This window comes from Osmerus mordax, chromosome 9, assembly GCF_038355195.1.
Source record: "Osmerus mordax isolate fOsmMor3 chromosome 9, fOsmMor3.pri, whole genome shotgun sequence".
NCBI classification, from domain to species: Eukaryota; Metazoa; Chordata; class Actinopteri; order Osmeriformes; family Osmeridae; genus Osmerus; species Osmerus mordax.
Genome location: NC_090058.1, coordinates 9,638,353 through 9,779,832, shown reverse-complemented (window position 1 = coordinate 9,779,832; position 141,480 = coordinate 9,638,353). Strand labels below are relative to the sequence as shown.

The window sequence follows — 141,480 nt, the reverse complement described above, 5'->3', positions numbered from 1 at the left end:
TTTGGAAATGTTTTATTTTCTTTTTTGAGTTCAATCCAGGCAGCGGCCTACACCACACTGAGTCTACGAGGCTCTCACAGGGCGCCTACACCAACGCAAACAGCAAGAGAGGCAAGAAACATGAAGCAGAAAACATAGAGAGTGAAAGACAGCTATAGACTCCACAGAGAGTGAGAAAGGGAGGAGAGTAAACTGAAATTCGGGCTGCCACGGGGGGAGAAAGAAAGGGGGGGGGGGGGGAGGAGAACAGACCGTTTTGGAGCGTTCACAGAGAGAGATTGTTTGCACGTACTGTACTTACAGGACTTTTAAGTGTTCATCTGACTGAGAGTGCATCTGCGTTTGTCACAACCGGTGGTTTTACGTCTGCAAAGCCGATCCACCCTCACTTACCACTTGATAGTATCGTAATGTTAGGCCCATAAGAAACAGCGGTGACAACTCCTCAACTTGCCCTCCTCTTCTGCTCCCTCCTCTGTTCTGCCTGCGCTCTCGTTCTCCTTTCCCACACCCTTTCAATCTCTCTGACTGTCTTCAATCTCCCTCCCTGCTCTATCGCTCCTTTATTTCACTCAAACTTCCTATATCTCTGTCTTTCTCTTTATCCCAGCTTCATTCCAACCAAATCCTTGTCCATTTTCAGCCTATCCTTTTCTCTAAACTCTTTTTCTGTGCCCCGTTGACAGGACCCGAAAAACAATATGTAGAAAACGGTGCAGTGATAGCAGATTGAGAATAGAGAGTAATGTAAAAGCGTCTGCTGGTATGTGTGAGGTTTTGTCTTTTGAACATGTAAACCGGATTTAACCTGATTGTGGTGTGACTTTCAAAAACTGTGGTCAACGTGCTAAAAACAGATAAATCTTCTCAGAGTTGCCACAGTTTGAACTAAGGCACAATCTGATCAGATGGATTGTGCAGATCATTCTCTCACTCTATCTACTTCTGTCATGTTCTGTATCCGTCTTAATTTCATGACTCGTTCAGTCTGTATTACCAAACAATAACAGGATATAAAGCAGACAGACAGACAGACAGACAGACACTCACAGAGGAGATTGAGAGATCCAGACATGCACACTGTCCCTGTAGTTTGTTCTGCAGTGTGTGAGAGCGAGCCATTAATGGGTGTGTTTCAGGCAACCTAGACTGGCCCAACTTCCCCTCTGTACAGTCTGTCCTTGTCACGCTAACCATGTCTGGCTTCGGACAACTGACCCAAGCCACCACAGTCTGGCCACTCACGTGACCAAGTGACCACCATGAGAAAGGTGTGTGTGTGTGTTTGTTTAAGAAAGAGACAGAAACCGAAACACAGAAACAGAGGGGGGGGGGGGGGAAATGTGTGTGGGTGTTGTGTGTTGAGTTTGCATGAACCTTCTCTCGGTGTGACTGTGTATGTATCGTGCGTTTACTGCACATGTTCACCCATCTGCCTCGATGTGTGTGACCCTGATTCATGGTCAGGGCTGCCCTAGGCGTGCGTGTGCGCGCGTGTAGCCAATGTTTGTCTGTGTGTGTGTGCGCGCCTTCGGGATGCCACACAGCCCTGTAAATGAGCAGTTGCCGTTGGTTAGGCGGCAGCGTGGCCTAAATGACACGGCGATGGGGAGTGTGGCCGAAGGCTGAGGCCGCAGGACGGCCCCAGGGCTTTTATCAGTCCATCCACACGGCCGCTACAGGCCTCCAACATAACCTCACACACAGACTGGAACTTCCCCTTCTCACACCTCAGCCGTCTGCCCTGGCCTGGCCTGGTCTGGTCTGGTCTGGCCTGGGATGGCATGGCCCTGCCTCTTTAGAGCCAGGTTGCAGCTGTGGGCTCAAGTGGAGGAGCTGGATATGAGTTTGTGTTTTTTTCAGGGCTGGTTACTCTGTAGTTGTTTATGAAGTAGAAACAAGTAACAGAAAAACATGATAGGACTGACATGAATGCATGTGTGTAAAACTTTTGTGGGGATATTTAGTTCGTAAATATTATACGCACAACAGTTTAGCCTATACATAAACTATTTATAGTTGAGTCTTGTTCTGCCTTTGTCATTTTTGCTCATATTCAAACTCATGGAGTTTACATAACATTGATATTTGTGATCCATCTTTATAAGAAGAAAAGCAGTTTCAGATGGTCTACAATTTCCCTATTTCGGGCTGTTTGTGGGGAGAAACAAGTGGCGTCTGTATTTTCAAAAGGGAACAGAGAAGCCTTCAACATATAAAGAGCCATCTGCTGCTTCTCAATAACTTCTCTAGAACTCCTGACAATTGAAAGAAAAAAATCAAGGCCTTCTCTTTGTCTTCCATCTCAGCATATCTTTGTCTAGGTAAACATCTGGTTGATGTTTTTCACCAAAAAAACTGCTTGCACTGCCCAGCTTCAAGATTATTGTGGGTATTTTCTCTATCCCTATTTTCCCTGTCCATGCCCTTGTTTATCAAGCCCCTGTATTTAAGCTTAATATAACTCCTGTTTTGCTGAGAAAACTGTGTGGTGGTTTAATCACTGTCAGTGGTCCTACGCCTCTGGGGTGTGGCTCGACCAGGCAAAAAGGGCCGAGTGCGGTTGTGCGACCAGCTGCGAAGGGTCTTATTTTGTGGTCTAAAAATTGCAGGCTTCCCCATATGTTCCCCATGAACGTGGAATGCAGATTGGGACTCGAGAAGACTTGTATAACGAAGTGGCCAGCATTGCATCAAACACATGGGACTGGGCCACCTTTCTGTAGTCCTGGAGAAGGGAATGGACTGTGCAGCACACAGACTGGACACAGTGTCCCTAACTCTCACCAACACATTAGTGTCATAGACCCACCCTACTTGTGTTACTGCTGATCAGATTCCTATTATTATATCATGCTGGCCTTATATCTTTGTGATAAACCTATAATGCACCCCATAAAATAACAAAATAAGACTTGTCTCATCTCTAAAATGGTACTTAATTACGCACTTACGACTGACCATTTTTGGGACTTTCATGGCATGGGATCTCATGATAGTTAGACACCTCTCTGTTTTCACACACACTCATAGAGAGATCACACACTGTTCTGAAGATTCTTAACTGTCACTTTCATAACACAAAAGCAGTAGTACCTTCAAACTCTCCGGCATAACAGGAGGTTGGTATTGTATCACAAGTGCCACTTGAGAACTAGAAGTGTGAATATTCCACCACTGGTACAGAAAAAGCCCATGTGTTAAACAGCAAGCCAAACAGTTGGACAAGTTTTGTTTCTTGAAGGCCCTTCGAAGCAGGGCTGGAGTTTTAGTGACAATTTGCCTTGTGTCCTCCCCATTCCTCTCACCTCCTCTCCTCTCCTCCCCGCTCCACTCCTCATTTACCTCCTCAGCGCCCCACCCCTCATCTTCTCCTCCTCACTCACCTCCTCCCCTCCTCACTCATCTCCTCCCCACTCCTCTTTTCTCCTCCCAACTCGTCTCCTCTCCTCCCCACTCCTCTCACCTCCTCTCCTCCCCACTCCTTTCCTCCTCACTCACCTCCTCCCCTCCTCACTCATCTCCTCCCCACTCCTCTTTTCTCCTCCCAACTCGTCTTCTCTCCTCCCCATTCCTCTCACCTCCTCCCCTCCCCACTCCTCTCCTCCTCATTCACCTCCTCTTCCCCTCCACTCGTCTCCTCTCCTCGTTCCTAGACACCAGCTCTAGTGAGTAACCCAGCGTCGGGGCCTCGCACAGACCGCTGTGCGACTGCAGCAAACTGTTATTGCTGTGTCGAACAAGGAAGCACTCCCAGATGCGGCGGTTTAGTCTGCAGGATCCCGCTTGGAAGCGATCGCTCGCCCCATTATTTATTTATTGGCTCCCTCGCAGACAGAGAGACTGTGGTGGCCACACAGGGAGGAGAGGAGGCGGACGCCTCGCCACACGCCCTGCAGACGATAGGCCGCTTCAGGGAGCTGCGGTGGGACCGACGGAGAGGCCAGGACGGAGACGTAACCCTAGGAGACCACTGTCAGGGTGAGGCCGAGACAAAACGGAGAGACGCTCACTTCCGAGACCTGTCAGGCGGCGTGGTAGCAAGAGACTGGGGTGGAGGGAAACTTTGAAGGCAAGAAAACATTCGAAAGAAACGTAGTCACTTGGCCTGTTTTGACGTTGAGGGTTGTTGCTAACCTAGTTGTATTTGGCACACAGCTAGACACATGTAGCATCTTTCTGTATTGCGGTGGAAGCCCTTCCCACCAACCTGTACCCTGACTCTTCCTGTTTGTCACACACTGTGCCAGCACTGCTTCCCACACTCTCACGTTCTCAGCCACTATGAGGGGCAAACACAAAACCATATGAGACGCCCAAGTGAATGGAATGATTCAGAGGCTGTATTAATGTTACATTCTTAACTGCATTAGAAATAGGAAGTGTTCTGAGAATTTGCACAGGGGTTTGCAATGTTCTTATTTCTCGTACAAAAGTATTCTTTTCAACAAGGTGTTTGGTCAGAAGAATCTCCTGTTTTGGAGGTTGCTTTCTGGGAAACCAATGTGATGTACACATACACTGAGTAACCAATGTTCTGCATTCTATCGTGGGAGAAAGTGTGTGTGTGTGTGTGTGTGTGCATGTATATAGTGCGTTTATATGTGTGTGCTTGTGTATTCGCATGTGTCAATTTCTCCTCACCATCGAACGACAGTGATTGATGGTCGTCAAGATGGTGGAACTCTTTTCATGTGGGGTGTTATATCTCAGTCAGTATGCAATGGATCTTCATGAAACCACCAGCAACCCAAAGACCTCAGTCACCCCAAATTTCCCAGCAACCCTGTATCAGACTCGACTTAACCCAGACCTAACCCAGACCAGACTCTGGTCTAGCCTCAACCCAGCTCCCACACCAACCTCCCCAAGAGGCTAGGAAACATACAGCAAACATCCGTGCAACGTTGCAGAACGTTACAATCAAACCTTTTGGTGGTTGTTTTGCTGTGTCTCGGGTCTGCGTTTGTCGTCCAACGACTCTTTTTCAGTCTCTCAATGTTTTATTACCTGTGTGTGTGCGTGTGTGTGTGCGTGTGTGTGTTAGCTTCCTGTGGTTCAGACAGGGTTTTGGATGTGACAGACAAGCCTGCACGCATGCTAGTTTGTCTGTGGGGCAGGATGTTGCTCCACGCCAGATGCGCAGTAGCTTACTTGCAACGTGTGTGTGTGTTGGTGTGTGTGTGTTGGTGTGTGCGTGTGCACGTTTGCGTTAAAAACAAACGTGTGTCTGGGACTGTTCTTCCTCACGCACCTGCAACACAAGGACACAAACGGGATTTCTAAAATTTTAAATTAAATTTAGTCATTTAGAAGACGCTCTTATCCAGAGCGACTTACAGTAAGTACAGGGACATTCCCCCGAAGCAAGTAGGGTGAAGTGCCTTGCTCAAGGACACAACGTCATTTGGCACGGCTGGGAATCGAACTGGAAACCTTCAGATTACTAGCCCGACTCCCTCACCGCTCAGCCATCTGACTCCCTTTCTTTCACTGATTTCAGTTTGTTTGTTTTAAATGGTTCTTTCACCAAGAAGAACGGAGAGATTCACCTCCGGCTTGGTGTGTGTGGCATCAGTTGGTTGTTGTGAGAGCTATTTCTCCCACTAAAATAGAAGAGAAGCAGTGATAAGACCACAGATGAGATGAGAGATTCTGAGGAGGAGGGGAACCGTGGAAACAGTTGCTGGGGCATTACATGTGTGTGCTGCATGCGTGTGTCTGAGAAGAGAACACCCATTTCTTCTCCAGTTCATGCAAGGCTACCTCTCTCTCTCTGCTGTGTTTCATGTCAGGGTGATCTTTTGTCTGCAGTACACCTACTTACTGCATCTGAATACAAATTCTTACTGTGCTGTAGCTAATACTAAATATGACTGTAAATAATGCAAACTGTTAACTAATACAAACTATAACAAAAAGTTACTTTAGCTATAACTTATCCTAACTAAGTAGAACAAATACAAACTGTAACCATTACCATGAACCTCACAGGGCATATTTCATAATTTGGGAAAGCACGTTTCTCTATCCAAACCATTGAAAAAACAAACATGCATGCACTTTAGAAACACAACTATGCACGTTTTGCACATTAACGGTGCATGAAAGTGTAGTTGTGCATATATGTTTGTAGACATAGACATATGAAAATGATAGTGGTTGTTCATTTGCACATATACAGTACAGAACGAGTATAGAAATAGACAGTCATAGAATGTTTTTCTCTTCTCAGAAAGCCATGGTGGTCACCACAGAGGCACACCAACCTCGATCTTTCTTTACTGTGTGTGTGTGTGTGTGTGTGTGTGGGCGCGACCTGCTTTCACATGTCAGACCCTCTATCTCTGAGCTATGGTGGGTTTTATTTTTTACTGACCTACATAGAAAAGAGACACGAGATTCCGTTAAGCATAGTGTGCGTGCGTGCGTACGTGCGCACCTAAGCCCCTTACACGTGCACTCAGTCATGGTAAAGGCAGTAACATAATAGCACACAGCGTTTTTCTAGTAAGGTCACTCTCACTCTCTCTCGCACCCCCTTCCTCACTCTTCCTCTTTCATTTGTCTCTCCCTTTGACAAATCGGAGCGGCGTCCATTAAAGTGTTTTATGAGGTGCTAGTGACACCGGGCGCTCTCTGGCCCCTAACGTTGTTTCAACTCCCCAGCCTCCCCTCTCTCTAATAAACCCATAGGCAGTCAACCCCCCCCCCCCTCTCTCTCTCGCGCTCTTTCCACTCTATCTCTTCTCCATCTTTCTCTCTGCTCTTTAATATTGGAGCTCATTGCTCTTTGTCATCCTTGGGGGGCCTGATACTGATGCATGCCTGCACTCTTCTATGTTTGTCTGTGTGTGTGTGTGTGTGTGTGTGTGTGTGTGTGTGTGTGTGTGTGTGTGTGTGTGTGTGTGTGCATGCACGAGCATGCATGCATGCATGCGTTTGATCGTGTTTGTGTGTATATGTGTGTGTGTGTGTGTGTGTGAACATGCAGCGCGTGTCTGCCTGTGTGTTCACACTCGGGCCAGTGTTGGACCAGGGCTGCGGCCGGCTGATGTACGGCCCTCGGCTGGCTTTTATTCTGCAGTGGAGACAGTGCTGCCTTTGTGGGCCTGAGGGAGGCACCCTCCAGCGAGCAGAGGGCAAGGACGCTGCTACCCTAATGAAGCCCATTCAGAGTAGCCTCTCCCCTGGCCTCTAATGCATCCCAGGCCCCCTGGACTGGCTGACAGGCTGGTGGTGCACAGAGTCGCACACAGAGGTGTGGTCCTATGCAAACCAACCTTGCTCCCTCTCTCTCTCTCTCTCTCTCTCTCTCTTACATAACCTCCCCCCCCCCTCTCTCTCCCTCTCTCTCTGTCTTTCTCTGTCTTAGGAACCTATACTTGCTGCTTGGTGTCAGGGAAGGCCTGCAGACGGCCCCTAATGTTCCTCCTGTGCTGAGACGAGGGTTTGATGTGGGGAGAGGCTCCGTGGGCGTCGTCTGAGGGCTTGGGTGAGGGGTGTCGCTGGACGCAGAGGAAGCTGTCACTCAGGGAGGGGGTTGAATGGGGGCTTTAGGGCTGGCAAGGGTCTTGGTGTAAAGTGTAGGAGGTATTGTGTGCGTGTGTGTGTGATGTCTTCCGTAGCCCTTTTGAAAGGCATCTGTGAGTCAGATGCCTTGTGAGAAACAGGAGAGCTGCCAGTGTCATTCAGGAGGTGTTGACTGCAAATGTGGTTTTGACACCCAGTGTCTTACAGTGTCCTGTACAGTACGAGACAACAAATGAAGTGTGTTGGTGAGAAAGAGGAAGAGAGAGAGAGTGAGATAGAAGACATGGAGAGAATAGGAGTGAGGTCAGAGGACTTGAGTGCCGAGGCTCCCTATACTAACGCTTCCTATGAATTCACCAGATCAGTTTTTCTTTGCGCAGTTTGGTGCAACTGGTCTTGAATGTGTTTGTGAGGACACAGTATATAAGTTCAGAACGGTCACACGATCTTATGTTCTTCTCTTGAACACTGCCACAACTTGACATAATCCGTGAAGCTTTGGCTGTGTCTCAGAGGATGCAGACGAGGGTGTTAAATTGCACCTCTCTTGTGTGTCACAAAACGTTTGCAGTCTTTTCCCACGCTCATTGCTTCAAATAGGCTTGTCGACTGGGGTAGCTCATACGAAACACACTCCTACACAAATACTCACAAACCGTGAAAACACCTAAAATCATCCCAACTGCATGCCACGATGCACCTCCTCTACCTTGGGACAGTAGCTCACTGGCACTAGGAGGAGTCTTGTGGCATGTTCTCCACTAGGACAAACATCCAGTGTTGAACTACTGTGTCTGTCGTATGCCTGCCTGTCTGTCTGCATATCTCTCTGTCTGCTTGCCTATCTGCTTGACTGCCTGCTTGCCTGTCTGTCTGTCTGTCTGTCTACATATCTCTCTGTCTGCCTGCCTATCTGCTTGACTGCCTGTCTGTGTGTCTGTGAGAGAGTGGATCCAGGTGCTTGCTAACATACTGGAGCTTGTGTGGTTGTGGTTGGCAGCTGCTCTCTGCACTGCAGACAACCAAGAGGGAACTGGTTCTTGTTTGTATCTTTGTGTGTGTGTGTGTGTGTGTGTTTAAGATAGATTAAAAAGTCTGCTCCACTCTGTGTCACCTGACTGTCAGACTAGGTGCTTTCGTGACAAGACTATGATGTTTGGTTTCCGGTACTAGTGTGATGTGCTCTATATACGTTTGTGAGCTTTCTTGCATGTGTTCACTAATAACAAAAAATATACAGTATGTGCCAGTGTGATATGGTCAAATGTGCATGCATTTGCAAAAATTATATCAAAGCTTTTCTAAAACCAGATTTCATTTATTTAGATTACTAAATAAGTAACTACAGAATTAGATTGCTAAATAAATAAAAAATTGGTCTACGTCTATATAGATATTCATGAATGCCGTCATAATAGATATTCTTGAATGCCGTATTTGCTCATATTTGACAGCACAGCCCCCGCTGTGCTGTCAAATACACAACATGGTGGAGTTGGAGCACACAGTCTCCTCAGAGGCCCAAGCCACGCTGCCGCTGAACCGCCTCAGCTGCTGAAGCGACGCTGTTGTGGAGTCACTACAAAGGGAGAATCTGGTTGGAGTGGGAGGTTTGAAAGCACCATCTTGGTCGTTCCTGCGGGCTCTGCCAGCGGAGCCACAGCCCATGGTGGCAGATGCAGGAGATGAATCAGAAATGGGAGCCACGGGCACACACAGGCATAGGGTGCTTCGGGCACAAGGCACGAGACCAAGTATCTTAAGGCCCTTAAGTTCCCTGTCAAAGCGCTAACCCATGACATGTCAGTCATGTTCATTTGAATTGTACTTGAGTTGCTCGCTATTGGTTCATGGGATGTGAAGGTCACTAATTCTTGTTCTACTCATAGACCAACCATGCAGTACCACTACAATGGTAAAGTGGACCTATGTCGTCTACACCTAAATAGGTGTATGGTGTACACTCATTGCCACACAAGAGAGAACCTTTTGCCACAACCACACAATGTTGGTTAAAAGCACCATTACCAAGAAATCCTGTTCCAGAGTTTGCTTAACATGAGTCATCTGCCTACAGCTAAAGGCTGAATTCACCCACACACAAACCACGGCGAGCAATCTGAGTCACTGAGAATCTGGTATACAGCCTGTGCATGCTCCTTTCTACACACTTTATAGTACACACACACACACACACACACACACACACACTCACACACACACACTCACACATACACACACACACACTCTCTCTCTCTCTCTCTCTCTCTCTCTCTCTCTCTCTCTCTCTCTCTGTCTCTCTCTCACACACACACACACACACACACACACTCTCACACACATATATACATCGGAACTTTCCACAGTACACATCCGTCGTGACTTACCAGTGAGCTATGATTAACACGGACATGAGCCAAATCCTGTTACATCACAAAATCTAAACCTGTCATTGCAGAATCTTTCAGTTTTCTATTGAAGGTGAAAACGAACATTCTTCTTTGCAACTGAGAACAACTGCAACGTGAGGAACATTGAATAATGCCATGAATACTGCATCAAAGAATTTTGACGCAGTCCTGCTACTGTAAACATGTATTGGGCAACTTGATCAATCGACTATGTGGAGAGTCCATTTGTAACTGATCTATCAATGCCACATAAATACTCAATAAACAATCATCAAATAACAAAGTACTATCAACTAACCCTAACTCTAACCTTAACCAGTTGTTGAATATCAGCAAAGCCGCAGTGAAATTGGCATTCTATTTATATATTCTTAATGGTATCCACATCCCCTGGTCTGTAGGGGACTCTCAAAATAACGTCCACACTGGTATATCAAGTACAGGCATCTTCAGGCCTTTGGAGGTAGTGAACTCCCAGGTTGGCACGTCTTGCCAGGGCTCGACCTGCAAATCCGTTTCTGTATGACTGTGTGGAGTGCCTCTCTCTGGCAACATAGAAACACACTCCCGGAAGCCCCGAACCGTGTGACAAACATGCTCTGAGTTTTGCAGTACTTGACTCTGAGTTTTAGACCACTCAGGTGGCATGTCTGTGTCACACCCGGTGTGCCTGAGAAACAGAAACGGCCTCATTAGGACTAGGTACATGTTTGCAGGGAACCTCAGAACAATTGTAAACAGTTTATGTTGTTTGTAGCCATCATAGGTGAAGGTTAAGAACCATACCTACATAGATATAATATAAATGGTCTTTCATCTTAACAGAAAGCTGATATATACAGTGTATATATATATAAGTGAAGTCACTATGTTATCTCCATTGGAGATATAGGGACTGCAGAGGTCTTGATTACTGCACATTATAATTGTGTGTACTGTAGTCAGGGCTTGTTAAAGACTCTGTCTGGGTTCATTCACTTTCTCACTGATGCTAGTTTAGCAGGATGACTCACAGTCTACATAAGCGTTTAAACACCAAACGGTCACTGCTCAGAGACGAGGGGGAGCACTGAATCACTGCATCCAACGCTTGTGGTCGTCAGAACGGCTCGTTCGTTAGCTGGATGTTTCCATGATGCTAATGAGAACAGCAGACCCCTTCCAGAATCTTCAACCTTTAACGACAAGCTCCTGTTCACAGTAATTCTCCAGCAAACCAGATTGAGAGTGGTGCTCCTTTCTCATGTCATCCCTATACACTACACACATACATGATGATATTTTAGACAGGATTCATCAAACCATCAGTGGCGGTTTGTGCAGCATTGCAGATGAGTGATCTGAGAAATTTCCTTTGTGTTTTTCTTTCGATTTGGCAACAGATGGCAGACATGAATCATCAAATTTACACTTCCCGCTGTATGGATCAGCAATAATATAATTTTTTGTTTCTCATCAGACAGACAGTGTGTGTGTGTGTGTGGGGGGGGGTGGGGGAGGGGGGTATGCCACCACAGACATCAAGTGTTGTGTTATGTTTGAGTTCCTTCGGCTCTTCCCCATTCACGAAGGCAGAAGTGAGAAACGGTTGATCAGTGTGACCGATTCCTTCCTGTGCAGCGCGGAACCCCAGACGACTGTCTGAAGCGCTCTCACGCGAAGGCCTGCGCCGTTGCCATGGCAACGGCAGGTCGCAAGCGATGAAGCGGAAGTGAGCAGGCGACTGAGGAAGTTGTTGGTTTGTTGATGGTCATCGTTGCGGTTTTGCTGCAGTGTCGGAGACGTCAGGTGCAGGTACACGTGTCTGCTGGCGTGGGAAAGGTCTGGAGGCGATAGACCCACGCTAATGACATGATGAAAGTCCTTGTATGGAACTATAATGATGACACGTACGACTACCCTAATCTGAACATAATGATGAAACACTGTAAAGGAGAACCAGTCTGCAGATGCTGATGAGTCAATAGATTAGATTGATCGTTTTTATAGAGGTTCATGACTTTGTGATGGACACTGGCTTCAGTTTGCTTTAGATGTAATGGGGGTTGTCTTGACCGAGAGGCCGCATTCTACCTGTCTCTCACATTTCCGTTCAGACAGTCAAACTCTGCTGAGAAACTGCATGAGAAACGTTCCGTTTTTCAGTTTGTTGCCTGGAACCCAAAATATCAGCTAACCACGACTGCTTTCTACTGTCTGCTACCTTGGAAACAGTAGCTTGAGTCTCACCTGTTTACAACTTACCACAGCAACTGATAAACTATCTAGGGCTTCTTTCTCAGCGGGTGTCCAGAAGTAAACCTGTGAGACGACGTTTCACGTTTGACTCTAGAAGGTCAACCCTGGAACCCTTCCGACTGTAGCTGTTCCCTGTCACTCTGTAATATTGGTTGACTCCAGCAAACCGAGGAGGTTTTACTGGTTCTGCAGGCTCTCCACAGAAGTTTTAGTGGAGTCAGACCACTATGGAGGTTTATTGGTTTTGACCTCCAGTTAGATGGACTCTCACTGAGGTTTCGATGGTCTGTGCTCGGTCGCCGAGCCGGAGAGGAAGCTAATGACAACTGATCGTTATCAAATATTTGGCGAATAAGCTTTAAAGTAACTGCAAGCTCATTGCGGTGGATCCGGGCCCCCACGCTCTCGTGGTCGTCTGGCCCATACCCGGTTTCATGGAGAGCCGAGTATCTTAAAACCTGGATGGAATTTCATCCCAATCCTGCAGATCTTCTTTTTTTTTTTTGGTCTTGTGTGTGGATACCAAAGATACTTGTTCTGCTTTCAATGTCTGTCCATCTCTGTGTTCTATATTCATCCTAGTCAGACAATGATTGAGACGGGTAATATATCCAACATGTGTCCTTCACTGGCTCCCAAGAACATATTCATTTATTTCATCACTTCCCATCAGGGAAAGTACAACTCTTCTTTTGAACCATAACCACTAACTCCACACATCTAGGCACAATAGACACAGCATGCCCATACATACAGTAGAAATACAAACTGTACAGACATACTTTCACAGTGAGTAACAGTTACTAGGATTGCTGACATATAAAAGAGACTTTAAGTACAGTGTGATAAGACTTTATTCAGATAGCATGGGAAGTTTATGAGTAATATCAGCTGTCTCAGACGTTCAAACCACAACTCCCATTATTTTGAAAATACAGTGTACACATTGTTCTTCGTAAACATGACATTCCATAACATGTCGGTTAACAAGCCCTTTGGATTTACCCAGGACTTTGGATCTTTGTACAGTGTACACTTGGTCCTCAGGTTTTGACATTCACATGGATGCTTTCTCATGTCACCTCCCTCGATATTGTTTCAAGACTGACTGAGTATCAGTTTCCTCCTCCACACGGTGCAGACAGTCTTGGGTTGTTGCAGCAGCATGCGGCTGCCAGAGTGACTGTCTCCACCAGAGCGGTGACTGTGGCAGCCACACCTGCCACAGCCTAGCTACCGCCCAGCCCTCAAGCCCTCCACAGGCTGTGACCAGGCTGACCAAGCCGGCCAGCTAGTTCTCCATCCATCCAGCCAGGCTCCTCTGACAGCCCCTTCCTGTCCTTGGGGCCTCAGAGGCAGGGGGAGCAGCCTGCCTGGTTGGCTGGGTGACTGGGGGAGAAACCACGGCGTCAGGCCTCACTGGGTTGTGTGGTGCCGCATCGCCCCGCTCAGCTACACTGCGAATCGGCCACAACCTGACACGTGCTGAAGTGAAGACAAGCCTGGGTATAAAATGTTGGGATGTGTTACACGTTTGTGTGTATGTGTGTGGGGTGGGTGTGCAATGCGGGAGATGGTATGACAGATTACTTACAGAAGTGTGGAGATGGAGAGAGATAAAGAGACTGTGAGTAAAGGGTTGTATGAGAGAGGGCTCCATCTCTGAGGAGATGAGCACCACAGCCGCCACAGGTGGGAGCTCCGCTGTCAAACCCTTAAACAGATCACATGGGGCTCTCTGGAATTTGTTAAACAGCCTGTGGCAGACAAACGTGTCCGAAACTTCAGCTAGTATATTCACTGACTGCTCACTTAACTCATTTGAGGAAGGAAAGGGAACCATTATAACTTGTTTTCTTTCCTATTAGAATACACTTGTCATACTTTTGAAATGACTACATGAAACTATTCCAAGGAAGAACCATAAATGTAGTTAGTAAGCAGGCAGTGTTCTGACATGAGTCTTTGTGTCCTGTGGTTTGGTGGTCAAAGGGATGGAGGGCCTTTTAAAGGGTTTCTGGAAAGTCCCGCATTGTCAAGAGACAACTCTAAAGGTTAAAGCTTCAGTTGCTTGAGAACCACAGGTGAGGATGACTCATTTTGATTTGTTAAAAAAGTGAACACTGCTGACCTAGAATCTGCAACATCATTATTATGTCAGCTCCATAGACAATTTTCCATAAAAGCCATTTGGAGGGGGAAGTTCTCGGGGTTAAGGGACATTGTGGAAGTGATTACGTATGTTGTAACCCCTGAAGTCAGTTCATGCTCAGCTTGTTCAACTTTTGTTGTTGGCTCTCTTTACTGCGACAAAATTAATCATGCACACAGTGTGATTTTAACACACAATTACAGAACAGGGACAAATCAGGGGCTTCTGCGTTCTGAAGTGATCTCTTAGCTACAGTAGTGGCATCTGCATTGCTGGGGGTGTCAGGGACAAGGGTCTGGTGATGAGGTTACCAGACCTCCATCGTGAGATGCATCACATGTCCTCTATGAGAATGGCTTGGTTCTAAGGACCTGGTTAAAAACATAAAACCAAGCCAAGGCTTTTAGGGGTTTCTGCAGAGGAAAACCACCACTCCTCAACAATGAATATTTTACCTTGCTACCGGCCATCCACCAGCGTTTAGTGACCACAGGCCATGTTAAGTGTTTCTGACCAGAGACAAAGGGGGCACTTAACAAACAACGATGCCCACTATCTATCACTGTTGTGGGGCTGGACCTGGAGGAGAAGGGACCAGTGGTGGCTGAACACACACCACTTTACTCCCACCACTGACCTGCTGGCTAACCACACCATACCAACACACACACACACACACACACACACACTCACGCACACCATGCCACCATCAACCATTTACACACACTTAAACCATCCCCCATATTCAGTAGACTAAACCACATAACCATCACTACCAAACACACACACACACACAGATTCTTCCCCTGCTAAGAGAGGTGTCCATCATACACTACATGACAGCTGCCACTCTGGCTGACATTTGACCCTAATAGGAAACATCCCTGACCTCTGAGTGCTTTGACTCCAGCAGCAGACACTTCATAATGACAGAGAGAAAATGAAGTAACATACAAATGACCAGAGTCGCTCATATGTTCACATACAAAGAACATTTGTCTAAAGCAATTTAAACTGTAGGATAACACTTTTCTATAAAAAAAAAAGGCAGAATGAATTTGTAATGAAAAAATTATACCACACACATCAAGATGTAATAACTTCTTAAAGGGCTTATGCATACTTACGAAGACCCCCTTCAAGGAATTCCACTAAATATTACATTTAGTTTCATGAATGCATTTGTATTGCCAATTGACCCAATTTGCATATTGCTCAAGTATGACATTGAACCCAGTGTAAAGGCCTCTCTCCTCCTCCCTCCCTCCTCTTTCTCCACATCACTGCAAGCAGTCGAGAGGCCAGAGTGCTGTTCTGTATCCACCATCACATCTATTTAAAAAGGGAGTATTCCAGCCCAACCAGATTACCCCCTGATCCAAATTGGATCTGTCGTCCAAGTGTTTTATAGGTGGAGTTCAGGAACGGTGCTGCAGAGGCCAGAGACAAGACAGCCACTGATAGCCCCCAGCTGATTAGATTTGCTGCTCTGAGGGGACCTGGCCATGTGAGGTAATTGCTGACTGGCAGTACGTTAGACACCCCGGGCCCACTTCTATGGTTTCACATGTCACGGTAACGCTCTCGGGTCCCCGGAGGAGGGCGAGGGGAATGGACGAGTCGAGATGATGCTTATCGCTCGCCGCGCAGGGCCGTCTGAGTGGACCAGACTGTAAACACTGAGCTCTTAGAGAAATGGAGATTGAAGCGGATTTGGAAGGTATGTGTGCATTGAGGGGTCTAGGTACACTAAAGGGTGTTCAGACGTCAGTGACCTGCTCCTGAAAACCGGGTCGAGGTCAGCAACATCTGTTCAAGACTGAGGGGGCGGGTGCCTGTTTGTCCCAGCTCTATCTGAAAGAAAAACAACAGAGAGTGGAGGAGTAAAGGGGAAAAGAACGACAGACAGAGTTGAGGTCAAAGTTGACACAATCTCACTGTCTCCCACCCTTGGAAAAAGGGCTTCCTAAACGGGGAGGGAGAGCAGATCAAAAGAACGGAGGGGTGAGAACCGAGGAAGAACTAGTAGCCAGCAGCAGCCCCCTCTGTGTGGTCCTGTGTGGAGAGAGAGAGAGAGAGCCTGTTCTATTTAACTCCCTCCAAAGTGTTTGGAAGTGTTACAAGTGCATTAGCGCTGTGGGTCATGTCTTTGCTTGGCTAACCCCTGACCCTGCGAGCCGGGGCTTAGCGTCAGCTGTGGAAGTGAGCTCATAGGGAGCACCAGCATGAGAGGGGGGTGAGGGGCCAGTGGCTGCCCCAGGGAAGTGGAGGGATTGTTGGGGAACAGAGGGCCGGGCGGGGGCCTGTAATGATCTCCTCATGGATCTTTAATGGCACCCCTCTGTTAGTGTTAACGCAAGTGTATGTGTGTGTGAGTGTGTCTGTGTGTGTGCATGGAGAGGGGGAGGGGGGCGTCTCAAACACACTGAATTATTCACCAGGCTAAAACTGTGATCACACAGATAGGAGTGTCACACACATATGTATGCTTTGAGACATGTCCTGTATTACCCCCCCCCCACCTCGCCACCCCCCCCGCCCCCATCTCTGTTGCAGGCTTTTCCCTGCTTTTGTCTCGATATACAATCTTCATACTGCAGACACTAGCACTGCGAAGGTCTGACATGACTCAAAGTTATCAGGCATGGTCGTCCACTTGACATTTTCTGCAATGACGAGACAAAAATGCTTTTTTTTCTGAGTTTTAGTTATCTTGTGGCGAAGCAATGGCGTGTCTTCTTGTTTGTCATGATGTCGTCTGAGGAGAAGCTTATCATGTTTGTGCTAGCCTTTAGATTAGTGTGGCACAGGAACATGCACGATAAGTCCATTTGCATGATAGAATCTTGAGGCTGATGTTTTGTTGTTTGCTGTGGTTGTCTCATAACGGGTCTCTTAAAGGGAGGTTTGTTGAGTGTGTGTGTGTGTGTGTATGTGTGTGTGTTTGTCCATCTCTGTGTGTCCGTGCAGACTTAAAGCCCTCACCACGCCACCTTGTGGTAGACAGGAAGACAGTTTCATTCTCAGTTTCCTTTACACTCACTGCTGAGTCTGAGAGGAGGGGAAATCTACAGAAGATAAAACTGATATACACACACACAAACACACACCAACACTCACACACCAACACTCACACACACACATCAACACTCTCACACACACACACACCAACACACACATACAGTAACCCACCGGCCTCTTATCCTCTGTTCTGTGTAGTGTGCGCTAAAGCCCCATGTCAACCCCGCTGATTTCTCCCTCGCTCTGATCACCAAAGCGAAAACCTTCAGCTTATGAAAATCCTGTCAGTAGTCACAGACCATGACCACCCTCGTAAAACACACATACACACACACACACACACACTTCCATCTACCATCATTATAACAGGCGGCGATGGCTCCGTCCATGAGCATAAGCAGCTGGAAAGCTGTGGCTGGATCTCCTCTTAACCAGCGCGGGCTAATTGCGGGTGTGGATGCAGGTTAAGCCCGGCCGGGCCTCTGAACCTTCAGGAGGACCGTGACCAGACCAGGAGCGTGACCATCATTAGTGTGACCGCAGCGGTGGGCTCTAACGCCGGTCCCCGCGCTCTGGAGGGCAGGAGTGCGGCTTTTAACGACGTCGGCGGCGTGTTTGTGTGGCTACATCACCGGGCTACCCCGACTCTCTCACCCTCCCACCTCACGCTCCCTGTAATGTGCAGACATTCATAATTATATACACACACACACACACACACGACACTTGTGTGTTTTGTAGCTTGGCAACGCTTCACCGTCATCACCAGTGTGCTGCAGATACACCAAAGTTCCACAAATGAAAGTTTCCGATGCGAAACTCGTGTTTGAGTTTGCAGGAGCAGTAAGACAAATGTTTTGCATGGTGGCTTGTGTCATTGAACTGTGTATAAAAACAGCATTTACAGTTTTTTTCTCTCAGTGGAGCTGTGTGAGTTTTCCTGCGTGTAATATTAGAAGCCCTGATTGAACATGTCACTGATGGCTGATGGGGGGGCCCCTGTGCGGTTAAATGACCCGTCACATCTCCATGACGAGCATCATCTGTCACTCTCCCTCTTTTCCTTGATCTCTCACTCTCCCTCTCCGCCTACCTTTCTCTTTGCCTCTCTCCTTCTCTCTCTCCGTCCCTCTCTCTTTGTCCATCTCACTGCCTCTATATCTTAGTCATTTTCTATCACCCCCCTTTTCGCTCTCTCTCTCACCCCTCTCTCTCCCTCTCTCTCGCTATCCTAAGAGACATGTGCTGCAGTTTTTTACTGTAGACCCAGGGGTCAGATCGAAAACATACACTCATAAACAGCATCTATTATTCATGCCTTACAGCCTGGAGATCTGCTCTCAGGCATCGGCTACTATGGCTGGCCCACACGTTGGTTCACCCCAGAGTCTCAGTGAGATTAGTTCTGCAGCAATACTTAATGTTACAACTCTCACAGGGTGTAACGGGATAGAACATTTGATGAATGTATCTGTTTTAGATGAGTTCATTCCAGCAAACGAACCATGTTGGAGAGAGGGTGCAGTTTGTAAGGCATATGACATTCAAACGCTTTCTAAAAGAAATTACTTGAACTGCTGGCTGTCCTAATAGTGGAAACTGAACTCTCAAACCAAACGAATCACTTGCGGAGGCATAAATCATCAGTGGCTTTTTCCAACTTGAGGCAATTAGAACTTTCTAGACTAACTGCCGCGTTTGTCCTTTTCACAATGGGGTGTTCTGAGTGAGAGTTGGCCCAGCTTGGCCCAGAGTTCATTTGCTGTGTGTTGGTGTATCGAAGTCATTACAGTCCCCAAAGGCCCAGTGATTACACGCCCTGCTAATACACACATTGTGGCTTTTCTTTGGAGACTCTCACTGATGGTATCAACTGGAGCCTGGGTGGTGTGTGATGTGTGGCGTGTGTGTGTGTGTGTGTATGTAAAAGTGTGTGTTCAGCTCCATAATGCTCTCATTTAGACTGCAACACGTATACGAGAGAGCTGCGCTTGCTTCCACTTTGACCCCCCCTCCAGACCGACCCAGCAACTCAGTGAGCTCCTCCCCCCTGGCGACCTCTAATGATTTTAATCATCCGCAATCACACGAGGAGTCTCCAGTCTCCGGGCGAGGGGGGATGGAGTGAGACGCAGCAAGGGAGAGAGAGATGGACAATAGATGGGATTGAAGGAGAGAGGCAGTCGGAAAGAGAGACAGAGAGAGGGGGAAAGAAGACAGACGGAGAGAAAGAGAGACGTAGACAGAGTGACAGCGGTGAGGGTTGTTTTTGTTCGGTGTGGTTGAGGTGGGAGGGTGGTCTGCGAGGCCTGGGCATGCAGAGAGCACTGGAGCCTGGCACAATTACCTTCCCCCGGCCAGGGGAACATGACCCCAGATCCCTACAGGAGAGACGGTAGGGAGAGATGAGGTACTCTGCTCAGGGCTGCTGACAGGCTGCTGCTAGGGGCCTGGTCGACAGGCTGGGTGGACTGGGATATATCTGTAACAGGAGAAGCAGAAAACCTCCTGCTGTGTCTGGACGACCCATCTCCAGCATCTCATCACTGGGAGGACCAGTCCCACCACCTCTCCCTGGGATCTCACAGATTAGGTCTCGATGGGTTGAAGTTCTGGATGCAGGTCACTGGGATGGAGAGGAGTGAGGGTGATGGAGGGGTACAAGCAGTGAGAGAATGTGGGTGGGAGGGCGGGCGGGAGAGCAAGCGAGAACATGGAAAGAAGGAGGGGGAGAGAGTAAAAGAGCTTCCTATGGTGTCGGCCTGTGTGACATGCAACAAGGACATCCCTCGTGGGGTGGCTGAGCGGTTAGGGTATCGGGCTATTAATCAGAAGGTTGCCGGTTCGATTCCCGGCCGCCAAATGACGCTGTGTCCTTCGGCAAGGCACTTCACCCTACTTGCCTCGGGGAATGTCCCTGTACTTACCGTAAGTCGCTCTGGATAAGAGCGTCTGCTAAATGACTAAATGTATTGTAATGTTTCCTGTAGTCTGTCTGTCTAGAAGCCATCAGCAGCACCTTGGCCTCTGAACACAGACAAACATATTCATATTCATACTGTATATAAATACTCACTCCTCCTTCGGCCTCCCGCCAGCCTCTCCGCAGCTTTTCACTTCCCTGAAACGCCAAAGATACATCCACATCCTCCACAGATGATAAAAATACATCTTTGATTCCTACTGTAGGCGTCCTGATCTCGGAAACACAGCAAAGGTTGTTTGTGGCCTCGGAGAGGGAGGAGCTTGCTCGCGCGTGTGTGTTTGGGTGGGGGGGGGGGGGTGTCCGTGTCTTTAGAGTTTGTGTGCAAACAGTGTGTGTGTGTGTGTGATTTTTTGGGGTGGGAGGGGGCTGAGCCTGAGGCATGAAGCTCATGAAGTGGTGGGACCACCCAGGGTGGCGTCAGGCTGTTGGCAGCGGCTCAGGGGGGGGCGGTCGACGGCCAGCGGCCCGTGCCCAGCGGGCTGACGGCTGAGGCAGCTCTGTGAGTCTGTGCCAAGGTGGACACAACGCTCAGCTGTGCCCACAAAGGCCACTTCAGCTTCCAACTACACAGCACAACACAGCACAACACAGCCAGCCACCGTCATCCACGCCTCTCTGCCCCCCCAGCACACAGGGGGAGGCAGGGGGAGAGAAAGGGGAGGGGGGGGGGGGGGTTGTGAGGATAGGTCCGCATGGAGTAGGGGGTGGGTCTGTGGATGTGTGGGGGCGGGGTGATTTGGGACTGTGGTTGGGGGTGGGGGGGGGGGGGGGGCAGAGAGAGAGACCTCCCTTTATGAAAATGAGGATGTCTGCAAGTTCGACCACAGAATTTTTCTTTATAAGGAGGTCATACTTACTGAACCGTACATCAGAACACTTGCACACACAGCATCCACAGCTTCCCTGCACAAGGTATTTTCGGTTGGAGCTATAAACAGTGTGATCTACTATTTCAGGAAAGGTCTTCTATGAACAAAATATTTTCCGCTTCTTTTAAATTTCTTTGAAATTCCCCCTTCTCTCTTTCTCTAAGTGTTAAACCGTTCTTCACCACTTCTTCTCTCCCAGTGGCCGTTTAACACTGCACAACAAAGAATTTGCTCTGTATTTATGTCCTCTGAGGGGGCCAGTCATTTCATTTCAGCACTTATAAACTGACTGACAAATCGCATTAGCTTTAGCTTCTCTCCGCAGTTCGGGCCTTTCTGGTAAAGCATCATTTATCACCCTGTAATTCACTTTGCTAGGTGAATTCACTTTGGAAGGTATAGCATGGAGCTAGGCTAGATGGAGGAGTGGAGGATGACTTTAGAGAGAGAGAGATGCCGAGGAAGAGAGAAGGATGAGAACAATAGTAACATCAGCTGATCAAGTCAAAACGATTCAAGAATAAAACAGTCTGGCCCTCAATTGTACAAAAAATACTGAACTACAGATATCTTTGAGATTGTGCCGTGTGTGTTCAATGTGTCATAGTACACCCTGTTTTTTAGTTGTTTTCTATGAAAACACTGGAAAGGCTGCACTCCCAGGTGTGTTGTTGATTACCACAGAGCTACCAGTGTTCCGTTAGTTCTGGAGCAGGTGTGCAAGAGATCACAGCCCCACCCACACACATGCGCACACACAAACGCACACACACAAAGTGGGATATATTTCTGTACGCCACCCTTGCCACACACAGAGGATACACTCTTAAACCCACCCCCCCCCCACCACACACACACACAAATAGATACACGCCCATCATACTCTCTCTGCACTTTTAAGATACATTTGCAATTTATTTATTTTGCTATGGTTTCCTCCGCCATCCCGCCTCCCCTCCTTGATCCACAGTGGAGAAGCCTGGATCTGATTTTGGTGCGTTAGCTGTGGTGCAGCTGCCGATCGGGACATTTTGCACTCTTTGACTTTCTATTACAAAAGAAACGCCATTATAAACCGACAAGAGTAAACTTCAGCAAAGCTTTGAAGTTCCCTTGCTGTAAACACAGAAGCTGCCTCCATGCATGAAGTATCACTTTATTTGTTTTTCCAAATTAATTTCCAACGATTGGTTTAATGAGAGTTCTTTTTGAGATGAAAGAAAAAATCTTATTTGGAAGGAAGATTGGCAGCAGAGAGTTCATTCTTTTCAGTCAACTCAGTCAAATGAAAAACTGCAGTGTCTTAAAAGCAACCCAAATGAGCACCAAGGCCATTTTGAAATGTCCATTTCAAGTAATCTGACACAACTGGAGTGGAAATGAAAAACTACTTGTCACGCCTCACAGTATGGTTCCTGTACAGCCATGAACTGTAGATTCAGGCTTCAGCCTGCCATCAGCAGTTCTTGGCGAAGGTGCTGTATCAGTGTTGACAGGGGAAGGCCAATGTGATGACGCAGGGAGCTAGCCTGCTAGCTCACTGGAAACTGGAGGTGTGGATCTGAGGTTCTCCTCCCTAACACCTCGCTGTCCAATCTCTGTCCTGCCTATCTCAACCCTGCCCTTAGCCCATAATTGTGCCCAATTATGGCGACAAAGACATGTTCTTTTCATGTTTAACATGGGTCAAGTGCTATTGCAGAATGATGTTGGCCACAACATAATGAGTGGTTATCCTGGCCTGGCTAGTTCTGTTATCTAATCAGTAGCTTGGCCTCAACTGTAAATGGATGTGTTTCTGCTTGTCACCACTCAGTCAGGCCCTGTCGTAGCGGCAGGGAGACACTGTGTGTGTTGTGTTTGCCCTGCAGATGTGCGTTTCATGATTTGAGCGCAGCGGCACCTTAGCTGTGGGTCATTTATCAAAACGCTGAGTGAAAGCCATAATTAAGAGTCTGAGAGACTTCCAGACACACACGGGTCGGGTTTCACACGTTTCCTGCTCTCTCCTCGTGCTGTTGTTGGCACTGCCTCAGACCAAGCAACACAGAGCACCGAAACATGGCCGAGCAAAACTAGGAAAGGATGGAGAGGAGAGGAGAAGAGAGAGGAGGGGAGGAGAGGAGAGGAGAGGAGAGGAGAGGAGAGGGGAGGGGAGGAGAGGAGAGGAGAGGAGAGGAGAGGAGAGGGGAGGAGAGGGGAGGAGAGGGGAGGAGAGGGGAGGAGAGGGGAGGAAACTCCCTGCTGATAGTGTGGCTTCATTTTGCCTTAGAAAGCATTATGTGGCCACTGGTCAAAGAGCTGTTTATATCAGCACAATAGTAGTCCATTTATTTTCACCCCTCAGTGTGTATGTGAGCGTTCCTGTGTGTGTTCCTGCATGTGTCCTCCACTTCCAGAGTCCAGAGTGCAGTGGTCGCTTTGTGGTAATCAGGGGGGAGTCCCATCTCTAGAGGCAGAGGTCTCATTACCCCCCCCCCCCACACACACACACACACACACATCCCACCGCACCCCTCCAGACACTCACATACACACACACATGCCACTATTTCTGGAAGGGAGAAGGGGAGGATTAATACTAATTGCGGTGTGTGGGAGGCTGGAGAGAGGACTGACTTACTGACTTATAGAGGGATTCTCTGTGATCCTTAGAGATGCTGATGGTAATGCTGTCTGCCCATCCCATGGCAATACCTCACACATACAAACACTCTTTCACACAAACGCACACACACGCACGCACACACACACGCACGCACACACACACACACACACACACACACACACACTGGACAGAGTTTCATGGTCACTGCAGCATATAAGTACAGGGCCTGGGCTTTGAATCATCAGGGTGAGTGAATCACTGCTAGAAACAGCAGTAGGCGTGTGTGGGAGGGAGATAGCAAACCTTACGTTTGTGTTACATTGTGTGTCAGCCTAGTCTCGCATCTGTGTGTGCGTGAGCCTAGACTTAGGTTGGTGTGTGCGTGTGTAAGCCTAGTCTTACGTCGGTGTGTGTGTAAGCCTAGTCTTACGTCGGTGTGTGTCTGAGTCTCGCATCTGTGTGAGCCTGTGTTAGAGAGCCTGTGTGTGTGTGAGGCTGGCCTTGCGTCACAGCTACATACCTCCTGTTTATGTCTGCCCGCGTGTTCGTAGACCAGCCCTGCAGCTGACGCACCGACGCCACACTGGGGTCAACCCTGTCTGCTTCACTAAGACCACATGTAGACAGCACACCCTATGCTGCCTGGCTGGGTGGCTACCTGTCCTTGTCCTTGACTTGTCATCCAGTTAGCCTTCACAGAAACACTGTGGAGCAGGAGTGGCCTTTGTGTAGAGGCACACCTACGACCTTCAAAATGGAGTTGCATTCAGTTCAGCAGGACCATTTTGAATGATGATATGTGTTTCGTGCTAGGATTTTCAACCCTAGGAATCCTCGACAATGGAGCCCCCGACGGCGTTGCCAACGATCGCCCTGCCCCTTCCTGTATCGACTCGGGCGCCAAACCGCTCTCCCTCTTCCTTTCTGCCTCGTCAGGCTCCTCGGAACACGCCATTAGACCTCCCGACCGCCCGCCGTCGAGAAGCCGCAAACTTGCCCTCCTCTCCTGCCTTAACAAAATCATGTCAAAAAGCAATTAATATCTTAATACCTCCATCAGTGCAGGCTGCCGGGCTGCCACACCACTACACACCACTTCTCGGCTTTTCCGCGGTGAGGCTGGACCCGGTGGTTTCCCTGGTTACATTTCCCAGTGCCCCCGGTGGTCAGCTGTGGTTTTCGGGGGCACTGGGGTAGAAGAGTGTGGCCAGGGAAAGGACCTCCATCCCCCTCACCCCTCTCCCCTCTCCTCCTGCCTTAAGTACTCCTGTCCAGGCCTGAGAGCTCCAGCCCTGGCCTCTAATGCAGTGGCCAGCTGGGGATGGAAGATGGAGACACTGTCCATTACGAACTACTACTCCATTATTAAGGCCGACACCTCTGACCATTTTAGTTTTTATCTTCGCTGATATGTTTGTCAATTCAGGTTTTAGATGGACACGATTGGGCATGCATTAAAATGATAAAAAAGGTAAATCTTTCATTGTTTGATGAGAGAATTCCAAAATGAAATATGAAGGTATTCTGATCTGGAACAGTTTAGTGGTAACGTTCAAGGTAAGGTGCCTTGTAGGACGGATAAGCATCTCCCACTGTGTGTGTTTTTACACATTAAAGTCATCAAGGTAGTCTGGATCCAAAATATGGTTGAAGGAAGTGCTTGAGCGTGATCTCCAGGGTAGTCTCTCTTACACACTCCCATGCCCCAAGCTAGGTGTTTCTCTCACAGCTCAGCTCTTCAAAGGAGAGAAGAGGCCAGGGGAGGAAAGGTTTGGAGCCATGGCTCCACAATTTTGTTTCTCTTTTTTTAAACTTTTTCATTCATTTCTTTTGGCAGGGTCTTACTGTGACTGGTGGAAGGTCTTGGCCAGACCATGGGATGAAAAGTCTATGATTAAAGGGGCTAAAATAAGTCCATAACTCAAGTATATATTAACCACTGAGAAGGAAAAATGGGAGAGAAAAGATTGTTTTTCTTTTTCCACCCTTGCCTTGCCATTGAGTCTTGTATAATTGTTCAATCTATCCATCTCCTTCTCTTTGTGCTCTTTCTTGATCTAACATGCTCTCTGATGGCCTGTGTAGGGGTGTGTCTGTGTACACAAACACACACGCGCGTGTCTACTGCTACGGTGCTGATTTGAACACACAGACACACACACAAACACACTCTCAGTCAATTGCTCGTGACTCGGGGCTGGGGGTCTCCAGGTCCAGGTCCATGCCAAGCCCACACACCCAGGCTGGCTGGGTGGCAGTGCTGCTGAGTACACTGTGGTGGTTTGGCCCAGCTCTCAGCAGTGATCTGGACACCTCCAGCCCCAGGCCTGGCCTGCAGTCTTTAACCTTCAGTACAGGCTCATATTAAACACCAGCTGTCCAAATACATGTGTAGTGAAACACCCACAGGAGAGCTAGGCCTTCTGCTGAATGGCGATGTATTACTGACCTGTACACGAGAGAGGGATCTTGGAGAAGTCGTTATGAGATTGTAGAAAGATATAGCGGCCGTTGTGGTGGTGGTGGCCTTCTGCAAAGTGCTGATGTTTGGCGCTGGGTGTTTATCAGTGTGTGGACAAGAAGTTGTGTGTTCGTGTGTATAGCGTATTGTTACTTTGTGTTCTTGTGTTACTGCGTGTCCACAGGGTTGGTGAGAGGAGCCAGAGTTCCGTGTTGTGTGTGTACAGTAGCATAGAAGCACCCTCTCTGTCAAACTGGCAGCTGTTCAGATTCACAGCAGATTAGGACCCTTTTAAGGCATTGTGCTGTAAGAATAAAATATGATTCGTAGAAGACTGATGTTACTTGCATTTAGTGTGTCTGAAGCATTGTTCAATATGTTCACGGTTTTCTTCATTTACAGTTTCAAGTCACAATCTATAGGCTATTCAATGAACTTATTGGAACGGCCTTAATCGAGTAACGATTGCTGATCGTTAGACAAAGTTAGCTTGTTATGATCAATCTGTAGCAGGATAAACTGCTCTGAAAGAGCTTTATTCTATCCCAGATTGATTTACTATTTACCCTTCTGACAAGCCAGATAGAAAAGAGTCATAATTCTGTGCACTGGGGAGATTAAATTCCTGTATCGCTGTCAGCTACATTAACTCACTTCCTGGATCTCAATTCAATTAGCGCTGCAGCATTCTCCAGCATTAAGAAATCAATAGTGATGGCCTGCTGATAGGCCCAGTGAATGACGGTGCTTCTCCACTCAACGCACACACATGCACACACACACAAAAACATGCACATGAACATGTACACACACACATACACAAAGGTACACACAGATATGTACACACACACACACACACACACACACATGATAACTCAGTCATACACCCCCCTCCTCCTCTGTCTCTTATGGACATCAATGTTTGATTGTTATTATACTGCTGACTAGGTAGTCAAGACAAACTGTTAGACTGTTGACGCTGACTTGATGATTTGCGCTTTGACAGGATGGCACATGTGTTCACATTAAACAGCATGCACACAAATGCACACACACCCAATACACGTATACACACACACACCCACACACACATAGAAACAAAAGCACAGACACAGATAATGATCTTGGCCATTCTTGCACAATTCAAGTTCAATAGATGGGTGTTCTCTCACCGCTGCCGATGAAAGATAATGATTAAAGTTCACCTCTGTAATTAAAGAACAAAACCTTCTTCCCGGGGGCGTTTAACGCCTTCCCTGTCGTTGCTGACAGAGGGCAGCCAGCCTCCAGGATCTTCTGCCTGTCGGGGTGTGTGAGCCGGTGGAGAGGAGATGGGTCTGTTGTGTTCCAAGTGTTAAGCCTCCACAGCTGTTTGGAGGGAAGAAGACAAGGAGCTGCAACACACTCCAGATTTTATTTTTTTTGGGGGGGGAGAAAGTAGAGTGACACAGATACGGGGGCAAAGCGGGGTTCATGTCAGTAATCAGCCCCCGGCCGGCCTCCCTTTCACCCCCCCCCCCCCCCCCCCCCCCCCTCGCCATCCGCCCGCCTTGCCCAAACTCTTCCCAGAAGTCTTTCAATATTGATTACACCGCGCGGCACGCAGTGGTCCTCGAAGGTGAAATGAAACTCTGTTAATCCTACAGGGAGGCCCCCAGGCAGAGGCAGGATGAGGGACGGAGGGAGGAGAGGCGTCCAGCCCAACAGAACATGCATCGTATTCTTCCGTGGCTTCCACGTCTCTGCTTCTATCTAGCCTGTGACCTTTGATGTTTGATTTGGTAGAAACGGTCCGCTGAGCCCAGACTCCTGGCTGGCTCTGCTGTCTAGGCATCACCCAGTATCACTCACAAAAGATTGTAGCCCTTCATTATCTTCAGCCTGGCAATTTGGGGAACATAATACTGTCTGTATTTCTCTCTCTCCCCGTTGGACCCTGGGCTGATCACGAAGAAAGGAAAGGAAAAAATGGCAAGGAGAACGAAGGAAAGAAGAAGATGTTTGAGGAGAAGCACACCAACCAAGCCGGTCGGCTCATCTCCCTTCAAGGCATATGGTGCAAATTTGATCAAAAAAAAGTGTGTGTGTGGGGGGGGAGGAGGGGGGGGGGTACTTTTTGGGCATCCATGTCGCTGATGTGAAAAATAAGGCAGGCTGTAAAAAGCCAAATCAAAAAAGGGGCCCTCTGGAAGTGATTAGAGCCAAAGAAGAACCAGCTGGATCATCATCAGCGGCGTCTCAATCTCCTGGACAGGCTGGCAGACTGGCCCTGTGGAGAGATGGAGAGGGAGAAAAGGGGGGGAGGGACACGGGGAGGAAGAAGGGAGAGTTGGAGGACGAAGGAGGAACAGAGATAGGATCCAAATCCCCCACTCTGATCCCAATGCCATGTGTGAAGGATGGGAGGATGAGCCGGTCTGGAAGGGAGAGGAGGGGCGACTGTCAGAGGAGCGAAGGAGAGGAAGGGAAGGGGGGGGCGGGAGGAACGGCTGGAGGGAGGGAGGGATTTGTGAGTGGTGACGAGCAGTGGGCAAGGCTGGGAAATTAGAGGGAAGGAAGAATGGGGAGGTTGGAGGGGAGGATTAAAGGTGAATATTAGAGAGAGAGAGAGAGAGAGAGACAGAGAGACAGAGAGACAGAGAGACAGAGAGAGAGGCAAGAAAAGGGAGGGAACCAGACGACAGGAGGTTAAGAGGAGGAAAGTGAGAGCAGATGAAGAGAGGATGAGGAGGGAAGAACGCCCCCTCTGGGACGTGGGATGGAGTGCTCCCTGTGTGTCCTTAAATATTCATGTGCTGTGCGAGACTCCCAGATCGCACTAATGTTTACCAGTGGCCCCTAGGAGAGAAGGCCCTCAGTGGAAGTGTATACATTTCATTTCAAATTACAGCTCATTGTTTAGACATGCTGTATAGATTGAATGTTTTATATTCTTGGCATGCCATTACAACAGCTACTCAATACCAGTAACACAGGGAGAGTTAGGCTACCTGAAGTCCATTATATATTAAAGGGTTTTGAGACTGACATCTAATATGCAATATACAAGTAGATTCATTTAGCATTTGCAATGTTGTTGTTGTATTTGTTCTGTCTCTTCTCAGACGCACAAACAATCAATTAATAGATGAACTCCTTCGGCTACTTGACAACCAAGGGAAAAGTAACTGTGTAACACCAAAGACCCACCTCCAAGTGAATAGAGACATTGAAAGGGACATTACTCTCAGAGGTGGGCGTTGCTTGAGCTGTCCCCCATGAGTCTGGGCTCTAATGACAGCAGGAACTAAGATGAGTGGGTGTGAATTTTCATCAGTCTGCTCCCGTTGATCTCTCCCTGACTGCCCTTCACCAGGCCTCTAAAAGCCCCTAGACTGAGCAGGGGGGTGGGTGTGATGGAGAGCCAGGGTGTGCGGGCCAGAGGGAGTTCACTGTCGACGCCACCTCTCCACCACCCCCCACCCAGGACAGAATCTAACTCATTATCTCCTCATAACCATGAATCATTCAGAATCACTCAGAGGACCTCGGGCGGCCATCTTGTCCTTTTCACCTCAAAGACCATTCATCCATTTTCCCTGTAAGGAAGACATGGGAGGGTCCGGAATCAATGCCATTACCTATGGAGTCACAGGGGCCTTGGTGGGGGGGTGGAACCATTTCCTTCTCCAGGCTCCTCTAGGGTCAGACCATGGTCAGACCTGGAGGTGAAGGTCAAGTTCTCAAAGTGACTGTCCCAGATGCATCCCTGCCTCAGAGCAGAAGGTCCACCCCATGGTCCGTCTGTTTGTCCATTCTGCGTTGACCCGGGCCTTTGTGAAGAGCATGTCCCCCCAGATTGTGAATGCTCATTCCCTGTGGCCCCTGTGGCCCCGGTCGGTTCTGACCAAGCTGCTGGAAGCAGAAGAGGGTCCCGATGGTACAAAGACTGTTCTTGTTATGGTGATAGTGTGGTTATACTTGGGTTACAAGCAGGTTAAGAGGGTACAGGGTCATGGTATCGACTAGATCTTATTTAGCAGGCAAACATCTATTTACTATAAATTCAAGTTGAAGGACAATCAGTATGCTTGAGCCTCATGTTCTAATATAGTGGAGTTCTGTCCAGAGGTCATGGTAGGCCGAATATACTGTAAAGTGGCAGGAGCCCATTATATGAAGACAAAGCTACTGTACATTAGAAGTCACTAAATGATTGGACCAAAGCACTTTAAAACCTTTGAGCCTTTTAGGATCTGTGTGTGTCAAGTTATCTGGGAATGTTATGCCTCAACTTCAGCCAAAAACTTGAAAAGGCCTCAGCCAACAACAGGGAATGCACGGAGCCACTCCAAACCAGACCTAATTAGTCTTCTATGACATATTTATTTACTTCCGCTATTCATTAACGCCAACTTGCTTCAGTACAGTACTCTGCTCACAGTAGAGTTTGAACTTAACTGTGTGGACCAATCTAGCTGACCTCAGCCCAGCCCATCTCAGTCCAGCCCAGCCCAATCTCCTCCAGATGTGTCAGACCCTCCAGTCCTGCTGTGCTCAGCACCACGTCCAGCCTGAGCCTGGAGGACCAGTCTGAGTGCTCTGACATATGGACCATCAGGGAAACTCTGACATCTACAGCCATCCTGTCTCTCCTCCCTCCCAGCTCCGCTGATAAAGGACATCTAAACCAAGCAGTCATTACCCCAAAAAACGCCCCCCACAGAACCTTGCACACAGTCACGATGAAGGGACCTCTTCTAGAGCAGGAGTTTATTTGATGGAAACCCCTGCTTGATTTGTTTGTGGCTCCTAAGTGGCTTATGACACGCAAGCTGCCCCTGTTTGCCTCTGATGAATGGCTCTGGAGCGAGCAAAAGCAGGAGAAAATGTGTGAGACCTCGCCAAGGTCTTTGGGGTTTTATACAGCTTAACTGTATTAAAGAGCCCCCTTCCCAAAATACACATACAAAGTCTCGCACACACACATACTGGGTGGTATACACAGAAAGTGAGTAAGACAAAGAGGGTGGAGGCCGGTCTATGGCAGCCCTTCAGGAAAGGGTGTAGCCAGCTGTATAGTCTCCGGGCCTGGCTATAGGCTCCTGCAGAGTGTGTTTGTGTTGTAAACTGACACTGTCTGTCTTCACTAGGCTAACCTGGCTGGCTCTAATTGAATGTTACCTGTCCCACCCTGCCTGGCTCTGTAAGCACTGCCACAGTGTATTAGCTCACACGGTCGCTATGCTAATGGCCCGTGAACACAGGGGGCTCAGGAGAGCCGTGTGTGTGTGGATTTGTGTGTATTCATGTGTGACTGTGTGTGTTTCTAGGTGTGTGTGTGTGTGTGTGTGTGTGTGTGTGTGTGTGTGTGTGTGTGTGTGTGTGTGCGTGTGTGATGTCCTATTGCAGCCGGCTGCTGACAGGCCACACAGCGGAATATAGTGGTCATGCAGTTGAACCACCCTCATCACACACACACATTGCTCCAGCCTAAGCACAGTGGAGAGGGCCAGTGAAACACACAGATATGCTGGGGCTGATGGCAGACCGCAGCAGTGGAGTCTGTGGTGGCCTGCATTTCCTTTAATATCCTGGCTAATGTACAGAGAGAACCAGCACAGAACCCTCTGGAGCACAGCCAACCACCACACCCCACTGCACTTATGTAATGTTCGGACCTGGCTCACTGTACAGTAGATAGAGAAATACATGCAACCATAGGATTGTATATAGTACCTAATAGGATTTATTGAAATTGAACTTGGTTAAGCCTTTGCGAGTTTTTCTATCATAAATAAATACTTATGAGTCTTTCCAGTGTTTAAGCTACTATATACACACCGTAGTGTATGTTTAGAGTCTTTTGACTTATGATGGATTTCCGGTGACTGAAGGTGGAGAAGTTCCAGGATTGAACAGAGAGTGCTCTGGGTCTGGAGGAGAGGAGGAGAGCGAGAATGAGACAAAGAGGAGGAAAGGAGGATAGAGGTTGAAAAAGAGAAGCGAAAGAGGGGCCAGGGAGTGAGGGGAAGGGTGGAGGTGGTTGAGAGGGAGGTGTGGGTTGGGGGTTCAGGAAGGGGAGGAGGGTTGTTGGGGGGGGGGGGGGGGGGGTGACGTTGCCTCCTCAACCGCACAAATTAAGCATGGCTTCATGTGTAGGCCTTCATTGCAGGGTTCACAGCAGCTGGAGAAACCACATCTCCTCCCATGGACCTGAGCCAGGGCCGCGGCCAGACCCGAATAAGCATCATCTTTTTTATACATAAAAAAAAAAGAGAGAGACGGTGGAGGGGGGATGGGAGGAAGAAGGGAAATAGAGAGAGTGAGAGAGAGAGATAGAGAGAAAGAGAGAGAAAATGAAAGAAAGAGAAAGAGCGAGAAGGAAGAGTGGAAAGCGTTCAGAAAGCAGCAGTAAAAAGGAACCCGTGCTGCATGGGGGTTTGGGCTGTGAGCTGAGGAAGAAAACCGCAGAAGGATTACGAGCACAGCACACTGGAACTAGCTCGCGAGCGACCACTCGGCGTTGCAGTTGGACTCCCCTCTCTTCCTCTCGCGCTCCTTTCCCCCACCTCCCCCCTCTTCCTCCACCTCCCCTCAGAAGCCGTTATATAGAGCTGCTAACCCTCATACCCAGTCAGAACTTCCTGTCTAGTTGTGCCATGTGTGGACCTCAAACCTAGCCGTACCTCTCAAGGCCAAACTGCAGCACTTAAGTGGTCCTCAGAGACCATGCTTGTGCCCAGTTACTCCCTGCTGAGTTCCTTGTGCCCTGGACCCCAGTCTCTTAGCATGGCTTTCTTCCACACTAGCAAAGTCTATATTTAACCTATAAAGGTATGCTATGAAGCCGTTTTGCTCAATGAGCACATCTCAGAATTTGCCTGTCCTAAATGTATGCACATTCAGGTTGCTGGAGTGATGAATGGCATATCAAATGGGAATGGGAAAGGTCATCTCTGATACTGGTAACCAGAATAAGTCCGAGTCGTTTCTCCCATGCTGAGACTTCCTGTTGACCTCGGTCATGTGACATGGGTTGTGGTGGTTCTGATCCAGGTTCCGGGATTGTCTGGTTAAGTCTGGTTTCTTTCAGTTGGGTGGTGCGTTCTGCTTGGCTCTGTGTTCCCTCTACTTGACTGTCCACAAAGGTTCCACTTTAACAATAGATAAATGCTACGGTTAGCGTGTTTCTGTGTCATTGGAACATAATTACAGGCTCTCCTATGGTCATCCAAGCAGCAATGCTATAAATAAGGTCATGCATTGATTTATTTGGCACCAAGTCATTTTCTACAAGCATGTCTTATGTTGCTTTAGCTTGGGAAGATGGAAAAGGACAGGGGTGTTGCACTGGTGTGGTTCTTTTTAAACAATGAACGTATACAATGACACAAAATGCATACAACACACACATACAGTACACAGGGGTGTTAAGGTGTGCGCTACATGGTGACCCAGAGCAGAGCGGCTGTATGAACACACTGGGTCGGACCACCTGCAGCGCACTGCGGAAGCTCGTCCACGCGCTCAGCTGCTGAGCATTTGCGGGAACCTTTGGAGTAAAGCAGTTGTCACAGGAAATCAATTAATGATGGGCTCTGCTTCTGTCCCATCCTCATATTTGTTTACGGTCTGCGCGTGTGCGTGCGCGTGTCATTATGCCTTCGCCTTCTTTCTATAACGGGTGAATCCGTCCCTGTCAAAAGGAAAGTTGTCGTCGATCCATCTCACTAAAGTCTCCACATTGACACCTCGCCCCATCCGCACGGCACGTATCACAGAGCATCTGCAGATCGTAGAGGAGGAACATCTGCACAGAGTCTTGATTATATCTGTTGATGTGGGGAGGGAAGACGAAGGGAGGGGGGGGGGATAAAGGAGTATAATGGGGGGAGAGGAGGAGGAGGAAGAGGGGAAAAAAAGGTTTTGACTGTGGAATGACTGCCAGATTTCTATTTGTGCCTCTTGAAAGGCCTGTGTCTGTGCTGCTGCACATGGGATGTGGGATGGGAGTTCTGGCGAATCAAAGCACGTTGGATAGAAATCTCTGGAAGCTGCAGCTAGTAAACAGCACCATAAAAGAGGCTTGTGGGGTGGAGCGTGAAACAAAAACTTGAACGTCTGCCCACGGTCAATAAAGTCCCGGTACTGCTCACAGGGCATGTCTCCTCTCTCCTTTAACGCTCTCTCTGTCTCTCTCTCTCTCTCCATCTCTCTCTAGCTGCCTTTCTCTCTGTTTTTCTTTTCTTTTTCTCTCTGAGAGGTGTAGTACACATTCTTTCATGCCCTTTTCTAGATCTATACCCTCTTCTTCTTTATCACAGTGAGTCACTCCTCCTCAGGTTTGAGCTTTCTTTTTTTAGCAAGGTGTGATAAGGCCAATTTGAAGGCCTCTTATTGGTTCTCCAATAGAAAATATAGACCTCATATCTCACACTTCACCGAGAGAAAACACACACGCGCGCACACACCTACACACACACTCACAATCTCACAGCCTACCAGTCCCAACACAACATCTGAGTCAGCTCCCTCTGTGGCTGCTGTATTTTTACACTTTATCGTTGCCAAAGATCGTTGCACAGTGTGTTTCTTTCTCCGTTCAAGGATGTAAGTGTTTGTGACATTGTGGCTTGAGGGGGCGGAGGTGTTGAGGCCAAACTATTTCATTTTAAACAGCTCAAACCCAGTAGCATTCCTGTACACCGTTCACTTGAAAAAACACACGCACATTCCGGCGTATTCTGCGGCTGGGGAGCTTCATGCTGTGTGGCATTTGTGTGTTGTTGTTTTCCACTTCAGTGAGCAAAGTACCTCACCACCGAACCACCCTTCACCTTAGCAGGGTTTAGGGTAAACAATCACTATGATCTGTGAGTTTTTGTATGGCAAACATGGTTACCCTTTAAGATGTGACGTTGTTTGTAAATGTATCTTTAAGAAGGAAATAAAACATAAGCAATGTGCGTTAAATGATATCAGTCAACTCCTGCCGTAATAAAAATTACACACTTTGTCTGTGCTATTAAAGTAGAAGACATCACTTCTTTGTAAATTATCTAAGTGCTAGTTATACGACAACATGATACCATACAGAACAACAGTAAAATATGATGGATCTTTCCCCGGAACTCCTACATATGTTCAAAGGGAAAATTAAATTAGTCTCACCCCAACCTCTCTGGACCCTCTCCATAGACGAACAACGGCCAGTTTGTCTGCAGACAAACTACTGCCCTCTTGTGGTAGGATATTTAAGCAGTGATCCATGCGCTACACACTGATTTAGCAATGGTAAGGGTGTTTTATAGCTGACTTAACCATTACTTTTCCTTAGAAAGCTGTTCCATACAGTTAAGGTTTATCCGCAGTAAGACAATTTCCCTGGATGTTTGTGTCCCGGGTGTAAAAAAGCTACAGTCTGACAAATAGACAGATTAATTATTAATCTTTTATTCGCATGTATTTTTATGTATTTTGTGTAAAAATCTGTATGATTCTTAGACTATAATATTCAATATTGTTTTGATTAATTTCCTTTCTGTCCTTCGCACACACATACAAATACAGGCACTCACACACTGTGTCAGATTGAGCCCCCGATGCCCTTGTTAATAGTTTAACAACCACCTTCACAGTAGGCCTCATTAACTCCTCCCCTGAACAAATTAGTAGGTGTTATGCAGGTCAGAGGTCAACAGCTGCTCCAATAAGGCAACAGTAACCAAGAGCATATATGTGTAATAAACCATAAACCACAAAGGTGTCACCCCCAAAGTTCATTACCTTTAACAGGGTCACAGAGCCAGTTTAGCTGTAAGGAGTCTAAACTGGTGCAGCCTGTATTCTCTGTGGCGACTGTACTCACAGCTTTATGATGGATACAGAACATATTTTTCTTTGCTCCTGAAAGGCCAGATAGATTGCTAACAACGATTTTGCTGAATGCAGCAGCAAGGAGGGAAATTTACAGTGATGATTCAGCTGGATAAGCTCTCTGAAGAGAGAGGAGGGCCTGGGAGGGAGGGATGCGGGGTGCTGAGGGAAAGATGGAATCAGAATCAGAATCAGAAAGGGTTTTATTCGCCATGAAAGTTCGCACAGACAAGGAATTTACTTTGGAAGAAAGGTGCATACATTCAACATATAGGAATCTTAAATAAGTGGTGTACAACTATACTAAAGGTACAAAGTGTAACTAATACTAAGGGGCTAAAGTATTTAAACATTTAGAATAAAATAAAATATGAAATAGCTTTAATATACAATATAAAAATACAAATAGGGTAACGTAGTGAAAATATGTGTCATTGTGCAGATAAAGTGATGTGTTAAAGTCAGTGTGAGTCCTTGGCCTTGTTGAAGAGGCCAGCAGCGGATGGGAAGAAACAGTTTTTGTGGCAGTGAGGTTTTGGTCCTGATGGACCGCAGACTTCTGCCAGAGGGGAGTGGCTGATCCAGGGTAGGAGGAGTTGGACACAATCTTCCTCGCTTGCCTCAGGGTCCTCGAGGTGTGCAGGTCCTCGAGGGTAGGCCGATCGCAGCCAATCACCTTCTCAGCGGTGCGGAGTACATCCTATGTTGTGCTTTCTTGGGATGGATCATGGAAGTAAGCCGAGAGTTTTCAGGGCTCTGGACTGATGTTGCTTTCAGTTTAATGTATTTGGTAGGCAACCGTGATTGAAGTAATAAATTCAGTTCCTTATTGAAGAAAAAAGTAATATATATATATAATTTTTTTTTGAGACTTAACCTGATCTTTTATATACTGACTCCATACCGGTGCTTCATCAATGGGAATATTGTCCTTGAAAATGAATTGCCCTGTCATTTAAATGGTGGGTGGGTGAGTCAGAGATACAGTATTTCACTATAAAGGTTTCTAATGAAAATGCATGCTGATTAACAGTGAGGATCATATTGAATCCCATCTAAGTGTTGAGGTCTGAATAAAAGAACCTCCACAGCTGCCAGCTCACAGGGGTCGAGTTAGAGCAGAAAGTTGAGACCACCGGAAAGGTTTCACATGACCCCCCCCCCTCCTCGTCAACGCTTTGGCACAAATACACTTGTTTATTTTGGTCTGGACCTTGTGATTTCTCGGGTGTACGTGTAAATTACATGTCGCCACCATTAAATATTAAACCCCAATCGAAGATTAATTATTGATGGCATCACTTTTTACGCTGCGACCAGGAGGGGGGGGGGAGCGAAGGACATGGGGAGAGAGAAGGAGAACGAGAGGGAGGTAGCCCTCAGGAGGAGCTCTCTGCATTAGGCCTTTCCTGAGGTTAGGGACTCTCGCCACCATGCCCACCCATTTCTTTTCAGCTTTGTGATTGATGATTGCAGGAAGTTCGTAAAAGAAGATTCCCCCTCCCTCCAGAACTGTATCATCTTGGGCAATGATGGTAGTGGGCCTGAGTGGACCTAAGTGCTTCTCCAACCACAGCTAAGTATTTGCTATAGACCTGAGAATACTCTGAAGCCACGGAGAGGAAGGGTTGGGTAACGATTTCTTGGGTGAAGTATAATACTGTGTGTTTGTGTGTGTGTGTTTAGGGGAGTGGTTGGTAGAAAAGAGGTTACCCACACTCACCCCCAGAGCAATGGGTGGCTTCATGACCCATAGTGCTCCCACTGTGAAAGTTTGTTTAGTATGCACACCCATAATTATTGTGACAATAAAAGCAGGAAACCACTCTGGGTTATAGTGGAATTCTGGTCACAGTGCCATGGTCAACCATGATTCCCTCAAAATAGCGTTACAGGATACAGTACCATTATCATTGAAATGAACCGATACTGTATTCAAACCACGATCAAGGATACAGCAAGTCCTGCCCTTGACTAGCTTCTTCAGACGGAGCTGCAAGAAAAGAGTCATTAGAGTGAGTAAGTGAGCTAACAAAGTCAACAGATACACTGCCTTGGGTGGTAAAAATGCCTCCCTAGCGCTCTCAGCCCCCTCCCCACCAGCGACAATCCATAAGGCCTCAGCACGTCAGTGGTGATGGTGACTGATAGGCAGGACAGCGCTGATGAAGCTAGCGTTAATGCACAGGCTGTATGGAGCACCTGTTTATTACTCAGTGAGGCCTTTAGAGTCAGGGTGATCAATAATGAATGGAGCTCCCTCAACTGTGCCTGGCTGGCTGGCTAGTAGGCTGCCTGGCTTGCTGGCTGGCTAGTAGGCTGCCTGGCTGGCTGGCTGGCTAGTAGGCTGCCTGGCTGGCTAGTAGGCTGCCTGGCTGGCTGGCTAGTAGGCTGCCTGGCTTGCTGGCTGGCTAGTAGGCTACCTGGCTGGCTAGTAGGCTGCCTGGCTGGCTGGCTGGCTAGTAGGCTGCCTGGCTGGCTGGCTGGCTAGTAGGCTGCCTGGCTTGCTGGCTGGCTAGTAGGCTGCCTGGCTGGCTAGTAGGCTGCCTGGCTTGCTGGCTGGCTAGTAGGCTGCCTGGCTGGCTAGTAGGCTGCCTTGCTTGCTGGCTGGCTAGTAGGCTGCCTGGCTGGCTAGTAGGCTGCCTGGCTTGCTGGCTGGCTAGTAGGCTGCCTGGCTGGCTAGTAGGCTGACTGGCTGGCTGGCTAGCTGGCTAGTAGGCTGCCTGGCTGGAGAGGAGAGGCAGGGGGAATGACATGTAAACAAGACCCATGTCTCCAGTGAGAATGATTCGAGAGAGAGGGATGTGGCCCTTTGGTAACAACTTGAGTTTAGATAGACTGCTCTCAACAGGAAGGTTGGTGGAATAGTGGTGTTAAGGCTGGAGGGTGGAGTAGATGTTCAAGAAGGCTATCTCTTGTCCAATGATTCATTCATGAGTATCACACTATATTCAGGTCTATAATCCTTTAGACTGAAATCATCTAGCCTGTCAATAGACGTCAATTTCACTGTCAGAGCAGTTTGATTGAGACTTGAATGGTTCTTTTCACCAGATGAGGTTCTACACATTTTCAAACACAGAGGACGACACACGTGAAAGCAGCTTTTTATTATGTTTAAAAAAATATTGTTGGAAACCCAAAATAGTTATGCGGTGCACCTTAAAGAATGATATTTTTTTTCTGTTTAACCCAGTCTTCCATGCCATATAATAGACTGTTGGAATCTCATTGGTGGATTAAATGTTTTTTTTCCACTGTCCACAACTTAAAACCCCAAAATGCGCTATCCTCACCGTTGACCATCAGATGGTACAGTGTTTCTGCCCATCAATAGCAAGGGAGGGGGGAGTCCACTTTTGAGGTCAAAACCGTCTGAGGTTTTCTCAGGTCCCATTTGGGCACTGAGACCATGCTGTGCTGAGCTGGGCCTGCGACCGGGAGTAACCCTCAGAGAAACACAGAGAGACGCCCCGACGTCCGGCAGGCTCTGTCAAAATATTTGTTTCTTATTGGTTGAGGGCGTGTGTGTGTGTCTGTCTGTGTGTGTGTGTGTGTGTGTGTGTGTGTGTGTGTGAGGGGGGACATGACCAGAGGGCTTGTGGTGCTCCCTGTGTGGCCACTGCCCAGGCCGTTCCACCACCATACACACCTTCTGCCCCCTATCCCAGGCTAGTGTCTGCCTGCATGCCCCAACCCTCCCTCCTCTGCCCCACCACCCCCAGCGGCAGACCACCCAGCTGGGCAGAGAGCCCTGAGAAGGACACTTTATGCTCCCAGACAGCCCAGTTCCACCACAGCGGCACCCCCTGACACCAGCGCTGCCACTATTACCCACAGGCCCTTAGTGTCAGTGTGTGTGTAAAGAGGGAGTGACTCCGCTCTTCAAACTCCCCTCCTCCCTCTCTCTCCCCACCCTGACCCGCCCTTCAGCCCACAAAAACGTTCCCCTCGAGTCGAAACGAGCCCTTCTGAGTTTATAAATCAGAAATATGCGTCCCAATCTCAGGCTTCATCAGTGTTAGCCGCAATCCCAGAGATCGCCATCAACACTCCAATTGTCATGTCAATAGCTTGTTCATCATAAGTGCTCGCCATCAGTTCTTTACCACCAGAATATCTTGTTAGTATGGGTCCATTCATTGTGTTGGCGTGTGTTGTGTTCCTGCCTCTGTGTCTTTGGTGCAGAGGGGTACGTCTGAGTGCTGACATTCATCCCGTGTCTTTGTGGCGGCGCTGGTGGGGCTAGGGTGACTGCCCTGGCTTTGTTCTATCTCTCTGTAGACCAACAGTGAGCCATGATGGAAATAGCAGGGGACAAATTAGCCACATGTGGGGAATCGTGGTTATATCAATTGATTGGCCACAGCCCTGCGTGCCGTTCTCTGTGTGTGCGTGTGTGTGTGTGTGTGCATTTCTGCGAGCTCTTCCTGTTTGAACAGGCCGATTTGGGTATGTGTTTTCTGGTTGTGCGTACGTGCACCCGCGGTCGTTCACACAAGCATCGATCCTGTGTAGATGCGGAACGATAAGGTTATTTTTCACCACATGATCAGAGTCGTTGGCATCCCCGTCGTGACATTCCAGAAAAGGGAGGGAGGAGGAGGAGAAGGAGGAGGAGGAGGAGGATAGGGAAGCCAACCGACAGCTCAGCAGGATCATGATTCATTCTCTGTGATGCTGTTCCAGGAGAACCTCCCACTGTGCCACACGTCATGGAGATGATTTTACCTTTGATTTACTGCTCCTGCTATTGTCGGCAGGGCCGCTCAGATCTTTTAATGGCGTTTGTTTTTACACAGAGAATAGGTGGTTGGACCCACAAGACAAGACTTACTGTTATAGCCATGTTTTCTGTCACAAACGGTATCGATTCATGACAATGGCAGGATCTATCATTTGATTGACAGCGTGTACTGTTAATGTAAATGTAAATGTAAAAATGACTAAATGTACTGTTGACTGTACATTGGGTCAAAATGTGTATGACGTTACACTTGAGTCAAGCTGATTTTGAATGATGTAAGAAGGCTTTAAAAAGACTGTGAAGAGTGTTGATTAACCCCTGGACAAACGTTTGAGCGCCGTAGATGTGTCGCCGTGGTGCCCACGGCTCTCCAGGGAGACAATGAGGAAAGAGCCAATGGGAGCCCTTTATTCACGGGAGTCTCCTGTATGTTTTTGTTTCCTGCCCTCTGATTGGCTACCGGAGGCGTGGGTCCAGTGGGCTGTGTGCTTCCCTTCCTGAGTTGATGACAGATCTAAAAGGATAGTTCCCCTATCCCCTCTTGTTACAAATAACTTCCTCTGACATGCTTGGGCACGCTGACAATGTTTTGAGTGAAAACAGCTTTCGGGCCTGGCCGGGATACAAGCTTTCAACCCCTAGGGTGGGCTACTTCTTCAATTGCTGTTTTATCCCTTGGAAGAGACTGAGAAGAGAGAGGGGGAAGAACGGGGGAGAGGGCAGAGAAGGGCTGGGATTAAGGACTTTTGTGACAGAAAAAGTGCCAGGAAGTTCTGGACTGTCAGTGTTTGGCTTTGTAGTGTGACAGGCTGGAGCACAGCTCCCTCTCTCTTTTTCCTCTCTCTTTATCTCTCTCGTTCTCGTTCATTCTTTGTCTCTCTCTCTCTCTTCTCAGTGATACTATGTGCCATTGTTGACTCAGACAAGGAAGAATGCTTGGACAGTTTTTTTTACAATGTTTCTGTCTGCAGACATTTCAGAACCCTGGATTATACATTAATGCACAGACAGTTCCAGGTCAATGCAGTAGTTGTGTCTCGACCATTTCCCCCAGATCAAACATCACCTGCAAGTTCATTTGGTGCAAGCGCAGCACTGAGACAATACGTCTGTCTCACTCTCTCTTTCTGTCTTTCTTCACCTCTTCCTTTTCCCTCTCTCCCCCAGTAGTCCTGAGGGGGGAGTCTGCCTGATCAGTGCCGAGACTGGCAGTGTGTTCTCTACAAACGGACCAATCAGAGGAGACGGTGAAATCAATGGGCTGGATGGATCCTAACAGGAATCTGAAATCAACACCGGCTTGTTGGATCAATGGTGCGCTGGTGTGTGGGGTAAGAGAGAGAAGGGAAGGGGGGGGGGGGGGGTCGTAGAGGGTGTGAGATGAGGGTATCTAATCAGGGCTGTGTTGGATCACTTTTGAGAAATGTTGGGGCTAGGTAGGGTGGAAGGAATTGTGTGTGTGTGTGTGGTGGGGGGGGGGGTAATTGGAAGATGAAGAGAAGTAGAAAGAAAGCACTGATGATGACCACCACAGGACAATGTTCGTGTGTGGTGGGGGGGGGGGTAATTGGAAGATGAAGAGAAGTAGAAAGAAAGCACTGATGATGACCACCACAGGACAATGTTCTGAAATCAGAAGTCAATCTCCAGATACTGTAGTTTGTGAAACTGCAATTGCCTGCTTAGCGAAATAAGATTGAATATCAGTAAAAGTGCACATGAATGATAGGAGAGGTGGATCAAAAAAGCACATTGATTGCGATGGACAAAACTCATTTGGATGGATCGTATACAAACATGGACTTTCCATTGCCACAGCTACATATACATGGACAGAGTAGAAAGAGAGAGAGATAGAGAAACGTGCATGAGAGATGACTAGAAACACACAAACAGAGGAAGGGGAGGAAGAAGGTCAGGGGATGAGAAACCCGGGTTGTTCCCAGTGTCTCGTGACTGTGACAACAACTCCATCTGGTTCCCATAACGTCTGCGACAGCTCCAGTGATGTCACTTCCAGGGAAAGATGGTCCCAATTACAGTTTCACGTTGATGATCCTCTGTATGCCAGGGTCAGCCAAGGCCCAAGTGCTGCTGGGTACTGAGGAGCGAGAATGATGGGATTTGTAGTCTCTCAAGCAGAAAGGAAGGTGGGCGGCGACACTCAGAGATCAGAGCAGCACTCATGCCAAGCACCACAGCATCATAGCATCATAGCAAAGCCTCGGCCCTGTGTCACAAAGATAGGGGGATATCCTAGAAACAGATTGAGCATCCTAGGTGTTTGATGTCTGGCTGGCGAAGTGAGCTGCATGACAGAGCGCTTCTGTCACCTCGCCACGAGCGCAGCGGCCCTGGCTCAGAGCCCACCTCCTCTTATTTCTTTATCAGGAGCGGAGACGGGGCCCGAGCGCTTTCCCAGAATCTGTCAGAGGCCCCCGGCGTGCTCCTCGCTTCATCCATCACAGCTCGCCACTGGCCGGGGCTTTTCATTTGAGTCAGGGAGGCGGACGACTTCTGAGGCCTGCCCCTATTAAGTTTGCACGTTGGTGTTTCCCAACGCCTGTCACTCCGCTCGCGCCAACCTCGCGGCAACCTCGCTCTCCCGCTCTTTCTCTTCTGTGTTTTCCCCGCTCTCTCACTTTCTCTCTCTCTTCGCTCTTCGCAGTTTTTTTTTTTACGAGGAGTGAACTCGTTTTTGGAAGTGTGTGACGTGATCTCGAGGTCAGGGCTACGAATCAAACACACGTTATGCACCGGCCCGGACAACTGAGGAGAAAAGTCAAACATTTCTGTTTGTGTTTGTCTTTCGTTGTCCTACACTTCTACTCGTAGTTTATATTGGGAACAAGGTTGATCTATCCATGCAAGAAGACAATGCAAAATGTGGGAGATGAAGGGGAAGGCTAACCCCCCCCTCCCACCTGAACCCCCTCCCACCTGAACCCCCCCCCCTACCACCTGAACCCCCCCTCCCACCTGAACCCCCTCCCACCTGAACCCCCCCCCACCACTTGAACCCCCCCCTCCCACCTGAACCCCTTCCCACCTGAACCCCCCCCCCCCCCCCACCACCTGAACCCCCCCCCCCCTCCCCGCCCACCCCTCAGACAGACGCACACACACGTTAAGAATCATCAAACAAAAAATCTGCAACAGATCGAGATGAAAAACCTCTCAATTGGCTCAATTCCCCATATAAACGCTGTCGGATCCTTCGTATTGCACAAGTTACGTACAACCATGGCGTGCAGGGTGTCTTGTGAGGTGGTCCATTCAGGTCTAATGCTGTTGACAGTCAGATGAAATCTTGGAACTGATCTGATGCCCGGCTCCTACTTATTCCTTTCATCTTCTCAGGCCAGTTGAAAGTGGTCCTGGCACAACACACGGTCATTTCACTACTATTTATCCTTATAGGCATCCCATGACTCAGAGCAGTTAAGCTCTTATTTTGGAGCCGTCTACAATGATAGTGTGGGCGGTGATCCCGTGACAAGACTAATGTTCTAACTGCCCCAATGGCTTCCCTCCTCTATCATCAGTGAGTGCTCAGCTCTATCAGTTTGTTCATAATAATGTTAATCTACATTAAAACCACAGCTCCCAGTTCATTAGACAAATAGACAAGACCAGTCATGATCTGTCGTGCCAAAGAGCTGGTTGGCACGTTTAGGTTGTGTTATTGTTTGAGGTTGAGGTTGTTGGAATCCAACATGAATCCAACATTATCACTGATAAGACATTATTTGCATAAAAACACATTCACAACACACAGGAATGCATGCATGCTCTGTCTGGCAAGTCAGACACATGTGTTTGTGTGTGTGAGGCGTGGGGAAGGTTTGAGGGAGCCCTCTGTATATGTCGAAAGTTTGGTTCAAAACACTACGGCCTGGTGTTTGGAGCTGTAGTTGTTATTGATTACAGAGCTAGCACTTATCTGGATGGTTTATTTTTAGAAGGAAAGGGTCTGCCCAAGTTCCTGAAGAGCCTCTTTGTTGACTTTCACTCCTCTCTCTTATCCCTCTCTTCCCTGCCCCTCCTGGCAGGAAGGAAGCAGTTGTTGTAAAACACTCTGCCTGCTTCCTCCAAGACTTATCTGTCAGCTCTGTGGAGAAAAAAAAAACAGAAAAATAAAGTTTCAAAATGAACCTTGTTCAACTCAACATGTATGTTTTGGTTGCGCTATCTTTTCTGGCCCCAAACATCCCTGCTGAACCCAACCTTCCTGTTCTAAAAGAATTAAATACTTTTCTCTTCGTCACATAGGCTTCACTTTCTCTCTCTCTCTCTTTCTCTCTCACAAACACATTCTCTTTCTCTCTCACACACACTCTGTTTCTCTTTCTCTTTCTGTCTTTCTCGCTCTCTTCCCTTTTTCAGCTCACACCCTTCTCAAGGTGTTTACATAATGAACATACTGAATTTGTTACTGGGGGCCAAGTCTTATTTCCCCTCGTTCTGCGTAAATAAAAGGATACCCCTTATATTAAAACATATTTTTAAAATTATATGATAATTAAACCAATTAGGAGTTGTTTATGGGCCTGGGCTTGGGTTAGGGCCACTTTGGGCATGCTATGGAACAATGTGGATCTTGTTTGGCTGCCGTTTGAAGCGGTTTGGCTGTTTGGAGGGTCCTGTTAACTTGAGACTTTTTTTAAAGCTGCGTTTTGAAGCTCTGTCATTTGCCATGAGTTCTAGCTCAATCCCTGGGCTCCTAAAAGGCCCGAGGGGGACATTATCAAATTTAGCAGAAAAACACACATTCTGTTTTATATTTTGTCAACCGTACTCTCCCCTTTCTCATAAATGGACACAGGGCTCCTTTTTCTGGGAGTTATTTCTGCATATTCTACCAACTTGAGTATCAGTCAAATGTGTTTATAATATGCATGGATATATAGGCCTGCTTCTGGCTGTAAGGAGGTGGGTTTGTGTAGCTTTTTTCTACACTGAAAATGTCTGCAACTGGGTATAATAAAGTTTATTAAAAGGTTAAATGAAATTAGCTCCCTTTGAAATTGAACTTGATCTGAGGACCTCTCCATAAATCATTTTGATGAGGCAGTTTGTGTTTCATTACATTTCCTTCAAATATTTATTAGAAAAGTTTCAGTTTTAGAATAGGAGAACAGCTTCCACTGAGTAAACAGGCCTCACTTGTGCCTAGCCAGCCCTGTAGACATATCTTTCAGAGAAAGCTTTCACAAACCACTATCAAAAAAGATTTGTCTCAAGTTAATGGGCTTATACTTACACTCGAGACCCGACAAACAAACAAAAAGCACTTATCATGAACAAAATCCTTCGAGAATGTTTTATTAACATCAAATAACACCCACACCTGCCGTAAATCTTCCGATTACTGTAATGTTATCATGAAATGGCTCACAGGAAGCATTGCTTGATAAAAAAAACAACAACTAATAATTTGCCTCCGACTGGAGGAGCTGAAGGCAAGCTTGAAAACAGTGCATGAATTGGGTTCTGTCAATGCTGATCTGTAAGTAAAAACTGAACGAATTACAATTTTCAACCATTTGTGTGAGATATCCATATTTAGAAAGAAAATGTTGACATCAAATCAGTTGATAATATTTCAGTGAATTGGGTCATTTCATGTATTGTTTGTAGTTGGATGGATTCACAGGCGTTGATACCTATAATCCCGTTTGTCACGGCGGCAGTTCCTGTTCCTCGGGGCACCTCATATGGCCCCGGGATTAGAACAGCTCATTGTCAGCGGCACGGCGGCATCATGCACACACACACGGCGTTGTCTGCTCTTGAGTATCAAACGGCTGTGTGTGCAGTGACAACGCAGCCACATGCCATCTTTTGTGGGAGGATTCTTCAGCCTCCATATCATACTTTTGGTTAACCATTATCTTACATCAGGTTTGGTATTGCAGGCCACAACCAAGACCAGGCCTGAAATAAGTAGTTCATGTGAAACGTGTGCAGCTGGGCGGGTGAAGTCGGCGCCCAGTCCAATGGCATTAGCTGTAACAGCCACCCTGGGCCGGCTCGAGGGTATTTTTAACCATCGCCCATAAATGCCTCATTCAGGTTGCTGCCCCCCACCCACCTCGAACCCTCAGCCAGAAAACCTTCACTACTGTGTACACAGCACCACAGTCAGCCCTGCCAGCTGTTTACACATGCACACTCTCTCACACACACACACACGTGGTCTCGCACACACTCACGCACAGCCCACATCTCTTCTCCACATGGACAGGACAAACACACATCCATGTAAACAGGGGTCTTTCCTAAAACACACTCAAACACACATTGCAAACATAAGCAAGGACACGTACTGTACTACAAACGGGTCTTATCATACGCACAAACATCGTACGATTTAATGCAGGCCTGTCTGCAGATGAGATGAACGGAATGTGTGTGTCAGAGCGGTGCCCACACGTAACGCCCGCCGCCATCGCCCAGCCTGGCATTCCAGCCATGATGAAGTGAAACCAGTGAACAGCAAGAAAGGAATGCAGACAAATAGCTGTCTTTATTAAACAATACTGCGGGAATTAAACTCGTCTCTCAGATGAATTTGTATCCCTCTCCTCCGCCCCCCCTCCCCTTCTCAGCAGATCTGGAGAATGATAAGGCAGCGCGCTGCCAGGACGATGGTTATCACGGTATTAATCAAGATGATGAGACAGCTTACTCCTAGGTAATGAACGTCTCCCACGCAGAGAAAAACACAAGATCAAACAGTTTTGGTCCTCTGTTGTAGACAAAGATTTTCCAATTAAATCTCAATAATTTCTTTTCAAAGAATACAAACCCAACGTGACATTCCTCTAATAATTCCAATTCCTGTGCGATTACATAAATACTCAATAAATGCACGCATAGCAGGTTTGATTGGACGTCTCAGACTTGTGCCTCAACCATCTTCCTGTCATCTCAACGGGACTCGGGGCCTCTCTGGTATATTTTTCTTTTCTGTCTGTTACATTCTAGTAAGTGAATGAATGGAGCCATGGCCGTGCTGGTTTGTGTGTGGGGGGTTGTGTGCCTGTGGTCTGAGTGGCACTCTGAGGAACCTGGAGGGCGGGGGGGGGGGGGGGGGGGGGTATTTTGGGCTGCAGGCTGGGTTGAATCCAGGCCCACACAGAATCGCTGACAGACACACAGACATGGAGGAGAGGAGAGGGGGGAGAGGGGGATGTTTTCTAATGGGCAGAAACTATTCCTGTTTATGAAGGCGGGAGGGAGGATGAAAAGATGATGCCCTATGAAGGGCTCTTTCTTTTTCATCTTTTTTCCTTCATGTTTTTTTCCCCCGCCACTCTTGCCAAAAATTCATTTTTCTCACTGTTTCACTGACACCGTTTTGAAGATAATTTCTGGGATTTTGCACAACTGTAATTCCATGCTAAAAATAATGCACAATTGTATTCATCCTCTTGGGGACTTTTTAATTTCCGATAAACTTGTCCTGTCAACATGATGGACCAGTGTCCTTCTGTGAACTGTATACTTCTTTTCAAATTGGTCGTCAGCCTCTACAAAGACAATCCCCCCATCTTTTCAGTCATGACAACATCAAGAGCATCATTGGGACTGCATACAATTCCACTTACATGCACATCGACATGGCGCTCGCAAAATTAAGTAAGCACTCCATAATAACAGAATAGTAATTGTATTCCTCTTTCCTTTCGTCACCCGGTTGCTTTTCCCTAATGATGTTAAAGATCACCCCAGTCTTCTTTACACAGCGAGGCCTGTGTCGGGTCAGTGGGATCGCTGATTGGAGTGATTTGCATGTCCCATGTAACAAGGATACAGCTCTCAGAGAATTATTCTGCCATTAATATTTAATTGCCATCCAAGTGTGTTCTCAAAGTATAGGGTGACCTCCCGGTGTCCCAGTGCAGGCACGGCAGAGCCCATTCCAGAGCGGGGGGCGAGGGGCTCGCTGTGATTCCAGAGAGCTATCCTGCTTTTTTCTGTTTCGGTCATCTTATCCTCCCCCACCCCCCGTGCCCTGGCACCTGTAGCGCGTCTCCAGCAACAGTAAATCACATGACCATTTCCTCGCGAGGAAATCCTAATCCAGGGCCCAGATCCGCCCGGGCGTGGAGCGCTGCCTCTGCTCCAAGACGTATTGAAACCCGAGGCGACGACATTAAGAATTAAAAATGCTGGAAAGTGGTCCCAGTGCGCACCTTGTTTTGTCATCAATGCTCCATTAGTGTCACTTTATTCCACGTCGCCCCTCCTTCTTCCCTCATTGTGTTTGAGTCAATATCGGGAAAGCCGGCCCGTTTCGGCCCAAATGGTTACAATATACCTTCTTCACGCCTAAAGAGCTGACAGAGGTTATTAGGCTGACCCACAAGCGGCAGGGAAGGATAGGAAGCCAAACTGATAAATCGGGCGCAACGTTGATGTCAAGCCCTGGGATCTAGCCATGAGACCTAGCTATGGGACATGGGATATCAAGGTGCCGAAGAGGAGTTGGACGGCGGCCATCTTGGCAGACATTCATTGTAATCAAACCGTTAACCTGAAGCAACCATATTCTGTAAACAACAAGAGTTATGCAAACACAATACATGCTGGACACTTTTCACCTCTGTTTCTACACCAGCTCTTTTGCTGAGGCTTTTTCCCACACCGCATCCGTTCTGTACTGTGGTGGTTTTGTAATGTCCTGTCCTGCAGTTTGGGTTAAGGCCTTGGTGTTTAGAGGTCTTGGACACCTATTCTCAAACAGGAAGTCCATGGAGATAATGTGTAAGTGTGTGATGGACCAGCAGCCTGTGTGGTGATGTCGATATGGAGGCGGGGCTGACACATGGTGGTTGTTTATGATGTGGCTTGCACAGGTGGTCCAGCCACGGCCACAGGCCAAGCTTGCCAAGAATCCACAAATCTATAGCCTGACACACACAGACACACTCTCACAGATACACAAACACACATCTTGTACATACACACACATCACAACATTCTGGGAGCACTCATTTAAAGATTCTCTTGACATGTTTTTGTCCTGTGGTTCCTAGGTCGCAGATTCCCCTCCACATTAGGTAAACACACACACACACACACACACACTCACCACCAGCAGCAGACAGACAGGGACATTTACAGGAGCACACAGACAGTCTGTGGGATTGTCTGTCCTGACTGATGGACTACCTCAATGAAGACTTATTAAGGCTATACAATACACATAAAATCTGTCTGCCTGAGGAGATAAAGTAGGAGGATGAAAACTCCACTTGCAGCTAATATTGTTCCAGGCCTTTACTGTCTTATACACACACACACACACACAAACAGATACGCATACAAACACACACACTAAGCAGCAGCAGAAACAGAGCCATACTCTACAGCCGTTTCCCTGCATCAATAAATAAAGCAAATAGCATTAGCTATAACTTGAACTATAGAATCAGGGTCTAATATGATAGAATTAGCATCAGTGTTTTAGGATTCGGCCATTTAGGTGAAATCCTAAGCCAAATAGGGAGTAATTTAGACGTAGGAAAATTGATTTTGCGCATCAGCACTTTCTCATTTTCAAACAGTGCCTGCGGCTAACCAGGTTACTATCTGTTAAGCACATTACGCAGGTAGCTCCTCTTTTCCTCCACAATGATTATGTGTCTGAGTTGAGCAATTGACATTTCTTGCAAATAAGAAAATTATCATATTCCATGACTGGAAACAGAAATTAAGACTGGCCATTATGTCCTAGAAAGGAAAGGCAGAGATGGGAAACTCAGGGGGAGTTCTTCAGTTTTCATTTTTGTGAAGGGTGAAGTGAGGGGGGATCAGATGTCTTCGGCCATCTTGAAATTGAGCCCTGTCAGAGTTCATCAATATGGATACACAATGATATAGCATAAGTGCTGGAAGAGGCTGAAGAAGAAAATATAAAGTGCTTCATTTGCATCAGAGGGACAACATTTGTAGATTTCACAGTTTTTTTTTTGGGGGGGGGGGGTTTGTCCATTTGATTTTGTATTTAGCCATACCATCAATACATTTTCCTTAAATAACTCAAACAAAAGTTTATCACTACGAGTGCTCTCCTTACAGAACAACTTCTATATATGACATCAGACAAACAATCTAATTAGGTTGATCTAAGAGTTCCCCATCCAATTTTAATAATGTGGGAAGGGAATTATCAGCGAACCCTAGAAAGATGTATTTTGTTGATTACCCGCTCTTGTTTTTCCTTGCAAAAATGCAGTGTTAATGCACAGAGATTAGCATTAGACCTCTATTCAAGAGAGAGAATCTAATGAATAGGTTCAAGTATTATTTTTGGCATGGCCGGCTTGCCCAAATAATTTCAAGAAAGAAATGTTAGATATAGATGCTATTCTTGGACTTGCATGTTCACATGGAATTGAGAGCCTGGAGAGAAAGACGTTCACAGCTGGTGGTAAATATACAATCTACCCTACTGTGTGTTACAATCGTACCGTACCACCTTCCCGTAGACCAGAGGCTAGCTCAGCATAGCCTAGATCAGCATAGCCTAGCTCAGGATAGCCTAGCTCAGCATAGCCTAGCTCAGCATAGCCTAGCTCAATATACCATAGCTTGTTACAATGAGGTGTGCCGTGTCATGTTATCTAGGCCAAAGTTCTCCAGTCTGTGGCACCAGTCTGTTGGGCTTCCCCACCATAGCCCAGCCCAGGTCTGTTCTGTTCTGTGGGCTGTTGTTCTGTCTGTGGGCCAGCCATGAGGAGACTGATTGCCTGAGCCCTTGGCGGTCTAAGTGGAACCACATGGGGGAACTTGATAGTGGTGGCTGGACCAGAGAGCAGGAGGTAACAGGAGGTAAGCTGGGTAGACAGCAGCTAGATAGGCTCCTGAGATGGATGGAGGTGGCGCTCACTCATACTGACCTTTCCAACACACATTTAGGGTACTCACAATCCCATACATAACGCACGCACGCACACACACGTACACGACCAACCAAGGATCATAAAATGTAGACACATGCTGCCAGACAGCGGCCTGACTTACAAACGTCCGTTTACCTAGGTGCACATGATACACTCTCACTCTCTCACACACACACTCACCTCATCCATCCTACACCATCTCAGGGGTTTCTGTGGCCACAGGTCCTCCCCGAGAGGCGGACCCTCCCAGAGCGTTTACCGTAGGGCCAATCGGCATGCGAACAACACCAAACACACTAATGGGAGAGAGGCAAAGACACAACCCACAGATATCCAGTAAACAGACCACAGTCCACGAGACACACTCTAAGATCCTGCTCCGATTGATCACACAGGTACCTCCTCACTCTCAGAAGCAAAGGGTTGCCACTTCCCCAAGTGTTACTGAAGGCTGTGTGGGCCTTGTAACCTGAGGAGTTGGCTGCTGTGGTTCCAGGAGCCTGTGTATACAGCTACCGGAGAATAGCAGTTTCACGATCGTAGGTTTCTCTGGAACTCCCCGCCACCATGATGCAATGGGGTTGGTGGGAGTTCTGGGGTTGGCCAACCTGTCATCCTTCATTGGGCTGCCGGGGTATATCATTGGCTGTTAAGTTGGTTGGTTTCTCTTTCTCTCTTTCTGTTGTGGTGTGGAGGCCAGAGGCCCCTGTCGGCTTTTTGAGAGATGGATTTTGTAAGGGGTCGACACCGTGACCCCCCACTCCCACCTCAACCTTTTTTCTCTTCTACTCTTGTACTAAATCTCTTTCCCTCTCTTTCTCTCTCCTGCTCTTTTTTCACCGTGGCCATGTGCTTCCAGTTAGGGCAGCTTGCAGACCTGAACAGAGGTTAAGTGAAACTACCTGCTCCTCAGTGTCTGGCTATTATTTGCTTTGTTCGCCCTGGTGCCAGATCATAAAACACTTGTGCCCCTCCCAAACCAATCCTGCCCACAGTCCCCTGGGATCAGTAATGTTACGCCTGAAAGTGTGACCCAACAGGGCCTGCTCTCCCTGTCATGCAATGACAGGGGACTTAAAGCATTGTGCACCTCCATCATCACCAAGTCATGGTAACCAAATGGACGATCCTGAATGGTAGAAACATCAAGAAACAAAGAAGCAGCCAAATCCCTTTGCGAAGCAATCGTCAAACTCCCAATGTTGAGTAGCCACACTATGTTGATGAGCTTCAGTTGAAGCTTGTATGAGGACGTGAAAAATGAAGCTTCTGGAAAATGAAATGAGACATGAAAGCAGACCTGAGGTCTGCTTTTGGTTTCCTGTCTGCATTGTTGTTAATTAATTTCCCAGACGGAGTCCATAATCATTCACTGACCTGCCACAAGATGTCCATTCTGCCAATCTTAAGGCTTAGCTAGACTCTTAACTTTGACCTGACACTTATTTGCCACCTTTGGATACTCCTTCCACAACAAAAAAATAAAGACAATTCCAGTTGGTGGGTCAATATTTGTGGCTCAAAGCACAGCACCAACAAAGATCTTGCCATGTTTACCAAGATTACTCTCAGAATACCCATCCAGTTCATTCGCTGAACATACCAACCTCAAAGAGCATACAGATCTTTTGAGATGAGCCCTAATCACATAAACTCCCAAGCAGTCATTAAATAGGCTAGTATGAATGTCATTCTTCTGTGCCAGCTCTCAAGGCAGCCCTCTCTACATTTCTGCTCCCTTTAACAGATACCACTCATGGGGAAAGATTGGCGCCTCCCCTAGACTGTGATTAAAGTAAATGAGTGAAATAAGATACAAGGAAATTGAAATGATTAGTTTTTATAGGAACCACGACGACTGGCAAGGCCCCACTTCCTCGAAATAGAAAGGCTGAGCCAATAAAACGATCGCATTCAACTGTAAAAGAAAGAAAAAAGAGGCGAGGAGGGAAAGCAATATAGCAAAACAATTACACTAAGACTGAAATTGCATTGATTACGCATCCCAATCTGAGACAAAATACTGTATGTTCAGCCTTCACAGATGGTTGTGTTTCAAAGGTGGAGTCAAATCTAAACAATGTCTGGTTTTGATCAATGATAGACTCTGACGTTTCTGTCATGGATAAGAGCCGTTCACAGCAAAATGGAACGTTACAGCGCCGTCTCTTGTTTCTGCCTGGGCCTTCTAGAACATGTCGAACGTTTTATGTGATAGGGGGAATCAGACAGAATCCTAATGATATGAAACTCAAGATGCAATTGGTGTCTTGTTTGAAGTTAAATTAAGTCCCGTTAGAAGTTAATTTGGGAGCCTCGTGTAGACTACATAAACGTGAAGTGACTCAGACTCCTTTGACTCTGAAGTATTTCTCACATCTGCTCTCATGACATTTGCTATCTACCCCATCCATCTTATTTCCAGACCATTTCATTCTTTCATATCGGCCCATGCTTATCATTTTGTCTCTGAACTCTGTAATTGTGGAAATACCAATGTCACTCATCCCAGTCTCAACCACCACCAGCCCCCGCCTCCCTTCTCCCCCCCGCCCCCATCCGGGCGGAGGCGTAAGTAAGGGGCTCAGATCGCTCAGAGCACGGACAGAGCGTGGTCGCACGACAAGGCGAGAGAGCGAAACCTCCAAACCATCGCCCTGGTTCTGGTGTTCTCCCCCTTCGCCTCCTCCGGTGGCTGACCCAGCGTGAGGTGGCCTGCATGGCGAGCCGTTTCTTCCACCCTCATCCCCACCGCCTCTCTGGGGTGTGGTTTCCCCTCCTGCCCCCACAGCCCAGGCCTGCGAGAGAGCGAGGTCTGCTGGGAACCACACCACAGAGCATGACGAGGACATCTGCCTGCTCCTGTCAACCAAACAGATATGTACCCAGTACCAACTTCACCCACAAGTGAATTGCTCCAACCTCAGATACAGTACGTGACAGCACACACACAACTATTTTTGGACTCATCCTGAACTGTACACTAGCATACACAAGCTATCAGGTACAGATTATGCTGAGTGAGCGTCTTTTTTTTTTTACGTCATTCCTATCCACGAAGGAAATGAAACATCAGCTAACATCTCCAGACACCGGCGAGCTTCAATGACATGATGACTCAGTGCTTCAGAGAACAGCACAGCACACAGTGGTCAGGCAGGCTGGAGTGGAAATCCCCCACAAGGACAGCTCACATGGAACGCAGCAAAGAAGGGAAGGCGTAGAGAGAGTTGTTGTAGTTGAGAACAGTTTATTTATATTTATTTATATTTGGCTGTGATTAATCTGTTCTAAATTAAAACTGCCCAATTTGACCATTCCCCATCCCACCCACCGTCCACCCCCTGCCTCGGCTTTGTTTGATCCTGGGCCTGTGTCCACCCACCCAACCATTCAGCCAGCATCCACTCCGAGCCCCCCTCTGCCCCTGCCCCCTGGCATGGGAAGAAACGCTGTTTTTGATGCGATCCACAGAGTGGGCCGGGCCGTGTGACCGGCACGGCGTCATTGCGTACATTTCCACATTCTCTCATCGCCAGGCGAGTGTTTCCTCTCCAGGAGCCATCCATCACCCGCCACGGACCTGCCAGCCGCCACCCTGCCCTCCGCTCCGCCTCGCAACACAGCTACAAAGCCAGAGTGGAGGGGGGCGGAGGAGAGGGAGGAGGATGAAAAGAGGATGAGAAGATGTACTGTACGAGAATGAAGAGGAAGAATGGGAGTGAAAGAGGGAGTAGGAGGAACAGATGGCACAAAGGCTGATTCCAGATAAAAGATGTAAAGCTGCCCACTAAAGAATATTGTGTGTGTGTGTGTGTGTTCAGGGGTGGGGGGTCTTGATGTCATGGCCATTTTCCAGATTGGCAGCCATGCAGCTTCCTAGTTGGGCACAAATTGTCACAACCACTTGTGACCACTGCCAAACCCAAACCGCCATGACCATGGAAGGAAGTGACATCATACAATCTGGCTTGGCAGGCAGCAGTGATGGCATTATAATAGAGATGGCGTCTTGCTGGAGGACAGAGCCAAGCTATTCCCAAGAGGGAAAGTTGGTATTACATACTATAGTCATATCACACACACACAGACACATGCTCTGAAGTCAATGGACATACACGCACATCAGGACAAAGCAGAGCAATGTACCTATAGGGTTTTACCATGGCTATAAAAGTGCTGAACACAGCACTCTACTGGAGTGCTATGACCTGACCGAATGATACTCCCGGTGCATCCAGACTGTGTGTTTATAAACAAGGCTCAATATTATTGTGATCTTTGAGCTGAATTCGATAGATTCTTCTTCTGTCAGTTTGGCTTCCGTTGCAACATGATCTGAAATTACCTTCAGCAGCAAGAGGAGACAGCTTGCTAACTCTCTATCTCTCTCATTCTCTCGCTCACTCACTCTATCACTGTAACCTCATCATCGTTGGCTGCCTGGCTGGACTCGCGAGGGGATGGGAGTCTGAAAACACCCTGACCCATTACTCATTCCTACTCTGAGGGGAGCCTGCGAGCACCTCCACCTCCTGGTGTCAGTCAGCCCCCCCCCACCCCCCGCCTCTCTTCCTCCGAGGCCTAGAGCTTTAATGGGCTCTGCTAAACACATTCTCTCCCTATATTACATTGTGATGGGTATGGAGGGTGTCTGGTTTCTAAACCCTGTTTACATAATTCACTCTCTTCCTCTTTCTTTCTCTTTCTCTCTCTCTCGCTCTTCCTCTCTCCCACACTTTTGCGCTCTTTCTGTCAAACCTCTCTCTCTCTCTCTCAGACTTTGGTTCTGTCTACATACATCCCAAATAGTATTTCTCCCTCATTGCAGAAATACAGACAAAGACAGATATCCTTTCCTGTCGTGAACCCGGACTGAATAATACACCCATCTACCTGAACAGAGCATTTTCCATCACACTCCAGCGTCTCCCCTGGGAGACTGATTAGAACCCACTTCAGGAGGAAACACCTCATTCATTCTCACACAGAACGCTCCATAATGAAAGTGCATGCAGTGACTGAGAAAGACAGTACAAAGGCTCACTGACTCTGGCATAACCCTAATTGTTTTTCTGTCTGGTTCACAGACAAAAACTTGGGGTCTTAATCTAATGGTTTTAATGATTAAAAGAAAGTTACACCATATATGCTGATATATTTGCATATCCGGCTAGATATACTGTGAGACAGAGCTTTTAAAGGAGACCTATGAATGTAGAGCAGCAACATTTTCCAGAGGAGAAACTGACTATCCAGACAACATGGGTTTTATTAAGAATGCAAAACGACCATCTAATGAATGAATAAAGATCCCATTGATTGCTTACATGTGAAAGACCCACACTGGCTATGGTTTCCTTATCACCAGATTTCAAATGAATTCACTGGTGCTGAGAAAGTTGTCTTATTCTCCCCCAGTATCTGACTGTGTGAGAGCATGAGAGAAAGAGAGAACACCAGGGTTATTTGATGTGTGCCCTGGTTCTCAGTGTTGACTGTGGGACATAGAAGAAGGGCGCGTTCCCCACACACAGCTGTGTGTCCAGAGGCAGTTGGCTTGGGCCACCTCTCTACAAACCTTCACAACAGAGTATTGTTTGGCCAAGTGAGGACTGCACTATCTAATTAAGGTCAAAAGGAAAGAGGATGGGAACTGAGAAGCGGAAACGCATGACAGTTTTAGGCCACGCGCAACACCAAGACACACTCGTTGGCCTTGTGTGTGGGCACAGGATGTGTGGAGCCGGAGGAGTGAGAAATCCTTCTCAGCTGATGCTGCTGAGAAAACTGTAGGAGCATTGAGTTTTGCAATGAGTTGTCAATGAGAAGGTTCGGGCTGTTTGTTGAGGTCATCAGAATAGCGCAGAATGTGCACTGTAATGATGTGCACTGTCGCCATCTTGTGGTGTGTTGACAACTTTTCGAGCTTTTCAACTACCCAATACTTCAGACATTAAGACTTCATGCGGGTCCATAACAAACAAAAAAGCTTTTCCAAACAATCTTAACTTTCATAGTTCTTTAGGAGGACACACTTCAACCCTTATCACTGCATTTAGCTCTTTTTTATTGCTTCATCCTGTATTTGGAGTACTCCCACTTTAGTTTTGATCAGTAATTATACAACCATAAAGTTTGTGGATGAGTCCATGTTCATTTGGATGACAGCACAGGAGACATCTGCTAAGCCACAACTGGCAGGAGGTGGGACTTCTCCCAGGGCTTGTTTTTAGTGGAAAAACCCTAATGGGTCTTAATTGGGAGTTTAATTGTGTGTGGTGTAGCTAGAATATTGACTGCAAAACCTGTGGTACTTGAGTGCTTACATACACATACACATTATATACACTTACACACACTCTTCATCTTAATCTATGTAGTACAAGCTGAGTCCGCTGTCCCTTACGAACCTGACACATACTGTAGAAAGAGTTCCAGGTCACGCAGGATGATTTGATCATAGTATGTCCTTGCTTTTAGAGATGGTGTTAACTTGTGAGCCAGACATACAAGAGCCAATGTAATGGCTCAGGCACAAAGATGTTTAGTGTTTGACACATGACAAGTATGTCATCCTAAAGTCCATGTGTTGCTTCTATTCATCCTCGACCTTTAGACATATCTGAAGGCAGTGGGAGCTGTGAAATCAATGGGAAGCAATTAAACTGTTGAAAACATCTTGTTCCACCTTAATAATTGGCGTGGGTTCCATCTTTACTTTATTTCCCCTGAGATGCGTTGAGGGAACAAGCCAATAAGAAGAGTAGCCTTGTTCCTTGTGTAGCTGTGTGTACACCCGAGTCCTATAATCACCCAGCACCTACAGTTAACAAGACCACTCTAAAACACTCTAGGGGAGTGTATGCAATATCTGTGTGTGTGTGTGTGTGTGTGTGTGTGTGTGTGTGTGTGTGTGTGTGTGTATGCACACAAGAGTGGATATGGAAGAGTATATGAAGATGAATTGAAAGGAAGAGAAAAGTACAAGAGGGGTGGAGAAGACGGCAGGGCATGTGTTGAGCACACTGAGAGACAATAACAGAACAAGGGACAGAAAGAGAGAAGGAAATAGAGAGAGAGAGAGGCAGAGCTAGGGAGAGATAACACTCCTTGCGCCTGTCAGGGTTTTGCTGGCATCAGCGCAGGATTTGGATGGGATGGAAAACGAGACGCCATTTTGTGTTCCATGAACGTATGCTGACCATGGCCTTCCATGTGCACGCACACGCACACAGACGCAGGAGCCTTGTTTCCCCTACATGTGGGTTTCCAGTCCAGTGACAGAGCCCTGAAATCAGGGTGGTGGGGCTTGAGGAGTAGCTCCTCATAGTGGAGAAGCCTGTTTGTGTTGGCTCAGAATTAATATCTTTTCATTTAGTGCGGAAATGACAGGAATAGTAATTAAGGAAATGGAATGATTTTATTGGCCATGATGTTTATATTAAGTTCCAGATGTGAAGCAGCTGCTCATATAGAGAGGCCCAGCCCCCGGAGCGATATCACTGGGCGAGAGGCACAAGGGGGGCCGGATTATAAAAGCAAGATAACTCCACAAGCCCAATGCATTTCCTCATCTACAGAAACATGGCTTACCACACTGGGCAACAATCTGAACCAATATAATGTACAGTTTGATGAATGGGAAGCCATTCTCTAGCCCCATGAAGCCATGTGTTGCATTTGTATAAATGTGCCCCAATAGCATAATTTATTTGCACATATAATGTTACCCTATTTCAGGCCTGATTTGCCTGACTGGAAAAGTTAATATTGAGGAGTGGTAGTTCAGCATTTTTTGGGTGGCCAAAACCAGTGGTAAAGTCCCCTGTCTTCTTCTAATGGGGGCTCAGTTGCTCTTAACAGGCAGTGACAGAATTGCTGAGTCTCTCACGCTGGCTGGAGGGTTGTGTGGACCAGGGCCCAATATAACTTGTTTAAGCCCCTTGTTTAACACCTAGACCTGTTCTCCTGTGTGGCAACTGAAGAGATATTCTGCTGGTCACTTCCAAGAAAAACATTTTGGAAGTTGGCAGGTAATAATAGCAACTTTGTTTTTTTCCCAGTGCCAGTGTGTCTAACACATCTTGCACGGAGATGGGCACCTAAAGTAAACACAATATGGGTGCCCCCCTGCCTGATTGTTCTGAAATGTTTTCTCTGTGGCTGATCTCCAAACAATTTGATTAGACTAATCGTTCTGTATAAGATGCTTTAATTAGTTTTAACAGTGATGTATGCAGGATGAACTGAAGCAGAAAGATTGCTCTAAACATGTACTGTTTAGAGCCATCCTTAATGTAGACCTCATTGAAGCCCTTTCTTCCTTCCAGATTCAACATGGATGTTTTCTGCAGCACCATTTTCTGTTGACTAGTAACTTAGTTTGATATACTTTAAAAATGTTGTTCTATTTTATGTAACAACAATGGCTAGCTGAGCCAGTGTTGAGTGTTTGCCTCGCTGTGATGTTCTGCCATCTGGTTTCCAGTGAAAATGCATCACTCCATTACCATTGCCTGTGATCTAGGAAAAGGCTTTAATCTAACACTATAAACTCTATTTAATTACATCCTCTAAAAGAGCTCTATTGGTATAACACAATCAAACAGGGAGGCCATCCATTTTGGCAAGTCAAACATGCTAACGTTGCTCTGGAAAATGTTTACTTTTGTTTTCCAATCCAGTAGACATCCTTCATTGCATACCAAGCATTACAGCATAGAATTGAAGTCGTTTGTGGAAAAAAGTCGCTTCAGTACTGCCCTTTCTATGGGTAAAGACCATGACAATTAAGATCCATAAAACAGACTCTGTAGGGCAGACTGATGACTGACTCTATGGTTGACCTTTCATGCTTTTATTCAATTACTTCCAGTCATATCCAGTATCCTATTAAGCAAGTGCATGTTGTCAATGATACAACATTATTTTGGTTTGATTAAACCATCTTTAACAGAAAGACAGACGATCTGGATTTGATTTCCACACAAAGGCATTATTATGAAACACAAGATAGAAAGCAAAGATGTTTGCAAAGATGTTTGCAAAGATGTCTCAAAAGATTGGCTCGCAAACAAATAATGCTATGTTATAGTGATTTCCTATCTCTTTTCATAACAAAACATTTTGACATCGTTTGCATTTAAGATCAAGGCCTGCTGGCAACAATTTATATTGGTATTTGGTACTGATTAGTATTTCTAGTCAAATAAAGCATTTTATCCAGTTAAATGCACTGCCCAGTATGTGTGGCTAATATGATTTGGAAGAATTGCAAATTTGAGGACAAAATAAATAAATTAATGTTAACCATTAATCTCTTTAAAAACGAGTCATAAGATCAGGGGCTGTCTTTTGTTTTAAAACATAAAATTAAAGAGGTGTGGTTAGGTTTTCTTTTTAAATTTATTTAATGTTTTTTACCTTTGACAGTCAGTTTTTTAATTTTGTATTTCTCTTGAATAGGACTTTCATTATCTTGTTTATGCTATCCCTAACTACTTTTCAAATTCAAATACTGAAACGTTTTTTCTTCTCCTTTTTTTTTTAACTCGCGACATTTATTTGTAAGCGTGTTGAAATCAACCGGAAATACGCTTTACCCTAGACCTCGGTCAAACATGGCGTCGTGTTCTGAGGTAAGTGATTTTGTAAAGAAAATAAATTGTAAACTAATGACAGTGGCACTTGTATACTTCAACTAAGAATGGCGACAGCTACTGACATTTGAAACTGTATTACGTGTATCAATAATTCTTTATTATCGATAGAGAATCCGTAATTTCATATTTGTTTTGTTTACAATCTTAGCTAGCAAGCTAACCAACGGAGCTGTGTTTTTGATGTTAGCAGACTTTATTCTAAATAAACCATTATTCGGAGTGTTTGGTCGTCATGTCTTATCATTATTGGACACGCATTTTGTAGCCATACACGACTAATATGCCTAATCGCGTATATGTTATTGTCATAGCATTAACATTTGCTAACATGGTAGTGTAGCATGCTACATAGCCATGTGCTAATTGTTGCCAATTGCTCAGGATCCTGGTGACGGCGTTTCATCTCACAAGAGAGAGGAAAGGCTCCGCAAATTCCGGGAACTGCATTTTAAAAGGGTGAGTGAGGGAACACTGGCGGATACATTTAGTCTGCCACGAAGTCTGGCTTGGCTTTCAAACTGACAAGGAATAACTTTCTATACTTTATACAGTTAATGCACGGCATATTTATCTTGAACGCGCGACATTTTCTGTGGTCCATCTCAGAATGAAGCACGTAAGCTCAACCACCAGGAGGTTGTGGAAGAGGACAAACGATTGAAGCTACCGACAAACTGGGAGTCTAAAAAAGCTCGCCTGGAGTGGGAACTAGCTACTGATCTGAAGAAAAAGGTACTTAAAACTGCACATGAATCACCCACTACTCACCAGACCTGTGGTACTTTTGGGGAAATTGAGTGCCACCCAACTCAACCGGCAGGTGAATCTTGTATGCTAGTAACACATCAAGACATGGCTAGGCACTTTAATAAGTAAACACTGTGATGAGTTGTGTAATTAACTCATGTTTATGTTTAGAATTCTGTATATTAAACATCAGGTTTGTTTAGGATTGTAGGAGCAAATGGAGATCCATTGTGAACTGTGTGTGCTTGCTACATCTCAAGGCCGTCTGTTGGTGTGTGTGTTTAGGAGTGTGCGGACAAGGGGGAAGACTATGACCGTGTGAAGCTTCTGGAGATCAGTGCTGAGGATGCAGAGCGCTGGGAGAGGAAGAAGAAGAAGAAGAACCCTGATCCAGGATTCTCAGGTTTGAAACCATGTTCACTCTCCCTTATGTTAATATTGGTCAAAGGCCCTCATTGTTGAGGTGTTACCTCTGTCACGGCTTAGTCTTGATACATCACTTAACAAGTAAATCCGTGTCATATATGGTTCCTGGGAGAGCAATTTGGAAAGTATGAAATCCCACCATGAGGATCACTGGATGGGGCCAGCCCCACAATTCAGTCACGAAAGCAGCAGCCATTGTATTGCTGAACACCGCTACTGAGGGTCGTTCTGTCACTCGAGCAGCCTTGTACAGAGGAATTCTGGGTGCGTGGAAAGCCCCTAGGGGATAAATCATTTTTAACTGCCTCCAATTTAATCTGCCAAAAGGGATGGCAGCCTCAAATATGGCTGCCATCTGCTGCATCAAAACCCCTCTCTGAATTAAATCCTCTGGGGAGAAAATTATCACCAGAGGGGCTTGAAAGGAGGGGAGGTGGGCAGCCTCCTCGTCTCCCCTAACCAGACACAGGTTGTGTCACGGGGCTGCACGCCTGCTCGACGTTTGTTCCGGTAAATGTAACCCCTGCTCTCTTGTGGTGTTGCCATGGGGCCGCAGGTTACGCCGAGGCCCAGCTGCGACAGTACCAACGCCTCACCAGGCAGATCAAACCAGACATGGAGAGCTACGAGAGGCAGAGGGAGGACTGGTGAGGCATCCTGGGGGGAAAACAAACCCTTTCTGCTGTTGCGTCACTCCAGGATGAGGCTTTTACAGTCATATATTATGTCTTTGTTTATTTTTTTGGTCTTGTTTATTATATTTAGTACTATTCAAGGTATTTACATTGACCATTTTCATTGCTTTGAGTAAGCACACACATCTCCAGGAAATGTTCTATTATAGCTCTGTTAAATAGCACTAAACAGTCAGTCTATCTAGGACACAGATCATAGTTCAAGGCTTTACCATACAGACCAGAAAGTATTGGTGGCCACTATTTCCACTAATTCCTGCCAATCACATGCTCTCAAAGGAACGCGACACACATTCAGCTGTGTGGGCGGCTTCTGCCCCTGGGTTGATTTTGACACAGTCAGACTCCCAAGAATCATCTCATGTTGTCTGGAGTGTCAGTGTGAGGCATACGCTCAGAGAGGAAGGGCCTGGTTATAGTTATGGTTGGTTCTTCTTGATCAGCCAAAGATGAGTTCAGTACCCACACATTTTTCCCCCCCATTAAATGCTGCCACATGGAAAACTGTGAAGGATGCACTGAAGCCACACTGGCTCAGCAGCCATAGCCGAGCACATTCGATACGTAGCGCGAGCGAAGGGAATCATGGCTCACGATGATGATAAACAGCTCCCTGTCTCAATGTGCCCTGGTGGTCTCCCACAGTGGTGAGGACTTCCACCCAACCTCCAACAGCCTGATCCACGGTACCCATGTCCCATCCAAGGAGGGCATCGACCGCATGGTGGAAGATGTGGAGAAACAGTAAGTGGCACTATCCCCTCACCATGTCCTATTCAATGCACTAGTCCAGAGATTATTAGTAATAGTGGAGCAGGCCATTGTTCGCAGGAACCAGTGCAGATTTTGGCGCTCTCAATAAGCCCCAGCACTGAAAGGACGATTAGTAATGGGTTAGTGTGTAACTAAAGCAACTCTGTGATCAGAAGGGGTGCAGTCTTCGATGATACGACACACAGCCATGAACCTTTGGTGCATGGTGTTAAAACATTGTGAGAGGAAAAAAGTTTGCTGTGGGAACATTTACATTTAGTCATTTAGCAGACGCTCTTATCCAGAGCGACTTACAGTAAGTACGGAAGGGAAGGGTCATTTTATGTATACTGTGTCCATTTAAGGGAGAAATAGTTTTCTGTTTAGTGCATGTGATTGGGAGTTACAATTATTAGAGACATTTAAAGAGCTGTCTGATCTTTTGGTACTGCCTTGACTGGGGCCCTGTTTGTGTTGAAACGCCCATCTTTGCCGCTGATGCAGGATTGAGAAGAGGGCCAAGTACAGCCGCCGCAGGGCCTACAACGACGACGCGGACATCGATTACATCAACGAGAGGAACGCCAAGTTCAACAAGAAGGCCGAGCGCTTCTACGGCAAATACACCGCTGAGATCAAACAGAACCTGGAGAGAGGCACGGCTGTCTGAGCAGAGGCTCTTAGGATCCGTCTATACACAGTGCGTTTTGTCTTCACTGGGATGCTCAGAAGCTAATAATGCCAGTAAGGTTAAAGGACTGGTCATGTATATACAGTACAAACTTCATGTGCGTGTATCACAATGCTTAGTATAGTTATTTGGAGCTACATGGTTTGTATTGTGACACAGGTGTTTTGAATATGCTTTTTTGTATTTTTAATACTTACGATCAGTGTAATCTGAGTAAGGTTTGAACTTCATCTCAACGAAAATCCTTATAGGTCTCACGCCCTCTAAAGGCGTTTGGAGATGTATGTTTATTGTCCTCCACCACCCTTGAAAATTATTTTATCTTTTAAATAAAAACACTTGATCGGATTTGCAGCCTGGTTTCTATGTCTTGTGCAGGGGTGGTTTGGATGGGGGGCATACTGTGAGCGTGAGAATGAAACACCATTCTTAACCCTGAGGCTAAAGCCTGTTTATCAGCAATAGCGGCAGAAGAATGTGTTGGTGTAGGTGCACGTGGAGATAAGCAAGAATTAAGCAATTCAATTGCATCGCTATCAACCACATCTGTTAAGCTAACTTGCCTCGAGCAGTGACATGAGCCAGGGAGGCTTGTGACCTAACAACAGATCAAAGGCAAGACAGCAGATTCCCATGCCATTCTCTTTTGTCCTCCTCAACAAACGCTATGTTGTTGCACCCTCTATGGGCCAGTAGGTCGTACTGTTTGTTTACGCCATGTGGACGTTCCCCAAACACATGCGTGAAACCAGGATCTGTATCCTTAATTTGAGTCAGGCGTTTGGTCTGTATTAATGAATGTGCTCTGACTAAAGCAGGGGTATAGCGTGCAAGGAAACAGTGACACACACGTCTCCTGATTTATGGGGGAGGAGTTGTGTAGGGGGAGTTTTAATGATGTCTTTGATATTTGACTCCACTTTGCAGAGCTGTTATCAAAAACCTGGGAGTCTCATGTTGGTTCTCGGGTTGAGATTTGTTTTTATAAATAGTTTAACCATGTGAAATCCAAAAGAAGCTATGTCTGAATTTGTTTAATTTGGATCCTTTTTGATTCATGTCCTTTTCTATCTCACATATGGGTAGCAATACACTGCGTCTACCCCTGTTTGCTTTGCTGTTGACCATTGTCAGTGACTGGGCACAGTTTCTCATGTTCCCATCAAAACAACGGCGTGAAAGAGCACTTGGCCCAGGATGAGCAGAGATTTTGATAGGTTCACCAAATCCTTATCAATGGACATGGTCGCCTCTTTGGAGATTGAACATTTTTAGATACGTTAACTGGATTACTACTCTGGATTTGAACCCAGGCTGTTGCGGTACTGCCCCAGCTTTCAGAGCATGCACACTAACCCAATGAGCTAACAGGGTAGCCCTGCTTTCTTCTGGTTTTCTGACACCCCAACACTGCAGGTTGTTACAACCAGATAGTTCAATGTCAAATTTAAATGTTGAGATTGTTATGATCCCTAATAGCTCAGTGCGGGTTGTGGATGTGGGCTACTGTGTGAGGGGTCTTGTGTTCAAATCTGGCTGAAAGTTCTTATAGCTCATAAAATAGCTCATTCTATATACTTGGAAATAACATATATTACTTATCTGATATCAGTAAAATGAATTATCAATTGATTTGAGCCAGGGGTACTGTGTTTGGCAGTAGACTCGATGGTACACATGCTTACCTACTGAGCCACAGAGGGTTGCTGCAAAGTTACTTTCTACAAAACAGTCTAATTGCCCTTATGACACTACTAAATTCCAAAGGACAAGGTTTTGTTTCTGCTAATGCCAAGTTATAAAACAGAATACTCTGCCTTCTAATCATACTTACAAAACAAGTGAAAGTTTGCTGAAAGATTTCTAAGAACTTGTTCACGAAATACAGTGACGTTAAGTAGACTTTTCTATAATAGACTTAGAATTATTTCTGCAACACGGTTAAATATGAACAGAAATGTACAGCTTACCGTCTATTAGGGGTGGGAATCGACAATCCTAAATAGCCACTTGGTATTTGAGGCATTGGGTGGGTGGGTGGGGGGGGAGAACTTAACATCAAATAAAGTTTGCCTCCAAGGGAAGACTAGTTGCATTTTTCTCAAGCTCGTGTCAAAAGGCGTTCTGTCCCTCACATACAATAGAATCTGTTATTCACTGCTATAAACAGTCCAGGGTTTTTTCTAATGTGTCAAGACTGTCATTGCCAGAAGGATCCTGATTTAGAGACCTACACACTGATGTCTTGTAACCAAATCACACGGGATGTTAGGATGAGAGGCTCGAGATGAACAGGAAGCAAGCTGCAGTCAGACAATATCAAAGCCATATTCACATTCAATATCAGAGCCAAATTCAAACACAATTTGCCTATTCACGACCCACATAAATTAATATGTGACAGGTCTGTCAAAATAATATGCTTCCTGGGTTTCATCTGAATTTACAGACTGCTAGCCAGGCAAATGAACCTTAATGGGATCTTGGGTTATGAGGTAATTCAAGAAGCAACATGTTCAAAGCTGCAGTCATGTGCTGAAACTTGACACCATCTCTGAACAAAGGTGTTTTTTAGTGCACTTGCCAAAGAGCAGTAAAAAGCACTATCTTTTTACTCAATCTCTTTTGAACATTGTCAGGTTAATAAATAACGAAGACTCCCGGATGATGTGTAGTAAGTTGGTGATCAGTTTCATAACCATGAAGTGGCCTAGTTATCCGGCTGAGGAGGTGGTTCGGACATACCATGTGAAACCTTTTCTTTGAATGCAGAAAAACAAGGGGGAATTTTATGATAAATCTCATAGACCTACTTTCAGTAGTGTATCTTTTTACTCAATCTCTTTTGAACATTGTCAGGATAAGTGTTGAAATATCACCCATTAAGGGTCAGATGGCTGAGCGATTAGGGAGTCGGGCTATTAATCAGAAGGTTGTTGGTTCGATTCCTGGCCGTGCCAAATGACGTTGCGTTCACCCTACTTGCCTTGGGGAGAATGTCCCTGTACTTACTGTAAGTCGCTCTGGATAAGAGCATCTGCTAAATGACTAAATGTAATTATAGCTAGTGTGGTATCATGAGAGGCTAGACCACGGTGCGGGGTGTAGGGCAGTGCGTCAAAACCGGACTTTGAACACAAAAAGTTGCTCCTCGCATTGGATCCTACCAATGGTATCCTCAACTCAAAGCTCTTCTGGCATCGACCTATTTGTGCCAGGTACACTCTCTCTTGCTTGGTGTGCGTGTCCAGCCTTTTGTCCTCTCTCCCTCCTCCACCTGAGCTCCCGCCTCAGAGGACTGAGGCATTTGCACCTGTCGGTGTGGTGCATTCTGGGAAGCGTAGTTCTCCCATCAGCCATCTTGTGTTATGGTAGCCACTCACAGAAACATAGCGCCACACTACCACACGTCCTCTCGTGATGCCACACAAGCTACTATTAACACTCTGAAGAGAATTACTCATTAATATTTTTTCATTATTTGAAATCCATGTACTCAATGGGACTTTTTTAGGTTTTATGTAGTTTTTCCTGTGACACAAGCCTACCACCAGGTGGTCATAATCTGTACTGCGGGTCGCATCGATAACCAGCAACGTATATATTACTTACCATCCTGGAGAGGAGCATTGCTTATGATTGATTGAAAAGAGACAACTCATTAATTCATTTCAAATCTTTATTGAATACGCACAAAAAAACACCTGGATTACATCTTCGGTTCTTCATACTTATCTAATATAAAGTGAAATGTATCTACCATGATACACATGGCTTCAAATCTCCCCCTTATTATGTACATTATTTTACAGTGATATTTACAGGGTCTGTGCCACACTAGTGTGAGGTGGCAAGGGAATGTTTGGAGGAGCGGGACAGAGAGGTTTGGGGGACTCTCTTGACAGGCATCCAGTGACCGTATGGTGCCCTGCTGCTGTAGCTCTCCACTCTGTGGATTACCTTACTCTCTGCACTGGTGGCAATCATTGTGGGCTTGGCCACTGCGTTCTGGAAGAACAGGAAACAAAAATGTTAGCTTATTGGTTTAAAAAACAAAAACAATAGTACATAGCTAACCTTGTCCTTAGTGTTTTCAAATGTGGATACAAAAAAATAAGATTATAAGATATTTGTATTTGTGGAAAACTTACATTGATGCTGAATGAGATCCCCTTTCGAGTAGGTGACATCTTGGGGCTTGGGCCATCATCCTCAGGCTCCAGGTCACTGTTCTGTTACAGAGAACACAAAGACACTCATTTAGAACGGGTTCCCAGACAGATGAACAGCAGCAGATTGCAGACAACATTCCAAGTTCTTATTTTTTAGTACTGACTATTGTAATAAATCCAACATACTGTAAATACATTATTCTGTAGAAGCATAAGCTGTCACTCATTTTACATGGCTTTAACAAACTGCAGCTCCCCATGCATTGTCTGCCTCAATGACCTCTAGAGGCCATTAAGAGATTCATAGAAGTGTAGAACTGGGACCAAACAAAATAAAAACCAAAATGGAAACCAGATAGCAAGGAAAAAAAAGACCCCTTCTCTGAGTAGCATGATGACGACGTGCTTTCCACAAGCCCATCCAGCACACAACTTGTGTACCAACTTATCTTTGGCATACGGAGACAGGGAAGAGTTCTTCTTTTTTAGATCTCGTCAGGAATAGTCACTATAACGCAGTCCAAACGCCTGCGCGTCTTCAGCGATAGGGGAGGAGGGCTCTGCTAAATAACAACGTACCCATTTCAGCTGTAAGCAAACACACATTTCAGAGTATCTACAAACACTATGTGTGTGTGTGGTGTGCTAACAACACTAGGTGTACTGGTGGATGAAAATCGCTATATTGAGTGGATTGTTGTAGCATTGTGGATTTAATCTGAATTCCACTTGTTAAAGTAGAGTGTATAATAGAACAGAGCATTAATGCATGAATTGAATTGCAAGACAAATTCTGTGAGAAGGTAGAGTCCCGTGAACGGGCAAAACAGTCCATTCTTTGACACATGGCTATGACTGGACCTGTATAGGCATTGTGAGCATGGCAAGATTCACCAGATTGTATAACCTTTCACGCAAACGCATTGGTGTCACCCCAAGTCACATGACTGCCCTCTTATTCTCCTAATCCGAGGGGGGGCCAGGAGTGGAGCCCACTGTCATGTGATCTACAGGAACAAGGGATAAATACAAACAGAGCATGTGTGTTTCCCCCAGGATGGCGAGGTTAACAGGAAAGCAATTCAGACAGCACAGAATGAGAGGAATCCTACAGCAAAAGACAAACGTAGACACTGTGTATGTTTGTGGTTGGTTCATGTTGATTTGAGTCAATAATACAGATATTATAATGTCTTGTTAGCTGAAATGTAAGAGGTTACCTTTGTTGTTGGGATAGTTCTGTCCTTAAGGTGTGTAGTGCATGAGCTGCTTTCAAAATATTACTGAGGTTACAGTAGAAAGATTTTTTTTTTAGTTAACCACAATTGTGTCAAATGATGATACTGGGATTTGGTAGTAAAACCATTGAATTCCTTACAAGTACAAAGAGGGCATTATCCTTATTTTTCCAGTGAAATACACCTCCATCAGGGAAGGAAACTACGCAATCCTGTTAAGCCATTACCTCCCTGTGTCAGACAAAGTAAAACATGAGACAGTTCTGGACTCAATGCTGACCACAGATGTTGCATGTTGATCTCTCTGGACACCCACCTGTGTTGGACTCTTCTGGAAGGCTGGCTCTAGTGTGACCCACCCATCTGAATTGGGCTGTGGTTCTGGTGTGGTCAGTCTGGGGCTCTCCTCAGCGCCTGGCTTGGTATTCGCAATCCAAATGTCATCTGTCTTTCCTATAATGAGGAACATAAGAATAATTTGTATTTTTTACTTGAGTTAGAATAAATAAGCAGTACAGTTACTAATGTGACATTACCAATTTAACATGGGTATTGATGCACAGCATTTTTGCCAAGTCTTACCATCCAAGTTTAGTCTAACGGTCAACCGTCCTGGAGATCTGGAGTGGCTCCTGTTTGTCTTGGTAGATTTGGAGGACTTGGCCCTGAAACTACCCATGGGCTTCCTGTGGTCAGCTGTCCTACCGGCTGAGGACCTGGGGCGAGAGCGGTGGCTGCTGCGACGGGGGGGGGATGAGGGGCTGGATGAGCGGGAGTGCGCCCTTTTGCGTTGTGGGGAAGAGTGGTGGCTACGCCTGTGCCTGCGAGGGTGGGAGCAACGGGAACGAGAGGCGGCTCTGTGGCAGCGAGGGTGAGAACGGGACCTGGGGCGGGGGCTACTGCTTGATGAGGAAGTGCTGGAGGAGGACCTGTGACGACGGCCTGTACAAGCCTCTCTTCTATGGGCCCGGCTACCGGAACCGGAGGAATGTTTACTGCTTCCATGACTACTTCTGGAACGGGAGCGTGTGGACAAGGGGGGAGAGGCTGAGTTAGAGAGCGTTTCCTGATCGAAGACGAGACTGATCCCTTCACTTAGTCGGACTGCAGTCATCTTGGTGTGAGAGTCTTTCCTCATACTGATCACCTGTGGAAGGCATTTATGTTTAATAACAGACATTATTATCAATCACAGTCAGAACATGATTAAATAGCAGACGAGTGGGTTGCGTAACTGTAAACCTCGTTCAACAGGCCTGAATTTAGGCCAGCCCATGGCCATGGCTGGTATTGCATAATACTGCGGGTCCCCTCCCCCAACCAACAGTTTTATCAGGGACAGGCAAAAACGTTTTTTTTTTTTTTTTTTTTTTTTTAAGAGTTGACTAGATAATGTTATCCAACTCTACAACAGACCAAACTTGAGAAACAAAGTATACAATTCAAACCAATATTTTGGATGCTTGCAGTAGACGAATACCGACAAGACCACTAAAGCTAGCCTAGCTAGAGCTAGCTAACGTAACGACGACGTTTGCATTTAGTTTACAACCACATACCTTGTTAATTCACGGCTCAGTTCTGTTATGTTGACGAGAATCTTACTACTTTTACGTTATTCTCACTGTTTAAAGTGAATTGTCGAAATTTACGTAGATAGTAATTTACTAAAACTTCGAATATTGTCCGTTGCCTTTGTTATGTCGTATATCTCCAAGCTGCGTTCTTTCGAATGGCCAGTGTGGGGTTTGCCAAGCGCATGCGTCATCAGAAGACTGGAAATTTCCACATTAAACTAGATCACGGGGTTTACTGTTGCGCATGTTTGCAGGTCTTGAGCACGTCCTACAATGTGAACAAATCAATTCCTTGAACGCCGTCGTTCTTTAACAAAAGCAAACACCATCTATACCAACGATATTAGGTGGTTGTTTATTATGTTTATTGGGGCAAATTGGGAAATAACAGTATAAGAACTTTGTACAAGACAAGGCTTTGGCCGATATAACCACTACGCAACGGGTAATATCGTGAAGTCATACAACGTTAACTCCCCTTCGCGTTGCCTATCACTGACTGAGCAGCTACCATAGAGTTGGCAGCTACCTATAAACAGGTCTTCTGCGCAATCTAAATTGTTTGTGGGTTAAGATCCATCATATACAATGGAGATTTTGGAGTTATTGCCATCTAGTTTTGGATATGTTATCCTTACATACTTGTATAGCTGGATAATGTTGTGTTATCTCGGGATTAAGGTTGGGGGCGCCAGAAAGAAGTACGATGTCAAGGTAAAGCATAACTCCTTACTACACAACTATGACTCTGCAAAATGCATGTTGCATTATTGTTGCAGACAGTTCATTGGAGTTTGTTCTGAAAGAAAAACGACTCGGCAGAATGAAATGAAGCGTGTTGTCACTATTGAGTTTTTTGTATTTTAACCAACAAACTGACATTTGTGTTTTTTCTCCACCTGACAGTACCCTACGATGTACAGTGACAAGGATCCAGTGTTTAATTGTATTCAGAGGGCCCATCAAAACACACTAGAGGTGTACCCACAGTGGCTTGTGTTCCAGACTATTGCCTCACTTGTCTACCCAGTATGTATGCATCCGTGTCCACTAATAATCTAATAGAAGTTTTTAGTGCACGATTTTCTTATTCAAGGAATGCAACAACGATTTATGATTTATCTTGTATAATATGCCAGCATTATGGAAATGCAGCCAATTATGTGAGTTGTGGTGATCTGGTGTACTATTGGCAGTTATGTCTTTCCTTCTGTATTCCTTAGTCACAATGAATCAGCAGCATCTCATTTAGACCAAAAAAAACTGTTCTCTCTTATTTGTACATTGTTAATTTCCCTTCTTCTCTTCCCAGACCTCAGCAGCTGTGCTTGGGGCCATCTGGGTGACTAGCAGGTTCTCTTATGCATGGGGCTACTACACCGGAGGTGAGATAAACATTGGAACTATTCCAATATTTTTGTATTGCAGCAAGTTTTACAGACGATCAGGGGTTGATGCAATGCTAATCTTTGCATTTGTAGTGAATTTACGTCTCCACAGATGTGTGGCTTTTAAAGGTTATTTCTCCACACACACCATTTTATTACTCTTCACCTAGGTGTGTTCTATCATTCAGTTAAAAAGGGACAAAGGGCAGTAGCAATAAAGGTGATAAGAGGTTTTGAAGCTAAAACAACAGTTGTATTTGACTGTTGACAATTTTGTCAGGTAATGCTTGGTGTGTGCATATTGTTAGGTTATGACAATGTGAAATGCTTCTTTGTTTTACAGACCCAGTCAAGAGGATGCAAGGCGTCTATGGATATATTGGGTTATTTGGAGTCATCATTCTTACAATTTCAGTGGCTTTGCAGTTGCTGGGAGTCATTTAGGGTGGATACCACCATACCAGTATATACTTCTGTAATGGCTTGTACCTTTCATTCCGAACACCACTTTTATATCGATTGTTCAATTTTTCATAAATGTTTAGCTATTTTGATTTTGTTACATGTAACCAATACTTCAATAAAAATGTACAAACTTTCGACAGAATGTGTTGCAGCGGTATAGCCTACGTAATTTGGGCAAACTATTCGCTATGTTCTCGGAAATATGTAGGCTACATTAAAGGCTGTTAAGTCACTGATAAATTGTTGACATTTTCACTTGAATTCCAGGAGGGTCACATTAATTAACGATAACATTGGTATCATAAAGAATATATAATAGTTATTTAAATGAGGTTCACCATCCATGCAAATTACCCTATGAATGACGGCCCGATGAAGTTGCTGCAGGAGGCCCGGGGAAATGATAACATGGAGATTGCTTATGTGTGTGGTCATTTAAATATGGAATCAGATGACAATAGAACAGACCTCAACATACTGTATGTTGATCTATGGAAGTTCTCACAATGTCAAAGAGACAATGAAATAACAATGGATTCACCTTGTACTGTCCTCTTGAAATAAAATAAAACACTCAGTTCATAAGATGTAAAAATGACTCACATGATGTCTCATGTGACTTCACACAACAATCACAAAATGTTATTTGTTATAACAATAACAACAGATTTATATCCGAGTCTATTCGTCATGATAGCATTCATGACCCCACAGCGTTATAAAATAGGCTACTGTATAAAATACGTGTTTGTGTCCTTAACTAGTACTTAGTTAGTCGATAGTTAGGCTTGTAGCTGTTCAATACGGACTATTAAAAAAGCGTGGAATCTAGTGCGCATGCTTGTGTGTGAGCGCTTTGACGGAAGCTAAGAATCTAGCTGCGTCTGGGGGGTCCACTTCAAAAAACTAAAAAATAAGGTATTTATGTCTACAAATGACGAGTTACCATATTAAATTATGTTTTTTTACATTCTATGGTGAATGCGGCTATTGTTGTTAGCGTGTATTTGTCTCACATTAAACGGAATATGAAAGAAGAAGCCTTCAAGGAAATGCTTGTTATTGCTGCCTAACAGCTACGAACAATAGCCAGGATGCTATAATAAACACACAAGGCCTGAACAAAGTTGGATAGAGCGCTAATTAACCGTCATATAATTAGTATAATAGATTTTAGGTCAATTTGGAAACGTGACGTTACATTAACGTTGCTACTGTATGCGATTACATGCTATTTCTGTGGGCAAAGGATTTAGTTTGAGAGCATCAGAGCTGCATTTCCTTACTGCGCACCATGACATGGCTAACCATGTAAATTAACCATTTGGCATTGGCGAGAAAATCTTCAGAGATCAGTGTTATTTTACATAACCTAGATGTGTTGGAGACATTCACCCTAACACATCCACAATGTTTTAAGTGGTATCAGTAGGTAACGTAAATGGTCATCACGATGTCTCGGATGCGTAGTCAAGCGTCAAAATGTCGTGTCCGACGAATCATCCATTTCAAACGACAATCAAGTTTCTGATTCACAGAACTTCCACCGGTTGTTTAATTTGTAACTGTTTTTTTTTTCTTTATGGTCTTCAAAGTCATGTCAGGATTTTTAGACGGCATCCGGTGTGGAGACTGTGAGTGCAATGTTGACTGGGGGGAGAGAAGAAATACCATAGCATCTATAGCAGCTGGAGTCTTGGTAAGTAATATGACTAAACAAAGTCAGTTATATTGACAGGAACTTTTCTAGGGTCATGATCAGAGACGTGTTAAGTTTTTAAGCAACTGTATACAATACAGAATAGCTTCCACAAGTATGTAAAACATTCAAATCTAACAACAAACACTAATAATACTATCAAACTCACATAACAGTTGTAGCATAACTCATAACACTCATCGTGTGTTCTTTTTGTAGTTTTTCACTGGATGGTGGATCATCATTGATGCAGCTGTGAAATATCCAGATGAGGCAGTATTTCATCATGCCTACCACACATGTGGTGTCATTGCTACTGTGGCTTTTCTCATGTAAGTCCCACATTGTTCTTGGTCCCACAGCTTACTCAGCAATTTTGTGTAATGGACCATGCCCATGTTTGATGGGCAACTTTGGTTTCTTGTGAATTTAGGATCAATGCCGTGTCAAATGGCCAGGTACGAGGAGACAGCTACAGCGAAGGCTGCATGGGACAGACAGGTTTGTACAGGATCTACCACACAATTTTCTGCACAGTATAGACAAGTATTATTTTAAACTCCTCCTCCTATCACTCTCCAGTACCTTCATGGTCCTAACCAGAATGTAGGTAGGTCCATGTTATTTGACAGTCACTTGCTATTATTGTTTATAAAAAAAGGTCTACACAGCCGTGCGGTTTGTTGCACAAGTAGCAAATGCATGCAGTCCAAATAGTTTTGATCTTTCCACTGCTAACCTGGTCAACCACATTTTCTCTTGAATTGGATTTTGGGATGCCAGATACTGTTTACTTTGTATACGTGTGACACACCGCAGTGCTCCAGATCCTAACCCCCTCCTCCATCATGTGTGCAGGTGCTCGAGTGTGGCTCTTCATTGGCTTCATGCTGGCGTTCGGCTCGCTCATTGCCTCTATGTGGATTCTTTTTGGAGGCTTTGTTGTACCCCGTAAGTCTTACAACCATGTGCATTGTTCTGTACATTTCAATATAAGCCTCACAGAGTTCATGTTACCAAATTGAATTGAGTTAGTCACTCCTCAGTATCAATACCACCCACCGTGCCAGCTAGCTTTTCGGTGGCGTAGCTGGTATAAAAACTGTATTTACAGAGGATGTAGTTGCAGTCATCGTGCCAGAGCACCTGAGTGCCCGGTGTGGGAGGAATCAGAAGGAAGTAATGCTGATGGTCGACGCAACTACTCCGTTAAACTTATTTACACAAATCCATCTTTTTGGAACCATTTAATAGACTTTGATGTAATGTTCTGTTGATCATAAGCACACAAGCAGACTCAGTTGATGAAGGCCAATGCCACATACCTAGAGGCATTGTGTTTGGTATAATCCCATCTGTCATATGTAGTGGTGTACCCATCATGTTCTTTATTTCTCAACAGACAAGGATGTGGTGTATCCTGGAATAGCAGTTTTTTTCCAAAATGCTTTCATATTCTTTGGGTAAGTACATTTTTACTTGGGAGCTCGCTTAGTCCACATGGTCTAATTAAAGTCTAGATATGAACAGTTTTCTACTGCGAGTAATACATTTTTGATATATGTTTATTTAAGAGTGTACAGGTCGGAGAGTAGTTACCTTAAAGTGAGGTTATTCTTAAACAACTCTCATGATCATTTTAAATGATGTGCCTACTCTCTCCTCCAGGGGCTTGGTCTTCAAGTTTGGCCGCACTGAGGACCTGTGGCAATAGTGGATGAACCCCTGTATGTCGGTTTGAGCACCAGTCTTTAAAAAAAACAAAACAAAAAACACTACCTTTCTCAATTTCAAGCATAACATTTTATATTGAGCTCTTCAATTAACATGTTTAATTTAAAAGTAGTTTGCTTCTTGCTGTACAAAGGAAAACATTTTGATATAGACTTAGGATCTACAGATCCTTGGAATATGGGTTAATCACAGGACAGTCTGTTCACGGCACAATTAGTAAGCCATTTAGTTACAGTAATTTACGTCTTTAAAACAAGGTGAAACTATCCTAATATGTTTGACTATATTGTATTCCTTGTTCTGATAAATTGTGTACTCAATGTTGGGGAAAGCGTGAATCGTTGAGGTACAACCATCTCTGCAAATACCAATGGTTTAGCTGTCAATACTGTGTTTTGTACTTTTACATTTACTTAAAAGATTGTAAAAAAATATATGATGGCGATTTGTGTTTTTTTTCTTGGGAAGACAGGCCTAATTGCATTCATACCAGGTTTAATAAATGGAATGCTTATGGATGAAAAGTCATGCTACTGAAATGAGAGCAAGAGACGATGTCTAAGGACGATGTCTGTGACTAAGAAGAAAGTTTCACAGCAAATATTTAACTGACTGCAGTGCATGTTATGCATTTACCTGTGTAATAACCAAACTATGAGGTCACTTTATCAAACTGAAACATGCATTAAACAAAACATGTACAGATCATCAAAGTGTCTTTATTCACTGCTCTCCCATCGTGTTCTTGGCTCAACTCACATGACACACAACATACATTATGTTGGACCTTCAATCATTCCTTTCCAAATATCCATGTCTTTCTCCATAAACTTCTCACTTGTGCACTGCAAGGTGGGGAAACTGAACATAATAATGATATTGCATTTGTTAACTTTAACTGCACACGCTTTGATCCAAATGACTCATTAGTGCCGATGAAGAACAACTTTATATATTGGTCGTTTTATGTACTAACACCATGATAGTGTTCAATTTACCTCCCAGAAGGCCTGGTCGTCAAAAAACTTTTTTTCTTGGGGTGGCCTCCAAAAATTCCACTTCAAAAGCATTCCTTAAGATTAAAATACAGTTTGTGAATTGTATTTGTTACCACAGTAACATAAGCATGGACCAACAGTAGCAATGTGATGGAGGCACAGTTAAATGTCCAGTAAGAGGAACCATCTTGTGATGCAGACTTACCTGCTATGACCCCCAGTGCCATACTGAGACTCAGCGTGACATTAAGAGTGCAAATGTTAAACACTGCACAACGAATAGCCCTGGAAAAATGTTTTTAGAAACAAATCAGACATGAGCAAATGTTACTCTGTGAATCCATACATGGTGTCATATTGTCAGTGTGCCTACACACTTTGTATCAGGCAACACAGAAACTACAGCCATGTCTGGTAAATGTGAACTAACGTACGTTGTGAGGTCATCAGAGTCAGCAAGCTGAAGGAGTAGATGTGCCAGCCATCCCAAGATGCCTGGCAGCCCATGGACACTGAGGACACCACAGGTATCGTGGCATTTAAAAGCAGACAGCAGGTGGGGCTGTTGGACACAAATCAACTAGATATGTTAAACAATGGGTCATAGAACCGAGACAACTTTAGAACTATTCCTAGAGGTGTAATTGTTTTTTAGGTTTTGCACCAACCCAAACTTTGTGCAAATTAGTCGAATTAGCTGGTTAGACAGGTGCATCAGTTACAACTGAGATTAGTTCTAAAAGCTACAGGAGGACAGCTCTTCAGGACAAAATCACATTTTGTCACACTAATTTGATATTTAGAAGTACCCGGATGTATCTCAATCCTAATGTCGATATCACTGCAGCAGCCAATCCAATCGTCATGGCTACCCACGGCTCACGGACAGCTGACATGGAAACCCCAACAGCTACCCCACCAGCAAGAGATGAGCTCTGGACGTGTACCTGAAAGTGGAGCAGAGAAACATGCCTACTACACAAACATGACAGTGAGTCAGCTTTGGTTTGAAAAGAGTCCACTGTGGTATAGTAACCAAATTGTCATTAATGTGTGGGAACACCACAGGCAAAGGGCATCTTATCAACATGTTTCATATCTGACACATAACGATGTATTTTGGCCACGAGACATATTAATAAATGACTATGACTTCAGGTAATAGTTACCAAGTTGAATTTCCCTGTGGGGCTGGAAAGAACTGAAACCCCAGCAGCGGTCACAGCACTAACGGACAGGGCTAGGTAGGTACTGTAGACTGCTGTCAGCTTCCTCTGATGGTCATTGGGATCTACCAGGACCGAGTTGAAACTGGGCCAGAACATCCACAAGAACAGAGTCCCTGGGAAACAACATCAGACATCACCAATCACATTGAGGGCCTTGATACATAGTCATGCCATACAGGGAATCAGTATGGTATTTTAAAGTGTCAGGGGTTACATATTCTGCATTGGCCTAGCTACATTAGTTCCTAGCTTATTGTGGCTTTCCTGCATGTTTGGTGACACTTGACTCCAAGAAACAAACAGAATAGTTACCAAGCAAGGAGAACAGTCCTGTCCTGCGATGGATTTTCTCTTTCTCGTGTTGTTGCTCTGAATCCTCACTGTAGAGGACCCATGACATCATCAGTCCAAAGAAAGCACCAAAGATGTGAAGCAGCATGGTACAATACAGAGGCTTCACCTGTAGGATGACAGCACGACTGCATAAAATGACAAACATCAAATAGTTACTAATGAATCTGTCAGTCCACATTATGTACTCTCCTCTTTCCTATAACCGCCAGTGTCGGAGTGGTAATGTTGGGGCTTACCCTCAGGTAGGTCTGGAGGATCAAGCCATTCAGCACAAACCCTGAGACCTCAATAAGGGCGATGAGGAGAAGATGGACAGGGTTGGTTTTCCCAAGTACAGCACCAATGGAAATGAGGGCTGATGCTGCACACATCTCAGCAATCACCAGGCTGACTCAAACAAAGTAAATGGGATTTAAACATTCAACCCAGTTTCTATAAAGTTTCAAATTTCAGGCCCAAAAACAGCTGAATAAATTGACTAAATCAATCTCAGTGATTCATCAGATCAGATACCTTCTGAGGTTTATTATTATCTGTCCTCTGTGATACCAAGATTCTAATCCATTTAAGATGAGTGCCCACTGGACCGCCATGGCTGCCACCAAGAGGTTGAAACCAGAGCCACTGAAGCTGTACCTTGACAAGAATGTGGCTAGGAAGCCAAACCCAAGAACCACCATCACATTGACATCCTGAAACTCTGTGCAGAAAAGAAACACAGGATGGCGAATCATATTCAGTTTTGTATTGAGAATTTTTCATGAGTTGTGTTTCTCTGGTAGTGAAGCTAAGCCGTTGGAAGATATATTTATGTGAGAGACTACACCCATCCATGAGTTAAAGCTGACCTAACTGTGTGCTTATCATTGCCAAACACACCCCTCCCCATTCTCTTTGATAGGGTGTTGGGTCTCTCTTTTGCTCTGTTTCTCTCTCATTCTCTCTTTCTCTCTCTATCATTCTCTCTAACTTTCCAAAACTGCACATTTTGGTTACATGTATAAAATGTTAAAATCACATTATTTTCCACCCATAACATAAATTATGTCTGTAATGTTTTTTGTAAAAAAAGCAAGTGATATTTTCCGAGTGTTCAAATTTACAAACAACATCAATACAAACCATGTTAGAAACATACTGTATCAAAATCTTTAAAGACAAAACATAGGCCTACTTAACTCTTGCCCTGGATCGAATTACCTATTAACCTCACCTGCAATAATGTTCCAAAAACATCAACTCACCCGCGTAAAGTAACTTATCATCCGATATGTGGTGGTCATACTTTACACAAAAAAGGAATATTACAATGAAACTCGTCTGCAAGCATATGAGCAGAGGAAATAGTCGAGAGCGTAGACTTGGTGCGTACTGAGGAGCCATAGTTTACTACTGCGTAAAACCTGCGTACTTGTAAAATACTGATCGGACGTTGGCTCAAAAAGAATTTCAAGTTGATCGATATGATCGCTCGGAGGTAGGTCTAAGGAATAAGGGTCTCATAATAGTGGTCTCATAACAGGCTAGTTGTCTCTCAGTGTAGTAGTAGGACAAAACACTGCAGGGTCTGTCTCCAGATTTCATGGGTGGCATACTCTACGTTTCTGAAGTTTTAATTTCTTTAAAAACAATAACATTATGAGATGACAGCTAGAGTAAATATATTTTACCAAGATGTCTAGGCTAAGCAAAAACTTAGTGTATGCAGACAATTATCAAATCAGGGGAGCGGAATTAAATATTGTGTGCGTGTATTTTATTGTGAGACAGAGGGACAATGTAATGACAGGCAACGCAATCATGGGCATATAACGAATTTAACGTTGGCAGAGCATCCAGCAATTTAGGAAAGAGTCCGCCCTTATGTCGCTGATAGGTCAACCAGCACTGCCTGATTTGTCCTCAACGGATGTAATTGGTCGAATGGTTTGTTGCTCAGGGCAGCAGTTGTTGCTCGTCTCTCTTCTCTTTCTCCTTTGGTGGACATAAATTAAATGACAGAGCACAGAGGAATATAAATGGTTCATCTTTACATCCGTCAAAATGAAAAGACTTGGCAAGTAGATTGATTGGATCTACAGTCTGTCTCTCAATTTGACCTGCGTAAATTATAGCGCGGCTTATTGAGCCTGCGCTAAAGAAAAGAGGAGGTTCTTGAAGATAGTCCTTTATTTATTTCTTTGTTTTCAGACGAAAAAATAATAACAGTGATATCTATTACAAGGACTTCATTTGTTGTCTTTGTCAATTCACGCAAGAAAACTGGATAAGATTACAGTAGTAATTCTGAAGCCAAAGCGAAGGGGAGGAGGATGAAGCGGCGCAATGCGGACTGCAGCAAACTCCGACGGCCGTTAAAACGGAATCGAATCACCGAGGGTATATACGGCAGGTAAATTAAGACAGACGATAGACTATCACGACCATTATGTGTTTTTGCATGTCTAGCAATAGTATCCGATTAAGTGGTCTGGTCACACTCTCCAGCAAACGGTTAAATGTCACTTTGCTAGCTAGCTAAGCGTAGCATTGATGTTAGTTGCTAGCTACAGCAGCTAGCTGTAGCAATGTTCAAATGTAGACAGACGAATTGTTTTGTGCTAGCTAACATCTAGCAAGTTGGTTAGCATTCCTTATGTAGCCTATCAGCAGGTATAGGCAATGATATATGGTAGCTAGCTGTGACGGTTATCTAGCAATAACAGGCCTTACAGCCTGTGGATGATGTTGAGGCTGGTAGCACCACTGTAGCAAGCTATCTCCACATTGCACTGTCAGTCTTCCCATTAGCACTGCTGAGCACCTTCAACAGGACGGTTAAGTCGAGAAACCATGTGTTGGGTACTAAAAGCTAGGTGGTTCCCACTGACCGGCTAGCCAACTGTGTAGCCAGCAACACAACAAACCACTCCAATTGCAATGGTTCATTGCGCTAGCAAGCTTGTCAGTTCGTGCTACCAGGTGTAGTATGCCAAGCAATTTAGTTCATAAAACAGCCTAGTAGTACTAAAGTCCATAACTCGTCTAGTTTAATTAGGTCTTGCCCTGCGGCTGGGTAAGTAGTTAGTAGCAAATTACGCTGTGAAAAAAAGTATGAGTTTCTTAGAAGGCAGTACATGTTCAATGACTATCTGTAAGGATTAGTCATTTGGCATTGCCACATCAGCCGCTGACTGTAAGACACAAGGTTAGGCATACATTGAGAGGTTACCTGAACACGCGATTAATGTATTGAGTCAAAATATAAAGTAATCCCTCCTTGTAAATTGAATCATTAGACGTCTATATCAACCATATTTAGATTGATTTGATATGCCTTTGTGTTTGTTGTAACGTCATTTTAACGAGATTGGGAAACATTGTGACCAGAGTTGCTGCCTCTAAAAAATGCACCTGGTTTGCTCCTTCTCTGGATGTTCACAAGCACAATTCCATCTTATATAGAATAAGCTGCTTAGACTTAATGCAATTGCAGCACATAAATGTCTAATCTCCCAAACCGAAGTTGTAGGCTATACACCCTGTAAACACACACATACAAGCATCCCTACACACTAAATGTTTTGTACTATGTATATCATTAGTGAAATTTGTCTTATGTTATAGGAGAGATAAATAGAGTTGAAATTAAGTGGTTGTAAAGCAACTGATATGATGTTGCTGCACTGTAAAGCAAAATGTTCCCCTACACCTCTTTGTGTCTCTGTTCCTCCCAGTACCTTCCTCTACCTGAAGTTCTTGGTGGTGTGGGCTTTGGTGCTGCTGGCGGACTTTGTGCTCGAGTTCAGGTTTGAGTACCTGTGGCCCTTCTGGCTGTTCATCCGGAGCGTCTACGACTCCTTCAGATACCAGGGGCTGGTGAGTGTGTGTGTGTGTGTCCGTCTCCAGCAGGTTGGACCTGATGGATGTGGGACGTAAAACAGATGGTCTACAGAGTCTCAGAAGCTTCAGAATCTGGGTTCCAGCTCTCTCTCATCCCAAGCCTGCTTTCTACAGCTGGTGTTTTTCAGGAGATCCAGCCTAGGAGAAAGGGATTCAAACATGTCACTACAGATCTCCTTGTCCAGGGTTCTATTGGGATTCTGAGCACTGCTGTTTCCCATATTAATCTCTAAGCCTTGACATCCAGGCCATAATCTTGCTCTAGATATGTACTATTGTCGGAATGGTTCAGGAGCTTATATGTGAAATCTGTTTTTAAACCCAGTAGCATTGATATGTAGAAGTGTTTTACTGCAGTTGGAAATATCTGACCCAGTGACTGTTACAAATAAGATTGAATACTGTAAACAAGTGCGGGGGTCATCCACCATTGGTGTCCGTTTAAGACATGCACTTCCTAATTTGAGACCTGAATCATTAATCCTTCTTAGATCATCTAATGTGTGTGCTGTTGGTGCCATTTGATATTGACGCGGGACGAACATCAAGCCAAAAGGAGAAAACGTTGCTGTGTTGACATGTGACCCACATCTGAGAGGCTGCAGCTCAGCAGATCCGCCGCTAACCCTCCACATCTCTTTCCCTCTTCTCCGCCACAGGCATTCTCCGTGTTCTTTGTGTGTGTGGCGTTTACTTCCGACATCATATGCCTGCTCTTCATCCCCGTCCAATGGCTGTTCTTCGCTGCCAGTACCTACGTGTGGGTTCAGTACGTCTGGCATACAGGTACGCCCATGCCATACGCGGGAGGTCTGAGAGTGAACTCCTGTCCAGTTCAAGTGTGTGTGTGTGTGTGTGTGTGTGTGTGTATGATGGGATGGAACGTCTGTGTTGGAATCGGGTTTTGTGTCTGTGTACTGTTGACAAAGAGCTGTCAGAACCAGATGTCTGCATGTGCTTCTGAGAGGCCCTCCCTCGGCCCCGTCGAGCCTTACTAGTGCTAGCATGTCTGCCCAAAGATCACAATCAATGACGTAGTCAGAGTAGTCATGTATAGTGATCCTAGGTACCTACTATGCTGCAGGAGTCAAACGAGTCACATGATTCAGAGGTGGACTTTTCTCATTGGGGGTGCAGCTGTGTTGAGAGTTGCGCAACACTGGCATGCAGTGCGTTATCACATTTACAAAGCGATGGCTTACTTCTCAGAATGCCGCAAGGCCGGATCAGGTGTCAGATTTAGCGGTAGGCCAACCCATTGACCATCGGAGGGTGTGAAATTGAAACTCCAGAGCAGAGCAGAGCGCCAAAGAGGAGACCCCGGCAGTCCCCTACACCAGTCTGCCCTGTGGTGAGTGTGCGCTGGAAGTTATTTTTGACTGGGAGACAATGGATAGGCTTTGCTCTGTCCACCATATTTGGTTGTATATTATTAGACTCCGCAGATCAGACTTTGCCTCTTTGCTAGACTGGGCTGCCGTGTAAAAAAAAAAAAAAAGCGACATAATGAATTAATGCGATTTTGTGAAGTGGGCTACCAGTGTGTACACTGCTGTCGTTGTCTATTTTGAGTGTGTGTGGAGGATGAGATACTTTGAAAAATCTTATTTTGTGTGTGTGGTTGTCCAGATGAAATACTTCCGGTTCTCAACTCCTCCCCCCCCCACACACATTCTGTTCACAGAGCGAGGCGTCTGCCTCCCCACAGTGTCTCTATGGATACTGTTTGTCTACATAGAGGCAGCTATCAGATTCAAAGACCTGAAGAATTTCCACGTAGACCTGTGTCGCCCCTTCGCCGCGCACTGGTGAGTGAGTTTCTTTTTCTGCCCTCCAGAGAGCGGGAGCGGTGTGTGCGGCCGGGCTGCCTGCTCCAGCCCACAGGACCACAGACTGCTCTGCCCCATTATCTTTAAAGAAAACAATATTACTTCAGTTTGTTAGCTGCGATAAATCACGACTCCTGGAAAGCCCCTCATGCGCCCCGAGCTCCAAGCTGTGTGAAACCTCTCTCTGTTATTCTAGACTTAACATGCTGGGCTTGTACTGCTTTCAGGAGTGGGGTAAGTCTTTTAAGCCAGATATAAAGGAAAAGTTCATCTTGGTGGCTGTGAGGTCCTACTCTGACATAGCCCTGGGAAAGACCTCTTTTTATAATCCTAGTCGTCTTTAGGAGCTCTTCCTGGGATTAGGATTTAGATATTAGCCCAGTATTATGTTTGCTAATTGAGCTTTCACTTGGTAAAATGGAGACTATTAGGGGCACAAATTCCTGTTGAGCAGCCATGGTTATTTTGCTCAGCTCCATCCTTTCCTCGTTCCAGCTTATCTGGGCTTTTCATTTGAATGAATCAGTTCATTTTGAGACGGCTCTGTAACATTACTGCCTAATCTATGCAGATTCGCTCGACTTGACTTGATTTGCATCTCGCTTCCCTGTCCCTCTCCGCCGCTGTAGCATCGGCTACCCCGTGGTAACGCTGGGCTTCGGCTTCAAAAGCTACGTCAGCTATAAGATGCGCCTTCGGAAGCAGAAGGAAGTGCAGAAGGAGAACGAGTTCTACATGCAGCTCCTGCAACAGGCTCTGCCACCAGAGCAACAGATGCTTCAGAGACAAGAGAGGGAGGCAGAGGAAGGTGAGCAACGCGCGCACACACACACACACACACGTGGGCACAGTTTACACGTGTGCCTGTGATCCTGATCACAAGGACGTTTTTAGTGAAGGAATGTTCTAAGAGGAGATCTCTGGAGTAGGAACAGTCACCTTCACTGCAGCAACATGTGGTGTGTATTATGGTAAGGAATAAAAGACACGGTTTCATGTGAGGTAACTTGTATGGCACTCATCATAGACGCCCTCTCTTCCCCCCCCCCCCCCCCCCCCCCCCCCTTTTCCCCCTCCAGCTGCAGCTGCTAAAGGCATATCAGAGGTGGACCCGGCCCCGGTCTCACAGAACGGCGCCCCCGCCAGTAAAAAGACGACGCCGGCGCCGCTGCCGGAGTTGGAATACAAAGAAAAAGGTAAAGAGGGCCGGGAGGCAAAAAAACAACACAACAACAACAGCAGCAGCAGCAGCAACAGCAACATCCTGCCGTCCTCGGTAGACTCTAAACTCCAGGAGATGGAGTACATGGAGAACCATATGAACAACAAGAGACTGCCCACAGAGCTGGTGGGCAGCACGGAGAACCTGCTGCTCAAGGAGGAGAACTCCTCCTCCTCCTGCTCCTCTTCCTCGTCCTCCTCGTCCTCCTCCAAAAATTACAAGAATGTGAGCGGCAGCGCGGCGGCGGCCGTTGGCGCCGGGAACTCCTCGCCGCGCGGCCACAGCGCCACCAACGGCGGCGTGGCCTCCTTCTCGGGCCCTCCCCCCCCCTCTTCCTCGGGGGGGAAGAACGAGAAGAAGCAGAAGGTGGCGTCAGGGAAGGGCCAGGCGCCAGGGGCCCACAAGGACCCCACAGACAACTGCATCCCCAACAACCAGCTGAGCAAGCCGGAAGCACTCGTACGGTGAGAGAGCGCACACGCGCACACACACACGCGTGCTCAACCATGCACCCCAACGAGCCTGAATTACGAGTATGGTGAGAATGGAGGTGCACAAACTCCTATGCAATTAACCAAATCCATTTTACTACACTGATAAGACACATTTACTTGAGAGAGAAAATAAAATGACGACGTTTCCTCACAAAGCACCCTCGGACATGAATTGATGACATTGAATGTCACATTGAGGATATTGTCCCGCTTCACTGAGCATGCTGGGTGATGGGCCGGCGGGCTGTTAGAGGCCACACAGCTTGTAGTTGTTAAGTTCAAAGCTTTCCGCTGTCACACGATCAGGCGGGGGAGGTGTTAGAAGTTCGGAGAAGGACATGCATGTGCTCTGTACCGTGCTGACTTGGGACGGAGAGGTTGTTGCGGAGCGTCCGTGCGGTGTAGAGGGAAGCTGTGGGCCAGGTGCAGGCCCAGCGGCAGGTGTTCCATGTGGGGGGTGGCAGGTCGCTCTTGAAAGTCAGATGATGTGGAATTTGTGGCTAGTTCATTCCGTTTGTTAGTTTATGTGCCAGCAATCAAGGTTCTCCCTTTTCCATCAGCGTCTCCGTCATTTTCAGTTCTTTTTCTTTATACGCTTGTTGCCACCTAACGTGCGACATCCAGTTCTCCGTGAATAGTGGCACTTTGAGCTAGCTGCTTTGTTTTAGTCCCATCAACCAATCACAATGAGAGTAGCCAGACCTTTCACTAAACACTACTCTCCTCTGTGCTCGCATATCCCCACCCCACCAGGCTGGAGCAGGACGTGAAGAAGCTGAAGGCAGACCTCCAGGCCAGCCGACAAGTGGAGCAGGACCTTCGCAGTCAGATCGGCTCCCTGGGCAGCGCCGAGCGCTCCGTCCGCTCTGAGTTGGGCCAGCTACGCCAGGAGAACGAGCTGCTGCAGAACAAGTGAGCCGCCCCGGAACACACAACACACCCGGAACACACAACACACCCGGAACACACAACACACCCGGAACACACAACACACCCGGAACACACAACACACCAGGAACACACAACACACGCAGTCTGCCAAGAGCCCTTACAGCATCGATAGTATTACATGAGTTGCATTTGGGTAACTCATTTGTTCCAAGTACCCATTGGGGCCAGCTGTGCTGGAAGGAGGTGAGTCAGGTTGGGTGTCAATTCTCCTGTAGGTTTGTGCTCTGGAGGTTGGAAGCACCCGTTTCTCAGGTTTGACAGACAGCGGTCCAGACTTAACTACGCCCTGTCATTATCATTTTAATTGGCCCAATTCAGCATCACATGGTCGCAGTCGGTCACTCCCTGTTTGGCGTGTGGTGTTTTCACAGCTCAGGCTAATGATGTAGGTTGCAGGGCAACACCCATGTATATGCAAACCCAGCCGCTGCTGAGGCCTAGCTAATGTTATTACAAGGCTGGTTTGGCAACAAGCCAAAACCAACAGGTGATTCTTGTCTCCTCACGTGGGTGACTGAATGACACGTTGTGTTGCAGGGCTTGGGTGAAGGCAGTGCTCAATGTTTTATTGCAAAGTATATGAGTGGACTTAAACTGATTTTGGTTCATATTCCAACTGTCATCTTGACTGTATCGGCCACTTCTTTCATCGAATGCCTGTTTCCCCTCACAAATGTGTTCATACTCATTTTATGATGCTGGCCGGTTCACTTTCCCTTACTTTCTGCGAGACACGCACACACGCCCAAAAGAACTATTGGTTCCAAACTCGAGCAAACCGTCTTGACACATTGCAGACACTAAGAACGCGCACAAACGCAACACCGTCGTTGGTTTAACCCTCGTGCTGCCTTCGGGTCACATGACCCAAAGGTTCATAACGAACCATCATTGTGTTTACCCAATTTTACCCAATACAAAAACAAATAAAAATAATTTTCTTTTAACCATTCCAATGTGGGGGGTCTGAGACAGCCCGACAGTTAAAAGAAAATGCTTCACTTTGTTTTTGTATGAGGTAAATTTGTCGCAATACGACGGTGGGTCACAATCAACTCAGAATGACCCGAAGATAACACAAGGGTTAAGGTGGTTTTCCCCCTGCTGGCTAACAAGCTTGTGCTAACATGACTGTGCGTGGTGCGTGGCTGCTGTCCAGGCTCCACAGTGCCGTGCAGGCCAAGCAGAAGGACCGGCAGTCGGTGGGCCAGCTGGAGAAGAGGCTGAAGGCCGAGCAGGAGGCGCGCGCCGCCGCCGAGAAGCAGCTCGCCGACGACAAGAAGCGCAAGAAGCTGGAGGAGGCCACGGCAGCCCGGGCGGTGGCGCTCGCTGCCGCGTCCAGGTACACACACACACTCACCCACGCAGGCAGGCGCTGACATGTTTCTGCATGCAGAGGCCCTTTGTTATGTCGTGTTCAGAGTCAGCAGAGGCTTTTTGAGAAGAACGGTCTGTCTGGACACCCTGTTGATTCCTGTCCTGTGCTAATGAACATGTGTTTTGGTTGACTGTATTGATTTGAACGTTCCATAAAAGACGTATAAATAGATATCACCACGGTCTAATTTGTGGTTGTGTTACGCCTTTTTCTTGGCATCGATTTGATTGCTCTCCCCCTCCCTCCTCCGTTCCCTCGCTCTCCCTCCACGGTGCAGAGGAGAGTGCACAGACACACTGAGGAGACGCGTCTCTGAGCTGGAGGCGGAGTGCAAGAAGCTGACCATGGACATCAAGCTCAAAGAGGACCAGATCCGAGACCTGGAGATGAAAGTGCAGGTGAGGTTTGGAGCGTGTGCACCTGCAGCTGTACCTCTCTCAGCGTAGCATTGCCAGTCACATTCGTCTCCATGGGGGGTTTTGGAACACCCCTCTCCCACCCCTCCCTTTTTAAAGGTCAACTTGAACTGTAGCAATATCACCCTTACAGCAGTCTGTGTTTGTAGGGGGATATTTTGTATAACCAGTGCTCAGTCCAGTCACTGACCTGTCCTCTATCTCTCCAGGAGCTTCACAAGTATAAGGAGAACGAGAAGGGCACCGAGGTGCTCATGGCGGCCCTGTCGGCCATGCAGGATAAGACCCAGCACCTGGAGAACAGCCTCAGCGCCGAGACCAGGATCAAGCTGGACCTGTTCTCAGCACTGGGCGATGCCAAGCGCCAGTTGGAGATCGCACAAGGTCAGCTCCACCTTTTGTCGTGCTCCCGCGCCACAATCATCATTCAAATGTTGAAACCTCCGGGCTTATACCTCATATATTATACATCGTCTTTCCTTACACCGTATGTGCTTGTTACTCCAGGTCAGATCTTGCAGAAAGACCAGGAGATCAAAGATCTGAAGCAGAAGATAGCCGAGGTGATGGCAGTCATGCCCAGCATCTCCTACACTGGGGACACGAGCAGCATGACCCCTGTGGCCCCTCATTACTCCTCCAAGTTCATGGACACCAGCCCCTCCGGCCTGGACCCCAACGCCTCGGTCTACCAGCCCCTCAAAAAGTGAACGCTCCTCCTTTCTCTCTTCTCCATCCATTGATCCGCTCCACCCAATTCTTTATTATTATGATTTTTTTTCTTCCCTTTTTCCTCTCCAAGTCCACCTCGTCCAGACCTGCTCAGCATGTCTGTGTCAACGTTTTTTTTTTTTCTCTCCCTGCCAGGTCAGAAGGATGTTGTATCGTGTGACTGTATTTGTTGTAGTGAAAACAAAAGACAAAAAAAAGGGACATACATGTCAACTAGGAAATCGCAGTTTCTTTTTTCTCTCGTAAGTGTCTAGTGAAACCTCACAGAATACAGAATTGGGCATGCATCTTATCCCTAAGGCAACAACATGTTGTTGTCCCCCCCCCTCCCTTACCACTACCTGGTCTTGGGGAATGGCTCATTTTTTGGGGTTAGTTTCCCATTGGCTTTTTCTTCACGTTGGAATTGAGATTCATCGGTTGGCAGGAACTGTCATCTCTCCGTCGAAAGCTGGATGGCTAGCGCATCTCTAATTTTTTTCCCTCTTTTATCTCCGAGGTGGTCTCCGAGTCTCTGTATGCCACTCAGAAGAATGTAGTGCAAAGTTGGCACAGACTCTTAAGCCCTGCTGTGTTCATGCTACTTTTCAGTTGCGTGTGTCAGAGACCACATTTAACCTTCCGCTGGCTCTTCTTGGGCTTCTTCTTTTTGATAATCAGTTAATAATGAGTGGATTGTGTGGTCTCCGTTTTTCAGCCTTGGGATCATTGCTGCCTCAGCAAGCTGGAAAACAACATGAGATAAAAACAAAGTATTAAATACAAATCTTAGCAGCCCCTCAACTCAAAAGCCCCGTTGGTTGTATTTATCTGGATCCTGTCCAATAGGATTTAAAGATGGCATCATGGAGAAGTTAATGTATGACATGCCTTCCTGTGTAGTCTCACACCTATTGTCATGATCACAGTGCCTTGAGACAGGACCTCATTGGTGGATTATTAAGAAGATGCCCCCAACCCATTGCCCTGCCCCTGTTTAATTTGATGCCATTATTTGGCCATGCTAGAGAAGACTTGAGTTGATACCATTCAGCCACCATATAAATCCATCTCAATCTGAAATTGAAAGTGGACTAGTATTAGTTAAGTATCACTTCTGGCTGACTCTTCAGCACATCAGATGTTGAGCTACTGTACTTTCTAGCATAGCAATCTAGTGACCATCAGCCTACCTTTTGCTGTATGTCAACCTGACATCAGTCACCACCCAGTCTACTGCACACAGGCCTCAGCATGGCCACTGCCCTGCAGCTTAAAGCAACACTGCTCTCTCTGCTGTTAACCTCACTCCTCTCTCCTGTTGGTTTAGCTACTGGCCCCTCTTCTGTCCAAAACTGTTGACTTAAGTTGCAGTAAAAAAAAAACACAAGTTGTTTGAAAGGGAAAAGATGGATTTTTGTGTGCAATGTATACATGTATACAAGGAAACGAGGCTCTAGAAATGCAGAGGAAAAGCAAATTCCATTGAAATTGCTTACCCCAAATATTGTTGAAGATTCAACCATGTGCCAAGAAAGAAATACACATTTTCTTCAAATATGTACCAAGAATGTACTCCAAATACATTGGCCGATTTGTTGGTCAGATGACCTGTGATATAATTACAGTAATAGAGCAGAAGACCCCACGGCCACCTGTTTGTAGTAGACTGTTTACGTAGTTTGAAGTAAGGAAGTAGGATATGACATGTTTTCTTTTTGTGAATGTTACAGTATTTGCAACTGTCTGGGACGTTGGTGTTAAAAACTGCTGATTTCCCCTTTCTCCTCTTTGGTATTGTTGTTGTTTCCTGCAGGGAAACTAGCTCAAGTCTGACGTGGTTTTGCCGTCATCGGAAATGGTCATTTTGTGTGTGTGGTTTGACCTACTGTACATGGAAAAGTTTTTTTTTGTGCAGAGATTGCTATGTCATTGGCTACTGAAATGTTGTGACAGTTATAGTTTGGTGGTCAGTTGGCTCAAGTTGAAAGTATAGAGAAACATTTCATTTGTTTGTTTTCAATGCCCGCAGTCACTGCTCTGTTCCTCCCCAGGTCTGACCTCGGCTGCGCTCTCGCTCTGTGAGGTTTACAAGGAATAAAAAATAAATTAAAAAAAATTAAAAAAGGTTCTGGCAAATTCTGTTGGAGTGGTTTATTAAATTTCACCTCTTAGGCACTGTTCCAAAAGGTCACACATCTCTTATTGAAGTCACTGATTTTCTGTCTGGTCTTTCTATAGTAGTGCATTGATGTCTCCTCCACTAGATGGCAGGGCAGAACTTTTTAAGGGTTTCAGCCATCTGCTCAATCTTGATGTGTAGCACTTTCACGATTTCAAATTATTCTATTCCTTGTAATGGTCATGCTTATTTTGGAACAGGTGGTGTACAAGGGATAAGAGCGTCTGCTAAATGACTAAAATGACAAAGATACGTGTTTCACTCTTAAGTAAAAGTAGCCTTAACATTAATACAAGGTTATACATTTCATGGTCACTTACGTTCTACTATTTGATGCTTCAGAACAGCAATTCAAAAACATTAGATTGAAACTGGAGTTGGGGCAATGGAGGAAATGAGCCAAATGTAATAGTAGCTCCTATCCTGTGCCAATTTATAGCATCCAAAGAAATTTTACTCACAGAATTTCTTTTTTGCTCTGCCCCTACTTCGGTCTTTACAATAATGGTGATGGAGCTGCATGAGCACACTAATACTGTAGCAGAAATACTGAAAAAAAAAAACTGTTCAAGGATGCCCCCTTATTCATTTTTTATCATCTGATTTCCTGCCCCTCGGCTACAAAGTGATAATCCCTGACGAGGCTTTCAGAATGGAGATGACCTCAAGAGCCCTGATATGTCAGGAATGAAACTATGAAAGGAAAAAAAATTATGGTGTGCCACACATTTTGATTCTAAAAATGATAATCTAATGTACCCAAAGATTTGGTGGGAGATGGAGTCTGCCAAGGACAATCTTTCTGACACTGAAAGGAAGCCTGCACATTCTGTATGGGGGGGGCTTTCCATTGCTTGCATAGCTATCTTCCCCCAAGGACATTCAATTAGCTATTTTAGACAGAAGAATATGATAAACCTCTTGATACATTATACATACAACTATGTCAGAAAGTCAAGCAATGGTTTTCTCTTTCAATCCAATGAAAACAGGAACTCAACTGTAATTGAGGAATTACAATTTCCCCTGAATAACATAAACGTCTCTGTTCCAGAACCCAAACATGTGTCCACGTGGCAACCTGACTCCCCAAATGTAAATTTGTTTTTGCATTAGCTTTAAATCAACATCCTCTTTTGTCACATCTAGCATTTTGATTGTATCAGTTGCAACAGACCAATGTCTTCAGAAAACATCAAATGAAGCTACTACCTTGTGTGGATCTATCTATAAGCATTCTGGTGTTTCAGAACTGCCTCAAAAACACAACCACAGTTAAAGAATACAGCAACCCCATTGCCTTTCTCACGTTCTCCATACCTACCCAAAAACATGGTTTTGTGCAAATTGTCATAAACAAAATGCATCACGCATTCCTCCAGGGCCCCAAGCCTTTCCCTTTATATATTGGGAGTAGTGACCATTTGTCATTAATTATATATTTCCAATTAAGATTTAATGGAATTGAATTATTTTGGCTATTTGTTGCAATGAAGTGGGGATAATAGAGTATCTTGGTACTGCAGAGAGCGGACTGTTGTAACAACATCATCACCTTCAATGGACAAATGACTTGCAATGCAGGCAATTACTTGTAGTATGAGCAAATATGAAATGATCTATGGAGTTCATTACAGTAGTAAAAACCATCATGTACTTTGCCACTTCACCCCAGTTAAAGGAGCAAGAGTGTGTTACCTAAAGTAAAGGAAGTCCTGAGAAACTGACCACCAATTTACTCCTTTTGTCCCCTTCAGCTGAATTGATTGGTTTTTGACAGAATATCCATTCATCCAGCTCCAATTTACAGGAAGTTTATAGTGTGCCTTTTTGGGGAGCATTAATGTCATGACTTTGCGGTCATTATTTAATCTGGGAGGTTTTGGTCAGTATAGCTATTAACAGTAAACCATTAAACTGGACAATTAACTTCCCAAATGATATGTATTAGTAATGTGAATTATGTCTCCTTAAGTACTGTTGCTCTTCAACTACTGTTGAACAGAGTTGGCTTGGCTAATTCCCGTATGTGTATTATGACACTCATGTTTTGAGATCAGGTTGGGTAGGATTTTTCGAATACCATGTGCAATCATGAATGTGTGAGTATTCAGTGGGTTGTGATTCAACACACGGACTGTAGAGAAATGCACCCCGGCCTTGTAAATAGATTTTGGGGAAAGGTATTGAAACAATTACCCCTTGAGACTGCCAACCTACGGATTTCTGTCCAGTCCAGACAGGTGGGTCTGTCATGTCAGACAGATCTTGTCAGGGAAGCTAAACTGGGGGGTAAATATTGTACATAGTCCATGAGCCGAAGCAGAAAGGGTTTTCAAACTCAAATGGAAATTAGTTATCTCGCTTAATTTATTCGCTGCTTTACAAAATATCAACCATATGAACAAAATGCCAAATGTGGATGGTCATGGAACAATGTAGACTACGATTTATATATTGTCAAATGAAACATTGACAGCTAAATATTTGAAGAATTTGTATTTATTTATTAGACCTGTAGTCTTTAACTTGCGCAAGCTTATGCAGCGACCCTGCTCGCGTGACTCCACAAACACACGTCATGTACATTATCCGGTTAATTTACATACATAACACCGCCCAGTGGGAACGAACATGATAATCCATCGATTCTGGGCTGTCCGCGAAGCAAGGGAGAAAAAACAGCTGAAAAGTTTGGGAGCGAGAGGGTAACAAACCGTGCCAGGTGCTTTAATAGACAAGATTGAAGCTTTTTGGGCTCTTTGCCTCAATTTTGGATTACGATATGGACGCTTTGAAATCGGCTGGAAGGGCAATTATTCGGAGCCCCAGTCTCGCAAAACAGTCATGGGGTGTGGGCAGGCATAAAAGTGAGTATACGAACTATGCCGATAGCATTACCAAAAAGCTAGTCGTAGCATGGTGGTAGTTCAACAATAGTGAAGTATCCTATCCACGACAACAGCGAGTATTTGTTTGCTACTTTTTGATGTTGTTGGCGTGAGTCGTACGATAGATGTGCCTATGAATTTAGCTTAGTGTCGCATGTTAGTATCCGTTTTCCAATCATTTACTCATCGTTTTGCTCATCGTTTTGCCATATACGCTGTAGGATTTGTAGTAGTAGCCGCGCGGTGCCACAGGCACTGTCTGAACTTGACTTCGTCCTCACCGTTGTCAACAACATGACCAAGCTTAGCCACCCCCTCATTCGAAAGTGTTATAAGTAGCTAAGTTTATACAAGACACATTTAGATTAAAGATGACAAACATATCTTTGATTGCATGGTTTTGCATTTCACATGCGAGGTTCTCCACAATCCTGTTTCGCCACGTCACCAGGCACACATTAGACAGTTAAAATTGTATTCCAGATGCGCTCGAGGCACTTGAGTTACAAACTAACAGTTTGCAGATTCACAGAGACAAACTAAACAGATAATCAAGCAGGTTCAAAAATCATAATTTTATTGCGTAGTAGAGGTAGAAAGAAAGCGTATGCGGACAGAGATAAACATGGCAACGGTCTGTTGCTAGGTGATACATTTATGAGAAACAAATTATGTGACGTGTAGCGGGAGTTGCAAAGAATGTTTGCTAACATTCACATGAGGTATAGTGGTTGTAAAATATGTCAAAACTAAACCGGCATGCGGCAAATGTTGATGCATTGTAACAACCTTTACATTTTTGTGAGATCGTTTCACATCATATGGCTTATGAGACAGTGTTTCATTCAGCAGGTTTCCATTGCTGTTTGGAGCTTCTGGATTTACAATCCAACAAAAGCTTTGATCTCTGGCTTCAGTGGCCTGTCACAGACAGGCAGCTATGCGATGTCCACGATGAGCAGTCACCCAGGCAGTTGCACATGACCACACTTCTGTAGTATGGCTTTTCAAAGGGAGGCTTTGCTGCCTGGTAACCTTTTTGTGTGGATCCACAAGGGGAACGCCACCCCTCCCCTTGCCTTTTCCCTTTTCTCCTAGACAATGGGGCAATTGGCAGAAAGATGCGGCACGTGCCATGCAGTGCCATCGATGCTTTGTTGGGGCCACTTTCTCTGGGTATATAATGACCATTCTAAAAGCCTTCTCTCCGTTCCAAATCTCTACTCACTGTGCCAGGCACAGTGGACGTGTGGATAACAGCCACTGTTGGGTCTGTAAGATGATAATACATATTCCTCACACAAAACCATGGTAACGTATTGAGACCAAATTGATTAACCTAGGCTACATCCTAATCGTTAGTCCACCCCCATACACTTGCTGGACTTCCTTTCACCCGTGGCTGTCTATTCATAGCCCGCACAGGTTTCAAAGATATACAGACTTGGTTTTGGCGGTTTAACACCAGGACCGTGAGAGAATGCATGGCTGGGTATCAGTGGCAATTTGCGGCACAGCCCCTCAACTCAGCTATTCATGAACAGCAACTTGTCTCAGCTTGGCAACAGGAAGCTTCCACTGCAGGGCAGCTCGCACTATTAATACTGTACATGCTGGTGTCAGTGAGTGGTAGACCATAAACATGTGGTTATGATCTGCAGATGTTTCCATGGTGACCATAAATTTAGCAGCATAGTCTACATGGTACAAGTTGTTGGTAAGCTGACGATATGGTGTTGATGACAAATTGGTGATCCACTACAAGATAGGTTCAGGGGCGTTTCCATCAACCTTCTTCTTTTGGCTTGGTCTTTTTGTCTTGTAATTTTTATTTGAGTGTAGTCCTTGGTAAAGTAACTTGCTCTCAATGCATATATATTACCTAAGTCAGTGACCATAGAGTTATCTTGATTTGGCTTTGTCCAACCCTTAACTACAAGCCTGTGTCTCGTACACTAAGGCCACTACATGGCTCAGTGTTGAACAGTTGGTAGTGCAGTGCCCGTCGGGCAGCACAGGTTAGTGTGAACATGTGTGTGTGTGTGTGTGTGTGTGTATATTTATCTTGAATGCAAACCACTCATCCAAACGACTTTACACGCAACAATGTGCACACCCCTGTGTCCCGACCAAGACCGATTTTCAACTTCATGCAGTGCCCTGTTCTCAAGATGGTCAAGTGTCAGACAGACATAGGTCTGACATCTGATTATAAAGGCAAGAATATGTCATTTCCTGTCTCACTTCCTCTTTTTAGGCCATCCATTTCATATTTCAACTACTGCAAAACCATATATGTACTTTTACTTTTGTTATATGTCCGTTGGTGCTTACATACAAGAGCTCTGTTGATTCTGGAAAGTAGAGAGACCAGATTGTGTTGCTTGACCAGTTTCCTGAGGAACAGATGGACGTGGTGTGCACCCCCAAGTGGGTGTAACATGACCTTTAACCATTTGGTCTCTCTATCCTCTCACCTAGAGGTGTTGGCTAACACTAGTGATGATATATCAATGGGTGGTAGTTGCCTGCTGAATGCGTGCGTTAGACCAAAATAATTTCATGGACACGATGTTGATATGTAACAAACTAAACATACCGTATAGCCCTGGCTAACATCAGAGGGGAGGAATGCTAAACTTGTCGGTGTCTCGACACTGAAAATCCATTGTCATCATGTCATCTCCTTAGCATTTCTTGTCAATGTCAAGACATGCTTGGAGAAAAAGCCCTTAAAAGATAGCTGGACTTGACGGCTGGGTCTCCTACCCAGTGAGTGGAATTTTCTCCTCTGAAATGAAGGAAGTCAGAACTGCAGTTTGGTTAACTGTGTGTGGCCTACTGACTGGTTCTTACCTGCTGGACCTGTCCAGTCCATAGAGTTGTGTCCCCTGCACAAAGTCATCCAAAAAGCACTGCCAGGCTGTAATGGAGATTGCTTCCTGCAGGATTCCTTTATGGAGTTGTAAAGTCCCCAGTGATTTATGCTTCTGTTAGATCTCCTGTATCTGCTGCTTGCGTACGAAGGCACTTGTGTGTGTCGTGTGTCGTGTGTCGTGTGTGCAAGGCACAATAATGCTTTGTCACTGTTGCATGCATAGACTTGGGTCCGTAGAATCCTAGCCTCTGGCGGTAGCATTAATTTGGTTTGTAGATTGTCTTCGTTTTTTTGGTGTCTGATCTGCCCTCAACAAGTAGCCTGCTTGTGTGTACATTAAAATGCAGTGCTCGAGACCAGAGAACCTCAGGCCATATTGAATTGGCTCATTAGTTGTCAAGCCAGAGTAAGTTGTACTTTGATTAAGGCCAGCCTACATGATATGGCCATTGCAATTCTGCAGACTCATCTATTGTCCTCTGAAGGGGGGAGGGGTGGGGTGCTGCCTAAATGAATGCCACCTGAGGCTATTTACAGCAAGTTGAAGGCTTACAAATCCCATTAAAGTATGAGTTTATTTATGTGGCCGTCCGGACTAGCTGTCCCGGCCAGGGGAACTCTGGGATGTTATTTATTGACCCGCAGCCCCCCTTCACTACAATCCTCCCCCTCTCCCCCTCCCCCAGCTCCTTGCTCCTCACTCTGTCGAGGTCTGAGGGATGACAGTAAACGTGAGAAGGATGAGCAGAGGGGTAGTTAGGCGTCATTACTCTGAAGTGGTCCTCTGGTTTCTCAGATTGACCCATCCCTGCCGGCTGTCCTGCAGAGCAGTTTCTGCTGTCTAACCTGTCAGCCGGGACTTTAAACGCTGAGGAACTTCAGCGGGGGGGGGGGGGGGGGGGGGGGGGGGGGGGAGATGCAGAATGTCTGCCGTTGTCTCCCTGGACCCGCTTGGCTCACGACCTACTGCAGCAGCAAGGTCTTTAAAGCTCAACCGTGGATGTGCTGACTGTGTCGCCCAGGAGCACATGGACTAACACTGTGGCCCAGCCACTCCTATAATCCCTAAGTGATGTAAGCGCTCCTCCTCCTCCACCCTCCTCTGCTCTTCAGCTTCCCTTCCTCGTCACTTTCACTCTCCGGGGATCTGACCTGCAGTGAACAACACGTGTCTCTGTGTTGGTACTTAGTGGTAGGCGATAAGACTCTTATCTGCTTTAAATCCCTTCCCTTTACTGAACTACTAGGCCTGGAGTTTTTTTTTTGGGGGGGGGGGGGGGGCTGGATGTTCACCAAATCAGACGCTGATAATTCCAGTGTTATGTAACAGTTTGCTTTCTCCAAGACGAGGACTTAACTGCTTCAAGGATTGCTGTTGACAGATAATAATAATCTGAGACTAGATGGTCTGATATGACATAAAAAAAGCACATTTAATTCATGGATGCACCCAGGAGAATGGGGGGGGGGGTTATGAAGGACACTAAAGGGGAATCATGACATTGACTTGAGGACATTAAAGGGCACTATGCTCCATTCGTCTTATTTACGGCGTATTGACCTCCATTAGTGAACTGGACAGCCATTAGAGTGCGTGTGCGTGTAGGGTATGTGACATGATGTAAACTCCTCTGATCGCAGGAACAGAGATAGTGATGGCATTGCGTGAGCGTGTGCCAGGCAGGGAGAGGCAGATACCATCACTGGACATAACACACCACCCCCACGGCCACCAGACACACACACTCAAAGCTGTCAGCTTCTCTCTCTAACTGCAGCTCTTTCTTCTTTCTCTCGGTCTCTCTTTTTTTTGTTGCTTTCTCCCTGGAGCCTGACAATGCCCCTTCAGTCCTTCCTCCCACTGTAAACATTCCCCTCTGTGTCTCTGTGCAGAGACCAGACTGGTACCAGGCTCTGCTTGGTGTTCGTCCCACCTCTTCACTTCATGTTCGGGCAAGAATCCATTTGGTTGGCTTTCCCATTTCCTCCTTAACGCTTCCAGTCCCCTCCAGACCTCTATCTCTTCTCTCTCTGTCTCTCTCTCTGTCTCTCTCTCTCTCTCTCTCTCTCTCTCTCTCTCTCTCTCTCTCTCGCACTTTTGCTCTGCTCTCTGCCTCTCCTTGGCTGACTCTGCAGGTTCCTAAATGGGCTTTAAACACTCTGATAGGAATCTAATATAGCTGGAAGGAGGGGTTCTTTCCAGACACCGTCTGCTCCTCCCTGTAGGGTGAGTGAATATGGATGGGTCAGACGAGGCCTTACATCAGCTCTTGTTCACCTCAGGGCCGGACTCTGTTCCCCCCTCAGTCCTACAACGAAACGAGTGCCTGCCGCATCGCTGATTGGCTGCATTTATAGGTGTATCCTTGCAGTTTCCGGCTATTGATTGGAAAGGTTCACGCTCTGTCGGGTCGAAATCCTGTTTGTTTTGTGGCCGGTCTATAATTTAGTGTTTGCCCACTGCTGAGACGGTAACATGACGTTACACACACACACACACACACAAACACACATTCCTGTCTGGTCTTTGAGCTCCTTTGCCATCTGCTCAGTCTACTGCTTCCCAGGTCTCTTGTTTTAGTTGTGGGATTTGTTCACTTCTGATGTTTACATTTAGTCATTTAGCAGACGCTCTTATCCAGAGCGACTTACAGTAAGTACAGGGACATTCCCCCGAGGCAAGTAGGGTGAAGTGCCTTGCCCAAGGACACAACGTCATTTGGCACGGCCGGCAATCAAACCAGCAACCTTCGGATTACTGCCGCAATTCCCTAACCACTCGGCCACCTGACTCCTGTGAGCGGGTGTGTCACGCGTGCACACACACACACACACACACACACCCATCACTGATGGGGCTTTGTCCCACATTCTGCCTCCTGGTTGAAATCAGTCTGTGGCAAATCGAAGGTTTTCACTCCAGCTTCCCTCGTTGAGGGATGGGAATACACAGTCTATGATGTAACTGTGTGTGGTGTGTGTCTGTGGTCGCGATAGGGGACTCGAGTAAAAACAGCAATCTCTTCTTATTTCCAGGTCTCTGTGAGACGTGACTGTGTGAGCATGTTAGGGGGGGGGGGGGGGACTAGGTCCATTAGGAAGTCCCTGTCATATTGTGGGTGTGGACAGGTATGCAGGTGGGCAGAGCGTCCATCCGGCTCAAAACAATGCCCTATTCACAGGCTGCCAACTGCCTATGGATCACAGCAGGTTACTTACAGAAGCCAGCAAGATTTTTGCCACATACTCATTCATTCAGCTCGACAGGACGACACACTAGGAAGCTCTCAATAGTCGGAAGCGTGTTTGTCTTCCACAAAAAGGGGGAAACTGTTTATTCAGCAGGCATGCCTGGAGCAGCTGTCTAGCTGGGGGCCTGCTAACAGACCTGAAAGTCTTGTCTTTGCTTTCATGTGTGAAACTAGCGAGGCCTGCGCCGCCACTTCCTGCTGTCTCATGTACAGTGTATGTACTTGCTACACACTGCCGCTGACTCATAGGCAGAGTTTCAGTTTGACAGTTCCATCTCTGCCAGTAGTGCTGCGAGAGAGTGGTGGGCTACCACAGGCGTCTGGGACTTGAGTGGGGTGTATGAGTGTTACGCCTGCACGTCAGCACTCTGTTGTTGTTGCTGAAGACTTCCTGAAACCTCATCTGTGTTGTCACCACAGCGCAGGTGTCAGGTAAAGCAAAAGAACGTCTGTCTGTGAGTGTGTATATTTGGCGTCATTTTGTCCCCCAAACCATTGGTTTGTTCCTGCTGTTCTGTTTTAGGTCTGTCAGCGTCTTCCTTGTCTGCTGGTAAATCTCCCGTCTGGAGATCTTGTGTCTGGACCAGAATAGAAGAGATAAAGACCCCAGTTTGTCATGCTGTGGATATGCACATACAGCAAATCATTTGTGTTTTTCTTTGTGTCTTCCTTTTGAATCTCTCTCTGGCTCGCTCGCCCGCTCTCTCGATCTCTTCCTCAGGCTCCATGCCTCTGTCTGCGGCATCGCCGAGAGCCTTTGCCTGTTTCCACGGTGATTCAAGGCTGCTGCACGTCCCCACCCATCTGAATGAAACGTAATGGCCTGTCAGATTGGCAGTGTTGTGCCTCCCCCCTTCCTCTACTGCCCCCCCCCCTCCCCCAGTGTGTTTAAGAATTAGTAGTGCTCCTGCCACTACCTCTATACCCCCCTCCATTTTCTTTCTTTTGTGCATCACTTTTTCTTCCTTTTCCCCACTCCTTCTCCCCCTCCCCCAATCCCTCTTCCATACAGTCCTCTGCTTTCTCCATCTCCCCCGCCCCCTCCCTGGGCGACAGCCTGTCGGCTGTTGGAGGACAGGATTCCTTCTCTTATTACTGTCCAGGCTACAGTAGCTGGCTCTGGTTGGGGAGAGAGAGAGAAGTGCAGAAGGAGAGGGAGGGAGAGAGAGAGATAGAGAGAGGGGGACATCAGTGACCCGCTCTGACCCTCTGCATGCCCTCTTCTCCATCGCCGGCCTCATTTCCTCTTTTGGCAGGGCCCCCCCCATGTGCTCCTCTTACCCCCCTGGCACTTCTTACCCACTCTGTCCATGCCCGCTCTGTCTCAGACTCTGTTTGTTGCCAACCCATCCCTCCCTGATGAGACCAGAGCTGAGCAGTGGAGAGGCCAAGGCTGCTCAGAGACTCTGGAGGCAGCTCTCCCACACCCCCTGTTAAACTTGATCCATTATTTAACGTGCTGAGTAAATCCATGAATTATTCTTCCAACTTTATTATCAGTATTTTATTCATAAGTTGAGATGCATATCGGCGTATTTTCCCCCCTAGTAAATAGCCAGGGCGTTATATCTGCTGTATCTGAAGGGACGGTGGAACCGTATCTAGGGCCTAATAAAAGCACCACCTGTCCCCTTCCCAGTCACGTACCGTGACTGTCATCCGAAATGCGAGGGGTACAAACACAGAATGTTGAGATGTGAGCAGGACGTGTTCCTCATGTCCCCAGTGCTATCTAGCTGGCAACGTGTGTCTCCGCAGGGCCCCCCTGAGGTCACAAGGTCGTGAGGGCGTTTGAACAACCTGGCCAGACCAGAAGGAAATGTGCAGTTCCAGAGTTTGCAGAGGCGCTGTGTTGACTCTGGACCTCTGATCCGTGTTCTGGTTCCTACATCAGAGCTGTGCTGGTGAAGAGCAGAGGGCTTCCGACTGCATACCTCATAATGTCTGTCATGCACTTTGTGCCAGGGTATTAATACTATTATTTTGTATTTTTAATATTCCCCATCTTGGCGACATGACAGTAACTTTTTTTTGAAGCCTTTTAATTCAAAGCCATAATTCCTCTTTGACTGTCCGTCCTTGTAATACAGTAAGGCAGCAAATGATAGCCATGTCAGGACTCCGCTTTAAATCGATTGTGCATTTTAGATGAAGTGTGTTGCTAAAAGGGTGAGATGAGAGGAAGTAGGTGGGTGTCAGCTTGAGTTCATGTGCCCCTCCTCCTCCCTGCTTAGGGTGTGTTAGTCATTCCCAAAAGGAGAGGAGGTGAGGCAGGAGTGGACTTGCACTGTGATTCTCTCTCCACACACACACACACACACACACACACACACACACACACACTCTCTCTCACACATGCGCAGGGATTAGTCTGACACCTCGGCAAGAATGTCAAGTCTCCAAGGGGAGTATCAGTGTCTTGCGGAGGGCCAGTTTGTAAGTGTTTCACATGTTAAGGCTGGGCTCTGTCAGACTGGCCTCCTGGAACCTGATTTTAAGAACTGCCAGGTACTTCTAAGTCAGCCTAAAGGCATCATGGCCTATTCCGTTGTTCCTTTGTATATAATTAAGAATGGTAATGTCTTATCTTAACTGAGATAAAAGGACTTTCTTATTCCTATTTTTATATTCTTTGATGCTGCAAGAAGACAAAAACATGATTTCAAATTGGATTTGAATAGAAAAGCTACATAACCTCTATAGTTTCTCTTATTCTAGAGTTGTTAAACCTCAGTCTTTTCCATTGGCTTGACCTTTCCAATATAAACATAAAGTAGGCTAGGGTGCCATGAAGCTGTGAGTGTTTTCTGTTGTGTTCACTGGGCTTTCCTTCATAATACGCATTTGCCCATGCGGACTGAACAAGCCCCCCCTATTTGAGTGTGTGTTTCGAAGGCTTGTGTGTGTGTGTGTGAGTTCTCATGGGTAGCATGCGAATGCGTTCAGTGCACGTGTGCGTGCTGAGGGGCTGGCAGGAGGTGTGAGGTGGCCTGTTCTTAATGGCGTCCTGTGGGAGCAGACGTGGGCACCTGCCCCTCACGGGCCAGCAGATCAAGCCCTTCAAACGCACACGGGTCCAACCCACCCGGGCCCTTTTTCATTATCCCGATCCACGCCGGCTTTGAAGATCACGGTTCCACGGTTCCCCACACCGCCCCAGGTCTCCCTCCCCTCTCCCACCTCAGCCTCGCGCCCCCCCCCCCTCAGATCCAGGGCCCAGCTGCGGCCCTCAGAGAGGCTGCCAAACCCCGCCGCTTCTCCCAGCACGCAGCTCAGCGCTCCTCCAGCGCACACCCGCTCATTTCCAGGCCGCCAGGCAGGCAGCGGTGCTCGTTGACCAGCTCTGAGTCTGGAGCCTTTGAAGTGTGTGCACTAATCACCACCGCCTCTGCTGGGATCTGGGGGCAGGGTGTGTGTGTGTCTGTATGGGGGGGGGGGGGGGATTTTCATCCACACTAAATAAACTGCTCTCTGTCTTACAAAGGGCCGAATTGGCTCGAACAGTCAATTATTACGTAACCAGTTGTTAAGGAAACCAGTGGTCTGAAACGCATTTCCAATCTAAGTAGGCTAGGTTATGTATGGTTCCCACATGGAGAGAAGTCTTCGTGCTGGTTTTTGTGTGCTGGCCTGTCCTGCTGGTTCCTCGTCTATCTGATCACCCCCCCCCCCTCTCAGATATCTCACTGTCCTGGTACTGAGCTCCTGGCCAGCCCCACAGAGAAGCTCCTAAATCTGCACCTCCAGCACCAGGGGAACAGGAAGGGTGGACATGGAGGATGGGAGACACAGACAGAGGGGAAATCGAGTTCACTTGTTTACTGTAGGACTTTGACTGGTTCCCCAAGCTGGATCTACTCCCCGTTTCAACATTACATCTCAGCCTTGATTAGTGACATAACTCTAGGACCTAATGCTCAAGCATGACTGAAATCCTAAACCACTCCAAAGATAAACTTGTATGCTTATTAGCAGTCTGGGATACGGTTAGCATTCTGTTGACTCTGGCTATGAAGTGCTTTAAGTCAGTTAGGCAGGGTTTAATGGAACCAGAGAGCCCATTTAACCAGGCTGTAAGCTGGAGCTGCTAACCTCAGTCCTGGGCGTTCACCTGAGTCTGTCATTGGGTAAGTACGGCTTATGGCTGAGTTCAGACTATTACAGACCACTTTGTTGCAGACACTCAGGCTCAGCTAGCTGTGTGGTCTGGAGATGAGGACTTGATGAGGGGGTTGTCATGAAAAATAGAAGCGTTGTTTGTGTGTACCGTGTGTGTGTGCACCCGTACTCTCTGAGAGGTCAGGGCCTCACTGTGTGTATCGAGTCAAATCTTGAAAAGTACAATGTTTACCAAGAAGTGAAAGCCAAGCTAACGATAAGAGGGAAGAATTAGAGATGATGGTTCTCTTTTCTGAAATGTTCTCCACCGCTGATGTGCAAACAGCCTTTGCTCTGTGTCGCTAGCGGTTGCTCTCATGGCACTGTACTTGACATTAGAAGGAAAGTCACGTTGTACTTTTCAAGGCGTTGACCTTGAGTGCCGGAGTGTGTGCTCCTGTGCTCTCGGAGGAGCTAAGACTCTGCATTGGTTCTGAAACGCCTGTGAGGGAAACCTAGTGTTCCGCTGTTCCCTGAGGAGACGAGCTCCTCTTTCACAAGCACAGGAGCACACGGACGCTACTGGAGACCTTTATCAGCGGCGCTAGTTTGGGACTCAAACCAACTTGTCAGAAAGAAGCTCAATTCAGCAACTTAACTGTTGCAGCGAAGTGTGTCCAGTGCCCACCACCGCCGTCTGAGCCGCAGCCCCATGACCTCCCCCACTCGGCCCCGTGTCTCGTTTAAGAGCGTCGCTGACACTTTCGACAGGACGCCGCTTCCAGGTGATCCCGGGGGTCAACAGGAAACGTCCAGAGGTCACTCAGGAGAGGTCGGCCGCAGACGGGAGGAGAGGAGGGGGGCAGATGGGACTGTAAACCTGGCACACGGAGCACATGTTTCCAGTGAATGGGCTACATCTCCTCCAAGTGACAGGTCCATAAAGGTTTTATGAGGTTCCAGTGGGAGGGTGTGTATGTGTGGGAGAGAAAATGAGCAAATGGCCGACCAGTCCTATGAGACTTGAGAGGGGTGTGTGTCTGTGTGTGTGTGTGTGTGTGTGTGTGTTGCGCATGGGTGCTGCCGCTGTAGTCCCTCCAGGCCTTGGATGAGAGATCCCATGGTACAGCAGAGAGGGGGAGGGAGGTTAGGCTGCGGCGCTCTGTGGCTCTGTCCTGTGACCAGCCCCCCCAGGCTGCCTCCTTATACACACAGGGAGGGAGGGAGGGAGTCCTTAAACTGCTGCTCCAGAGCTCAGGGCAGATATCCGACTGGCAGGGCCCATGTTCATCTAGGACTGCGATATTAGATTAGCTCAATGTCTTTCTTTCATGGATTAGAAATTACAAGTCCACTTAAAGGGACATGAGTAAAATGTTGAATGAATGGACAAAACAGGAATTCCATTTAGACATTTCTAAGGAGATCAGCGTCATTTATAGTCGGCATTTCCTTCGATTCTCCCACCCGACAAGGACACAGAGAGGGCGCAGCGTGCCTGACGGGCCCTCCTGTATTACATCCAATAAGGATCCAAATGAACCTGCATGTCTCCGCTTTGATCAAGCTGCGTTCCGGGCAGCCGTGTCTCACCTGTGTGGCTTGTTGTGTCCAGAGCTGCCGGAGAACTGGACGGACACGCGGGAGACCCTGCTGGAGGGCATGGTGTTCCAGCTCAAGTACCTGGGCGTCACGCTGGTGGAGCAGCCCAAGGGGGAGGAGCTGTCCGCCGCCGCCGTCAAGAGGATCGTCGCCACGGTGAGTCAGACACGCGGACACGATGCACACGTGCACGTGGGGATGTGTGCGGACGGAACGCCCCGAAGCGTACCAACGCGCGCACGTTAGACAGTCACCTGGTTGTGACGCAAATTTCGAATGAAGTTGTTTTCCAACACTGGCCCCCTTTAACCTGTCTGACGCCCTTAATCAAGCCCTTCTCCTCAGGCGTGTGCTGGTATTCACAACAGAGGCCATTAGATAGAATTGCTTTGGCCGACATGACACAGGAGCCTTATTGTTATTAAGTCTGGCAGCTCCATCATAATTACGTTAGAGCAAAGATGTTGGAGGAGGGTTGTGTGTGTGTGTGTGTGTGTTCACATGACAGTACCACAATAGGCTTAGCCTCGTAGGGAATTTGCTCAGGTAAATGTTCTATTTAGTTAGTTAGTTGTTGTCATTAAGAACTAGAAACGATAGTACCTTTCTCTTTTTCGCACGGGTCATCGTGTGTTTCAAGTCAGTAATAGACGTTCCTAGTATTTTAGAACACACTCCTTCCCCATCACTAAACTCGGGTCTTGTTTTGAATGTTTTCTGGGATTTTCTCACGGGAGTCTGTGTGTCGTTGCTTTGAGCTCGTAAGAGCTGGTTGTGTGTGTGTGTGTGTGTGTGTGCGCGTGTTGTTGGCACTATAACGAGTGTGGCGTCCTGGCCTGTGTTTGGGATATCATTAGCTCTGCAGTGCACGAGTCCAGGCAGGCTTTGCTCTCCTCTCTTAAGTCTCTTGTCTCTGCATGGATCGCCAGGGACTGGCTTTCGTCTGGAGCCTGAGTCTCTGTGCACCAGGCATGGTTCCTCTTTGAGAATGTTGTTTGAAAATAGAATTCTTATTATTCTTTCTGTCCTCGAGGTTTTTAGACCTTCCTCTTTCTTCTCTGATGGACGAACGGGGAAGAGCTTTTTGAGTAGCTGTGTGACTTTTGGCCTTGATAAAAACCTCACAATGTGCACCCTGGAGGCTGTTTTGTAGAGGTTCAACTAAGTCAAGTGGAATGAGTCAACTCAAGTGCAAGAGTTTGGAGGTTTGGCACCGGCCAGAGCATGAGTTATCAGAATCTGGATAGAAAGGTTTCGAACAAGTTCAGCTCACCACTCCCAATCCTTTCTGTGTCTCATCCAGGCCAAAGCCAGCGGTAAGAAGCTCCAGAAGGTGACGTTAAAGGTCTCCCCGCGAGGCATCATCCTCTACGACTACGCCTCCGGCCAGCTGATGGAGAACATCTCCATATACAGGTCAGTTCTTGTCGTTGGCTAGCTGTTGTTCACTCACACAGGTGCCTGCGGTACTGGACGACAGACTCGGTCTCTGTCTTGGGGTGGGGGCTCTATTGTGAAATTGGACCCAGGTTTTTTTGGCAATACCAGAGTTTTCCCTCCTTTTCCAAATCCTTCTCATCCATCACTCTGAGGCTTGGAGTGTTTGGATTTGCGATCCCGAGAAGATGGAGGGGGGATCGGAGGTGCTGTCGGAGAAGTGTGTGTGTGAAAGTGTGTTGAAGAAGCAGCATGTCATCAATCTGGACTCTCGAGCCCTCCACGACAGCTGCACAGCCACCCTCACTGTCCTGTAGGTTGTTGCGACCTTTCACTTATCGGGGCACCCGTCGACCCTCTGTTTATGAAACTAAACTGTCAGGTGAAGTCCTCCACAGCACACATCTCCTGGTGTGACCCCAAGCCTGAGGTGTGGACGTTGGTGTGGTTCACCTCTCCCACTCCCTGGAGGCCCCTGCTAGCAAGATAGACGAGCCGTAAACGAAATGGATCCACCCAGATGTCCCAATTTCCCAGGGCTCTCCCCCTCCACATCTGTTGTAAATCTCCCAGACGCCTCTCCTCTCCTCATCTCTCCATCTCCACTCCTCTGTTGTCCTCACTCTGCAGCTGTGCCTTTTAAAAGAGCAACCCCCAAAAAATATCACTGAGTCATTTGTTATTGAGACGTTTGATCCCTTCAGTCGGAGGGTTTGCTGGTGTGAGGAGAGGAGGAAAGAGAGGAGAGTACATGGGCAGATGGTAGTTGTTTCATTATTCCTGACCCGCCCCTCCTTTCTACTGCTCTGGGTCTCTCCCCCCCCACTGGCTCTGGTCTCTGTCAAATTAACTACAGAACTCCCCCCCCCCCACACACACACACACACACACACCTGTCAGTCAAGTCTCGGGTGATGACATCATTAGCCTGTGATGTCACCTCTCTGGTGTGAACATCTGTGTAGCAGAGCACGTTCCGGAGCTCCAACGTGACTGACGGAGGGGGGGAGGGGGGGGAGGTCTGTATATAATTTGACAGAGACCAGAGCCAGTCCAATCATGATAAAAACCCCAGAGGCCGCTGGGCTGGGCGGTCACTTGGGCGGGGAAACAGAGGGACGGCCAGGACTTTATAAGTCCTTTGGGAACACAGATGTCCACATGTTTTTTTTCTACCTGCCTACTTGTGTGTGTGTGTGTGTGTGTGTAGAGAGTGTGTGTGTAGAGAGTGTGTGTGTGTAGAGAGTGTGCTGTGTCTGGATTGAAAGCGGTGTGGAAATGAAAGATTTAAGGGTCTAAATCAGATTGGTGGGCTTAAGGGCTTAGAAGAGATGGAGTCGCATGATCGCCCTGCTAGATCGGACGGCTCCGCAAACTCTGGCTATTCAGCTCTAATTAAATAGGCCTCATTCATGTGCTTGTTTGGATTTGTTTGCAACTGTTATCCAGGATATCTTACTGCACAGCCGACAAGATGCACGACAAAGTCTTTGCCTACATCGTCCAGAGCCAGCAGAACGAGACCCTGGAGTGTCATGCCTTCCTCTGCACCAAGAGGAAAGTGGTGAGTCTGTGTGTGGGTGTGGGGAATAAGTCAAGCTTGTGTCTGTTTCTGAGTGTGAAAAAGAGGTAGAGACCGAGGAGGCGAGTCCCCCTGTGGGCAGTCTGTCCCTGTTTCCCACTCCACTCTGGGGAGGGGAGGGGGGGTCGACCAGGGGGGGGAGAGGGGGGCGGGGGGGGGACGGGGCTTGAGTGAGTAAGTGTGCCACTCCCTCTATTTCCTTCCCCACTCCCTAATTTAGCTCTGACTCAAAGGCAACATATCCTCCCCGCTACATAAACAACTAGTCATGAGAAGGAGAAGAGGGGACCAACACCCTGGTCTCTCTTCCCTCTTTGAGCATCCATTGAGAAGTTTGGTAGGTTGGCTGCTCGACTACTTCCTGTTCCCACCGAGCCCTGTGTGTGTCTCCATTTCCTGTTCTGTGAGAATGCAGCAGGGGCAGAGACTGAGCCCTTCTGCATTCTCATAGTCGACGTCTTTAGTTTATGAGACTCATTAGTGTTTATCTCTCTCTCTCTCCCTCTTTATCTCTCTCTTTATCTTTCTCTCTCTCTCTATCCCCCAGGCCCAGGCGGTGACTCTAACCGTGGCACAAGCCTTCAGAGTGGCGTTTGAATTCTGGCAGGCTGCCAAAGAAGGTACGCATGGTCGCCCCCGACAACTGGAGAGGTGTGACGGCTGCCTCACATTCTGTGAGCGGAACCGCTCTCGTCCTCCCCTCCCTCCGTATTTATCCTGCCCCCCTCCCTCCTATTTCAATCTTTCTTCCTTTCTTTCTCTGTCAACTCCTCCTTTTTCACCCCCCCCCCCCCCCCCCACATATCACCCCCCTTTATTCTCTTCCTCCAGACGGTCTCTCCTGTTCTCCTCTTGCTGCATGTAGCCCTGCTCGTTCACACGTGCGTGGACGTGCGTTTCTCTGGGGTCTCAGCCTTTGACCCTTCCTGTGCCCCTGAGGTGCTGGGCTTGTGTTTGACCTGTCCACCCCTGTCACGAGGCCTCTCGCCCTCTCTCGCATGCTCACCCTGCCATGACGCGTGCACACACCCCGCACAAATATACACACGCACATTCATGCGTACACTCGTGCCTTTGGGTGTGCACACCTGTTATATACACACGCGCACGCACACACACACATACAGGAATGTTACTATTGATTGGGAACATCCCCCTGGAGTAAAACTATAAGCTGGAGAGGAAGTCTGCCTTGGTTTAGTAAAAGCTACACTTTATTAAAGACAACATGCTGCAAAGGGGCGTAGGCAGCGATGACGGAGGGATGACGGAGGGATGACGGAGGGATGACGGAGGGATGACGGAGGGATGACGGAGGGATGACGGAGGGATGACGGGGGCTGGTGACGTGTGGGTGGAGGGATACTGCTGTTGACAGGTGCTGGGAGGATGATGCAGCCTGGGGGCGGAGGTGGGTGGACAGGCTAGGACCAGTGAATTCAACACGGAAGAAATAGCTGTGGAAAGCTCTGAGCTTTCTTTTTAGGTTTTACATGTTGTTTGGTTATCCTGACTTGGTATCTCTTACACATGACTCTCTCCGGCTCACATTGGCACGTACACACCCAGAGTGCTGTAGAAGGGAGGAAGTGTCGCACGCTCATCCCTGCTTTCCCATGGGTCAGCAGAACATGTATGAAATGTACTGCACGTGTGACTTCTATGTAAACGGGACCTCCTGAGGCTGGGGATACACTGCATGCAGCATGTATGGTTAGGAGGGGCTATCGCACACACACACATAGCACACACACTCGACATGTCAAGCTCCTGACGGTTGACAACACTCGGGTCTGGAGCGCTTGTGGCCATCAATCTGGCCTGGCACCTGATGCCTCTTCCTCCATCAGCCTCCTGTTTTCTTTTCCTTGTCTGAACCTCCCTCCCTCCCTCCCTCCCTCCCTCCTCCCTCCCTCCCTCCCTCCCTCCCTCCCTCCCTCCCTCCCTCCCTCCCTCCCTCCCTCCCTCCCTCCCTCCCTCCCTCCCTCCCTCCCTCCCTCCCTCCCTGTTATTCACCGAAAGAGAAGGAGGAAAAATACATGTTGTGTGTGTGTGTGTGTGTGTCCGGGAGAGTTTGAGAGAGAGGCATTGACAGAGCGAGAAAGGGATATACAGAGTTGGGTGGGTGGCAAGGGATTTGGAGAGTGAAATAGGAAAGGATGGACAGCAGTGAGGGAGGAAGAGAGGAAGAGTGTGTGACAGCGACGGGGAGCTCCTGCGCCCCCCCCCCCCCCCCCTGGGGCCCCCTGACAGCCGTGTGTCTGCGCCATTGATCCCCTCTCACTGTGAGAGGCAAGGAGATGTTATTTATTCAAACCTTCACACGCGCACAACACACTAACACAACATGCTCTGCGCAATTTTTTTTTTTTTACTTCTCCTCTCCTCTGTGTTGTGTTTACCCAGCTTCCTTTGATAGCGTTTTAATTCGTGTGCATTTCCATTTTGTTTATTTAATATTTTCCACGAGATCAAGGCAACACGAGAGTGGCAGCGGGCTCCGCGCTTTCCGTGTTTGGCTCCGCGTCTCGGAAATGAATATTAAACAATCTTTTCTCCAGCCCCCTCGCCTCACTCCTCTCCTCCCCTTATCCCCCCCTTCCTCCGCCCCTCCTCCGATGTTCACCCCGAGCAGTCGAGGCGGCTAAACCCCTCTGATTCACGGGGCTCGCATTATCACCTTGTTCAAACACAATGGAGTTGATGAGGGAGGATGGAGGCAGAGCGGAGGTGTAGGGAGTGGCGGGGCGGTTTGCTGAGGGAAGGTCTCCAAGAAGTAGTGAGGGAGTTCTCCCGTGGCAAAGAGGGGAAAGACGGCAACAAAAATATACAGCCTTAGAGTCTACTCTGCCAGCTGCAAAGCCCCAAAGGATTGTGGGCAGGAGAAACGGGCGGGTGTTTTCCTTAGTTGTTTGTGTCTAGCTCACGCAGTACTACTGGAGAGGAGTCTGATCTACAAGCCCCCAAGCTTCTCATCTGGGCGCATGAGAAATGCAGTGTGCACTGAAAGATTCCAGACTGCGGCTTTGATGTAGACCGGGTGTAAACGGCAAACATCTCGTAATGGTGGGGGGTGGGGGGGAGGAAGGGCTTTGATTTGGAACCCATCCACCAGTGGTGGTCCACCTCGGGATGGTTTTGATGTTCCGACCGTGTGAGGGCTGAGGAGAACATGCCCCACCTACCGTGTAGCCGGTGTTCTTGAGGGATGGGCTGGGGGGTGTGCTTTTAATCTAATGCTCGGTTAATGGAAGCATTAGTTCCAGTGGGTCAGCTGCCACCTGGCCTTGAAGACTTTCAGACCTGCTCAGATACTCATGCTTGCCAAAGTGGCTCGTGTGTGTGTGTGTGTGTGTGTGTCCATGTCCATATCACAAGCATGTTAGTTGGAAACCCTTGTTGAGAGAGGAGGAGAGAGACCGAGAGGGGGAGACGGAGAAAGACGGGGAGAGAGAGTTATCGTAAGGAACAGGGAGGGGGAGAGAGAGAAAAGGAGAAGGAGAGAGAGAGAGGCATTTCTCATTTGGCTCTGTGGCCTGGCTGCTCCTCCAGGCCAGCTCCCAGCAGGAGAGGGTCTGGAGAGGACAGAGAGAGGGGGGCTCCATCAACCCTCTGTAGGGGTCTAGTTAGGGAAGAGAAATTGCCTGGCTGGGTCCTGGGGCAGGGCCCAAGTTACGTTTGGTTCTGCTGCCATTTAAATGGAGTCAGGTGGCTGAGCGGTTAGGGAGTCGGGCTAGTAATCTGAAGGTTACCGGTTCGGATTCCTGGCTCTTCCAAATGACGTTGTGTCCTTGGGCAAGGCACTTCACCCCTACTTGCCTCGGGGGGAATGTCCCTGTACTTACTGTAAGTCGCTCTGGATAAGAGCGTCTGCTAAATGACTAAATGTAAATGTAAATGTTCCACCTAACTGTTTGCTGTGTTGCAGAGCAGTTGTAATATAACTTTTACTGTTGGGCTCTTGAATACTTGAAGGAAGAAGTGGTGCACATCTATGCACACCTGTGACAAACATGGCCAGCTAGACAAACAACAGAAACGCCCTCTTTCCAGTGGCTGTGGACATAAATAAATGTTCTGTTAAGTTTCCACCCCTGACTCACCCTAGACTTGTGAAATGATCATTGGTGCACTGCCGTGTTCTGCTGACATACGTCTGCTTCGTGTCTTGCCTAACATGTCCCTCTTTTTCCACCCCCGCTCTCTCTTACTCTTTCATGCTTCTATTTCTCTTTCTTTCTTTCTTTCTTTCTCTCTCTATCTCTCTCTCTCTCTCTCTCTCTCTCTCTCTCTCTCTCTGTCTGTCTTTCTCTCCCTCGCTCCCCCCCTCTTTCCCCCTCTATCTCTCCCCCCCCCCCCCCCCCCCCCCCCTCTCTCTCTCTCTCTCTCTCTCTCTCTCTCTCTCTCTCTCTCTCTCTCTCTCTCTCTCTCTCTCTCTCTCTCTCTCTCTCTCTCTCTCTCTCTCTCTCTCTCTCTCTCTCTCTCTCTCTCTCTCTCTCTCTCTCTCTCTCTCTCTCTCTCTCTCTCTCTCTCTCTCTCTCTCTCTCTCTCTCTCTCTCTCTCTCTCTCTCTCTCTCTCTCTCTCTCTCTCTCTCTCTCTCTCTCTCTCTCTCTCTCTCTCTCTCCTCTCTCCTCTCTCTCTCTCTCTCTCTCTCCTCTCTCTCTCTCTCTCTCTCTCCTACCTACAGAGAAGGAGAAGCGGGTCAAGTCTGGCTCGGATGGGGAGGGAGCCAGCAGTTCCCAGTATGAGAGTTCTGCAAGCCTGGCCAGTCTGAAAGGAGGAGGTGAGTCATTCAATTCTTTTCCCCTGTACAGGGCCTCGTTCACACACCGACTTCACACCGAGTTCAGCTAGCTGCAGGTCGGGTCGCCAGGGTCGACTGCTTATCGCCCCAGGAGTCTCAGGTCGTCGCCTGGAGTGCTTATTATGGGATTATGTGCTGTATGTCATGGCCTGTCTGGTTTCGTTGTCCATGTTGCAAAGATGGAGGGAGGGATATATAAATACATGCCTCACGCTCCATTGGGCTGTTAGGGAGATTGGCGACCCTCGCTTCAATGAGTGAAGTCCTACCACAGGAAGCTGTGTTTGCATGAAGAGCCCACATTCTTTCAGGTTCCCTGCTCTGTGTTGAAGCCAGGGGTTTCCAGGACATAACTATGCATCGTTTCCTGCAGGAGTTGCAGAGCCCATCGGCTTTCGTTGCTCCATTTGTTGCTCTCTAGGCTGATGTCTTTTTTTGCCACCGGTCCTTCTCAACCTCACTTTCTCACTCCTATTTCACTCTTTTCCTGTCCTTGTATGGGTGAGGGCTGCTGATATAGTAAGCAAGCAGATCAAGCTTGAAAACACCAGCTTAGAGACAATGTTCCCATTCGGCTGGCCAGGTGGCCCCAAGCCAGAATGAAATTCCTCTGAATTCCCCCTGAATATCCGTTGACAGTCTGTTTACATGGATACAGGTCTGAATCTTGACGGTTTTGCTCCAGGGGAATGGAAATCCTCACTGTTCTAATAAGAACAGTCAAAAACAGACTCAAACTACTTTTCAGAGGTTTGATGTCCTGGTATTAAATATACCGTGTGAGCTGCACTCTTGGCTACGTTTCACCGTGAAATGCAGGGAAGGCTTAGGTCTTACACAGGTTAAGAGCTTTTAGAAGGTTTTAACCTATAAAAGAGTGATTGGGGACACATGGGCTTAGTTCCAAAACTATTCATGTGACCTTCACTTGTGTGGACCCAAATCCTCCTCACTCTGGAAGTCTGTCAAGCGATGGGTTTTTGTCATATGATTCAGCGCTATTCTGGTGACATGATACTCCCTTCTGCCAGCATCCTGTCTGCTGTCACAGTAGACTCTGTCGGTGTGTGTGTGTGTGCTTGAGAAAGAGCTCCTCAATGGCTGCTCTGCTCCCGGATGTAGGATCAGAGGGGCCGAGAATCCGATAGCCCCTGGCCCCCAGTTCGCCCCTCCATCCCTGGGTAGTTCAGCCAGACGCTGCCCTCCAGCAGTCCTTTCTTCCAGCTCCCCACCCTGGACAGAACTATGGAAACATTGTAGACACACACACCATGCACACGCACACCATCCTGCAGCTCAGACAGATATATCAGATGACTAATCACCGGCTGATAATTGCTTCCTCGGTGAAAGGCAAGATGCTGTAAATGTCAATGATGCAGTGTTGATGGAGAGACATCGCGCACAGAGAGGTGAGCCGCCGCGCGGAGCTGCTGAGCTCCATCATTGGATGCCGCTCGTCTGTCTGGGGGCCAGGCTTTGGGAGGGAGAGGTCGCCTCGGGATAGTGAAGCCCTCAGGAAGACGAGGGTGCTCACGGGACGCCACGAGAGGCCCCAGGGAAATGCAGAGAAGAGGTTGCGATGACTGACCTTGGTCTCCTCAAGAGGTGGAACCCAGCCTCACTGGGGGAGAAGGCCGCTGTAGGCACTCTCCTTCCCCCCCCCCCCACAGCCCTATTAAACAGCTGTGGTCGTCTCAGCAGCCCAGCCATTAGAGGCTATCTCATTACAGGCTAGTCATGTCTCCATGGTGAGGTGAGTGTGTCAGGGGGTTATTCCACGCCCACTCATCACTAAGTGACAGTCCACAGATGGCTATGCTGATGAGACACATTAGTGGGTGTGTGGGGGGGTGGGGCAGGTAATAAGGAGGGCTTAGGCCTCACCAGGCTCATAATAGCCCCTGTTTACGGTGTTAAACGTGCTGATGATCATGACTGGGATTGAGTAAACGGCTGTTGGAAAATTACGAATATTCTTGGTTTGGTAAAAAGCTTGAATTGGGGGGCAGTGTCTGAAAATGTGCGGTTTAGTCTCTTAACTATAGTGTGGTGTGTGTGTCCTGTGTCACAGAGGTGGCCACAGGGAACCTTCTGGACCTGGCGGAGGGGGCCAACATGGCACTAGTTCACTCAGGGAGCGAGGCGGACTCCTTCACGGTGCACAATCATGCCACAGAGAACAACAACATTGTCTGGGTAAGACCTGCACAGGCCTGATAAGAGCAGAGAAATGCATGTGCAGAACAAGAATTGCCTACAATACTGACAATAGATCCTCCTGGTTATGGACTAGGCATGGTGTTTTCACATGCAGCGGCTTTATGTACTGTGCTGGTGACTTTTGCCATGCAAGGGGACAATGGTGCATTGAAAAGAACCTGCCTTATCAGATCAGTCCACATAGCAGGGGAAGGTACGGGACACTACTGTATTGATAAACCTAGACTACAGGGCTGGAAGATGGGTTGGGATCAGAAGTGTGTGTCGCACACACACACTCATACATACACCCACTCCCCCCCCCAGCCCTACTACCTGTGACCTGTGGTCGTCTCAGCAGCCCAGCCATTAATGACTCCGAACTTCCTAGATGACACGCAACCCATACAATATGCCTTGTCCGAAATGAATAAATGTTGTTGCCTTTTGGTAAAGGCCCAAACCCCTCATCCTGCCATTTTGTTTTCCAGGAGCTTGAGGACGGCCTGGATGAAGCGTTCTCAAGGTGAGGGCTCGTGGTTGCATCTCTTCTACAGCCCCCATGAACCGTTTCTTCACAGCAGTTCCTCGACACAAGCTGTTCTGGAAATAGCCCAGGGGTTTGGCCTGGACTGGCAGTAAACGCTGCCACTCCCTCCTCATGGCTTACCGCTGAGCACTCCCAGGCCCTGGAGAGCCTGAAGGGTCTCGCTTTACAGGCCTCGGCACACCCTAAGTCATCTGCTGCCATGGCTGCTTCCACTGGGACTATTTCTTCTGTCTACTCTCCTAGGCCACACAGTGAGAGAGAGGGGGAGAGATTCCATTTGGTAACAAAACAGAGCAGTTTTTTTTTGGTCAAACATGGTCTCTGCTAAATACCGACCATTTTCCCATGTCTGTATATAACTACCAGTACCCAGATGAGGTTGTTAGACTGAGGGTTTGGGAAGCCGAGATGCAACTCTTAATGTGTATTTGTTTATATTCTCTTACCGCAGCCCTGAAGTAATGCCGTCTAATTCAACTCTTATCGGTGCTTTCAGTTTCCACGGCGCTGTTTAGCATTTCTTGTCAGTTAATTTGATGGCGCTTTATTTCTCTTTCTCCCTGCCTTCTTTCTCTCTCACTCTGTCTCCGAGTCACACTGTCACCTTCAGCAAGTTCTTTATACTCGCTGTAACCAGCCGCTAAGAGGCCATTTTAGGCCAGTTATCAGATGATTATTTGTCAGCTTGCAGTAATTACACCATGCACAGTTAATCTCAGCGGCCCTCATTAAGGAGGAGGCTCAAATGAGGGGTGAGGGTACATCAATTCAAGAAAACATTCAGGGGAGGAGATGAGGACCTGGTTAAAGCCTAAGTTCGTTCAAAGCAAGCTGTTAGCATGCTTTTCATGTAACCAGGATTTAACTTCAGTTGATCGTATTGTTTCATGGTGCAGCCAGACTGGTGTCAGCTAGGAATACTAATATCTGTCTCTTCCGAGTTCCCTGTCTGAAGCTTATATTTAACTGTAGGGGACATTTTGTCCACTGGAGTCACTTTAAAGGTGACAGGCAGGCGCAGCACCTTTTTAACAAGCTTGTGGCACCACTTTGCGTATGGATTTTCGAAGCCAAAAACCGACCGCAACACAAAAGAGAGCACCAGACCTCCCCCCCTTCTACACTTTGCTATTTATAAAGTGTGTGTATTGACAGGCTTATTTAGCTTTTGGTTCATGCTTGTTCTTTCCCCTCTCCTCCCCTGGGAGGAAGCGGGGTGGAATGGGGTCAGTCTTTTCCTCTGTGTTAGACGAAAGAGTTTTCTCAGGGAAAGCTTGTTTAATGGCAGTTGGGCTTTTGTCCCTCCAATAGGGTTGGAGCTTTTACAGTGTGGCACTACTGGGTGGCAGCACTCTGGACACACGCTCACCTGCCACCCTCCAGTCTGAGAGGTGGAGGGGACTCGCGACGACAGACTTCCTTTGTTCTGTGAAGGAAGAAAGCAACGCTTTTTCGTGGAGAGTCATGTTGTCCCTCTTGTTTGTTTTGATCCGTGGGACTTCTCAGCTTGAACCTGCATTGCTTTGTTTAACCCCTTTCTCTGTGTGTAGTTTAGTTTACTGGGAGCTGCATAGTATGCTTACATAACCCCCCGTTCCCTATACAGTCCTAAACAACAAGAGGCTGAAGTGAGGTGTTTTCACCATGACCAATGCTATGCAAAACCCAAATCCTGTTTGCCATTAGAGCGACTGCATTGCCATCTGCTGGCAGCCGACTCTTACTGCAGCATTCACCAACACACATCCAGTCCTGCCCCTTGTTGATCCAGCTGTGTGATTTGTCTGACTCTTTGACGTTTCCTTTGCACCCCTCCCAGCCGCAGTCTGGATAGTTTTGAATCGTACTCAGGTAATCACAAGATCATTTACTGGACACGCCATCCGTTGTGTCCTTCATTTCCCTCCTTCCTTAGTCACCATCCTCCTCCACTCGCACTCACCCTCACCCCCCTCACCTCAGCCCATCTGTCTCAGCATGGATGTTATATAGTACACACACGGTACATAGAGACATGGACAGATAAACAGTACATAACATTTTGGGCAGTGCCGGTCCTCCTATATACTTTCAACAGTATCTGAACCCTGTCCCATTCTCATTGACAAATATTCATATTTAGAGAGAATTTAGACTCGACGTTTTGCATTTTGTCTAAGATCATGACGTTGTCTCGTTATTTTCGTTGTGTGTTGTTCTGCCTCACGCCATCAGCCATTCGCACCCCGTTGTTGCCACGGCACTGAATGAGTGATGTCATGGTGAGCTGACTAGTGTTCATGTGTTAAGAGTCTGTCTGGTGTTAACTAGTTTAACTACCCATGCCTCAACATTTTCACTTAGATGTTTTCTATGAATAGTTCCTGATAATCCAGGGCTGACATTGTGTTTGTAGCTAGTCACACAAGTCATACATTAATCATCACTCTGGCTTGTTGGGGCTTCCCCCTTTCCAAACACGATTGAGTTTGTGAAAAATAAAATTCAGTCTCTTAACATAGTAAATTATATACCTTTTTTCTTGTGTTCCACAGACTCGCTGAGTCTCGCAATAACCCCCAGGTCCTGGACATTGGGGTAAACCCTCAGGACTTGAACACTGAAGAGTGCCTGTCCCCTAGCAACTGGGACAAAACAGACGGAGACAATGCTGAGAAAGACGACATGTTCGGCTTCTAAAAGGAGAAAAACGAACGCAGCCACGGAGAGGAAGAAGAGAGGGAGAGTGCAGGAATCTAGAGAGATGCGGATGAAAGGAAGAGAGGCGATGAGGGAGACTGGTAGCATCAATGGTGTTTTGGACTTGATCCCTGCTGCAGACCTCATAGTGTTGCCACCTGGTGGCTGAGGAAGTTATGGTGTCTAACTGACCAAGGGAGGCCAGAACCTGATGGCCCCAAGAACTCAAACCAAAGCAATATCAACTCAATGTGTTATTTGTTTTCTTCATCAACCATACCATCATCATTGTGTTACAGTACACAACAAATTAAATGTCATTTTTGGTTGCCCACTGTATGTTATGCTATGTACTGTCTGTATTTTAGTACACCAAATTATGTATATGTATGTATATAAACAATAGGGAGGTGGGGAGGAAAGGTTTATCATTAAGGCACCATTTCACATGGATACATCAACATGGATTTAAATGTCAAGACATCCCTGGTCAGGTGTGATGTATAACTTCCAGAAGGGTTTTGTTGTGATGTTTCCATTAGTATCTGTGGATGGAGTTGTGACTTACTCAAAGGGACAGTGTCACTGGTGATTGATGTGAAGCCAGTGAGTAAAGCCAAAAATGAGCAGGGAACAAATGTGGTTTCTGTCATCTGCTCTGGGCTCAGTGGTCTGCCTCTTGGGCATAAAGGCTTTAAGAAAATGTACTCGCAGTGTGCAGTATTGTATGACTATTAATTGAGTGTGTGGACATGTGTGTTTATGTGTATAAAAAAAGACAATCATATTTTTTTCTATTGCAAGATCTATTTTTGCACTCTTCATTCCTATCCAAAGCACATAATTTCATGTTGGGGGAAAAACATTAATTTACCATCAAGCTCACTATACTGTATGTACCATTGTTTTGTTTGATAAGGTTGCTAACAAATATTTGACTAGTTAACATCATGGGGGTGGGGCAAATGTGGGTTGATGTTTTTGATAAGATCAGTGTTACTTTTTACAATTTTGTTACAGTTTGAAATTAATTTAAATACTTTCATTGAATATGTTGCACCCATATACGATAGAATTCAATAAAAATATATAAGTGCGTCCCGTGAACCCCAAAAAACAAATTTTTGTCTGACGTGAATGCGTTTCTGTTCAATGACAGGCCAATAATTTGATGACGACAGTTACAAGTGCATGGTGGAGAACTAGCAGTTCAGCATAGTAATCGGTAAGTTAAAATGTGAAATGTACATGACGCAATATACAGTAAGTTCATGCATTTCGGGACATACTTGATATTACCCTAACTCTTTTCTATTCATATTGACTGAATGCAAGCCAACGTTAATATAGCGAACACTGACGCAGCTAACAAAATGTCTCACAGTGTACATCAACTTAGCCTGTTAACGCTACCAAAATAGTTCAGTTTCAGGCTAATTATGCAGGGCCGAGGTAATTGATGTAATTAACAGGTGTTACCGTACTATCAAACCCCTTTTAGAGTGATCTATAACCTGGATGACACGTGTCAAATTGACACGTTATTCTGGTTTTAAGTCTAGCTAGCTTAAGCTTATTTACCGGAAGCGACAGAAAAGCATGCTCTCGTGTAGACATAAGCTACAGTAGGGAGTAGGCGTAGGTGTTATGTTTTCACATAAGCTACTGTGGGTGAGCAGATCCGACTAGAATCAAAGTGAATTGCATCACATGTATATGTTTTCAAGGGAGCAGAAAGAAGGCAGACGTCGAAAATGAATCAGCCAAGCTCTTCCAGCTACAGAGCCAGACATGTCTTTAAGAGACCATGGGATGAAGACTCTGATTCGACCTCTGATGACACTTTAGAGACTCCCGTCAAAAGGACCTACAATTCAGGAACTGTCTTCCCAGACAGTGTGTGTGTTCCTGCCTCCACTTCTGTTCCCCAAACAATACCACCTCTTGAGAAGAATTCAGTCTGGGATGGGGGATATGACTCTCCATGCCTTAGTGAGGGGGACATAGTGTCAAGCAGTTTATCTCCACATCATTCACAGGTCTCTGAGAGCCACAAGTCGGATCCTGAGGAGGTCACACTCGATCTGGGCTTTGACTGTGAAGCTGAGATCATGTACTTGAGTCCTGTCATAAGAAGAGGCTCTGATGAGCTGAACACCTTCAAACGAAGCTATCAGAGTTTTGATGATGAAGACTGTCATCAGAAACCCAGTGGGTCTAGTCAAAGTCTTGAACAGGGGGCTGGGTATAGAAGGGGGAAAGAAGAGAACAAGGGAGAGCAAGACAAAAATAAAAAAATTGACAAAAGTTACCTTTTTATGGCCGGCATTAAGGCCTGTAGAGTGGGAAAAAATATCAGGGATTCATGCCTTCAGCCCCTGGACACATCCAGCCCTCTGATTAGCAGGAGAGAGAATATGCCTAGTCTGCTATCCTGTGTAGAGGGTAAGCCCCTACTTACCCCTAACACCAACAAGAGCCAAGCTGAAGTGTTTGAACAATATTCCTCCTTTACGTTAGAGGACTGTTCTTACAGCTTGTTTGATACAGGAGAGGGTACGGAAGGTACTGTTGGTGGTCCTAAGAGTGCCACAATGGCACCTAGGGCCAGAGCAGTTTGTGCTGAGACCAATGCAGGTAAGGGGTGTGGTCTTCCTTCAGTCCAGAACTGTCCAGTCTCTTCTGTAGATAAAAAAGTTACCATGGAGATGAGCAAAAGGATCACCAGATCTATGCAACCACGGGTAAGGATTCTGAACCCCACAGATATATGGCATGTTCAATGTCTTAATTTTAAGAGTTTTCATAATAGATGCTGTTTTTTTATTCATATACAACTGTTAAATAAATCCAGTATTTTGTTTGCTATTTTTTCAGATTCCATCTCTGGTTCAGGCAAAGTCTGAGAGAGTGGCTCCAAGCCTGAAAAGTAACAACATCAAGCCAGCACTTAACATCACTCAACCCCAACCGAAAGAGATCAAGACAGTTACAACTCAGCTGAAAGCCATCCCTGTACAAAACAATTCTGTACAAAAAACTATCCAACCAGGCCAGGCTGACCAAAGACTGGGAAATGTTAACCAACCACCCAACGAAACTACCAATCCAGTACCAAAACAAATTACTGAGCCATTATCAAAACAAATGACCAAGCCTGTATCGAACCAAACGGCCAGGCCAATACCAAAACAAATTACCAATCCGGTACCAAACCAAACAGTCAAGCCGGTACCAAAACAAACTATCACAACGGCACAAACTCAGCCTAAAGTCAAACTACCTCCACCTGTACTAGAGGTCAAGGAAACCCAGCCAGCTGTAAACAAAGGAGTCCCAAAGAAAAAAGTCATCCAGAAAAATAGAAGGGTGGAAATGCTACCTCCAAGGTATAGTATATTCTGCAAGACTGTAGTTTGTGCCTAATGTCATCCTGTTAATCACCTCCAGAGGGAGCAATTTGATCATTCATTTGTCCACAGTCAAATCTCCCTCTATCTCAGCGACAACAGAGTGTGTATGTTCTTTATTGCCTGGCAAAAGTAGATCTGTGATTAGAAACTGGCTTCAGATTGTTTACTCCATCACTGTCAGATGAGTATGGTGGATAGAGGAATGTTGATCTGGAATGTTGGACTAGGGAGGATAGATGTCCAGTCTGCCAGATGGTGGCTGTCTTGTCTGTTTCAGGCCAGTGATCAGAGAGGATTTCCTGCAGCAGCAGAGGAGGTACTATGTGGGGACAGTCAACCAACATAATGAGGAGAATATGAATGTAGACCAACGTTCAGTAAGAGGTACTGAAAATTATTATTCAACGCATTTCAATGAAGCGCAACACAATACAAAAAATAGAAATAATCAAAATACAGGCTAATCATTGCAGAGCACGAGTTTGTGAAGTCTGCATGTGAAAGAGTGTGTGTTTGTGGTATTTGCAGGGCTAATGCAGGAGCTTCTCAACCTGATGGATACATTGGCAGCTCAAGGACCAGGCTTCAATGGCCAGCCATGGCAGCACCCCTCTGACCTCACCTGCAGGTACATACTGTGTGTGCTCTTAGAGGTGAGATGCATCCAGTGAATAACTAATTTCATATTGGAATATAACTTGTTTTGTTCTGGTTTTAATAGAAATTACCGTGTGGGCTTTGGTAATATAATTCCAAGGTATACTTTGGTACAATGGAAGAACAAGAGCAACTTTTATCACAAACGCTTTGCCAAGGTCCCTCTCTTCTTTGAGAGAAGTCCAATTCCTTAAACTGGATCATAGAAGAGGAACAGTGGATATAATCTTCGATCAAAGTTTGCCCTTTTCTTCCTCTTCTGTTCATGTCGTTATGCTTTGTACACTAATTTCAAATGTATTTCTGCATTGCTTTGAGAAATCAAAAGGATGTTATAATTAAAAGAATGTTATGTATAACTAATAATTTTATAATCAAAGGGGAACTAAATTTAATTGACGTTGACATTTCATATTGTTTCAAGTTATTTATCTTGCAAAGTCAAGCTGTTAATGAGAATAAAGGTTACATTATACTTGTTGGCTGTGTGGAAGGCCAAAATTGACTTCTATGGGGCTTTCTCGGTGTTTGTTCATTGTTGGAGAGAGCTTTCCTCTGTCTGCAAAATAAACGTGTTTTCATTGGATTCATTCCTTGACTATTAAGATTGGATTGTTAGTATGTAAAGTTTCTGTAATAAAATGTATGGTGAATTATATCGGTCTCTTTTGATCATTGTTATAGGATGGGACATTTTGTTACAGAAATTTTAATAATGTTTTGAAAATTGTATTTCTTAAAAAAAGTGTTTGGAAATATGGTATTTATTAAACTGTACAGTAGGCTACTAGTGCTCGTATATGCGTAGTAGCAGATTGCTACCCGCGGTGTTAAACATCACTGAGAAAGATCTCTTCCGTGAACCTCTTGACCTCGCATTGCACCTGTGAGTGTTTTTTGAAATTCCTCTTGCGGTGGACTACGAAAAAAGTCGTAAGTAAAAGCTTCTTCATTCAGAAAGCGCTACAGATCACATGTATTAACTTGCATTGAAACTCAAGGTAAAATGTAGGAAGATAATGTGTTTAACTAATTAGAAAAGTAGCTAGCCACATCCTCATGCACTGCACGGGCTTGTCGGTACTAGTTGCAACATTTTGGGCCCACTTAATTCTGCTGGAAAGGTATCCGATTTCCTCAACATAAGCCTGTACTTAACCATTAACTGTACTGTTGTCAGTCAATGGCAAATTCCAATTCAACTTCACATCTTCATTTTCCAGGACAGTCGAGAGGATCCTGACTTCTTGTTTCTTTTACGTCGTTAGCTAGCTACTTGTAGTCTAAGCTTTGTTTGGTTAAGTTCTCTGGCCTTGTTATTTGGCGGGATGGAGAATGCTAGCATAGCTAATAGTATGAAAACAATTTCTCATCGACTTGGTGTTGAGAAATCAAGTTATGAAAATGGTAGCCATGGGCACTTGAGACCCCTGTCTGTGTATGCCAGGAGGATGGTATCTTGTGGAAATGGTCAGTCAAACATCAACCATTTGTGGGAAAATTCAAATCCATTTTGCAACTTGAAAATAGAGATTGTGACCAGTAGTGATTCCAAAAGTCAGAAAAGGCGACTTGATGACTCTTGCCTTGATGATACTTATGAGACTCCTGCTAAAAAGCTCTGGAACCCACAAAATACTGTGTCCCCAGATCTTGCATGTGTCATAGATTCCTGGAACCCCCTTCCAGAAATACACCAAGCCTCATCTGGCCCTAAAACGGTGTCATCAGGTGTGAAGAATTTGGTAGTAGACCACGAGGAAGGTAGGACACCAGGTTCAGGGCTCAGCGTTAAGCATGTTAAAAGTGAGCTCTCAGGGGTGTCAGATGGTAGACAGGGGGGTATGCTGCCAGGCAGTTTATATCCAAACCCACTAGAGTTGGATCGAGAGAATGTGGCACTGGACCATGGTACTGCCTTTGACTGTGACATTGACGATATCATGTGCCTGAGCCCCATACACAGTGACAGCAGCAGCAATGACAGTATTGATGATTTAATCTCAAGCTGCCAGAGCCTTTATGAATATAGCAATTCTGACAAGAAGGCTGGTGGCCAAAACTATTCTGTCTTAGATCAAAGTTTGCTAAAAGAGTCCGCCCAAAAGCAGGGTCTGGTGAAACAGAGGGCAGGGGAACAGAAGAGGTTTCTTGGTGGTGAGAGCTTTTCTGGGTCCTTTCTGAATGCACTTAGAGAACAAAAGAAGGATGTGTGTGAGGCAGAGACACCTCTGCGGCCCCAGGCCTTCTCCAGCAGCACTTTGGTCAGTGTGAGAGCGAAAGGGGTGCAGCTGCTGGCTGCTCCTTCACTATTGGAGGACAGAGTGGAACGGAAGGCTCCCTGTCCCCTGGAACCCAAGAAAGGCCAAGCTGAGGTGTGTCAGCAGCACCTCTCCTTCAGCCTGGAGGACTTCCTCGATACGTGTGGGGCCTTGTTGATTCCAGTGGAGGGTGCAGAGGAATGTTTAGATGGAGCCACAGGGGAGGTTTGGAACATAGGAGACCCTTTACTCCAGTCCTCAGTTTGTCACTGTAGCACAGACCCACTCGTAGAAGTGTGTGATGAGAGAAGTGAGGGAAAGGAGGAGGGGAAGAACAAGGGAGGCGTGATTAGTTCAGCCCAGGAGTGGCAGGTGGAGGAGGTAGCTGTGGAGACGAGCTACGAGACTACTTTGCCTCTGCAGGTCCAGGTAAAGATATCGGAATGACTGGCTGACATAGAAAATTCTTAAGATTTACTTATGAATTTGATCAACATTTCCTGTTGATAAAATCTAATGTCTGGCTTCACAACCAAGCATTTTTTAATTGTTTATACTTGTTCAGGTCAGGTCGGTGGTTGTGGTTCCCGACCTCCAGATCAGCAACAAATCACCAACTCTTCAGTCTCCACCTAAACAGAATGAGAGCAAAAGCCCCCCTCAACCCAGAGAGGTCCAAAAGAAGACCCAATTTCAACACAAAGAGAGCAACAAAAAAGACCGGAAGGCCACCATGTCACGGTACTGATCTGTGCATTCATCCAGTCAGCGTGAAGTCCTCTTATCACCTCTCGATAGAACTCTATTGCCATGTCAGCTTTCATTGGATAACTTTGTTGACAAGGCATTGAATGGTAAAAAGGTCACCTGTCTCTTCAAATATGCCTTGCCCAATGCCCAAAGCAATGGGATTTGGTAACTGAATGAATGATACAACAAGCTGCTTAGCTTGGCATCAAATACAGTTTTAGGGATTGGCAGTCGGTGGGACACACAAGGCATATCTATATTGTTGGACGAGGGTGGATGTCTTGTCTGTTCCAGGCCGGTGGTGTTTGACAGCGAGAAGGACTGGCAGCATGAGAAGAGGGTCTACGTGGACTCAGTCACCCGTCACATGAAGGAGAATGTAGGGGTAGGACAAGGTACTGTGTGAGGATCAGAGTTGGGTAATGTTACTTTTTAATCTAATTACAGTTACTAGTTACATTTCTTGTAAAGTAACTAGTTACGTTACTTGCTGTAGAGATTAAGGCGTAAAGTTACTTTTGCGTTGCATTAAGAAAAGTATTTTATTTCTAAGACAATTCACCTTGGTCACTCTTATGCACTGAAGGCACATTTAATGGGTTGATCTCAGCAATAGCATATATTCTACTGAATATTCAGTGTCACTCGGATATAACACGATCAGTCCTCATTATACAGTAAAACGGATCAAGGTAATCCACCATAATGAAAATCAATATTTGCATTAAGTTTTTGTATCAAGAAACTCTGTAATTTTGTAAAATGCCAGGCAGAAGTCTAGTAGTTAGCTCTACAATTTACCGGGCTAGGTCTAGGAGCAAAACTAGTTAACTATATGGTAGCAAAATGGTGTTCACTTCACTTATGTACTGAACCAGGCTATTTTACTTACTGTAATATAATCCTAAACCTCTGCAACGATACAGCGACGCATCAGACAAGCTTGAGTTAAAATACATTATTTAATGTGACATTACGTAGGCCTACTGTACATGCAAGTCTTAAATAACTATTTAGCTGTTCGGCTCCATGACGCCGGGTAAATTGGGCTCGTGAGACTGCTCACCAAAAGAAGAAGGGGAAGCAGTCTAGCAGATTATAACTAGAGAGGGTACAATTTCTGTGGAAATTGTAGGGTGTGCTCGCTTGCGTCGGTTGCAGGTGGGTCCGTCCCCTTAAGTTTTTTCCCATCTAGTGATATTTTCAAGCATTTAGCCTACTCAAGAACCCCCCTTGAAACAAGCGAACCCCCTTTGAAACAAGCTACTGTAACAACGTTGTCACCGGCAGTATTTCAGATGCAATCGCGATTCAAACAGTACCATCTGCCAACTGAAAAGAACAATGGTTGTGCTCCCCGAAGGCGTGAGCACACCCAACTAGGTACCTAGCGAAAAGTAACCTCAACTTTCCTTGACTTTTAGCTACATGCAGAGGGCTTGCAACCAAAAGACTAACTTGAGTAACGCTTACTTTTTTGAACAAGGAACTAGTAACGGATTCATTCAATTAAATAATTAACGCGTTAAGTTATACTCGTTACCTAACAAAAGTAGTTTGACTACTGACTACAATGTAACGCGTTACTCCCAACACTGGGAGGATCTCCAATTATTTCAACAGTCTACCCAGACCTCCAATAGCCCTGAAACCTGATGATGTTGGAATATGAGAAGTGCTGATTGTGTGTGTGCAGGGGTGATGACAGAGCTGCACAACCTGATGGACCATGTAGCACACCAGGGACCAGGCTTTAATGGCCAGCAATGGCAGCACCCATCTGACCTCACACGCAGGTACATGTTGTAGTGGACTTGTGTTTGTTTGTGTGCGTTAAGAGGTGAAATGCAGTTCGTGGACGACTGTGAAGACTAGCTTTGGCTTTGTATGCATTTTTGTTGCAGAAATTACGAAGTGCGTTTTGGCAATGAGGTGCTAAAGTTCAGTTTGGACCAATGGAGGTATCAGAGCTACAGAAAACATAAGCGCTTTGCCTTGGTCCCAAAGCTTTTCAAGAGGAATACAAAATATTAAGTCAGAGAAAGCCTGACCAAACTGTTCTTAAGTTGGTTTAAAATGTTTAAAAATTATAGCACTTATCTCTCTTTTTTATGAAGACCCTGGCAAGAGACTGTTATTAAAAAAAAAAGAATCGTGAAGAGGGCTGCATTTGCAGTTATGGCAGGACCGGCACAACTGTTCTTATCTTTGCTGTTTATTATGTTTGTGGTTTTTCTTGCATGCGTGAAATGCTTTTTGGAAGTTATAATATTATGTTAATATTGATTGCTGTGTGAGTTGATAAATATTGCAGATTTAGTTATTATTATTGTTTGTTTGTTTTGTTATTGTGCTTTTTAAGTCATGCGCCAGTGCCTCCCAATTTTCCATAATCTAGCAAAATCCAAGATCCATGTGTCAAGTTTACTTTACGTCTTTCTAATATATTAGCCTGGCACATTTTGCTGGTGTTTGATATATCTCTGGTCAGACAACTCTTCATAGGACACACTTAAAAATATTAAACCATTTAAAAAAGATTGAGTCCTTTCTATTAGTGGAAATGAACAGAGCTTCAGTTTGAGGCAAACAACGTACAGTATATGCTTCCTGCAGGTTTTTAGTGGAGTAATTTAAGTGTTTTCATTACTGTACCTGGAGTTGCATGCACAGGCTGTGACATTTGGCTGGCTCCTGTCACAACCTTGCATCTTCCAGTTTAACACACCTTTGTTCCAGCTCCTTCTACAGTGCTTGTGGAGTGAACTTCGCTTCCTCACGGAACTCGTATATAGTTTAATTAATATTTCAATATGTCCACAGTCCCTATACAGTCGCAGGTCCAGTGCACTCTGTTAAACGCCTTGCAATGCCAGGCGCAAGTTAAGCATAGTGAAAAGAAAGAGGGTCATTCATTATGTAAATACATGTCTTATGTAAGCCTGGAGTTCTTTAACTGGAAGGTATTTTTTCCAGCCCTGCCCCACAAACATAAAGAGAACCTCTTGGTAAACAGACCTCTCAACATTCATTCTTCTGAAGCTGAAAAAGATGCAAATGCTGGATTTTAATTAATTAGGTTTTGAAGTGGACACAACTCTAATGTCATGACTGGACAGTGGACACACGTGGCATTCCATTTGCACACACACACACACAAATTTTATCCTGAAATTCCAGGATATGTTTCAGTGTTCTAATGTGCTATGTTCACATGTAGAACAGCAGTGCTGTTTCTGACAGGCCGGAAGGGCCTGTGCTCAGTCTGTCCCTGCCTCTCTGTGGTCTCATTAGAACTGCAAATGTGTGCCCACCTCAGGCATTCAACCCCTAACCTCAAGGTATCAACATATAGTTTTGTATGTTTGTGTATTTGTGAGTGTGTTGACATTTGCTTGCGAGACATGTTGAAAGCTGGAAGTGGAATTGTAAGTGGAACCAAGAGAATATGTCTGTGCACTCTCTCCCTGGTCTGTATTTTCACTGACTATGCAGCTGATACTGCCTCAACTGTGTACGGTATCTGCTAGTGCGGAGTGCAATTAGGTGTGTTGTGTGGGGGGGCTGTGTATTTTGGAAGCTATGAGCAACTGATGTAGCCTAGATCTCACCAGCATGACCCGTGTCCTTTGAGTAATGTAAGCTGTTAAAAGTAAGGCTGTCTCTACAAATCCACTGCCTTCCTGTCTCAGCCCAGTCATCCAGAAGATGTGTGTGTGTGTGCCTCGTGAACACATGCTGTGAAGACTGCTGTGCACGTGCCTGGGAGACGGTAGCTACCCAAGCGACGATCTTGCATCTGACATCACGTGCGCGATCCTCCTAGCAACGTGAACGTCGTTTTTGTTTATCTAATGCCTTTCTGATGATCTGATTATCAGAGTCCTAAAGCGAGAATGCTCCAGCTGTTACGTTTGCCAAACTGTCCAAATGAGGTTTGATAGGAGAATATCTCACAATGAGTTGTCATCAAGTCACTGAATGCCCAACTTTCTATCTTTCCTGTGTGGTCAAGCGGTACGTGTTGGGATTGGTCTTGTATTGACACGTTGGAGAGATCTGTAAATGTAATCTACTGTGGAATTTGAGCTCATAGCTATTTGTAAGGCTCTAGTGTGTAAGGCCTGTCTTTCTGTCTTTGTGAATCTAGGCACGTTTTGTATTCAGATTGCTGACTCCACATTAAATGTGGTTGCTTGATATCGTGTTGTTTGGATATTTATTGACTAGAATGAATCTGGAGGCCTGTCAGAACTCTGAGAGCAATGAGGGGGGATATTGCATGTGGTTGGCTGGCGCTGGTTCCTGACAGTTCTGGTGAACATTTTCAGCAATGCATTATTCAAGAAGGGAAAGGAGATGTCTGCGTTCTTAAAATGTCAAGGCCTAAGTCCCTCCATTTCAAGTCCATCCAGATCCCCTTTCGAGACAGACACTTTATCTGAATATCTGAAAAGTAAATGTTACTTGTTTAAACCAAAGTAGCCACACAGTACATTCCTGTCATTCTTATGTCAACATGTATAGGAAGTGGACCAGAACAGTATTGAGAGGAAAGCAGAAAAGTCTTTGGGGAAAATGTTATATTATTTTATTAAGCATACACAAGTTAGCATACACCATATTCTTCATAATAGAAATTGTGTAACCTTGTGCATAATAATAGAACCATGCTAGCCCTCTTTAAGCAGTGACTGTTGTATATGTTGAACATTGAATATAAACAGGATGGCATTGATAAAGCATTTCATGTTTTTTTAACCATGCTTTTTTGTAAATCTCTCTTTACAGTGGTAAAGTTCCCACAGTTATGAGGCCTACATCATTACGGATCGCTTTAAATATAAAGAAATACTTCTACCATGGTTCTTTGAATGCCAACAATGATTACCAGTTTGTCTTTACTTTATGTACAATACAAAACCAAAATGAATGGGATTATAATCCCATCCCAAGCTTTCTGTTATTTCAAGAGCAAAGCAACTTCTCAGGGAAATGTTTTGAACAACATAAGAAACACGTCCAAAAACCAAATGACTCAGCATCATAAAAAGGTAAAACACGACCACATTGGAATGTTGAGTTCTTACAGTCTTTCATATATATTCTTTCTTTTGAGAAGACAAAAGTCAACGAAAACAATGTTCACTTGCAGCCTAATTGCTGTATATCTCCTTGGCATCTCCCAGTAACTGTAGAGGCAGGTGAAGGTATCGTGTCATACTGTACACATTCTAACAGGTGGGGGTCTGCCCAATGACTTTAATCCAGAAAAAAAGAGAGAAGACTGAGATATTGTGGTGTAGCAGAGAGAGTAACCTCTGCTCAGATGACTAGGCCTGTGTGGGCTCCACATACTACATGACGTTAGGACGATCTGGCACCTCCTCTAGTTTTGAAACCACTAGACAAGACCCCATGATTTTTGTGACACCTAAGGCCACTCTTTGGGCGTGGCACAGGAAGCACAACCTTCTCGAGTCAACCAACAATATGTCACCAACCATGTTTACAAGACAGACCTGGTGGCTTGGCGCTGATCTGTGAAAAGTCTCGTGCATTGGATGATGATGCCTCCTCAGTGCAGGTCTGCAACCGTCTGCACGCCACAGAGCGAGCTTAGACACGAGCTTGGCAGCATAACAAAAACATGGTTTACATTAGCCCTACATTTATGCCTGCTCTTAAAACAGCCACATAAAATGCTGTATTTACAGTTGCCACCAAGAACAGCAAACCATAATCCAAAATGATTATAATACACTAAATTAAGAATGAGCTTCATAGATCTAGGATATAGATACATAAATGCTTCATTAACAATGCCCTTGCACCCTCACCGTACAACTCTGAGTAAGGGGATGAGTTCCAAGTTGCCGAAACCAAGATTAAAATGGAAATACTAATTGAAAACTTGAAGTTGGTGTATGAAATCCGTTGGGGTTCCATTGAAAGATTGAGCATTAGCAACCTACAGGCATGGCCACAGTTCAAAGAAATTATCCTGGGAGATGATCATCATTATCTGTTACTGAGTCGACAGATGCCCATCGATCGGAGGAAGGGAGGGAGGAAGTGAGTTGTGAGTATGGATGGCAGTCGTAACCTTCAGCACCAAACTTTTCTAAGAGCTGCTAAGCACTCTGGGTAATGCAGCAGAACAGTGCTTGGAGACCTCACTACTAGAGCTGGTCCTCAGAACAGCGATGCGTCGGTGGTAATCAATCAGATAGGCCTGTTCACCTCTCTGCTCTTCCTAGCTCTCTCGCCCTGGCTCCCTTCACCTCCCTCTCTCACTCCCACTGTCTCTACTTAAAACCTGCTCTTGTCCCTGACATGAATCAGCGCGGATTAGAGAAATTGAACCAGAGTTCTTCCACTCTTTCTCATTAAAGGTGGAAGTGGAGCGGGAGAGAGGGAGGGATAAGAGCCATTGCATTAGTCATTGTTCAGCCCACACCCAGCCCCTCCATAACCTGTTTCCCCCCCCCCATCTTCACCGCCTGTATCTCTGTTTTCCCTTCTCTTTCTCCCACACCCAGGGTTAATCGTCAGCACAGAGTGCGGTCTGTACAAGAAGTGGTAGAACTAGCAGGTGTGTGTCTATGGTTTTGCACAGTGAGACATGGAAAGCGCGAATGGATGTGATTAGTAAAACGGCATATCCATTCAGTCTACTGAACAAAATGTATGTCCATTATGGGTGTATCATCACTGGATCATTCTCCATATTTTCGTTTTTTAAGGACGGGATAGAAAAAAAACTTGCTTCACCTTCCAGTCTTTTTAAAGCCATCAACCCCCCCCCCCCCCCCCCCCAATCAAACAGCTTCAGTACAACATTAGAATGTTACAGAAATGTAGTACGTTGAAAGCAGAGCAGTGAAATCTAAATGCAAGTTTTTCAAATGAAAGGACTTTTATAGTGCCCTTCAGCCATTAATACAAAACTGACACCTTCAACTAAAGACACATTTCTTCCACCTACTGGCATTCCTGCAAACCAGCTAATAAGAATGATATAAAAACCTATGTACACATTGATCTGCCTAAGAATTTTTCAAACAGCATCAATACATTCAGTTTTCTCCATCAAACCTTCTAATTAAGAGACTTGAGAAACACGTTTTCATGTTTGTTCTTAATCACTTGACCATGGTTGTTCACAGATTACAATATTAAAATAATGAAACGGTTACAAATCGGGTTTTTGTTGTTCCATCCTTTTAACTGAAATAGAAGTTTACGGTATTTTAAGGCAGTACTATTTGAATCAGCCCTCAAACACATTCTTCCTTGTCTTTTTTTCAAGTCATCCCACTTTGTCCTGGTCCACCTTAAGGGGTTAGTGGGTGGGCTGATTGGCCCATAGTGGTACTGAACAGTAGTCCATAACACTGTCCACCAGTTGATGATATCAGATGGGACTGTTGCAAAGGGATTTATGGTTCGGAGATACATTAAAAGCAACCTGTCACATAGACAGTATACGTTATGAATGTTCAGGACAGCAACTATGACGCTTAAAAAAGAGGCTTGCATTGAACTTAACGTGCCCACAACCCTCCCTGCCTCTTCACCTGTTTGTAGGGTAAGAAATGTGGCGTGTTGGTGGGGTGAGCATGAGCCAAGCATGCTGGGATATGGAGTTTCGGTTGACAGCTACAGGCACTGTCCTCGAGGTGCTCCTTTGGTTTGTGAGACACCTCGTTTACCCCACCCATCCCTTCACTCCACTGAGGACTGTTATTGCTGACACAGGAGAGGCCTGGATAGCCCTTCCATAAAGACTGAGTCCAGTTCTCCCTAGATGTGAGTCAGGCCTCTCACAAAGAGTCTAACGGGGGGAGGGGGGGGGGGGGGTTGTCGGAGGGGCGGTGTCGTCTATTTCAGATATACAATGGCACAGCGTCACGCCTTTCAAAGTGTGATGGTGAAGACGAGTCAACTGAGGAAAAGTATACACGTCTAGAATATATATCTTTTTTGTACATGTATAGGCTATGACTGTATGTACTGTAACACATATCAGTGTAGAAGATCACAAACAAGAGAAAGGAAAGTCTTCTATTTGTAAGGGATCAGTGGATGTAAAAAGGAACATACACAAATATACAAATCAAGGTTCTGCATCATTAAGAGCACTGTCTAGGTACCAGATTCTTCCGTCAAGTGTTCCTCATCTTCCCCGCTGTCAGAGTTAACAAGCTTTGATTCTCAGATGAATAAAGTCTCCCGCTCCACTGGTGTCTGTCTGGTGTCATCTTTTGATCTCTCTGTGCCGTTCCTGCCACCACCGCGCCTCACACCCTCCTAAATTAGCCTCCCGCTATCTGGATTCCCCCAAGACGGAACCCAGCGCTCGGAATGAAAACCGTTCTCGGGGGATGTCGAAAGATTTTTTTGCTGCAGGAAGAAAGAGACTAAGGGAGAGATCTATAAAATGGATACCTTTGCAGTTAGAGAACTACACTACCTCAGGGTTGTCCTTCTCAAACCGCGAGCGATAAAGAGAAAAATAGTACGACAAAGTGACAGGCAGTGAAAACACAATATCCACAGTGTACATGACAGCTATAACATGACCCAAGTAGCTACGTGGAAAGGCGAGTTTCCAGTCTAAGCTGTACAGTAAATCGATCAGATGAGGAAGATAGGAGGATAGAACCAAGGTCGTGGTGGTCCTGACGGAGGTGGAGCAGGTGGGAGTTCATTAAAACAGACAACTGTCATCAGTGCTCCAGCCTCGACCACGTGCACACCCCCTCGCGGCGTGTTCCTGTTCATGGCTAACACGCTGAGAGAGAGGGTCTCTGACCCTGGTTGTCTGTATCCCCCCAGCTTGCATCAACTCCAGCTGGGCCTGTGTGGCCCTTACTCCCCCTGTAGCCTGCTGGCAGTGATAAGGCTGGTGGAGGATGCAGGCAGGTAGAAACCTCAGACACTGTCTCTCCAACACTGTCACCTGTCCTCTGCCAGGCACCAGACAGTCTGGGGTGCCAGGCTCCAAGCTGGGCACTGTGCCAAAGGACTGGTGGTGGGCACAGTTAGGTGGCAGCAATGCCCACAGTCCTAACTTCATCCTGACAAACAGATGGGCATGAAGCGGGCCTTTAGCTTAGCTTTGTTTGAGCATACGCTCCGTTTTTGAAAGTTACAAAAAAAAGTTTTAGAGTTTGGTGCTCTGGGTGTCACACCTCGATGATGTTGACAGATGGCGTCCTGTTGTTGTTGTTGTTGTTCCTGGGGTTCCTGGCGTCCTGGGGTGCAGAGAGAAGGAAACGGCAGGGGTGAGAAAGATGGAGGGCAGCTTAGAACACTGGGAAAAGGTGTCGTTCTGTAATGAGCATGGAATGCCTGAAAAGAATGGAGCCATGGTCTTTCACAGAGGTCTGGTGTGAAAAAGAGAGGAGAGGGCTAGTTTGTATATGTATGTTTGCATCTGTGTGTGCGTGTGGAGGGGGGGGGGGGCGTGTCGGTGTGTTTCTCAACGGTGGAGTTAAAAGCAGTGTTTGATTTGAAGATCTGAAGTCTGGCTGACTGATTGATCAGAGCACATGAACATGAAGCCATGCTTTGCGTGAACGTTCTGGGACTCATCAGTATATTTCTAACATTACAGCCGACTGTGGTCTCCGAGGAAGCACGTTCACACAAGCTGGGCTTGATGCAGAAAAACAGGAATGAATCATCAAAGTAAAGTTGACACAGCCCAGATGAATGGAGGTAAGAGCGTCTGCTAAATGACAAAAAATGACTAAATGTAGTCGAAAAGTTCGCCGGGACGATTCACCTTCCCAGCATCGATGGGGGGGGGCCCAGGGGGAGGAGGAGGAGGAGGAGGAGGAGGAGGGGTGGGGTTATACCTTACTGCGCAACAGCCCCCCTGTTGGGTGCTCGGGAGTACTGCACTCTGAGGACGTCTTGGCTTTGTCCTTGTTGTTGTTGGGCTCGTTGTCTTTGATGATGTCGTACTGACGGCAGAAGAGGGCGATCACACCTGAATGAGGAGGAGGAGACAGGCAGAGAGAGAGAGAGAGAGAGAGAGAGGATGGGAGAGAGAGTGAGAGATTGGCTAAATCACTTTACTGGGGTGGTTTGCATAAACACAAAAACAGCTTGCCCTGCTAGCGTAGCCTTTCTAACTATGTTTAGTCCCAAACAGCTAATTTCTACTGTTTAAACTGGTAACAAGGTGGATACGGGTGGCATTCTGACCTTGGTACAGTCCATCCCTCACCTGCCCACATGATGAGCACCACCACAATGATGATGAGCTCCCCCGCTCTCAGCTGAGTGGTCTGGCCCACCTCCTCCATGGTCACTTCGTCTGGCGGGACAAGAGCAGCTCTGTGAGTTCATCACCATGGCAACGTGCTGTTCAAAATAATTTTTAGTAGCGTGTGCAGGGATGCATGAATTACTGTTTAGGTAATTTGCCACAGTGGCTCTCTTAGAGCTGTCTTTTGACAAGAATTCAAACCACTTACCCGGTCCACCCTCCACCCAGTCTAATGTCTGTTCCGATCAGACCACTACTTTAGCCCTCTAAACATCAGGTATTGCTGAATACCAGGAAAAAACTGTCATTTATAAAGGACATTTTTGACAGGGCTGAATTTCAGTGTTTAAGCCACTTCTACTGTAAGCACAAGATGCACAGTTGGCCAGATTCTTGCTCCAGGATCTGGATGGATCATGTCTCCCCCTCTATGCTATTTCTGTCATTTTCACCCCACTTGAGCTAGATGATCTCTCCATCACTCCCCGATCCCAGCCTGGGCCTCTCTGTGTGCTTCAGACAGGCGTGCTCTACCATACTGCAGGGCCAAAAGAGAGGGGCGTGCTCTACCATACTGCAGGGCCAAGAGAGAGGGACGTGCTCTACCATACTGCAGGGCCGAGAGAGAGAGAGAGAGAGAGAGAGAGAGACCACATCCCATGAGCAAGCCTCCTTCAATGATGTCCTCGCTGAAGAGTAGTGTTTTGTGACAGCAGAGCAGGGAGGCACATGCCCCAATTAGGGCCTGCCCGTGTGAAAGGCTGTGGGTGTTGGAGGACTGAGCTTGAAGAGGGGAATGAAGAGAATATTAAAGTCCAGGGCCTAACCAACCTGGATTCTCTGAGAGAGAAGGGGGGGTGGGGGGTGAGGAGAATAGTAAAACATAAATGCCTGTATCTGTGTTCCCTTGAACAAAGTCACTGCACATGAACTGAGCTGTGCGAAAACAACTTTTCTTGGTTTTGTTATTGTGAATTCAGGCCGTCGCTTCCTTCTAAAGTTCATCTCGGCATAGCAAACTGCCGCTGCTGTCGTGTGTGCGTAGACCAAACAGAGGGAGTCACAGGCTGACATTCTGAAGGGCCTGGGCCTGTCCACGCTTCGGCTGGCTTCAGTGCTCAACAATTCAGCCAATCGATTGGCCCCTGTGCCTTGGTATTAACAAATCAAAGAGGACCCAGCCGTAGGCTCCTGACACTGTTGCTGGCCAACCTCCCTGAGGCTAATTGGTCAAGATTAATGTCACTGACATGCAGGGGCCAATACCGTGGTGAGGTGTGGACACCTGAGGGGAAAGGGGAGCTGGTTGCATGTGGAGAGAGGTGGTGAAAAGTCAGCATAGCCTCATGCAAGGACTGACCGTAGAAACACCATTGACCAGCTCTTTAGTGAAAGGTCACTGTATTTACACTATTGTTGACACTCTGTACCTGTACTAATGGTTGGTGGGATTAATAACTGGTATTTGCGTCTAATATGTTTCTTTTGGGTTCTACCCCCCAAAGAAATCGTACTTAGAGACAGAACAGAGAGAAAAGGGACACATTGAAACTCAAGAGCATTAACATGACATTTTAGAGCCCAACATTTTATAAAAATGTACACATTTCTCATTTATTTGGTGTGTTCAGATTCCCTATGTGGACAAATAACCTTTTGACAATCAGATTCATTGAACAACAGTTTTCAGAGAGAACAGCAGGAAAACAACACGAGGGGGTTAAGAAACAAAGCCACTTACAGTACTGTACGTTTGGTTACTAGTTTTTCCCTTTTCCTTCCATGTGAATAACTTGTGATGTGCTGTGTGTAAAAGTATCTACAGGTATATGTCTGTGTATGTGTGTTTATCAGTGTGTGTGTGCGTGTGTGTGTGTGTGTGTGTGTGTAAGTGTATGCGTGCATCTGTCTCCAGGAAATCAGACAAGGGAGAATGATTGTGTTTGTGTTTTGAACTCTGACAGGATCTCTCAATCAGCCTTCTCACTGCTTCCTTTCTCTCTTTTTTCCCCTCCCTCTGGTTCACGCTCATCTCTCTTTCTTCCTGGCTTGCCCCCTCACTGAGACATGTCAGATTTTGTCTGTGTCATGGTCTGTTTGGAGAAAAACTTTCTTTGAACATCTCACCCTCTGTCTTTGATCTGGCAACTGATTGGGCCCGTTGTGAACAAAGAAAGGAATAAATGTCTTATCTCTTCTGTCTCTGTCTGAGGATCTTTATCCTGTCTTCTGCTTTTCTCCTTTCTTTCTTTCTTTCTTTCTTTCTTTCTTTCTTTCTTTCTTTCTCTCTCTCTCTCTCTCTCTCTCTCTCTCTCTCTCTCTCTCTCTCTCTCTCTCTCTCTCTCTCCCTCTCTCTCTCTCTCTCTCTCTCTCTCTCTGTCTCTCTCTCTCTGTCTCTCTCTGTCTCTCAAACTACCCTCTTGCTCTTGTTTTGCGTCTTTCTGTCTCTCTCTTTCTCCTTCCCCCTCTCTAACTTCTCATCTCTCTCTAAACTCAGTGTGATATGGAGCAGAACAGAGATCCAAATCAGGGCAGGCAGGCTAGCTTATCTTCCTCTCCCTTTTCAGAAAAGCACCCATGCTACCTGTCACCAACAAACACAATGGGCCAACCCAGCTCCACTAGCAGCCATACCACCCACCAGTGTGGTAGTACTCGAGACCGGTGTTGGTCTCGAGACCACTTTTTGAAGGTCTCGGTCTTGTCTCGGACAAATGGACTCTGGATTTTATTTCAAGACCGGTCAAGACCACAATTGTTTAATTTATTTGTTAATATTATTACTGTTATTGGATGTAAAACGTCACGCTTCAAATGCAACCAATAACTTCACTCATTTCTAATATGAAACTACTCATCACCCCTCGCACCCCAATTGTAAATGAAGAAGACAGGTGAAACAGTGGCTGTCTGAAGATGTTGGCCAAATCAGCTATAATTAGATTTTGTTACCTGAACCACAAAGAGTTTACAATGGCCGGGTTTCCCAGATTCGTTAAGAAGCTCTTAACGCTAAGAGCTTCTTAGGAGCGTTCCAAGAGCGTTCTTAACGAATCTGGGAAACCCGGCCAATAGCGTTCAAAAGAAAACACATAGCCGTGTGTAAATTCTTGAGAGATGCTCACTGAGAAGGCTGGGACTCGGCCTACATCAAACCTTTACCGGTATTTAGAAAGAAAACAAAAAAAGGAAAGCTAAGCCTAAGGGACACTAGCAAAGTTCTACCTAATGTTTGCAATCTGTGTCTGTACCAAAACTCTTCAGAAATCTCTTCCCCCTTTACACAAAGATATTTAGCGAGTATTAGCTTCCTATGTAATGTTATACTTTATGTTTCAGGATGCTAGTTTCAGTTGCTTGCCAGATTTTGTTTGTGAAAATGAGCCAGTTACGTTACATCCTCGTGAACTCAAAAACAAGGCTTCTTTGCCGGGCCATAAGCACACGGC

At 46.3% G+C, this 141,480-nt stretch overlaps 8 protein-coding genes and 1 long non-coding RNA gene across 11 annotated transcripts in view; 6 read left to right on the top strand and 3 right to left on the bottom strand.

Moving 5' to 3' along the window:
- Positions 1–61,402: 61,402 nt before the first annotated feature.
- Positions 61,403–65,122, top strand: syf2 (SYF2 pre-mRNA-splicing factor). Its single transcript, XM_067243017.1, has 7 exons — positions 61,403–61,438; positions 61,844–61,918; positions 62,069–62,194; positions 62,495–62,612; positions 63,192–63,282; positions 63,976–64,074; positions 64,588–65,122. Exons 1-7 carry the CDS (start codon positions 61,421–61,423, stop codon positions 64,751–64,753), a joined length of 693 nt encoding a protein of 230 aa, XP_067099118.1. The 5' UTR covers positions 61,403–61,420; the 3' UTR covers positions 64,754–65,122.
- Positions 65,123–68,436: 3,314 nt separating this feature from the next.
- Positions 68,437–71,916, bottom strand: rsrp1 (arginine/serine-rich protein 1). Its single transcript, XM_067243684.1, has 5 exons — positions 71,744–71,916; positions 70,767–71,331; positions 70,501–70,637; positions 68,926–69,006; positions 68,437–68,782 (listed from the first exon to the last, which is right to left on the bottom strand). Exons 2-5 carry the CDS (start codon positions 71,320–71,322, stop codon positions 68,612–68,614), a joined length of 945 nt encoding a protein of 314 aa, XP_067099785.1. The 5' UTR covers positions 71,323–71,331; positions 71,744–71,916; the 3' UTR covers positions 68,437–68,611.
- A 335-nt stretch (positions 71,917–72,251) lies between these two features.
- Positions 72,252–73,756, top strand: mgst3b (microsomal glutathione S-transferase 3b). Its single transcript, XM_067243028.1, has 4 exons — positions 72,252–72,475; positions 72,668–72,790; positions 73,074–73,146; positions 73,493–73,756. Exons 1-4 carry the CDS (start codon positions 72,350–72,352, stop codon positions 73,591–73,593), a joined length of 423 nt encoding a protein of 140 aa, XP_067099129.1. The 5' UTR covers positions 72,252–72,349; the 3' UTR covers positions 73,594–73,756.
- A 688-nt stretch (positions 73,757–74,444) lies between these two features.
- On the top strand, positions 74,445–77,760 carry tmem50a (transmembrane protein 50A). The gene is made up of 7 exons (XM_067243110.1): positions 74,445–74,532; positions 75,210–75,313; positions 75,533–75,645; positions 75,747–75,814; positions 76,172–76,264; positions 76,716–76,776; positions 76,982–77,760. Exons 2-7 carry the CDS (start codon positions 75,212–75,214, stop codon positions 77,025–77,027), a joined length of 483 nt encoding a protein of 160 aa, XP_067099211.1. The 5' UTR covers positions 74,445–74,532; positions 75,210–75,211; the 3' UTR covers positions 77,028–77,760.
- Positions 77,747–81,019, bottom strand: rhd (Rh blood group, D antigen). 3 transcript variants are annotated; one of them, XM_067243109.1, is made up of 10 exons: positions 80,873–81,019; positions 80,142–80,328; positions 79,865–80,015; positions 79,587–79,734; positions 79,215–79,387; positions 78,855–78,992; positions 78,480–78,607; positions 78,251–78,330; positions 78,046–78,119; positions 77,747–77,908 (listed from the first exon to the last, which is right to left on the bottom strand). In XM_067243109.1, exons 1-10 carry the CDS (start codon positions 81,009–81,011, stop codon positions 77,882–77,884), a joined length of 1,245 nt encoding a protein of 414 aa, XP_067099210.1. In that variant the 5' UTR covers positions 81,012–81,019; the 3' UTR covers positions 77,747–77,881. The 3 variants fall into 3 exon arrangements, 2 of the variants coding, with proteins under 2 accessions (XP_067099210.1, XP_067099209.1); XM_067243108.1 differs by having other exon boundaries at positions 77,747–77,892; XR_010877404.1 differs by having other exon boundaries at positions 78,046–78,330.
- Positions 81,020–81,780: 761 nt separating this feature from the next.
- Positions 81,781–92,642, top strand: maco1b (macoilin 1b). The gene is made up of 11 exons (XM_067243664.1): positions 81,781–82,020; positions 83,345–83,486; positions 84,170–84,296; positions 85,195–85,318; positions 85,969–86,147; positions 86,419–87,025; positions 87,809–87,967; positions 89,166–89,348; positions 89,662–89,782; positions 90,010–90,184; positions 90,308–92,642. The coding sequence occupies exons 1-11, from the start codon at positions 81,941–81,943 to the stop codon at positions 90,508–90,510; spliced, it is 2,100 nt and encodes a 699-aa protein (XP_067099765.1). The 5' UTR covers positions 81,781–81,940; the 3' UTR covers positions 90,511–92,642.
- A 2,704-nt stretch (positions 92,643–95,346) lies between these two features.
- On the top strand, positions 95,347–121,455 carry ldlrap1b (low density lipoprotein receptor adaptor protein 1b). The gene is made up of 9 exons (XM_067243663.1): positions 95,347–95,563; positions 107,427–107,569; positions 108,717–108,829; positions 110,300–110,414; positions 110,980–111,052; positions 115,121–115,216; positions 117,312–117,436; positions 117,931–117,965; positions 120,524–121,455. Exons 1-9 carry the CDS (start codon positions 95,479–95,481, stop codon positions 120,666–120,668), a joined length of 930 nt encoding a protein of 309 aa, XP_067099764.1. The 5' UTR covers positions 95,347–95,478; the 3' UTR covers positions 120,669–121,455.
- Positions 121,456–121,829: 374 nt separating this feature from the next.
- Positions 121,830–125,384, top strand: LOC136949231 (uncharacterized). The gene is made up of 6 exons (XR_010877414.1): positions 121,830–121,893; positions 122,396–123,412; positions 123,546–124,057; positions 124,359–124,465; positions 124,610–124,709; positions 124,803–125,384. It is a non-coding gene; the product is annotated as an uncharacterized lncRNA (long non-coding RNA).
- An 11,556-nt stretch (positions 125,385–136,940) lies between these two features.
- The window catches only part of fndc5a (fibronectin type III domain containing 5a), a 16,895-nt gene continuing 12,355 nt past the window's right edge, over positions 136,941–141,480 (bottom strand). Inside the window, exons 4-6 of the mRNA XM_067243308.1 lie at positions 137,990–138,079; positions 137,616–137,749; positions 136,941–137,009 (exon numbers count right to left, since the gene is read on the bottom strand). Of these exons, the coding sequence (XP_067099409.1) occupies positions 136,941–137,009; positions 137,616–137,749; positions 137,990–138,079 (293 nt within the window). The remainder of the gene's footprint in view (positions 137,010–137,615; positions 137,750–137,989; positions 138,080–141,480) is intronic.

Coding starts and splice junctions, on each gene's coding strand:
- ldlrap1b (XM_067243663.1), top strand. CDS start 95,479: ATGGACGCTTTGAAATCGGCTGGAAGGGCAATTATTCGGAGCCCCAGT. Junction 108,830..110,299: donor GAGAACATCTCCATATACAG/GTCAGTTCTTGT, acceptor ACTGTTATCCAG/GATATCTTACTGCACAGCCG. Junction 111,053..115,120: donor CTGGCAGGCTGCCAAAGAAG/GTACGCATGGTC, acceptor TCCTACCTACAG/AGAAGGAGAAGCGGGTCAAG.
- rhd (XM_067243108.1), bottom strand. CDS start 81,011: ATGGCTCCTCAGTACGCACCAAGTCTACGCTCTCGACTATTTCCTCTG. Junction 80,016..80,141: donor ATAATAATAAACCTCAGAAG/GTATCTGATCTG, acceptor TGTTTGAGTCAG/CCTGGTGATTGCTGAGATGT. Junction 78,331..78,479: donor GACTCTGATGACCTCACAAC/GTACGTTAGTTC, acceptor ACATTTTTCCAG/GGCTATTCGTTGTGCAGTGT.
- tmem50a (XM_067243110.1), top strand. CDS start 75,212: ATGTCAGGATTTTTAGACGGCATCCGGTGTGGAGACTGTGAGTGCAAT. Junction 75,314..75,532: donor CTATAGCAGCTGGAGTCTTG/GTAAGTAATATG, acceptor TTCTTTTTGTAG/TTTTTCACTGGATGGTGGAT. Junction 75,646..75,746: donor GCTACTGTGGCTTTTCTCAT/GTAAGTCCCACA, acceptor TTGTGAATTTAG/GATCAATGCCGTGTCAAATG.
- mgst3b (XM_067243028.1), top strand. CDS start 72,350: ATGGAGATTTTGGAGTTATTGCCATCTAGTTTTGGATATGTTATCCTT. Junction 72,476..72,667: donor GAAAGAAGTACGATGTCAAG/GTAAAGCATAAC, acceptor TCCACCTGACAG/TACCCTACGATGTACAGTGA. Junction 72,791..73,073: donor TTGCCTCACTTGTCTACCCA/GTATGTATGCAT, acceptor TTCTCTTCCCAG/ACCTCAGCAGCTGTGCTTGG.
- syf2 (XM_067243017.1), top strand. Junction 61,919..62,068: donor GGGAACTGCATTTTAAAAGG/GTGAGTGAGGGA, acceptor GGTCCATCTCAG/AATGAAGCACGTAAGCTCAA. Junction 63,283..63,975: donor GAGAGGCAGAGGGAGGACTG/GTGAGGCATCCT, acceptor GGTCTCCCACAG/TGGTGAGGACTTCCACCCAA.
- maco1b (XM_067243664.1), top strand. CDS start 81,941: ATGAAGCGGCGCAATGCGGACTGCAGCAAACTCCGACGGCCGTTAAAA. Junction 83,487..84,169: donor CCTTCAGATACCAGGGGCTG/GTGAGTGTGTGT, acceptor TCTCCGCCACAG/GCATTCTCCGTGTTCTTTGT. Junction 87,968..89,165: donor AACGAGCTGCTGCAGAACAA/GTGAGCCGCCCC, acceptor GCTGCTGTCCAG/GCTCCACAGTGCCGTGCAGG.
- rsrp1 (XM_067243684.1), bottom strand. CDS start 71,322: ATGAGGAAAGACTCTCACACCAAGATGACTGCAGTCCGACTAAGTGAA. Junction 69,007..70,500: donor TCCAGAAGAGTCCAACACAG/GTGGGTGTCCAG, acceptor TCTCTGTAACAG/AACAGTGACCTGGAGCCTGA. Junction 68,783..68,925: donor GGATCTCATTCAGCATCAAT/GTAAGTTTTCCA, acceptor CTGTTCTTCCAG/AACGCAGTGGCCAAGCCCAC.